We start from the raw sequence: 123,002 nt of genomic DNA, 5'->3' as shown, positions 1-123,002 counted from the left end.
TTTTCCCTTCCTATGTTGTTGGTTCCAATGTGTACAATGACCTCCTGCTGGCCCCTCTCCCCTGTGAGAACATTCTGCACCCTCTCTGAGACATCCTTGATCCTGGCACCAGGGAAACAACACACCATTCTGATTTTCCTCTGCTGGCCACAGAAATATCTGTCTGTACCTCTGACTACAGAATCCCCTAACACAATTGATCTCTTGGAAGCCGACGTACCCCTCGTTGCATTAGAGCCAGTCTCAGTACCAGAAACTTGGCTGTTCATGCTACGTTCCCCTACATGGTTTGTACTCGGTGTTATGAAGTTAATCCTGGCCCCTATATTCTAGTCCTTTATGTGCTTAGGTTAGTAACAGAGTCATTGAGATGCACAGCATGGAAACAGACCCTTCAGTCCAATTCATCCATGCAGATCAGATGTCCTAATTAATCTATTTGCCAGCATTTGGTCCATATCCCTCTAAACCCTTCCTATTCATATACCCATCCAGATGACTGTTAAATGTTGTAATTGTACCAGACTCCACCACTTCCTTTGGCAGCTCATACCATACACGTAGCACTCTCTGTGTGAAAAAGATTGCCCCTTAGGTCCCTTTTATATCTTTTCCCTCTCACCCTAAACCTATGCCCTCTAGTTCTGGACTCCCCTACCCTAGGGAAGACACTTTGTCTATTTATCCTATCCATTGCCTCTCATGATTTTATAAACCTCTGTAAGTTCATCCCTCAGCTCCAGGGAAAACAGCACCAGCCTGTTCAACCTCTCCCTCTAACTCAAATCCTCCAACCCTGGCAACATCCTTGTAAATCTTTTCTGAACCCTTTCAAGTTTCACAACATCTTTAGTCTTGGCATTGTAAGTAAATGCCCCAGAGAATACAAAAATCCTTTACCAGACTAGTCAGGGATGGGCAGTTAGTGCTGCACTAGCCAGCAACATCCAAACGCCATGGACAAGTGGGGCTGAAATACCAATCAGAGGTTGGCAATCTACGTTCACAATCGGGGTTCAAACCAGTTCTTTGCCCTGAGTTCATTAAACAGACAGCAACAGCTTAACGCGCAAAAAATACTGAACAACATTGTCATCTTTTAGTGGTCAGGAGATGGCGAGGACTGCACATGTTGGTGATTCAGTGTCGGTAGAGCATGGTGCTGGAAAAAGCACAGCAGGCCAGGCAGCATCTGAGGAGCGGGAGAGTCAGTGTGAAGTGTCCTGCGCGAAACGTTGATTCTCCTGCTCCTCGGATGCTGCCTGACCTGCTGTGCTTTTCCAGCACTACACTTTATTGACCTTTCAGTGGTCTCCATCTTCATAAAACGCAGTGTTAATATGATTCTCAGTATCTACAAAACGCAATAGTCATGTCATTAGACACTGACTATAATTATGCTCGCATTCAAATGGTTATATTCAGTAAGTACAATGAAATAGCAAGCACTTTTATAAGTGGGGGAATTCATCTTCCTGACCAGATCAACAATTACAAGTTTGATGATCAAATGTTTTCGAGTTCAGTCCAGTCAAACAAGAGTGTGCTGTCTGATGTGTATATTCAGCAACAGGGGAATAAAGAACCTGTATTCATGTAGATGGTTCACGTTGCATTTTGTACGTACAGGGAATCAGATAAACCTTGCATTTTGTATAAAGTCAGAAGTCACACGACACCAGGTTATAGTCCAACAGGTCTATTTGAAATCACAAGCTTTCGGAGCACTGCTCCTTCATCAGATGAACCTGATGGACTATAACCTGGTGTTGCGTGACTTCTGACTTTGTTCACCCCACTCCATCACTGGCTCCTCCACATCGTTGCATTTTGTAAATACTAATTTTCACATTAGCCTTGCTTTTTTTTTAATACTGAGAATTATGTAAATCTTGCATTTGGTGAAAATGAGAATCATGTTGACATTGTGTTTAGTAAATGCTGAGAATCACATGGGGTATGGGGAGAAAGCAGAACAAGGTTATGAGTTGGATGATGAGCCTGTTCCTATTTTTGTCTCTTTCCAGGATTTGGGGGCATTAACAAGCTGATTGCCCGGAATATGGCATGTGTCATGCAATAGTGACGTCAATGTGGGCAGTTGGTTGACAGCAGGGAACCTGCTTATCTGCAACAGACCGTTTAAGGGCTCAAAGGAGGTGTGGTGCATCATTTTGCACATCAGTGACACTTCACCCCACAAAAGGCTTCCCCCCCACCTTTGTCACTTCTTGACTGTTCTCCAAAACCTTTCCCCTCCCAGGAACCCCCCAAGTTACCCCTTTTGGGGATGAGATTCTGCACATGATTCAAAGAAGAACAGCAGAGCCCTCTGAATGAGTGGCCAACTTTTTAATTCACTCACGGCACAAGGGCATCACTGAATAGGCCCAGCATTTATTGCCCATCCCTAGTTGCCCAGAGGGCAGTTAAGAACCAGCCACATTGTTGTGGGTCCGTAAGCCAGACCAGGTAAGGATGGCATCTTCCCTTCCTGAGGGGCATGCGAGAACCATATGAGTGTTTACAATAATGGATTCATGGGCATTATTAGACTCTTAATTCCAGATTTTTATTGGAATCAAATTCTACATCTGACGTAGTGGGATTTGAACCCTTGCCCCCATTACATTCACTAGGCTTCTGGATTAGTAATTTAGTGGCAATACCTTAAGGCTATCACCTCCACCTATTACTCACCTCCATAACAGCTACCCACACATTTCAGTGCAGTTTTGTGGGCACTTTCTCTATGTATATTAGTGGGAAAGTCAATATTTTCGGGTGTAAACCTTCTGCAGGACTGGGCATGGGTGGAAGGGGAGCTGCAGATATAGGGAGTGGGGGTGGAGGAGGGCTTTGAGTAGGGATAGGGGCGGAGTGGAGAGGTAGTGATAGGTGAATACACGTAGAAGATATGACCTGGTTGGTCGATGGGAGGAATGAATTCGGTTTGTAGCTGAAAGGAAGGGTGAGCAGGAGGAATGGAAGGGAGGCAGAGGGGTTGGAAAGGGAGTCAGGGGATGGGAAGGGAGGTTATTTGAAATTGGAGAACTCCGGGCTGTAGTCTGCCCAGGTGGAAGATGAGCTATTGTTCCTCCAATTTGCGGTCTGATTGACTGTGGCAATGGAGGAGGCCAAGGATGGTCATGTCAGAAAGGGAATGGGAAGGGGAATTAAAATGGACAGTAACTGGGAGCTCAGGCTGGCCCCTGCGTGCCCAGCTGAGGTGCTCGGTGAAACATGCCCTGAGTTTACATTTGGTCTCACCAATGTAGGGAAGTCCACGTCTGGAGCACCGGATACAGTAAACTAGGTTGGGGGAGAGGCAGGTTGACCTCTGTCTCACCAGGAACAACTGTTGGGGGCCATGGAAGGATACTGGGTGGGAGAAGTGTAGTCCAGGTAGTTATGGGAGTCCGTAGATCTGTAGTAAATGTTGTCTGGAGACTATCGCTGGAGATGGAAATGGTGAGGTCAAGAAAGGTGTCCGAGATGGATCAAGTGAATTTGAGGGTGGGGTGGAAGTTGTGGCCAAAGTTGATGAACTGCTCCAGTTCAGTCTGGGTGCAGGATGCTGCACTGACGCAGTCTTCGATGTAACGGCGGAAGAATTGGGGTACAGTGCCTGTGTAGGTACTGAAAAGGGACTGTTTGATATAGCCAACAAAGAGGCAGGCGTGGCTGGGGCCCATCTGGGTACCCATGGCCATCCCCTGGACTTGGAGAAAATGGGTGGAGTTAAATGAAAAGTTATTTGAGTGTGAGGACCAGTTTAGTGAGGTGGAAGAGGGTACTGGTGGAAGGGGCTGGATGGGTCTGTTGGAGAGGAAGAAGCTGCGAGCCTGGAGGCCATCCTTATGGGTTATGAATGTGTGTAAGGACTGCACATCCAAAGTGAGGATAAACGCTGGGGGCCAGGGAACTGGAAGTTGCTGAAGAGATGGAGAGTGTGGTTGATGTCACAGATGTAGGTGAGAAGTGCCTGAACTAAATGGGGAAAAGGATGGTGTTGAGTTAAGATGAAATGCATTCAGTGGCACAGGAGCATGTGGGTCGGTCGGGGTAGTTGGGGTGGTGGTTCTCGGGGAGCAGGTAGAACTGGGCACTGCGGGGCGGGGGTCTATGAGGTTGGAGGCAGCAGAACGGAGATATCAGACGCAAAGAGACCCTAGACAGTGTGAGTGATTTTGGCCTGATGGGCCATGTTGGGGTTGTGGTGAAGGGGGAGGTAGAACATGGTGTCGGAGAATGGTGTTCAACCTATACAATATAGAGGTCTGTCCTCCAGACTGACACCACCCCACCTTTGTTAGCAGGTTTGATGGTGAACTGGGGATTGGTGGAGAGAGTGTGGAATGCTGCACATTCTCAGGGGGTGAGGTTGGAGAGGGTGGGAGGGGATGGTGGTGAAATTGAGGCAAGTGATGTCATGTCAGCAGTCAGCAATGAAGAGGTCTAGGGCGGGTATGAGGGCGGCAGGAGGTGTCCAAGTCATCTTCCGCCTGGGCAGCCTACAGCCTGGAGGACTCAACGTTGAGTTCTCCAGTTTCAAATAATCCCATTTCCCATCCTCCAACTCCCTTCCCAGCCCCTCCCCACATCCATTCCCCTGACTGATCCTTCCTTCCAGCTACCAACCGGATTCATTCCTCCCATTGACCAACTAGTCGTGCCCTCTATTTGTGTTCACCTATCACTACCTCACCAGTCTGTCCCTTTCCCCACACAAAACCCTCAGCCACTCCCCCACCCCCACCCCACTGTTTATCTAAGCTTCCCTATCCCCAGCCCCAGTCCTGAAGCAGGGTTAAACCTGAAACATTGACTTCTCCACCTCCTGATGCTGCCTGGCTTGCTGTGTTCTTCCGGCCTCCTGCCTGTCTACTTTGGATTCCAGAATCTGTAGTTTTTTTTGTCTGTGATTGTATATATTGGTTGCAACGCCTCTTGCATGCTAACAGTGTCGACACTTCAGAAATGCTTGATGTCTTGACAATGGGAAGTCTTGAGGCCATGAACGATCCTATGTTAAGGCATGTCTGTTTTCCTGTTCTCCGTCCGGGCTTGGATATCTATATTACTAGCTCATACACTGGATCTCAACAGCAACCATTAACACAGAATAGCTTCTCAAGCAACTGGAGGAACCCAGTTTAGGAATGGCCTTAAATTGCAGATTAAAGATCAAAATCACATTATAATTTGAAAATGTGCTTGTACTCCCAAGCCAGACTTCTATCTTCTCAAACAAACATAGAGAATGCTGGAGAAACTCAGCAGGTCCGGCAGCATCTGTGGAGAGAGAAACAGTTTGAGTTACCATTTTGAATCTCGTGTGACTCTCCTTCAGAACCTGTAGAGGAGTCACACCAGGCTCTCCATGGACACCAGACCTGCTGAGCTTCTCAAGCATTTTCTGCGTTTGTCTCAGATTTCCAGCATTCTTTGTCATTTTCTCTATGAATTTTTATTTAGTTATTTTTGCAATGTTTGTAGCACAGAAGGTACCGTGCTTGGCCCATTTTGATATCATTTGTTTTTTCTAAAGTTCTTGAAGACAAATCCCATCAATCTGACCTCTCACTGCCCCCCCCACCCCACTACTCCTTTTTAATCTCTATTCATACTCACTGCAAGTTATTTCTTTTATACTCTTCAAATATTGATCTCGTCTTAGAACATCTTGTTTTTTGAGTCTGTTTTGGTGGTGAGACAGGAGACAAGGTTATATTGAGAAAGGGTTTTCATTGGCAAAGGTCCTGGGTGAAAGACTGGTTTAACTAACCAATGAGGAGCCAATATTTGGCAAGGTCGGTATTGTTCCATTGAAGATTTGACCAGGCTCCTGATGTGATGATATCATTTGCTCAGGGAGTTTGGCCAGGGACAGCTTCTTGTCCGTCAGTATACAGTGGAAGACTTAGAATTTGAGATGTGTTTTTATTTATTCCTTCTTCCGTAGGATGTGGGTATCCCTAGCAGTGCCAGCTTTTATTGTCCATCCCTAATTTCCCTTGTACTGAGTGACTTGCTGGACCTTTTCAAGGAGGCCTTTAGGAGTGAAGATGATTGTTGTGGGTCTGGAGTCACATGTAGGCCAGAGAAGGGGAGGTTTCTTTCCCTCAAGGCAACACTCCTTCCACACTGCTCAGTGGGCAGCCATTCCCAAGGTTCCATGCACGGTTATTGGTCTTGGCACAACCAACGCAACATTGATTTCTGGTTCCAGGCCTTCAAGGCCTGTGCAGCTGAAAAGAAACTTTGATGGAATGCTCAAGGGAGTTAGTGAGCCAGATTTTGTGACCATTAGTGACAGTTTCATGGTCACCGTCACTGAGACTAGCCTCAATTCCAAATTTTCAACTTAGACCAGGCTCCTGTCGTGGGATTTGAACCCATGTCCCCAGAACCCGGGCCTCAGGATGACCTGTGCAATGATATTAAGACTATGCTACCGTCTCCCCAAAGATGTCATCGACTTGCCCTTCTTTATGCTGAACAAGGGTAATGTGCAACAAGTTTTAGAAGCTGCCGGAACCCTCCAGAACGTGTTGAAGAGGAGTTGGTTAAATCAGAAGGAGCTGATTAAATCTGAAGGAGCTGTGTGATATGCCTTTTAGGGCTATGCTCATGATGCCTCCACTATATCATGTCATGTGATCTGATAGTTCAAAGAACTCAGCCTTCCTCTTCCAGAGCCCTGTTCTCTTGGAGCATGACGTGCTGAGTATTACAGTCCATCAGAATTGTTTAGCTGGAGCCCAGACAGGCCTGTGCCTGGGATTATAGGGCACATAAGTACATAGCAGGAGCTGTAATGAAAAGTTCCATGAATTCCTCAGTATACTTTCTGATCTGTGGCTAAGATTATGGGAGTTGATGTAAGGATCACAGTCCCATTGTTGCTAATTGTCAGCTCTCACAGGTCAGAGTGATGCACAAGAAAGAGGAAAATGGGAGTGTGTGTCACCAAAACCAAGATGGCCACTGTCCACTTGCACGTGCGCAAGTGGTTGCTATGATAACACACCATGACAGACCCTCCTGGGCTGCCACATTAGCTGTCCCATTATACCCAGAGAAGGTGAGGACTGCAGATGTGGAGAGTCAGAGTCGAAAAGTGTGGTGCTGGAAGAGCACAGCAGGTCAGGCAGCATCCGAGGAGGAGGGGAGGCAACATTTTGGGCTTAAACCCTTCATCAGGAATGTCCCATTAGATGCCCGTTCTCAACAGCAGCCACTCACTGTGCGGCCCATCACATGTCTCAAGGAATGGGACAATAAGTAGCGCTTAGATTGTGACACTGTCTCTTGTGTGCCCCTGGCTCAGTTGTCTTCTCATTGGACAGGTGAGGGACACTGCTTGCATGGGTGCTTTAGCAGGACCGAACTGCAAATAAAATGGAACCACACGCCAAGTCAGTTCTGCCAGAATGCAATGTCTGCTATTTTTTGTGAGTGGATGGACAGGATGGCAGCGCCAGGGACCTGGGTCCAATTCCAGCTTCAGGCGACTGTCTGTGTGGAGTTTGCACATTCTCCCCGTGTCTGTGTGGGCTTTCTCCGGGTGCTCCAGTTTCCTCCCAGAATCCAAAGATGTGCACATTGGGTGAATTGGCCATGCTAAATTGCCATAGTGTTCAGGGGTGTGGAGGTTGGATGCATTGGTCAGGAGTAAATGTAGAGTAATTGGTTATGGGTGGGATACTCCTCAAAGGGTCGGTGTGCACTTGATGGGCCAAATGGTCTGTTTCCATACTGTAGGGGTTCTATGATCTGTGGACTGCAAAGCGATGTTGCCAATAAACACGAACACTTGAATGGTAATGTGTGGTGACCCCAGAGCTTTGGGGTGACGGTGCATAGGCGCTCACTCAGCAATGTGCATTGTCCCAGGCCCTGTACATTATTGTCCCAGACCCTGTACATTATTGTGCCCTGTGCTGGAGTTTAGAAGAATGAGAGGGGATCTCATTGAAACATATGGAATTCTTAAGGGGCTTGACAAGGTAACAATTGAGAGGATGTTTCCCCCCAAAGAGTCTAGGACCAGAGGGTATAGTTTCAGAACAAAAACAGTTTAAGACTGCAATGAGGAGGAATTATTTTCCCTCAGAGGGTTGTGAACCTTTGGAGTTCCTTGCCACGGTGGTTTTAGAGTCCGTGTATATATTTAAGGCTGAGATTGCTAGGTTCTTGATCAGTCAGGGAATCAAAGGTGACAGGGAAGACTCAGGACGTGAGAAATGTCAGAGCAGCCATGATCCTGTTGTATAGGCTTGAGGGGCTGAATGGCCTACTCCTGTTCCTATTTCTGATGCTCTTATGGTTTAAGAATCAGCGGCTTTGGTTAAGGGTAAATGGCAGGACTGCTTGATCTGTGCTGTCCAATTGTACAGAACCAATCTTTTTCACAGCCATGTGGGAAATGGGGGAGGATTTTCTGATCTGTGGTAAGGCAGTGATGAAAACTTGCGATCCTTTTGTGCCGTCTGAGGAAGCCAGCACTTACATACGAGATTAAGTTTGCTGAGATGCATCTGAGTAACTTGCAACAGGAGAATATTCTGCTCTGTTTAATTAATTTAAACAGTTCCTGAGTAACATCTGTCCAGGTTTGCTGCCCTGTCATTCTCTGCTGCTTTAGTTCAGTTTAATGAGCAAAAAGGCATTGGCTTTTCAAAGCCCTTTACATGGGATTCAATTAACCTTCACTGGAAATGTGTTGTCTGTAAAATTAAACTCAGCAGCATTCGTTTTTTTTCCCTGCAGCTGTGTCTAAGATTATAGCTTGTGAATTCAGATCACTCATTGCTGTCTTGGCAGAGAGGAACTTTCAGAAGTACACACAGATTTAGGCTAAAATTTCCAATGATCAGGCTACGGACCACATTTGACAGCAAATGTTTTAATTGCTGTATAGTTTCTTCTATTACTTCAAAAGGTACAGTGAAATGTCATAGTCTGCTGCTTGAAAGAGATGTAAGTTCCTCTTAATTGCTCGTAAATTATGCAAACTGCTAACCTTTGAAGAATTTATTTGCAAGGTTTTGTGTGATGTGGCACAGAAAGAGGATAGCAGGCTGAAAAGTTTTCCACATTCTTGTTCACTGAACTATCCCATTGGTAAAGAGCAGTCGGCAGTGACCAGCAACACAGGGGTCAGTGTCCAGGCCCTGCCTGTCTCAATAGGAAATGAGTTTGCAGACAGTCCTTTGCAGGCCCACAGCGCAAAATAGTCTCTCAATCCTGCCACCTCCTTGAAGATAACCAAATGTAGCTGTTGCACCCAGGGAGGCTGCTGGTCAGGGCGGTCGGTGGGGGTGGGGGGGGGGTGTGTTAAGACTGGAAGTTGAGGCACATGTTTAGGGCTGACCAAAGGCTGAGAATCTGTGTTCTACATTTCTCACTCCATAGTGAAAGTATGTGTTTTTACCCCCTTTATTCTTGTGTATGTGTGTATGTCTGAGTGTCTTTCTTTACTATGGGATGTGGGCATCACTGGCTGGGCGTGTGTGTGTGTGTGTGTGTCGTGTTCACATGTGAATAAATGTAAGGTGCCGTGAAGCCTCCAACGATAAAGGGATTAAGCAAATAGAATTTCTTAGCGTTGCTGGTGAAGGTGACATATACAATCCATTCTGAGTTCCCCTTGTACAACTTATCCGCTTAATGGTAAGGTCCCGGGAGTGTTGCCAAACAAAGAGACCTAAGGGTGAAGGTTCATAGTTCTTTGGAGTTGGAGCCACAGTTAGACAGGATGGTGAAGAAGGCATTTGGTATGCTTGCCTTTATTGGTCAGTGTATCGGAGTTGGGAGGTCATATTGTGGCTGGACAGGACATTGCATAGGCCACTTTTGGAATATTGCGTGCAATTCTGGTCTCCCTGCTATAGGAAAGATGTTGTTAAACTTGAAAGGATCCAGAAAAAAAATGACAAGGATGTTGCCAGGACTGGAGCGTCTGAGCTTGAGGGAGAGACTGAATATGCTGGGGCTTTATTTTCCTGGAATGTTGGAGGGTAAAGGGCATGGTTAGGATGAATGGGCCAAGATCTTTTCCAGGTAGGTGAGTCTGAAACTATGGGGCATAGGTTTCGGGTGAGAGGGGAAAAATTTAAAAGGGACCTGAGGGGCAACTTTTTCACACAGAAGGTGGTGTGTGTACGGAATGAACAGTTAGAGGCTGGTACAATTAGCTCACATCATCCAACCCTGGCAACATTCTTATAAATCTTTTCTCCACCTTTTCAAGTTTAATAGCGTTTTTACTGTAGCAGGGAGACTAGAATTGCACGCAGTATTCCAAAAATGGCCTAGACCGATGTCCTGCACAACCACAACATGGCATGTGAAACAGAGGCCTTGCCTGTCCTCTCAGACAGATGGTGAGACATTGAGATGCTGTTATACAGAAGGGTGGCTGTTCCTTGTCAACTATCTGCTCTTTGATCAACTTGTCGTTTGTGTGGGAGCTTACAAATGCACGTAGAAGCTAGAGTAGGCTTCAGGCCTCACAAACGTATGTCAGCATTCAATAAGATCATGGCTGTTCTGGCTGTGAGATCACCTCCACTTCCCTGCCTACACCCGATGAACATTGAGTCCCTAGCTAGTTATGGTGGAATTTGAATTCAATAAAGAATCTGGAATTAAGGGACTATTGATGACCGCGAATCCATTGTTGATTGTCGAAAATAGCCCATCTGGGTTACTAATGCCCTTTAGGGATGGAGCTGCCATCCTTACCTGGTCTGGCCTACACGTGACTCCAGACCCTCAGCAATGTGGTTGGCTCATTACTGCTCTCTGGGCAATTCGGGATTTGCAATAAATGCTAATCTAGCTAGCGGGGCCCTCATCCTGTGAATTAATCAAATTGAAAGTTTCAGGGGAGTAGAGAGGCAGACAATGCAAGCGACGGGGTAATGAAGCTCATTTGAAGAGCTAGTGAAGGACACAGTGAGCTGAATAGCCTTCTTCTGTGCCTTAACAATCCTTTGATTCTGTGATATGAGGGAGTAGGAATGATGGGGTGGGGATTACAATATCAAACTTCGATGAAGAAAGATGTGAGTGATGCATAGTTTGGGCCAAATGGCCTATTTCCATGCTGTGTGTCTTCATGTTGCAATAATGTAATGTAAAACTTGGAAGTGAAATTCACGCTGGAACCAGAGCATTGTCAAAACGAGACCTATATAGACTAGCCCCCTTGGGCGACTCGCTGTGATGACTTATTTCTGCCACTGTTTATGGATTTGGGGTCATTCCGGGCTTGCTAATGCAAACATACACCACAGATATTGCAACATAGTGGTGCTTGTATTTCCCTCGGATCAGCATCTTGCTACACTTGATCAAGGTTGTGTGTCGCCAATTAAAATGTTTCCCCGTCTCCACTGAATGAATGGCTCTTTCATCGAGCCTGGCTCTGCAGTGTGGAAGTCCAAGACTGGGTCATTGTACGTTACTGCAAAGATCTGTTTACCCTCAGTAATACAGAGAGGAGCACTTTGGAGTGAGGAGCTCATGGATTCAAGTCTCCACAGAGACAGCACTAAATCCTGGCTGATCCTTTGCTGCAGTATTAGAGTATGCTATATTGTTGACAGTACAGTATTAGCTATTTTCTGAAATGATAAGTGAAAGCCTGTCTTCTCTCTCAGGTGCATCCTTTGGCATGTTTAAGAAAATGGAGAATTTTTGACTAATATTTATCCCTCGATAAACATTGCTTAAAGCAATCATCTTTTCTGGTCATTATCACGCTGATGTTTGTGGGAGCTTGCCTGTGTACAAACTGACTGGTTGGCATGGACAGGTTGGACCGAAGGGTCCGTTTCCGCGCCGTATGACTCTAAGAATGCCACGTTTCCTCCATTACAGCAGTGACGACATTTCAAAAGCACGTAATTGGCAGTAATGCTCTATGGAGCGTCCTGTGGCTGTGACAGGCACTAACATAAATGCAAACTTTATTTCAGTGCGTTGTAGTGATTCTTGCACCTCTCACTGTGAATCCTGTCGAAGAGTTGTGGCTTTCAGAACCCCTGGCCCCCTGAATCGTGAGCAATTTCTTGTTTTGAGTTTGCCTTGCTGGTCGCCAGAACCTGACCAGTGCTCCGGGACCTGAGGTTCGAGGTCCCATACTTCCAGCTGGTGGATTTACAATCCCATTCAAAATAAAATCTGGAATGCAAAGCTACTCTCGGTAATGGTGACCATTGTCATCGCTGTCAGTTCTGATCTATTCCTACCTGATTTACAGATATCCTTCAGGGAGGAAAAGCTCCCATCCTGACCTGGTCTGGTCTGGTCTGGTCTGCACCAGACACCAGGCCGACACCAATAGGGCTGAGTCTTACCTGCTTTCTAAAATAGCCCCAGGAAACTGCTTAGTTTATTGAGGATGGGCAACAAATACTGGCCTTAGCCAGTGTCGCCTACATCCCCTGAGCGAACAAATGCTTAAAAAAGCGTCCTCCTTAAATAGCTGCATCTTTCCTCGTGGCCATGGTGTGTTTGTTGGATTGGAAACTCTGTAGCGTCCAGTCTTGTCCATGAAGAATGAGGTTCTTTGTTCAGGTACTGAGTTGCCAGTGCTGGCAGAAACCCTGATCCAGAATCAACACCTACAGGACAGGAAAGGAATTATATCGCAAGCAGCTTTGGCGTGGCACCAGTGATGAACCACATGAGAGTTATAACGTCTCACTGCCAGTGGTATATGGACAACACATCCATGCGTGGAAGGACCCAGGTTGTCAGCGATGACTCAATGGCTTCCTTGGAGGTGAAAACCATCTTTGTCCCTTCGCATTGTGGTGCTTCAGTGCTTCGAAATGACAAGTGAATATGGGATAATGGGGAATTAATGGGTTAACAATGATGATATGCATGACATAGCTCTGACATCAACATGGTATTGAGAGTCTGTGAAGAGATGGGTAGAAGAGCTGTAGTCGAGTTGTCGTTAGTATCTTGTATGCTACGATGGACATTTTAGGGCCTACTGAGAGGAAGGGAAGAGTCACTTTGAGATCAGGTAAAAATACTGATGGGGTAGACTCAGGGCAGCTACACTTCTGTTGGTACAGCAGCCTCAAGAATACAGGACGAACACCCAAAGCCTACATCTCATGGTCGGCAAAATCTTTCGGCCTGGTGCGGCAGTCTTCCTGCCCAGCCTGATAGTCTTTTGGGTCTGGTGTGGTGATGTCTTGACGGCCCGTGGTGGTCTTTTGGACCTGGGGTGGTGATCTCTCAGCGGCCCATGGTGATCTTTCAGCCAAGCACGGCCTCAGTGTGGACTTGTGAGATGAGTCCAGAGCGGTCTTATGGCTTTGTGAACCCTCAGGTGGAGCCTTGTGCGGTCTGGAGGCTAGGTGCCAGCGTGGACTGCCATTCTGAAATTTATTTCTCTATTATGTAATTTATTTGTACAATCTGCAACGTTGGACTTTGTATGTCTTTATTTTTCTGCTTTTTTTTCCAAAGAACATGCACTGAAGAATCTGTAGCCTGTCCCTAAGATCGTGCCATAAGTGGTGACTTGTAAACGTTTCACTGTACTCATTTATTAGTTCATAAGATATAGGAGCAGAATTAGGCCATTTGGCCCATCAAGTCTGCTCTGCCATTAGTCATGGCTGATATGCTCCTCACCCCCATTTTCCTGCCTTCTCTCCATATCCCTTCAACCTATTACCAATTATAAATCTCCTCCTGAAATTTACTCACTGTCCTCTGCACTTTAGGATAGTGAATACCACAGATTCACATCCCTTTGGGAGGTGTAGTTTCCCCTCAACTCTGTTTTAAATTTGCTCACCCTCATCCTAAGACTATAATCTCTCATCCCAGAATTCCCCACAAGAGGAAGCATTCGGTCAATGCTTATCTTATCCACATATTTTATCATCAATCTGATCTCTGCTCATTCTTCTAAATTCCAGAGAGTATAGACCTGAACTGTTCAATCTCTCTTCATACAACAAACCCCTTATCTCTAGGATCAGTCTAGTGAACCTCCTCTGAATTGCCTCCAATGCCACTACATCTTTCCTCAAATATGGGGACCAAAACTGCTGCACAGTAGTCCAGGTGCAGTCTCACTAATGCCTTGTACAGTTGCAACAATACTTCCTTACTTTTATATTCTATTCCTTTAGCTATAAAAGCCAACATTCCATTGGCTGTCATTATTATCTACTATACCCTAGTTTTCTGTGACTCATGAAAGAGGACATCCAGATCCCTCTGTACCATAGCACCCTGAAGTCACTTCCCATTTAGATAATAGGTTGCCTTCCCATTTTTCCGACCCAAATGCATGACCTCACACTTATCCACGTTAAACTCCAGCTGCCATATTTTAGCCCATTCTCCTAACCTATCTATATCCATTTGTAAAGCTCTTATTTCCTCATTGCAAGTTACCCGCCTATTTTTGTGTCGTCCGCAAATTTGGCTATAGATCCTTCTATCCTTGTATCCAAATCATTAATGTAGATTGTAAATAGCTGGGGCCCAAGGACCGAACCCTGTGGCACCCCACTAGTTACATCTTGCCATCCAGAAAAAAAAATTATCTATCTATCCATCAGCGAGTCACCTATCCAAGCTAATAAATTATCCCCCATCACATATGATCCAACCTTGTGAATTAATCTTTTATCAAACACCTTCAGAAGTCCAGATATGTTATATCCACGGAATCCCCATTATCCACTTTGCTTGTTACATCTTCGAAGAACTCTTGCACATTAGTCAAACATGATTTGCCCTTCATAAAACCATGCTGACTCTCACAGATAGCGTTTTGACTTTCTAATTGTCCTGATATTGCTTCCTTGATAATTGATTCTAAGACTTTCCCAACAACAGATATTAAGCTAACTGGTCTGTAATTTCCCACATATTTCCTTCCTCCTTTTTTGAATATTAGCCTGATTTGAATATTAGCCATTTTCCAATCCACTAGAACATTTCACGTGTCCGGGGAATTTTGTAACATTATAACCAATGGATCCACTATCTCTGCCGCCACTTCCTTTAATATCCTAGGGTGTAGACCATCTGGCCCAGGGGACTTGTCTGCCCTCAACTCTAATAGTTTGCTGAGTATCTTTTTCCTATCGATGTTGATTATTCAAAGTTATATCCTTTCTATTGCCTCTGACTTGCCTCTTCCAATAGGAATGGTACTATTATCCTTCACCATGAAAACTGAGGCAAAGTATTGATTGAATATCTCTACCATTTAAGTGTTCCCCACTATTAACTCTCCGGTTTCATCTTCCAAGGATCAACATTCACCTTAACGACTCTCTTCCCTTTTATATACCTTCTGTATACCTTCTTAATGAATACTTTGCATCGGTATTCACTGGGGAGAGGGACATGATGGATGTTGAGGCTAGGGATAAATGTTTGATTACTCTAGATCAAGTCAGCATAAGGAGGGAGGAAGTGTTGGGTATTATAAAAAGCATTAAGGTGCACAAGTCCCTAGGTCCTGATGGGATCTATCCCAGGTTACTGAGGGAATTGAGAGAGGAAATAGCTGGGGCATTGGCAGATATCGTTGCAGTATCCTTGAACATGGCTGAGACCCCGGAGGACTGGAAAATTGCTAATGTTGTCCCCTTATTTAAGAAGGGTAGCAGGGATAATCCAGGTAATTATAGATCGGTGAGCCTGCTGTGGGTGGTAGGAAAAGTGCTGGAGAAGATACTGAGGGATAGGATCTATTCCCATTTGGAAGTAATTGGGCTTATCAGTGATAGGCAACATGGTTTTGTGCAGGGAAGGTCATGTCTTACCACCTTAATAGAATTCTTTGAGGAAGTGACAAAGTTGATTGATGAGGGAAGGGCTGTAGATGTCAAATACATGGACTTCAGTGAGGCGTTTGATAAGGTTTTCCATGGTAGGCTGATGGAGAAAGTAAAGTCGCATGGGGTCCAGGGTGTGCTAGCTAGATGGATAGAGAACTGGCTGGGTAACAGCTCACAGAGATTAGTAGTGGAAGGGAGTTTCTCAAAGTGGAGACCTGTGACCAGTGGTGTTCCACAGGGTCTGTGTTGGGACCACTGTTGTTTGTGATATACATAAATGATCTGGAGGAAGGTATAGGTGGTCTGATTAGTAAGTTTGCAGATGACACTAAGATTGGTGGAGTAGCAGATAATGAGGGGGACTATCAGAGAATACAGCAGAATACAAATAGAGTTGGGTAGAGAAATGGCCGATGGAGTTCAATCTGGGCAAATGCGAGGTGATGCATTTTAGGAGATCCAATTCAAAAGTGAACTATACAGTAAATGGAAAAGTCCTGGGGAAAATTGATATACAGAGAGATCTGGGTGTTGAGGTCCATTGTTCCCTGAAGGTGACAATGCAGGTTAATAAAGAAGGCATAGAGCATGCTTTCCTTCATCAGACAGGGTATTGAGTACAAGAGTTGGCAGGCCATGTTACAGTTGTGTAAGGCTTTGGTTTGGCCACATTTGGAAACTGCGTACAGTTTTGGTTGCCACATTACCCAAAGGATGTTGATGCTTTGGAGAGGGTGCAGAGGAGGTTCACCAGGATGTTGCCTGATATGGCAGGTGCTAGCTATGAAGAGAGGTTGAGTAGATTAAGATTATTTTCATTAGGGTGATGGAAGTTGAGGGGAGATGTGATTGAGGTCTACAAAACCACGAGAGGTATCGACAGGGTGGATATCAAGAAGCTTTTTCCCAGAGTGGGGGACTCAATTACTAGGGGACAGGAGTTCAAAGTGAAAGGGAAAAAGTTAAGGGAGATATATGTGGAAAGTTCTTTACGCAGGGGGTGGTGGGTGCCTGGAATGCATTGCCAGTTGAGGTGGTAGAGATGGGCACGGTAGCGTCATTTCAGATGTATCTTGACAGATACATGAATAGGCAGCGAGCAGAGGGATACAGATCCTTAGGAAATAGGCGACAGGTTTAGATAGAGGATCTGGATTGGCACAGGCTTGGAGGGCCGAAAATCCTATTCCTGTGCTGTACCTTTCTTTCTTCTTTGGTCTTACAGAAGCTCTTGCTATCTTTTTTGAGATTTTGTGCAAGCTTTCCTTTGTAATTTACCTTAGCTCTTTTTATTAACTTTTTTATAGTATCCTTTTGTTTATGTTTGAAAGTTTCTCAATCATCAAGGCATATTTTAGTTTGTGATTTTATATTGTCCTTGACCTCCTTGATTAGCCATGCATGTTTTTACTCCCCTTATCACTTTTCTTCCTCACTGGGATATATTTTAGTTGTGGTGATGAATTGAGTAGTTCATTAAACAACTGCCCCGGCTCATCCACTGTCTTATTTTTTAGCCTTCTTACCCAACCGACTCAGGCCAAATCTGTCCTCATGCGGATATAATTTCCTTTGTTTATTTCTAGAACACTATTGTGGGATTCAACTTTCTCACCCCCAAACTGAATTTTGAATTCTATTATACTATGATCACTATACCCTAGAGGATCCTTAAGTCTGATGTAATCAGTTAAGGACATTTGAGGACATGCACCAATAAAATGAATTCAGTTCAATTCCTTCATTCAAAAATCCATGAGTCCAAAAGGATTGAGCCCGCAGTTCATGGTGACAACAATATTGATAAGCTGAGAACATCATTCATTCTGGAAGTGACCTTCTTTGATATCCTCCCTCTTTAAAGGATCAGTTAGCTCACAAAAGGCTAACTCTGCCTTTGCAACCTCAGCTGGGGCGTAATGACCCAGGTTAACCTCACCACTGGTCATCTCTCTCTTTCTCTCTCTCTATAATCAGAGCAGACAATGGACATCTCCATCCTTTAAACACACATCTTTGTCTCAAAATGGGTTTGTCATCACTCCTTTTCCATATCATCGTATTCTGAGCATTTACTCATTGCTGAAAAATGTGGTGCTGGAAAAAGGCAGCAGGCCAGGCAGCATCCGAGGGGCAGGAGAATCGACGTTTCGGGCATAAGCCCTTCTTCATTTACTCATTGCTGACAGATTTGCTCAGGCGCAGGATAGCATTTAGCCACAGATTTCTTGGTAGCTATCATTTGGTATAATAGATCAAAGGTACTCTGTAAGTATCATAATCTGTGACTAAAAAGGTGTAAATTCTTCTTGATTGCTTGTAGTTTGTGCACACTTTGAACCTAAGGAGGATTTATTTCCCACGTTTTGTATAGTGTGGCTTTTTTCTCTAACAATGTAGGTGTAATGTCACACAGGGAGAGCAGCAGGCTGATAATGTTTTTCTTCAGTTAGCAAGCTGTGTGTAGGCGCAGGATAACAGGAAGAAAGAATGTCCAATCTGGGACAAAGAGAAAGCACATTCTGTTTGCTGTTAATCTGCCTTTTCGTATCATAGAGTCTACAGTGTGGAGTCAGGCCATTCGGCCTATCAATTGCACACTGACCCTCCAAACAGCATCCCATCCAGACCCACCTCCCATCTCTGTAACCCAACGTTACCCATTACTAATCCACCTACACCTCTCTGGACACTATGGGTTAATTTAGCATGGCAAATCCACCCAAACCTGCACATCTTTGGACTGTGGAAGGAAACCGGAGCACCCGGAGGAAGCCCACGCAGACACGGGGAGAATGTGCAAACTCCACACAGACAGTCACCTGAGGCGGGAATCGAACCCAGGGCCTTGGTGCTGTGACGCAGCAGATCTACTGTGCTGTCCCATTGTAGTGGCTCTCATTCCTGATTTCGGTTGGCAGGATTGCTGGCTATGAATTTTTGCCCAATAGGGCTTAGCCTCCGTGGTGCTAAGGCAACTGGAACATTTGCCTGAGAGTGACTGAGGTGGCTGGTTATACTCATTAAAGCTTGTGTGTAGTGAATGTGAGCAGCTAGTCCACAAAGAGCAAACAGTTCAATGTGGCAGTTCGTATTTTTCATTTTGATAATTTAAGAGTTCAGTGCAATGTATCCGATAGTCCAGCACTCCCTCAATGATGTACAGGACTGTCAATATGGATTATAAACTCAGTTCTGTGAGGCTTGTATTCTGTCATTGTGATGAGAATATTTGAAACTGAGCCTGACATGCCTGGTTTGAGAATGCAGCTAGTAGGAGAGATAAAGGGGAACCCATGGATGTGCTATACATGAGTTTCCAAAGGATATTCGATGGGGTGCCACACAAAAGGTTATAAGACAAGATGAGGGCTCATGGAGTTGAGAGAAATATGTTAATGGTTAGGAAGAAAGGAATAGGAATCAATGTAAAGTAGGTATTTTCAAACTGGCAGGCAGGAGAGAATCCCTCTAGTGGGGAAGCAGGCCATTCAGTCCATCGAGTCCACACCGACCCTCTGAACAGCAAACCACACACACACCCTACCCTGTCCCATCGCCCTGAATTTCCCATGGTCAATCCACCTAACCCGCGCACCTTTGGACTGTGACAGGAAACCAGAGCACTCAGAAGACACCCATGCAGACATGGGGAGAATGTGTAAGCCCCACACAGACAGTTGCTTAAGGGTGGAATTGAACCCAAGTCCTTGGCAGCAGTGCTAACCACTGAGCCACCCGGCCACAACCCCATAGTAGCCAATGGAGTGGAGAGATAACTTCAATTATTTATAATTGGTATCAGTGACTTAGGCAGAGGGACGGAGAGTTTGCTAAAACACAGCTAAGTAGGAAGGGAGGCTGTGAGGTGAACACATGCAGACTGCAAAGAAACACGGGCAGGTTAAGAGAGTGGACAATTATGTACAATTTTGTGAAATGTGAGGTTCTTCACTTCTGTAATAAGAGTAGTAGCAAAGGAGAGTTTTTTTTAAAAGTGACTATGAAACTCCTAAATGTTGTTTAGGGAGACTCAAAGAAGAGACACAACACATCAGGGTGGCAATGCAGCAAGTAATGAGGGAGGTAGAGAGCATGTTGGCTTTTATTGTAAGAATGCTAGATTACAAGAAAAAGGAAGTCTTAATGTGGTTGCTCTGGGCTTTGGTAAGATCTCGCTGACAGCACTGTGTATAATGTTGAGTTCCACATTCAAGGAAGGAAGCAGTATAGTGAAAGTGTTTCTTGGCAGGAGAAGATTGTCTGATGATCAAAAGACTAGGTAAGTTGGACCGACAGTTTCTGCAGGGTCGAGGATTGAGGTACTTTTCCCCAGTTGGGAACTGAGACCAGAGGGCTACGGATACAGGATAATGGTCAGTCAGTTAGGAATAAGGCAAGGGGACATTATGCTATTTGTAGGATTGTGAATCTTCAAAATTTGGAAGATAGTGAATACTCCAGCAAGCAAATATATTTAAGGCTGAGATCGGTGGATCTTTGGGTCTCAGAGAATCGAGGAATATTAACAATGGGCTGGAGGTGATGCCCAAGATCAACCATGATCATATTGAGTGAAAAGCTGGCTTAAGGGGCTGAATGATCTACTCCTGCTCCTATTTCTTAGGTACTTTTACATCCCGTAGCCTCCTGTGGGGCACGTTTTGTTCTGAAAGTACGCTCATTTTCAAGGCCATTCTGCCAGTGCTGGGTTCTGCTCATATTTCATGCAACTCTAATTAGAATGTGTCCAAATGTAAAATGGATGTACATCAGTGTAAACAAAAGTCAGAGCTGAAAATGTGTTGCTGGAAAAGCGCAGCAGGTCAGGCAGCATCCAAGGAGCAGGAGAATCGACGTTTCGGGCATAAGCCCTTCATCAGGAATGTGGAAGGGGTGGCGGGGTAAGGAGTCTGAGAGATAAATAGGAGGGTGGGGGGTGGAGCTGAGGGGAAGGTAGCTGGGAAGGCGATAGGTCGATGCAGGTTAGGAGTGATGGTGATAGGTCAAAGCGGATAGGTGGGAAGGAAGATGGACAGGTAGAACTGTTCAAGGGGTGGTATCGAGTTAGGTCTGGGATGAGGTGGGTGGGTGGGAGGGAGGGGGGGATGAGGAAACTGGTGAAGTCAACGTTGAGATTCTTGTGGAGGCAGAAGGAAAGCTTTTTCTAGGTGACCATCCTTGGACAGCACCAATTTCATCTTCCCACCTATCTGCTTCAAATAATCGGAATTATTTGGCCATGAGGGGAGACATGGTTTGTTGGCTCCTGGTGGGGAGGTTGGTTTTCAGGACCCAGGGTCAGGAGGCAGTGTTGAGTCTGAATTCGGCGGTGTCCGTGTCTGGGAAGGGTGTAACTGGGGCTCTGTTTACTAAATTGGGGCTTTAAATATGTAGGCAAAAATTCAACATGGCTTTCAATTGTCTAAGCTTTCCAGGATAGTTATTAAATGAATTCCAACAGAACATTCGAAGTTCTCCATTGTTAATGGATACTTTCGGAGAGTTGCCGGCTCAGGGGAGCTGCCCCTTGGGGATGTTCGGTTTCCTGGGCCGATACCTTAGAGTAGTGCTGTGTCCGGGATCCTGCCGTATTCCCATGAGTGGTTTGCAACAATACCGCCAAAACTGACTGTCCAGCCATCAGGAAATCTGGGCCAGGATCTTTCAGAAGCACTCCTCAGAAAAATCTTTGCAATAGTCAACCTGTGAGCATGTGAGTTAAGAGCAGGAGTTAACTCTTCTCCACCTTTATTCAATAGCAAACGGGATTAGTTTAGAATGGCATCGTGGTCAGCACAGACGTGGTGGGCCGAAGGGCCTGTACTGTTCTCTGTTTGAATAGAATCATGGCTGAGTTGATTACTCCATGTTCTGATCCTGCTTAAAATTATTCAAGGATTCTGCTTCCACCATCGGTGAGAAATGTTTCCTCCTCTCTCTGTCTTCTTCTTAGCTGATGTATCCATCATTTATATTTGCAGTGCATTGAAACTGTAGAGCAGTTCTCACTCAGAGGACGTCTGGTGACAATTGGAACTGAGTTTTTGAACAATAAACAATTGCAGGAAACATGGCCGCAAGCCAACGTGGGTTAGTATTTTGGGTATGGAGATATTCAACTACAAGGATTGAGAAACTGTTGAAAGATACTGTGGAGACGTTGGGACAAAATGTAGTTTTGTGTTTTACTTATTTACATTTGAATATTTACAATTACTTATCTCATGTAATTGGTTCTCCCCAGGTCAACTGTGATATTGGGGAGGCAGTGATCATAGAATCATAGAGTCATACCACATGGAAACAGACCTTTCGGTCCAACTAGTCCAGGCCGACCATGTTCCCGAACTAAACCAGTTCCACCTGCCTGCGTTTGACCCATATCCCTCCAAACCTTTCCTATTCATGTACTTATCCAAATGCCTTTTAAATATTGTAACTGTATCTACATCCACCATTTTCTCTGCCAGTTCGTTTTACACACTAACCACGCTCTGTGTAAATAAGTTGCCCTTCATGTCCTTTTTATATCTTTCTTCTCTCACCTTAGAAGTATGCCCCTTGTTTTGAACTCTCCCACTTTAGGAAAAAGACTTTTCCTCTTCACCTAATCTATGATTTTAGAAACCTCTATAAGGTCACTCCTTAACCTCCGACGCTCCAGTGAAAAAGTTCCAGCCTATTTCAGCCTTTCCTTATAATTCAAACTTTCCATAGAGTGGGAATTTATAGTAGAGAGGACCCTCCTCTCATTTATCTCTCCACCCTTCAGACTCTCTGCCTGCATTCCTGATGAAGGGCTTTTGCCCGAAACGTCGATTTTCCTGCTCCTTGGATGCTGCCTGAACTGCTGTGCTTTTCCAACACCACTCTAATCTAGACTCTGGTTTCCAGCATCTGCAGTCATTGTTTTTACCGAATTTATAGTAGTGATCCCTACCTCCAGCTTAATGTTCTGAGGACATGGTTTCACATCCTACCATGGGAGATGGTAACATTTGAATTGTATAAAGGTACCTTTGAGTATAGGAGGTAGGGTGTCATGCTGGGGTTGGTGAGGTCTCTTGTGGAACACCATGTCCAGTTCTGCTCACCGTGCTATAGCAAGGTTATTATTAAGCTGGGTTCAGAAGGAGAAGGTTCAGAAAAGATTTACCAGCATGTTGCCAGGAATGAAGGCTTTGAGATATAAAAATAGACTGGGTCTTTTTTTCACTGGAACCTAGGAAGTTGAGGGATGACTTTATTGAGAGTTCTAAAATCCTGAGAGGCACAGATAAAGTGAATGAGGAGGGTCTTTTCCCTGGGATGGGGAGTTCAAAACCAGGGGCCACACATATTTAAGGTGAGAGGAAGAAACATTGAAAAATACACAAGGCGTAATTTCTTTACACAAAGACTGGTTTGAGTGTGGAATGAACTTCCAGAGGGAGTGGTGGATGTGGGGATAGTTACAACATTTAAAAGATGTTTGGATAAATTCATGAATAGGGAAGGTTTGGAGGGATGTGGGCCAAGCACAGGCAGGTGGGACTTGTTTAGTTTGGGATTGCAGTCGACATGGACTGGTTGGACCGAAGGGTGTGTTTCCGTGACTCTAAAACACACGTAATGGCAAATATGTAACCACAGGCAATTAACATAAAAATCCATCGGGTGCATGAATAACCTTTATGAAGTGAAGTCTGCTGTACTTACCTGGTTTGGCAGACATGTGACTCCAGACCCACAGCAATGTGGTTGACTCTTAACTGTCCTCTGTGCAATTAGGCATGGTCAAAACATTCTTGCTTAACCAACTGTGCCCACTTCCCATGAACAGATAAAATAAAAGTCTCTGGGCAAAATTCATGACAACGGGACATTACTTTTGGTTTTAGTTAAAATTTGTTCATGAGTCGTGGGCATTACTGGCTGGCTCGTCCCTAATTGCTCTCAGAAGGAGCTGGTGAGCTGTCATCTTGAGCTGCTACAGGAGGTAGACCCACAATGACGTTCGGGTGGGAATTTGAGGATTTTGACCCAACAATACTGTAGGAATGGTGGTGTGTTTTCAAGTCAGGATGGTGAGTTGTTTGCAGGGGAACTGTCAGGGTTGGGGGGAGGAGGGGGGTTTGCTGATGGTGTTCCCATTTATCTGCTGCCCTTGTCCTTCCAGATTGTAGTGTGTGTGGGTTTGGAAGGTGCAAACGTGGATGTTTTTGGGGTTTGATGATCTGAATGTATAAATAAACAGACAAAGATCTAGTAGACAGTTCAGTCCATGCCATCTATCTGCGATGCTTAATGCACCGTAGTATGTACAGAAATCATATTATCTTCCGGGAGAATTGTGAAAATGGGTTAAAACAAAACATGTCAGTAATTGGGGGTAATTTCTTGAAATATCAACTCTGACCCACTTTGATGATCAGGGAGACGCTATACCCTTCACTGGTAAGTACTTATCTCTTAGCTACAGTGATCTGTGTCGCACTCTGAGACAGGGCCAGCTTTTGAAGGGCTCACTACATTCCAGTACCGCACTCACTGGGAGCGGGCTCCCCTTCTTTTATCGAATGTTGATCTGCAATTACGTAACGCGAAACCGTGACTGCTCCTCCCCGACTTGTGCAATTGAATCAATTTGTTGACTCAGTGAGAATTCATTTTATGAGCCTTGATCAGACCCCTCCTGTCCAGCTCAGGCAGAGTGGCTCACTGGTTAGCACTGCTGCCTCACGGAGCCAGGGACCTGGGTTTGATTCTACCCTTGGGCAGTGTGGAGTTTGCACATACCGTGCCTGCATTGGTTTCCTCCCACAGTCCAGATGTGCAGTTTAAGTGGATTGTGCGGGCTAGATGGAGTAGCCATGGGAAAAGCAGGAATAGGGTGTCAAGGGTTAACTCTGGATGGGATGCTCTTTGGAGAGTCAGTGTGGACTTGATGGGTTGAATGCCCTGCTTCATAGGGATTCTATGATTCTCTTGGGAACACAGAATATTGAAGGCATTTGGGAGTTCATTTTGTATTCTTTATTTCTTTCAACAGTTTCAATTACTCCCAGGAGACTAAAATTGCATCCCCTTTTCTGGCTAAGGCCAATCCAAGGTGTTGTTAAATAGGGAACAGTGGCTGGCTTGATTTTTGCTGCCAAGTTGGGTAACTCAAGTCACGGCATTTCCCTCCTCACTGGAAACAGCCCCAACAGACCCAGTTTTTGCCCCGATATGAGGGGGTAGAGCTGGCCTGCTCCCCTCGCCCCCCCCCCCCACAGTTCATAGATGGGCCTAAGCAATCTCATTAAAACATCTACCCCAGTTCTCTCAGTCCCTTTGTTAAATTTGCGGTGTCCCAGCTCTCATCCCTCACGACCCATCTTGGCCCACGTTCCCCCACAAGCCACCCTCAATGGCCCCACCAATATCCATGCCAACTCCGATTCTCAGCTCTTGCCCATTGACCCCCTTATAGCCCTCATGGAAATGTGTGATGGCCTCCGCCTACTACACAAGGGTAGGCACGTTGCTCAGGTATGGGTGGTTCTGCACATTTCATTCACGTGAATGCGCTGCAACGCGATGAACAAACTGGGCACATTGTTTCTAAAACGTGAACTTTGTAACGCAATTACATCGCCAACACTTTAAGCGCTCTGACTAAAGCGTGGTTTTTCTATAATGCGGCGTTGCACAAGACTGCAGCCATTGCGTTATAGAAGAACAAACTGTGCAGCGAGTTAACTGCAGAGTGTATCCATACCCTACAAGAGCAACTTGCATCTCTCATTAATACAGCACCATGGGTAAAGCCATAGAGAGAAAAATAATTATGAACAAAGAGTCAAGCAATACAAACTCAGTTAAAACACACTTTTTTTTAAAAAAGGAATTAACTTTTGGAGCATCCACAACAGAACTTGCCTGAGCACCATCAGTGTCTTCATTTACAGAGTGACCAATATTTGATTAGATTAGATTGCCTACAATGTGGAAACAGGCCCTTCGGCCCAACAAGACCCTCCGAAGAATCACCCACCCAGACCAATTTCCCTCTGACTAAATTTGTTTTATGTGAGTTTCTTTAAAGTAATAGTCTGTGAGTAGCTATATCATTTGGGGTGGCATAGTGGCTCAGTGGTTAGCGCCGCTGTCTCACAGCGTCAGGGGCCTGAGTTTCATTCCACCTTCAACTGTCTGTGTGGAGTTTGCACATTCTCCCCGTGTCTGCGTGGGTTTCCTCCGGGTGCTCCGGTTTCCTCCCACAGTCCAAAGATGTGCAGGTTAGATGGATTGGCCATGCTAAATTGCCCGTAGTGTGAAGGTAAGGTGCATTAGCCATGGGAAATGCAGAGCGACAGAGATGAGATAGGTCTGGGTGGAATACTCTTTGCAGGGTCAGCGTGAACTCGATGGGCTGCATGGCCTGCTTCCACACTGTAGGGATTCTAAAATAAAAATCTGAACATAAGCAGCTTTGGTGCAGTTGCGTGCATGTCTTTGGTAGACTAGTTACTCATGAATTAGTCAATGTGCAATCCAGTATTTAATCTTGTTATCACTTTTGGTGACATCTTTTTCCCTCTATCTTCCATTTCATTTTAATTCATTCATGAGATGTGAGCCAGCTTTTATGACCCATCCCTAGTTGCCCTTGTGAAGGTTTTGTGGAGCTCCCTTGAACCCTGCAGTCCAGGCGTTGGATAGAACAAGAAGGAGTTCCAGGATTTTAACCCAGCGACGCCGATGTATTTCCGAGGCGTGTGAGGAACCGGGTAGTTTCGAGGTTTCGTTTTAGTTCTGGACGGTCCCAGGTTGATTGCCAGCTCTATTTTGCACTGGAATCTAGGAATCTCTTTCTGAACCTGATGGTGTTGTACGCTCACATTTATCTTCCCTACAAGCTGATCCAGTCTCTGCAAACGGGGTCTTTGCAAAGGGTGCTGATCTTTTCAGATTCTGGTCCCAAGTGTTGGACAGTTTCCATACTCTGTGCATGGAGTGCCTTGACCATCTGGGCATACAGAGCAGGCCAGCGTAAATCATTTGAGAATATGATTTAGAGGGCAGTGGAGGCCCACTCTCTGGATTCATTTAAGAAGGAGTTGGATAGAGCTCTCAAAGATAGTGGAATCAAGGGTTATGGAGATAAGGCAGGAACAGGATACTGATTAGGAATGATCAGCCATGATTATATTGAATGGCGGTGCAGGCTCGAAGGGCTGAATGGCCTACTCCTGCACCTATTGTCTATGTTGCCGTTTTCTCGTCTGTGAGTAGGTGCCGAGGTTGAACTTTCAATGAACTCTGTTTTTGGAACTTTCTCTTTTCATTAACCCTGCACGAAGGAAAAAAAAACAATGAATTTTTGTTTGTCCCCAGGATCTGCTTGTTCAGATTAACCAGCAACAGATTGATTCATTGAGCTAACAATCAAGCAAAGCCCGCTATCAATCCAGCCCAGACGCACAGCAGGTTCGTGATTCTCTCTGTTCCTACACTCTAGTGATTGATATTGCTCCTATCCAGCTCCCAATGGCCAGCTAAAAGCTGCTGTGACCTCGCAGCTCAGTAGAATCATGGGCATTGAATATTGCCAAGCTGGTCTCCCAAAAATCGTTCATCTCTTTTGTACACGGACAGAACACATGGTGGTGTCGGAGCTGCATTTCAGTGTGGGATCATTCCATGTGTGTTAGAACAGCAGCAGAAACCAGTGAGGGGCCCTAACCCCAACCGTGACCCTAATCCTAACCCTAACCCTAATCCTAAGTCTAACCCTCACCCTAACCCCTGGCCCTAACCCAACCTTACCCCTAACCCTAACACTAACCTGAGCCTAAACCCTAATTCTAATCAATACAGGGGCCCACATTGGCACACAAGCACAGACTGGGACTCACACTGATCACACTGCAAGGCACAGGCTGGTCCAGGAGCATGGGCTGGTGCAGGAATGGATATTAGTAACTGGGGCTGATACTGCTACAGGGAGTATACACGAGTATGGGATATACATCATTATTATCAGTGGTCCCTCGCAGATAGGAATGACTCTCTCCCACTCTCAGGGTGAATCTGTAGATGGCTGTATAGACAATGTGACTACCGCAGGCTCTGTTACACTTGGGACAGAAGGTGGTCATGGGAAGGGGTGGGTAGGGCGTTGGTGTGACAGTGCATTGTTTTCCCGGCTTCCACTTTTTCCTGATGGCAAGTCTCAGGGAGATCGACGCCTTCCTGGATGCTCCTCCCCTACTTTAGACGGTCTTGGGCCAGTGATTCCCAGGTATCTGTGGGAATGCCACACTTCACCAGTGAGACCTTGAGGGTATCCTGAAGCACTTTCACTGTCCATCTGGGGCTTGCCTGCCATTTCAGAGCTGGGAGTGGAGCACCCGGTTGGGGAGCACAGGATTTGTTCAGGTATGGAGGCCAGGCTGGTAATTGGGTCACATGTTGGGCACAGAGGATGTATACTGAAAGGGTAATACAGATGGCTCCTGCCCATAATGTAATTCCAGTAATCATGGCACAGTACCACTCCTGGTGCCAGTTAGCAGAATATTCCTGATCCATCCTGGATTGTCTTGGCATCTCCCTGACACAAAGGTTAATTTTTGGTCCCAGCAACTGAGCAGAAACTTCACAAGAACATTGAAAAACATGTTTTGTGTAGTTTCTCCAGGGTATGTTGACTTTGAATGACGACATTGAGGAGACAGGAGCAAGGCTTAGGGGAGGGAAAAGTCTTTTCCAAATTCACAACTCGTGTTAGCGGAGATTCTGGATTGAGGGAAAGGAGTCTTTGGACGAGAGGTGTGTCTGGGATTGTGGAGCATTTATTGCTGAAATACAGCTGGGCAGCTTTACAAAGTTAGTGAAGGTTGGTAAGCTGTTTTGGCTGATGGCCGTGTTAGGTACAGTGTTGTTGCTGTCCTGTGTGTGTATGACAAATGGCTCAGTACCTTCAATACTCCACCAATATCTTGGCAAAGGAGCGAGGTGGCCAACAGATTATGTAATGGACAACAGGTTAAATAAGTGAGAGCACAGATTCCCATTGCTGCATCTCATTTATTGAAAGCAGTACCCACTGTGTGGCTCAAGGCAGTACCGTATCTTCAAAAGAACAGACTCAACACCCTTATCTAAGATATTCTGACATTAGTGAAGCCCAGAGAAGGTTCACTCGGCTGATCCCTGGCATGGAGGGGCTGTCCTACAGTAAGTTTGCAGGTGGCACCAAAATTGGAGGTGTAGTGGACAGCGAAGAAAGTTACCTCAGATTGCAACAGATCTTGATCAGATGGGCCAATGGGCTAAGGAGTGGCAGATGGAGTTTAATTTAGATAAATGTGAGGTGCTGCATTTTGGGAAAGCAAATCTTAGCAGGACTTATACACTTAATGGTAAGGTCCTGGGGAGTGTTGCTGAACAAAGAGACCATGGAGTGCAGGTTCATAGCTCCTTGAAATTGGAGTCGCAGGTAGATAGGATAGTGAAGAAGGCGTTTGGTATGCTTTCCTTTATTGGTCAGAGCATTGAGTACAGGAGTTGGAGGTCATGTTGAAGCTGCACAGGACATTGGATAGGCCACTTTTGGGATACTGTGTGCAATTCTCGTCTCCCTGCTGTAGGAAGGATGTTGTGAAACTTCAGGGTTCAGAAACGATTTACGAGGATGTTGCCAGGGTTGGAGGGTTAGAGCTATAGGGAGAGGCTGAATAGGCTGGGGCTGTTTTCCCTGGAACATCGGAGGCTGAGGGGTGACTTTAGAGAGGTTTATAAAATCATGAGGGGCATGGAGAGACAAGTCCTTTCCCCAGGGTGGGGGAGTCCAAAACTAGAGGGCAGAGGATTAGGAAGAGCGGGGAAAGATTTAAAAGGGACCTAAGGGGCAATTATTTCACGCAGAGGGTGGTGCGCATATGCAATGAGCTGCCAGAGGAAGTGGTGAAGGTTAGTACAATTATACCATTTAAGTGGTGGATGGGTAGATGAATAGGAAGGGTTTAGGGGGATGTGGACAAAATGCTGGCAAATAGGACTAGATTGGATTGGGATATCTGGTCGGCATGGACGAGTTGGACCGATGGATCTGTTTCCGTGCTGTACATCTCTATGACTCTAAGAGTTTGAGTAGATTGGGTCTGTACTCTTCGGAATATAGAGGAATGAGAGGCCACCTTATTGAAACATAGGAGATTCTTGGGGAACTTGACAATTACAATATTTAAAAGATATTCAGACAGGTATGTGGATAGGAAAGGTTGAGAGGGATATGGGCCAAATGCAGGCAAATGGGACTAGTTCAGTTTAAGGAACCTGGTTAGCATGGATGAGTTGGGTCGAAGGGCCTCTTTCTGTGCTGTACGACTCCACGAGTGTGACAGTGGATGCGGTGGGGGGTGTCTCCCTTGTAGGAGAGTCTAGGACCAGAATCTCAGAATAACGGGTGGCACTTTTAAGCCAGAGGTGAGATGGAATGACTTCCCTCAGAGGGGAGTGAATCTATGGGATTCCTTACTGCAGAGGGCTTACTGTCGCTGACTGAGACAGGATTTTTAACCAGGAATGGAATCAAAGGGTTATGGAGAAAAATGGAGTTGAGGATGATCAGACCAGCCACGCTCTCATTGATTGGTGGAGTGGACTATCTATCTGACTGGTGCTCCATTGTCACATTCCCCCCCACAAACCGTGCTGGGAATCAGTTGACAGACCCCAAGCTATCAATTCAAAAGCCACGGTGCTACAGGTGGGCACACTTGTGGGGATTCCTTGGATCGGTCGGAGATTGTTGTGAAAACGGCCTAAATGGTCAAGTGTGACCTTTGGTGCCAAACCCTTCAGGACAGTTGCTTTCGATAAGGCAATGGACTGAACGAGGCTTGTCTCCTATGAGGACATTACATGGTCACGTTCTTTCATGATGTTCTTTCGTGTTGGGTATTTCTCTCTTCACCAGCCTCCGTCCCATCCTGCCCTGAAGGCTCTGACTCTGACTGGACTCCATCCCAAAACTGCCCCCAAATGATGGGTCTTTAACCCAGGAGCCTGAGCGATTAAATGTTGTTGAGATGTTGAGCTGTCGGGAGCATGGCAGACAACGTGAATCCTGGTCTCTCCCGAATTTCCACACAAACTGTATCCAGGGAGGCAGCTCCGGGCACTGCTCATCAGAGATGGGGGCAAGTGCAGTACATCGTTTCTCTACGAGTGTTTCAGGTCACCCCGGTCAGTGAAGGTAAAGTTGAAAGGTAACGGCCGCCATGAGTGGGTGGCACGGTGGCACAGTGGTTAGCACTGCTGCCTCACAGCGCCAGAGACCCGGGTTCAATTCCCACCTCAGGCGACTGACTGTGTGGAGCTTGTACATTCTCCCTGTGTCTGTGTGGGTGTGCTCTGGTTTCCTCCCACAGTCAATAGGTGAATTGGCCATGCTAAATTGCCCGTAGTGTTTGGCGAAGGGGTGAGGGTAGCGGGTCTGTGTAGACTTATTGGGCCGAAGGGCCTGTTTCCACACTGTAAGTAATCTAATCCCCTTCAGATTCTGTGTCTCATTGGCAAGAAGCTTTGATCATGTCCCTTTTTGTGGATGTAAAAGAGTTTAAGATCCAGTTGTTAAACTAAAGCACATGCCATGGTAATGACTCCTTTTATGGTACAGCCTGCACCAGAGCAGAATGGGAAACGATTCTTACCACTGTCAGAGTGTCTTTAACTCCAAGTGGGCATGACTGAGGGCACAATGTAACTGGAACTTAGGAACAGCTGGAGGCCATTATTTTCAATTGGAAAAAGGGCCATTTTTGCATGAGTTTAATTTTGTGTCAATTCCCCTTTCCTTAACTGAAAAATTCATTCAGAACATTCTAAAATGTGGCACAACTATGAAGTACAAAAGGCTAAAATTATGTCATGAGGGTCACCAACCCTTCCTACCATCTAAGGCAGCAGATACATGGGTCCTACAAGCGCTCCTCCAAGCCACTCACCGTCCTGACTGGGAAATATCTCGCCGTTCCTTCACTGTCACTGGGTCAAAGCCCTGTCGCTCCTTCCCTCTATAATGACTGTCCCTGCAGCACATGGACTTGCAGCTGTCTAGGAATCCAGCTCAACACCAGCTTCTCAAGGGCAGTCTGAGATGGGCAGGAACTGCTTGTCCAGCTGATGACAGGTTGTCTCCTGTGAAGGACTGAATGGAAATGAAAAAGGGCAATTGCAAATCAGGAGCCATTTTACAGACCACACTGGTCTTATCCAACAGCAAACAAGACTGGCAGAGTGTAGACTGTAGTGTAAACGTCCAAAAGTGGTAACCCAGTCTCTGAGTGATGGACGGTAACCCTCATCACTTGAATGCTCTCCCCTAATAAGAGCAAAGCTTTGTGCTTTTGAGGGAATTCTGGGTCCCTGAAGGGAATGGATTGGCTTCTCTTTCCTCTTGACAGTTACCTTTTCATGTGCAAACAAAGGAAAGGTGAAGTGAGGGAAATCTTTTTCACACAGTGAGTAACGCACTGCCTGGAAAAATGGTGGAGGCAGGTTCAATTGAGTCATTCATGAGAGCATTAGATGGTTATTTGGATAGAAGTGGTAGGCAGTGATGTAGGGAAAAGGCAGGAGAGTGGCACCGGGAATAGAACCAGGGAAGGCACAATAGGCCGAATGGCCTCTTGCAGCACTTAACAGTTCTGTGATTCTAGTGCTCTAGAAAGAGCTGTTATTTTGGCAGGGCGAATCAGTATGGCTCGTCTCTTTGAGAGCCAGTACTTCAAATACACATATTACGAAGAAAGAAAGGTACTTTGATGGGTTTATGAAGGCAAGTGAAACCATTAGTTTGTAATTGTGTCTGTAATTGTGTCTGATCGTGTGCTGGATTTTTATGATCCAATATGGAGGACCAAATGGAGTTGGCTTGGCGAGGAGTGGGATGGCCAGAAGGTCTCACCTCTATCCTTGACCTTGGTGACTAACACAGGGGTAGAGGAGGGAGCAGGCACTGAAAGCTCTCCAGCGCTATGTTGGATGAAACACGGCTGTGTTTTGCGCTCGGTGATTATTGAACCCGGGGAAGGCTTTTTAATTTCCACAGAGGCCATTGGATTTGGGCAGCGGTCAGATTTTAGACCAGCTGCAGAGGAGCCTGAAATGTGGACTGAACACCGGAAAGGTTTCAAAGTGAAATGGTGTCACCCATTTACAGTTCAACCTGAAATGTCATAGCATGCGTTGTATCAACGTCCATGAAGATGAACCACGATGGTGCTGTGATTGGACTGTGTAAGTACACCCGAAAGAGCGTGCTTGCCAGATTGTTACACGTGAAACACGTTACAAGTGAAAGGTGAACGTTGTAAATGTGGATCAGCCTTCAGACGAGGTTAAAAAAGTCCGCCCAATACTCTTTCAAGTTCTACTATGGTTAGCATTTTGCTTTTGGCTACTCCTTGAGAAGATGGTGATGAGCTTGCCTTCCTGAGCTGCTGCAGTCCGTGTGCAGTGATTTTGATATCCAGCAGCGGTGAAGGAACGGTGATACATTTTCAAGTCAGAATGGTGTAACGACAAGGTTCAGAGCTTCCATGTGGTGGCATCCCTACTTAGCTGTTGTGTTTGCCCTTCTACCTGGTCGATAGAGGTCATGAGTTTAAAGTTGCTGTTGGTGGAGCCTTAGTGAATTGCTGCGTCATGTCTTGTAGATAATACATAGTGATGGCAATAACCAAGTCGACTGCTCTGTTCTGGATGGTGTTGAGTTTTCTTGCGTGTTGTTGGACCTGCACCAATCAAGGCAAATGGGGAGTGTTCCATCCCACGTCTGATATGTGCCTTGTGGATCGTGGACATGCTTTGGGGAGTCAGGAGTTGAGTTATTCACCTCAGAATTCCTAGCCTTCGACCTTGTCTTGCAGTCACAGTATATGCGTGGCTGGTCCAGTTTTGTTTCTGGTCAGCTATGAGACATCCAGGATCTTGATAGTGAGGAATTCAGTGATGGTAATGCCACTGAATGTGAAGGAGAGATGGTTACATTTCTGTCTTGTTGGAGAACTTGTATAGTGGAAATGTTAAATGATAGAGGACATATCAGAGTATAGAAAGGATAACAAATATTGTTAAAGTTCCATCAATTCCTGTTGCTGTGATGCAGGCAGGAAAATGGAGTTGAGGCTGAGATGAGAGCAGCCATGGTTGTATTAAATGGTGGAACAGGCTCGAGGGGCTGAATGGCCGACTGCTGTTCCTGGTTCTTATGCTCTCTTATATATTCGGTCTTGGTATCTAATCAGATAGCAATTGACATTATTTAATGGGATGTGGGCATCACTGGCAAATCCACGATTTGTTGCCCGTTCCTAACTACCCTTGAACTAAGTGGGATCATTTCAGAGGACAGCTAAGAGTCAACCACATCACTGTGGGTCTGGAATCATGTAAGCCAGACCAGGTAATGAGACTGATTTGCTTCTGTAAAGGACATGAGTGAACCAGGTAGGCTTTTGCAACAATGGGCACGATTACTGAGACAAAATTTTATTCCAGATTTGTCAATGAAATTGAAATATTATTTTTTGCCATGTTGGATTTGAACCTGTGTCCCAGGTTATTAGTCTGACCTTCAGGATTCCTTGTCCAGTGACACTGCTACTGTGCCTTCCCTCCTCATAATAGGCCCTTAGCTACGGTTCAATTGCCTCATCATTTTCAAAGTAGTTGACTCTGTTGACACAATGTTTGAAGACTCTGCTTTGTTTACTGTTGTGGTGTTATGGGCTGTTCAATGGCTTCCAAATGCTAGAAAAAGGCTTGTGACCCTTTGTTCATAAAGTGGGTAATGGCACAAGGAGGTGGGCTGGGGGTTTGAGGATAGATAAGCTGCCAGTCGTGCCAAAAACACAGGACCAAAATTGTCTGGCACACAGTTGGGCTTTTTAACCAGTTTGCACTAGATGTGGCCCACCTTTGTTCCAACTTTAGCCATTTTTAGTGGTAGGCCCACCCCCAGGACAATGGAGGCTTGGACACCCAAGTCAATTAGAGGTAATAAACACTGGCAGAGACTAATTAGGCCAAAGGCCTGTTGCTGTGCCGCAATTTTGATGAACTTGTACAGGTCTGGTACCTGGAGCTCAGAGTCGAGGGTCCACAGGATGCAGGGAGTAGCTGTTATTTAAAGGAATGCGCTGGTTCATTACTGTTTTCCCTGGAGTGTCGGAGGCTAAGGGGTGACCTTATAGAGGTTTATAACATCGAGAAGGGTATGGATAGGGTGAATGGCAGGTATCTTTTGGGGGAGGGGGGGGGGTTTCAAAACTAAGGGGCATATCTTTAAGATGAGAGGAGAAAAATTTTAAAAAAGACGAGGGGCAACTTTATGCAGAGAGAGGTTCGTGTGTGGAATGAGCTTCCAGAGGAAGTGGTGGATGCAGTTACAAATGTTTAAAAAACATTTAGATAAGCGCATGTATACATTTGGAGGGATGTTGGTCAAGTGCAGGCAGGTGGGACTAGTTTAGTTTGGGGATTATGGTTGGCATGGACTGGTTGGAGCGAAGGATCTGTTTCTGTGCTGTATGACTCTGATGTTATGTCTTTGTGTGCCAGAGGAGTTCAAGGACAGAAGGAACTGCTCTGCTCCACTCGTCTCTTTGAAAATCCCTGAGAGGTTCTCAAATGAAGAGGGCTGACTTTGACACTATCCTGGCAGCCTCCTACGCTCAGAAATGTCAGGGCTGCTCAGCAGGAAGTTGATTGATGACTGTATCTGTGATCCAGATGGCCTGGAAATGGCTATAGAACAATGTCATCAGGGCATCAGCCAGCCTTACGCATCCTGCTTGGAAAATCATAGACGCCCGACAGTGTGGGAGCAGGCCATTCGGCCCATCAACTCCACACCTACCCTCCAAAGTGCATCCCAACCAGATCCACCCCATCACGGTGGCTCAGTGGTTAGCACTGCTGCCTCACAACGCCAGAGACCCGGGTTCAGTTCCAGCCTCAGGCAAATGTCTGTGTGGACTTTCCACATTCTCCCCGTGTCTGCGTGGGTTTCTTCCGGGCGCTCCGGTTTCCTCCCACAGTCCATAAAAAATGTGCAGGTTCGGTGAATTGGCCATGCTAAATTGCCCGTAGTGTTAGGTGAAGGGGTAAATGTAGGGGAATGGATCTGGGTGGGTTGCTCTTCGGAGGGTCAGTGTGGACTTGTTGCGCCGAAGGGCCTGTTTCCACATTGTAAGTAATCTGATCTAATCTATGTAACCCTGCATTCCCCTTGGCTAACCCATCTAGCCTGCACATCCCTAGAAACCATGGGCAATTTAGCATGGCCAATTCACCTAACCTGCACATTTTTGGACTGTGGGAGAAAACTGGAGCACCCGGAGGAAACCCACGCAGACACGGGGAGAATGTGCAAACTCCACACAAACCCAAGGCTGGAATCAAACCCAGGACCTTGGCACTGTGAGTCAGTGATGCTAGCCACTGAGCCACTGTGCCACCCAAGAGAGGGCAAAGGACTGGCTATTAACAATTTCATCATCTTGTTCCATCTTGACTGAGGCCATACGCTTAAAGCTCAAAAAGCAACTCTTCCCGAATGGTACAGCTGACATCTGTGAAAGGGTCATGGCAGTTGGGTCACAGCATCGTGGAAGGGTGATACCTCCAATCGGGGTTGATTCGGACCTGGATTGGATGAAGTCCCGTGCAGAGACCCCACTTCCTTCTCACTGGGTGACTGAATGTCTCCGTATTTCAGCACTGCATCCATCGCCTTCACCACTCTCCAGCACCGACACTCAGCAGCAGCAGTGTGTGCCATCTACAAAATGCCCTGGAGAAATTCACCAAGGTTCCTTCATCAGCACCCACTATCACTTCGATGGTCACGGGCATCAGGTACAAATGAACATCTGGGCCTCCTACCTTTGGAAATATGTCATAAAGTCATATCCTCATTCTTTCAATGTCACCATCAATTGGGTTGTGCCCAATCCATTCTTAAATGCTGTCACGTTTTTGTCTCTGCCGTTGTCGCTGAGAAACCATTGCCCTGTTAACGACTCTTCATTGAGGCCGGGCTGAGCTCAAGACACACTTTATGGTACTGGCTACAACCAGGAGTCGTTGTGCATGAATCACAAAGAGTTGGTTTGCAGGTTCAGCAGGTAATTAAGAAGGCAAACGGAATATTGTCCTTCATTACTAGAGAGATGGAGTTTAAAAACAGGGAGGTTATGCTGCAGCAGTACAGGGTGCTGGTGACACTACACCTGGAATACTGTGGACAGTTTTGGTCTCCATACTTGAGAAAGGATGTACTGGCACTGGAGGGGATGCAGAGTTGAGAGGGCTAGTTTATGAGGAGAGATTGAATAGACTCATTAAAATTTAGAAGAATGAAGGGGGATCTTACAGAAACATATAAATGGGGAAGGAAATAGGCAAGATTGGAGGAGGGAGGTTGTTTCTAATGGCGGGTGAAATTAGAACAAGAGGGCCTCAAAATAAAGGGGGGGGGGGGGGCAGATTTAGGACTGAGTTGAGGAGAAACTTTTTCATCCAAAGGGTTGTGAATCTGTGGAATTCCCTGCTCCGTGAAGCAGCTGAGGCTATCTCGTTGAATGTTTTTAAGGCAAAGATAGATAGATTTTTGAACAATTAAGGGTTATGGTGAGTGGGCGGGTAAGTGGAGCTGATTCCATGTAAAGATCAGCCGTGATCTTATTGAATGATGGAACAGGCTCGATGGGCCAGATGGCCCACTCCCTGCGCCTAGTTCTTATGTTCTTATGAGACAGTAGGTGCTGACAGACGGCGGCCATGATGGAGCCTGTCAATGTGTTGCCACGGTGAATGGGTTCCATTTCAGAGAGCCATTGGCCTCTCTGAGTGTGAAAGTGTCTTATGTAAGAAGAAATGGCACAATCTGGTGTAAAATCTCGTAGCTTCGAAATCTTCCAACATCAAGAAGAGAAACATTATAACTTCTGCCTGCTTTGAAGCTGACAACTCTTGCAATAATGTGAACCAGATTGTTTGTGGATGCTGGTTTCTGATTGATTTTGACCTTCACACTCTCATCAGCCCATTAACAGGCTCAGTAGTTCCAAAGGCAAGTCATTGGAACATCTCAAACCAGAGTACAGGCCGCAGAGATTATACAAAATTCTGGTTAGACGCACTGTGACCAGGAAGGATACTTTGGCCTTGGAGGCAGTACTTCTCAGGTTAATATGGCTGATACATGAACTTCCGGGGTTAAGATATGAGGAGAGATTAGACAAATTAGGTCATTATTCTCTTGAATTTAGATGATAAAGGGTGATCTAATCCAAGTTTTCAAGACATTAGCAGGAATAAAATAAGGTAAAGGTAAACTATTTCCACTGGTTTGGGGATTCTAGAAAGAGGTCTGAGAATGGCCAAATTGTTCAGGAGAGATGTTAGGAAGCACTTCTACACACAAAGGGTTATAAATGTTTGGAACGCTCTTTGTCAAACAGCAGTGGATGCTGGATAAGTTGTCCATTTTAAATCTAAGACGGATAAGTTTATGTTAATGAAAGATATTTGGGGATAGGAGACAATGACAGGTATTGGTCACAGATCAGCCACGATCCCATTGAATGGTGGAACAAGCTCGAGGGCCTATGTATATTCCTCTGCAGCTTGTGTTTCTCTCTGCATACCTGCTGAGTTTCTCCAACACTTTCCGATTTTATTTCAGCTCTCCAGCATTCGCAGTGTTTTGCTTTCAGTTTCGGAAGCTGCTAATTGTGAGTGGGCGGAATCAGGGCCTCCCCACCTCACCTCTCTCTCCCTTCCAAAAAAAATCATCTTTTGGATCCCTTACTCACCCCAGCATAAGGGAAAGTGGCCTACCTCTCAGCTGTCTCCTTTCCAGACTGAAAATACTCAGGAATCTTCAACTGTTCATCATAGGTCAGACCCTTGACACCAGCAGGAAGCCCTGTGGTTCTTCTCTGCTCCACTTCCATTTACATGCATGTTTCTCTTCTACCTCACCGAGCTAAACCACACAGTGGTCAAGTACAAGCTGACCAGAGCTGGGAACAGGCCACGCAAGTTGCAATGAAAATGGAATTCTTTCCATTTGCTTGTTACCACAAGGGTCCGTGGGTTAGGTAAGGAGGAATGACAGACAGAAGCTTGTTTTTTTTTTAAATATCAGCATTGGCGTGCTTTTGGCTGTGAGGAGATTAACAAGCAACCAATCTGTGTCTCAGATTGCATCGAGCAGGGCTCAGTCACACAGAAACCTTTTATACAGCCATTCGCAATGAATGCTTGCTCCATTCCTCTGGAGGACTGCTGCCCCAGAGTCAGCAACGCTCAATGCTGACATATAGCCGCAGAAAAACACCCGAGAACGCTCGCAGAGTTCACCTATTTCTCTGATCAACTTGTTCACAGATGTTAGTAGACACCTCGGAAGCAGGTGGGGCTCCTGGTCCAGGGTAGGGACATTGCCACGGTCACAAGATTTGTTTCATTTATCGACGCGCGTATTTTGTAAAAGGATACAGTGAAAGGTGTTGCGTAGCATCGCCACTTTCCGGCGCCAAGTTAAAAACGCAGAAAAATAAACCAGAACAGAATATGAAGACGAAGAAATAAAGAAATAGTGTTCAACTTTACGGCCTTCCTTGGTAAGTGTTCTGCCACGGGCCATTGCAAAGTTAATTTGGGACAAATGACTGACTTCTCAAAATGATCAATCATTGGTTTTAGTCCACAGCCCTTCGATTGTCAATTGCCAGCTGATTAGCTTCCATCCCGTAGGGACCACTTTGCAATCAACAGCAATGTCTTTGCAGCTTCACCAAACACGACCGGGTCACCCTCTCCATCTTACCCATTGATCAAAATGGCAGCAGCAACTGAAAGGATTCAGAGTCATAGAGTTGTACAGCACGGAAACAGACCCTTCGGTCCAACCCGTCCATGCCGACCAGATATCCCAACCCAATCTAATCCCACCTGCCAGCACCCAGCCCATATCCCTCCAAACCCTTCCTATTCATATACCCATCCAGATGCCTCTTAAATGTTGTAATTGTACCAGCCTCCACCACATCCTCTGGCAGCTCAGTCCATACATGTACCACCCTCTGCGTGAAAAAGTTGCCCCTTAGGTCTCTTATATGTTTTTCCCCTCTCACGCTAAACCTATGCCCTCTAGTTCTGGACTCCCCCAATGCAGGGAAGAGACTTTGCCTATCTGCTTCTTCTCAGCCCATTGGCCCATCTGATCAAGATCCTGTTGTAATCTGAGGTAATCTTCTTTGCTGTCCACTACACCTCCAATTTTGGTGTCATCTGCAAATTTACTAACTATACCTCTTATGCTCACATCCAAATAATTTATATAAATGATGGTAAGTAGTGGACCAGCACCAATCCTTGTGGCACTCCACTGGTCACAGGCCTCCAGTCTGAAAAACAAATCTCCTCCGCCATCCTCTGTCTTCTACCTTTGAGCCAGTTCTGTATCCAAATGGAAAGTTCTCCCTGTATTCCATGAGATTTAACCTTGTTAATTAGTCTACCATGGGGAACCTTGTCGAACGCCTTACTGAAGTCCATGTAGATCACGTCTACTGCTTTGCCCTCATCAATCCTCTTTGTTACTTCTTTAAAAAACTCAATCAAGTTTGTGAGACATGATTTCCCACGCACAAAGCCATGTTGACTATCCTTAATCAGTCCTTGCCTTTCCAAATACATGTACATCTTGTCCCTCAGGATTCCCTCCAACAGCTTGCCCATCACCGACATCAGGCTCACCGGTCTATAGTTCCCTGGCTTGTCCTTACCACTTTTCTTAAACAGTGGCACCACGTTTGTCAACCTCCAGTCTTCTGGCACCTCTTCTGGCACCTCACCTGTGACTATCGATGATACAAACACCTCAGTAAGATACCCAGCAATCACTTCTCTAGCTTCAAACAGTGTTCTAGGGTACACCTGATCAGGTCTTGGGGATTTATCCACTTTTATGTGTTTCAAAACATCCAGCACTTCCTCCTCTGTAATATGGTCATTTTTCCAGATGTCACCATTTATTTCCCTACAGTCTATATCTTCCATATCCTTTTCCACAGTAAACACTGACACAAAATACTCGATTAGTGTCTCCCCCATCTCCTGCAGCTCCACACAAAGGCGGCCTTGCTGATCTTTGAGGGCCCTATTCTCTCCCTGGTTACCCTTTTGTCCTTAATGTATTTGTAAAAACCCTTTGGATTCTCCTTAACCCTATTTGCCAAAGCTATCTCATGTCCCCGTTTTGCCCTCCTGATTTCCCTCTTAAGTATACTCCTACTGTCTTTATACTCTTCTAAGGATTCACTCGATCTATCCTGTCTATACCTGACATATGCTTCCTTCTTTTCTTAACCAAACCCTCAATTTCTTTAGTCATCCAGCATTCCCTATACCTACCAGCCTTCCCTTTCACCCTGACAGGAATATACTTTCGCTGAATTCTTGTTATCTCATTTCTAAAGGCTTCACATTTTCCAGCCGCCCCTTTACCCACGAACATCTGCACCCAATCAGCTTTCGAAAGTTCTTGCCTAATACCGTCAAAATTGGCCTTTCTCCAATTTAGAACTTCAAGTTTTAGATCTGGTCTATCCTTTTCCATCACTATTTTAAAACTAATAGAATTACTGTCGCTGTCGCCAAATTGCTCCCTGACACCTCAGTCGCCTGCCCTGCCTTATTTCCCAAGAGTAGGTTAAGTGTAGGTGCATCCACATACTGAGTCAGAAAATCTTCTTGTACACACTTAACAAATTCCTATGCATCTCAACCCTATGGCAGTCCCAGTCTATGGTTTAGAAAGTTAAAATCCCCTACCATAACCACCCTATTATTCTTACAAATAGCTGAGACCTCATTACAAACTTGGCTGAAACATTTGGCTTTTTTTTAGATTAGATTAGATTACTTACAGTGTGGAAACAGGCCCTTCGGTGAATGTACTGATGGCTGGAGACTGGTCAGCATGAAATTGACACCCTCATTCAGAGAATGATTTGGAAAACAGATTTTAGTTTGTGCCCCACAGCGAACACTTCCAGTCGAGGCAGCCTCTGTGTTGACGTTGATGATGAGTTCCGGGCCAGTACCACAATTGCCAACAATGTCAAGCTGAACACAAGCCCAAGCTTGATCCCGCTGTCTTCTTCCACAAGCTCCCGCCACCAACCCTCACTCTTCCCCCAAACGGTAACAAGCCCATTCGTGAAGAGACAAGCTCTTTTGAAAAGGGAGGTAACCAAGCCACTGGCAATGAAATCAATGTAGCAGTGGATTGCTCTCTCCTGCCCTTGAGATGATGTGAAGTCTCCCTCAGAGGAAATATGGAAACAAAGTATTAATGAGAAACTCACTCGGGTCCCCTCTAACCTCGAGTTCAGGAACAGAACTCTCCCACTACAACATCTGGCTGCATTTCCAAACTCTCTGGTGCCTTGCTCATATTAATCTGTTTTAAATTTAAATTTGACAAGTGAAATTTATATCTCCGGACGTTATTCCTCTGATCTTATTTAACGTAACATTATTGGATTTGCCCTCTTTATGAAGTGCGATATGAGGTCGTCTCCAGGCTGGATGTCATTTGGCTGTATCGGAGTGATTCTCTGATGAGTCTTTCTGGATGGGAGACAGGGAAACAGGGCCAGGCTGAGGGCCGGCGTGCTGCACATGTTGACTTGAACTTCTGACAGTGATCTTCCAGGGCCTGATGCTTCTTGCCAGCAGCACAGGAATGGAACTAGCCTCAAAGAGATTGACATAGAGTCACAAAATCATGGAACTAAATCGCTCTAGCGAGTCCATTACGCTGGTTATGCCTGTTGTCACCCTGTCACAGCTATTCAATTACTCCTATCCCACTCCTGTTCCCCCTCTCCTTAAAGCATTGATCCAATTTTCTTTTATCTAATTGCTCTTAGCCGAGTTGGCTGGATAGCTGCTTTGCAGTCCAGAGTGGTGCAATTTCAATTCCTGCACTGGCTGAGTTCACCAGGAAGGACTGTCCTTGTGACCCTCTCTCCTCACCTGAGGCACGGTGACCCTCAGGTTAAGCCACCACCAGTTGTCTCTCTCGATCGAGGCAGCAGCTCTATCATCTGGGAAGACGATGGCAACTTGACTTTGGAGGAGCATATTACTGCAGATGGTGGAATCTGAGCTGGAAACAGCAAATGCTAGTGGGTTCATGGAGAGGGAGCAAGCTTCGAGTCTCGATGTCTCTTCATCAGAGCTGAGGTGAAGTGCAGAGGGGGCAGCATTTATGTGGAGGGGGGGGAATGGGGGTGATTGGAGTATGGTGGAGAAAGGATGTTGGTCGTTCAGATTAAGCAATTGGAGTGTGAGGACAGTACAACAATGTGCAAGATGGCGCCGGTTATGGTCGAGCCCTTGCGAGCTTCACCGTGCAGATCTAAGTTTCCTATTTCCTACAATCGTTCTACACTCTTTAAAATTAATAGCATACTTTTTAAAAATACTAATATCTCTATTTTACCTAACATTTGTCTGTGCTTGTGTTTTGGTTTTTGCTGTTGTTTACCTATTATTTACTTATCTGTGCAACTTAACTCTGTGACCTACCTGTATTGCTCGCAAAACAAAGCCTTTCACTGTGCCTCGGTACACATGACAATAAGTATAATTCAATTCAGTTCAGAATGGAAAGAACAGACAGTCCCATTGGAGTGGGGAGAGGGGAGACAGGAACATGGAGACAGAGAATGTAACAAGTAAAGGAAGGAAAGGGTTTACAATTTGAACTCCATATGAAGTCCAGAAGGCTGTAGAGTGCCCAGTCTGAAGATGAGATGTTGTTCCTCCAGTTTGTGCTGGGATTCACTGGAGCACTGCAACATGCCGACGACAGACACATGGGCATGTGAGCAGGACATGTATTAAAATGACCGGCTACGGGAAGGTCAGGAGTCCCGTGGACCGGAGGTGTTCTGCAAAACAGTCACCCAGTCTGTGTTTGGTTTCTCCAATGTAGAGTAGGCCACATTGGGTGCAGTGAATACAATACACAGGATTGGAGGAGGTACAGGTGAAATGCTGTGTCGCCTGGAAAGACTGTTCGGGCCCTTGGATGGGGAGCAGGGACGAGGTGAAGGGGAAGGTGTTGCACCTTCTGCGGTTACATGGGAAGGTGCCACGGAGAAGGGATGTGGTGTTGGTGGTTGTGGAATGGACTAAGGTGTCTGGAGGGTATGATCCCTGTGAAATGCAGACAGAGGGAGTGAGGGGAAGATGTATTTGGTGGTGGTGTCCTTTTGGAGCTGTCTGAAATGGCAGAGAATGATCCTTTGAATGCAGAGGCTGGTGGGATGAAGCGTGACAACAAGGGGAGCCCGATCACACTGTTGTGAGTGATGGAAAGGGGAATGGGCAGAAGCACGGGCAATTGGTCAGATGTGGTTGAGGGCCCCGTCAACCGCCTTCACTACTGCTCTTCCCACCCAATGTCCTACAAGGACTCCATTCCTTTGCCTAAGTCGTATCTTCAGATGATGCCACTTTCCAAAACATTGCTGCTGGCATGGCTTCCTTGTTTGATAATCATGGTTACTCACCCACCGTAGTTAACAGCGCCCTCAACCGCATTCAATCTCTCACCAGTGCTTTTGTGTGTGCCTGTGTGTGTGTGTGTGTGTGTGTGCATCTACATGCATTTGTGTATGCCTGCATGCGTATGTGCATCTACATGCATGTGTGTGTGTCTGCGTCTCTGTGTGTGCATGTATTTGTGTGTGTGTGTGTGTGTCTCTGTGTGTGTGGGTGTCTCTGTGTATTTGTGTGTGCATGTATTTGTGTGTGTGTGTGTGGGTGTCTCTGTGTGTGTGGGTGTCTCTGTGTGTGTCCGCATGTGTGCATGCATGCATGCACGTGTGAGACTCTGTGCGTGCATGTGTGTGTTTCTCATTTATTGCTGGAGTTTGCCACAAAAGGAATTTTAGCTTGCTCAGTGTGCTGTCAATAGCCATCATTTGGTTGGCTGAAAATATCCCATTGATCATCTGTTTGCAGTCCTGGCCATTTGCAGAGTTATCTGGGGGTCACATGCTCATGGTTTGTGGAACTTTACGGGAGTACTCCACTGTCGTCTTTCTGACGGTGGTGATAACATGAGACCCTGTCTACCTCTCGGGTGGAGAACACAATCCCATGACACTATCTCACAGTAGCACAGGGGAGTTCTCCGTGATATAACCCAGCTCTCAACCACTAACACAGATTATCTGGTCATGTCATGTTAAGTTTGTGGGACCTTGCTGTGTGCAAACTAACTGACGTGCTTCCACATTATAACAGTGATGAGACTTTTAAGACAAAAAAACATTTAATCAGCTTCAAAGTTAGAAAATGGGCCAAACACAAGCAAATTGGCCTGGTTCAGTTTAGGATACCCGGTTGGCATGGATGGGTTGGAACGAAGGGTCTGTTTCTGTGCTGCAATGACTCTATGACTCTATGAAAGGCGTGATTAAAAATGTAACTCTTTCTAATAAGACTTTTAGATGTTATTAAAATGTGGCTTCATGTAACATCAGATTTCTGCCTTAAAGTTGGCTTCAGGCGTTCGGAGATTAATGTCACAAAGAATTTTGTGTTTACTGAATGAGATTTGTGCTGTGGGAGTGGCTTCTTAACAGCTAAGTTTACTTTTAAAAATGTTGGTTATGCCACAGAATGCATGTCTTCTTCAAAACGAGTGTAATGAGAATCTAACTCAATTCATTAAAGCAGCTTTCACAGTGAGCTGATTCCTGGTAACTGCCACATATTTGATTATTTATCACGTATAATTACATATCCACTGACACCTTTTAAGATTTGCTACGTTGGAAGTGAATGGTGTATTGTTACCTTTGTGTCAACTCAGTGCAGTTGGTTGTATGCCAATTTGTTTGTTACCAGTCAGAGTTAATCACTGTCACCAGTGAGTTGACGGGTAAGTGGGATTCTGAGCAGCCACTGTATTGTATACTGGGTTTTGGGGAACAGCTGGTGTCACCTGACTAACAGTCTAGAGAGGTGGGCTAACGCTCTGGACACATGGGTTCAAACCCCATAAGGTGGCTGGTGGAATTTCAATTCAATTAATAAATCTGGAATATAAAGCTGGCTTTAGTACTGGCAATTGTGAACTGTTGTAAAAACCCATCTGTTCATTAGTGCCTTTTAAGGAGAGAAATTTGCAGTCATTACCTGAGTGGCATATTGAGTTTAATTTAGATAAATGTGAGGTGCTGCATTCTGGATAGGCCAATCAGAGCAGGACTTATACACTGAATGGTCAGGTCCTGGGGAGTGTTGCTGAACAAAAAGACCTTAGCATGCAGGTTCATAGCTCCTTGAAAATCTAGTCTCAGGTAGATAGGATAGTGAAGAAGGTGTTTGGTACCCGCCTTTTTTGGTCAGTGCTTTGAGTATAGGAGTTGGGACGTCATAGAAAGATAGAATCCCAACAGTGTGGAAACAGGCCCTTTGGCCCAACAGGTCCACACTGACCTTTCAAAGAGTATCCCACCCAGACCCATTCCCCTACCCTATTATCCAAATTTACCTCTGACCAATGCACATATCCCTGAACACTATGGCCAATTTACCTGACCTGCACATCTTTGGATTGTGGGAGGAAACCGGAGCACCCAGAATAAGCCCACACAGACATAGGGAAAACATACAAATTCCACACAGGCAGTCACCCGAGACTGGAATTGAACCCAGGTCCCTTGTGCTGTGAGGCAACAGTGCTAACCACTGAGCCACCGTGTCACCCATATTGCAGCTGTACAGGACATTGGATAGGCTTCTTTTGGAATACTGCGATCAATTCTGGTCTCTTCCAGGAAGGATGTTGTGAAACTTGAAAAGGTTCAGAAAAGATTTACAAGGATGTTGCCAGGGTTGGAGGGTTTGAACCATAGGGAGAGGCTGAATAGGCTGGGGTTGTTTTCCCTGGAACGTCGGAGCTGAAAGGTGACCTTATAGAGGTTTACAAAATCATGGGATGCATGGATAGGGTGAAGAGTCAAGGTTTTTCTCCCCGGGGTGGGGGAGTCCAAAGCTAGAGGACATAGGTTTAGGGTGAGAGGGGAAAGATTTAAAAGGCACCTAAGGGACAACTTTCTCACACAGAGGGTGGTACGTGTATGGAATGAGCTGCCAGAGGAAGTGGTGGAGGCTGGTACAATTACAACATTTAAGAGGCATCTGGATGGGTTTATGAATAGAAAGGGTTCAAAGGGATTTGGGCCAAATACTGGGAAATGTGTCTAGATTCACTTAGAATATCTGCTCAGCATGGACAAGTTGGACTGAAGGGTCTGTTTCCATGCTGTAAATTTCTATGATTCTATGACTGTCTGGTCTATAAGTAACTCCAGGTGGTTAAGGTGTCTGACTTTCTGTTTTGGTTTGTGACTTTCTGTGGCATTGGATGGTTATTTGGATAGGAATAGTGTGCGATGGTATTGGGGGGAAAGCAGGAGGTTGCCACTAGATAATAATGCTCGTTTGATGCAGGCATGATGGGCCAAATGAAATCCTTCTGGGCTGGAAGATTTCTGTGACTCAGACCCATAGCAAAGTGGCTGACTACCCTCTGAACTGGCCGGGCATGCCACTCAGTAATTAGAGATGGGGCCTCAAATGTTGGTCTTGCCCGCGTGCCCATATCCAATGAAAGAACACAATCTAAAACTAGAGGGCATAGGTTTATGGTGAGAGGGGAGATATACAAAAGGGTCCAGAAGAACTATTTTTTCATACAGAGGATGGTGAGTGTCTGGAATGGGCTACCAGAGATAATGGTGGAGGCGTGTACAAGTTTGTCCTTTAAGTGACATTTAGACATGGACATGGATGGGATAGGTATGGTGGGATATGGACTGAACGCAGGCAAATGAGATTAGATTAATTGTGAAAAATAGATAAGTTGGGCTGAAGGGCCTGTTTCCATGTGGTAAACCTCAATGACTCTGTTACTCTCATAAATACATTGGAAGGCGATTTACTGAGCAGACTCTGTTTAAACAGTAGACTGTCATAAACAGTCTATAGGAGAAAGTGAGGACTGCAGATGCTGGAGATCAGAGCTGAAAATGTGTTGCTGGAAAAGCGCAGCAGGTCAGGCAGCATCCAGGGAACAGGAGAATCGACGTTTCGGGCATAAGCCTGAAGAAGGGCTTATGCCCGAAACGTCGATTCTCCTGTTCCCTGGATGCTGCCTGACTTGCTGCGCTTTTCCAGCAACACATTTTCAGCCATAAACAGTCTATAATCTATTTTAAAACAATCTTTATAAAGTACAGCAAACAGAACTAGGACCAAAATGATTGGAATGCTTCTGGATTAGAAGAATTGAAGAATATTTACATACACATAATGTACACAGAATCAATTCAGCTCAGGTAAGGCAGTGGCAGGTTATATGAGACTTTGGTTCGGCCGCATTTAGAATACTGCGTACAGTTCTGGTCACCACATTGCCAAAAGGATATGGATGCTTTGGAGACGGTGCAGAGGAGGGGTTGAGTAGATTATGATTGTTTTCATTGGAACGAAGGGGGTTGAGGGGGGACCTGATTGAGGTCTACAAAATCATGAGAGGTGTGGACAGGGTGGATAGCAAGAAGCTTTTTCCCCAGAGTGGGGGACTCAATTACTCGGGAGCCACGAGTTCGATGTGAGAGGGGAAAAGTTTAGGGGAGATATGAGTGGAAAGTTCTTTATGGAGGGGGTGCTGGGTGCCTGGAACATGTTGCCAGCGGAGGTGATAGAGGTGGGCATGATAGCATTACTTAAGATGTATCTAGACAGATACATGAATGGGCAGGGAGTAGAGGAATACTGACCCTTAGAAAATAGGCGACAGGTTTAGATAGAGGATCTAGATCAGTGCAGGCTTGGAGGGCCGAAGGGCCTGTTCCTGTGCTGTAAGGTTCTTTGTTCTTTGTTCAGTGAACCCTACAAGCATAACTGACTGGGAACTAACTAATCACCTCTATTCTAGCCTAGATTAGAGGTGTCACATGAACTAAAGATAGGATCAGGTGAAACTACCCATCAGTGTATTTCAAAGGGAAAGCATCCACATCTGTGTTATGTCCCAGATGTAGAAAGTCTGAGTGTTAGTGCACAACACTAGTTGACCTTATCAGAGACACTGCAGTGTGAAAGGAAGAGTGCTGAATGTTAAATGGCCATAAGAAATAGGAACAGGAATAGGCCATTCAGCCCCTTGAGCCTGCTCTGCCATTAAAAAAAAGGATGATCCACCATTCCTCATATCCACTTTCCTGCATTTCTCTGTAACTTGTAACTCTTGGTTTAACCTTCAAGGACCATGCCCCAACAGCTGTCAGTGCTAAGGAGTTACAAAGACTCAGGAGGAGGTGATGGCCTAGTGCTATTATTGATGGACTATTAATCCAAAGACCGAGGTAATGTTCTGGGGACCTGGCTTCAAATCTGCCACTGCAGGTGGTGGGATTTGAATACAATAACACCAATCTGGAATGGAAAATCTAATGATGACCATGAATTTGTTGTCGATTGTCAGGTAAGACCCGATCTGGTTCCTTAGGGAATGCCCTTTAGGGAGGGAATATGCCCCCCCATTGTTACCTGGTCCGGCCTACATGACTCCAGACCCACAAGGATGGAGTCGATTCTTACCGATGGCCAATAAATGCTCAGCCAGCGATGCCCCCTCATCCCGTGAATGAATTAAAAAAAAAGTCTTAGCCCTTTGAGAGAAAATATTGCTCCTCATCCAGATCTTAAACTGTCCAAAAAAAAGATTCTCCCATGAGAGGAAACCTCCTTTTATCCTTACTCTGTCAAGCCCCTTAACAATCCCATATGTTTCAATGAGATCACCTCTCATTCTGCTAAACTCCAGTGAGTAGAGCCCCACCTGTTTAGCCTTTGCCCATAAGACTATCCTTCAATACCAGTGTAAATCCTAGTTAACCGGGTTATGCCACATAGACAGCTGTTGCTCTAATGTTCATTGAAACCTGTTTCTGGGAGACTCCGTTTCCAGTCTGACTTTCTGCGTTTGAATAAACCGGATGTACACATGGGCTATTCTCTACCTCCTCCACATGGTCTTCTCCAACCACATTGGGGCGGCACGGTGGCTCAGTGGTGAGCACTGCTGCCTCACAGCGCCAGGGTCCCAGGTCCGATTCCAGCTTCGGGCGACAGTCTGTGTGGAGTTTGCACATTCTCCCCGTGCCAAAGATGTGCAGGCCAGGTGAATTGGCCATGTTAAATTGCCTGTAGTGTTAGGTGCATTAATCAGGGGGTGGGTTAATCTTCAGAGGGTCGGCGTCGGGAATCTAATCTAATCACATTAAAATCCAGCTGTAGAAGCTTCTAGAAATGCCCCACACTTCAGACCTGAACTGTGGAGCGGGAAACCTGATGGTTGGTGGTCCTTGGTCAGAGGAGTGATGTTAGAGGTATCAGAGGAGCTGAGCAAGTACAGAAGCAGGGAATGCAAGAAGTGATGTAAAGGATAACAGTGGGCAGGGGGGCTCATGACGCAAGGCAAAAGGACAAGAGATAAGGCACAAATGTAGATCAGCAGTAGATAGGAATGGCAGAAGCATCACCCGAGAAAAGGATTGTTGATTGTAGGCCGGGGCAGATGAGAATCTAAGTCAGTGATAGTGGGAGGCTAGCTGCTTCCTCCTCTAAAGAAGGCCTGAACTGGACCCAAGGAACAACTATTACACACAGAGGGTGGTGCATATAAGGAACTTACAGCCGGAGGAAGTTCCATTTCCATTGGCGCCAAAGACCATGTGACTGCTGACAGCATCGACGACTGGGTCACTTCTGCGTCCGCCCACGTGACAGCTCCTATGCATACACCCACTCCCAAAGACGTCTCCAGCCTTGTCCCTGGCCCCAGCCCCAGGCCCCAAGCCCTACTGGGTATTCACCATCCCACCCTGCCGCACACCTCCCCCTCACTGAGGCTGAACGGTCAGTCATCAGCAAAGGGATCACCTTCATTCCCTGATGCACACATGTCCACGAATTCCGCACTCGCCATGATGCCGAGCTCTTTTTCCCGCCACCTCTGCGCCTATTTATCTGAACGGGAATCCAACCCACTCTCTAACGGCTCCTTCTCCCGCCTCCAGCAAACCCCATCCTCCTGGACACCATCCCACCACTCCGGCCTCCGACCCTCCCTCGACCTTTTCGTCTGAAAATGCCATGGCAGCATCAATCGCTTGAGTCTCTCCACTCCTCTCACTTACTCCAAGCTCTCCTCTTTGGAACGTGCAGCCTCCGTCCACTCTGATCAAACTCCAACCTCACTCTTAAACCCATCGATAAAGGGGGGGGTTGTGTTAGTATGGCAAACTCACCTCTCCATCACCAAGGCCAGGAGCCAACTTTTTTGATACCTCCTCCTACCATCCTCTGGACTATGACTCCATCACTGATCACCAATCCCAGACCATTAACTTCATCACTTCAGGAGATCTCCTGTCTCCAGCTTCCAACCTGATAGTTCCCCAATCCAGCACCACCCATTTCTATCTCCTACTCAGAATCCATAAACAGGACGGCCCTAGTTGACCCATTGTCTCTGCCTGCTCCTGCCCCACTGAGCTCATCTCCTCCCACCTCAACTCCGTACTTTCCCTTTGGGTCCAGGAAATTCGAGTGACAACCCACACCCTCCACCTCTTCCAAAACATTCAATTCCCCAGTCCCCAACACCTCCACTTCACCATGGACATACAGGTCCTTTACATCTGGATCTCCCACATGAGCAGCCTAAAATCCCTCCGCTTCTTCCTCTCCCATAGGACTAAGCAGTCCCCCTCCACTGGCACTCTTATCTGCCCAGCAGAACTGGTCCTCACCCTCAACAAATTTTTCTTTTGATCCCTCCCAGTTCCTACAAACCAGAAAGGTTGCCATGGGCACCTTCATGGGCCCAGACTATGCCTTTCTCTTTTTGGATTCGTGGACCTGTCCCTCGACCACAGCTACACCAGCACCATCTCTCACCTTTTCCTCCGCTATATTGATGACTGCATTGGTGCTGCCTTGTTCTCCCGCGAGGAGCCCAATCAGTTCATCAACTTCGTCAACACCTTCCACTCCGCCCTCAAACTGGACCATTTCTGACACCTTCTTGGACCTCTCCAGCTCCATCTCTATCTCCAGAAACAGAATCACCGTGGATATCCATTTCAAACCTACTGACTCCCAAAACTACCTCGACTACATCTCCTCTCACCCCACTCATGCAAAAATGCCATCCCATACTCCCAATTCCTCTGCCTCCACTTACCTGTTCCTGGGATGAGGCGTTCCACTCCTGGACATCCCAGATATCCTCCTGTTTTAGGAACCGCCATTCCCCCTCCTCAGTAATTAACGATTCCCTCAACTGCATCTCCTCCACTTCCCACACTTCTGCTCTCAACCCTTGCCCCCCCAACAGCAAGGATAGAGCCCCCTTCGTCCTCACATACCACCCCACCATCCTCCAAATCCAATGCATCATCCTCTGACATGTCCACCATCTACAATCAGACCCCACCACCAAAAAGATATCTGCTTCCCCACCCCGTCTGCTTTCCGCAGGGACTGTTCATTACCCGACTACCTCGTCAACTCCACACTTTCCACCAACTTCTCCACCACATCCGGTACCATTCCCTGCAATTACAAGAGGTGCATCCCCAGCTCCCACACCTCCCCTCTCAGCTCTGTCCAAGACCCTAAACAACCCTTCCAGATCCGACAGAGATTCACCTGCACTTCATCCAGCTTGATCTGTTGCTCCTGATGCGCTCTCCTCTATATCGGGGAGACCAAACTGACCAATCGGCGGGTCAGTGTGGACTTGTTGGGCCGAAGGGCCTGTTTCCACACTGTGGGGAATCTAATCTAACAGCAAACGCAGACTCGGGGACCGGTTTGTGGAGCATCTACGTTCTGCATGCACGAACCAACCCGACCCTCCCATTCTCATCCATTTTAATTCCCCCTCCCTCTCCCCCGGTGACTTGTCCATCCTTGGCCTCCTCCATTGGAGGAGCAACACCTGATCTTTCCCCTGAGGAGCTTACAGCCCAATGGCCTCAACATCATCTTCACCAGCTTCAAAATCCCTCCACCCGCGGCCTTATCCCATGTCTAGCCTCAACCCCCACCTCTCTGACCTGTCCATCTTCCTACTCACCTATCTGTTCCCTTGTTCCCACTGACCAATCACAATAATCCCCTATCTGCTGCTGTCTGACCTGCTGTGCTTTTCCAGCTTCACATCTGTTAACTCTCATCCTCTTGCCTGTCCAGAGGTGAATGTTAGTTTTACATTCTGTCTCAGAGCAGAACTTAGTATTTTCTCAAACACCGCGTTGATCAGGAGGTACCTGTGCCATGAGATAAATCTTTGATGTTGCCTCAATGAAGTGTTTTGACTTGAGTAACCTGTGTTTATTTGCTAGAAATTTGGACAGCCAGTGATTGCTGTAATATCAGGTAAATGAGACCTCATGCCTCACAGTAAATACCTCGGACAACTTAATTTTAAAGGAACTCTCAAATCCATGGCATCCTTTAGGGTTAAATTGGATAAATATTTCAGGAAGATGTTGGGTTCCAGAGAGAGAGCACAGCAGCGATGATGGCAGGGAGGGGATGGTGGGGATTAGTTTTAGGTTGCCCTAAAAAATGGATAAGGAGAAATAAATGGAACAAATGGACTCCAGTCGTGTAAACATCTTTTGTTATATTGCCACAAACATCAGACATTGGGGAGAATGACCAGGAATGTGCAGGCTCGGTGGTTAGCCATGGAAAATGCAGGGTTACAGGGATAGGATTGGGAGGATGGGTCTGGGTGGGATACTCTCTGGAGGGCTGAATGGCCTGCTTCCATACTGGGATTCTATGATTCTATGGACTTATGTTTACCTAGCACCTTCAAATATCCCGAAGTCACGTGTAATCTATAAAAAGCTCTTAGCAATCATCCACATAGGTCTGGTCAAGACATAGGCCCAAGGTGTGTTCAAAAAGATGGCTGCTGTGACTATTTGTATGATTCTTTTTTGGCTTTTATATTATATTATTCCTTGAAGCTTCCCAGGTATCCACAGAATAATTTCTTCTCGTGTGGAATAACATCACCAGCTCAGTTCCCTGCTTCTTCTCTGGGCAGGTCGCGTTTCCCTCGAAACTGAGATCCAAACTTTGTCACCTAATCCACACATTGATCTGTCAGGTCAATTGTTACAATGCCTCCTTATATCGTGATGTGGAGGAGCTGGCGTTGGACTGGGGTGAACACACTCACCACTGTGTCTTATGAGCCTGTTCCTGTATCGTGATCATCTGTCACCAATCCCAGGTTTATATGTGCCGTTGTTATTTAATGCACCCTCCGGGTTTGAGTATCAGTGCCACGCAAGCTGTCTTAATTTACCTGTTTCGCAAACTCTCTAGGATCTCCTGTAGATAACCTTACAGCCTTCAGGTGTACTCCCTTGGCTTGGTATCAATTGCTCTCCGATTACCATCCTTTGAACAAACACTGCACTGAAGCTACTTTATAAATATAATTTGTTGGCGATACATTGCAAACATTTGGATGAGGAGCAAGAGTAGATCACTTAGCCCCTCAATCCTGCTGTCCATTCAATAAGATGGTAGCTGATCTGATTTTTCCCATTCCTGTCTATCCCTGATAAACTCATAACTCTTTGCTTCTTACTTTACCATAGCATGGGATGTCTAAAGTGTCAGGAGTCTCCGGCCTACAGACGCTCCCATGTGTGACCAGCTCATTCACGCACTCAGTTCCACTGTCTTCTCAGTGCTACACATCTACACACGAGCTCTGGGACACTGGGACCCTATTCCTGTTCACATACCCATCCAGGTGCCCTTTAAATGTTGTAATTATACCAGCCTCCACCACTTCCTCTGGCAGCTCATTCCATGCATGCACCACCCTCTGTGTGAAAAAGGTGCCCCTTAGATTCCCTACAGTGTGGAAACAGGCCCTTCGGCCCAACCAGTCCACACCGACCCTCCAAAGAGCAACCCACCCAGACCCATTTCCCTCTGACTAATGTGCCTAACACTATGGCCAATTCTCCTGACCTGCACATCTTTGGACTGTGGGAGGAAACCGGAGCATCCAGAGGAAACCCACGCAGACATGGGGAGAATGTGCAAACTCCACACAGACAGTCGCTCAAGGCTGGAATTGAATCTGGGACTCTGGTGCTGTGAGGCAGCAGTGCTAACCACTGAGCCACCATGCCATTCCCCCAGAGATTGCAGAACATGGCTTTGAACCTTTAACTGTCAAATGCTCTCCTTGTCTCACTATGCCTCTGGCTTCCTACTGAGCTGGCTGCCACCAACTTAGATCCCTTTTACATCTTTCCTCTCTCACCTTAAACCTCTAGTTTTGGACTCCCCTACTCTGGGGAAAAGACCTCGGCTATCCATGCCCCTCATGATTTCATAAACCTCGATAAGGTCCCCCCCTCAGTTACCCTGAGAGCGGACAGCTTCCTGTCAAGAGTGGCTCCGATTATTCACATATGTTTGTTACAGACCGTGCCAGACCCCCTCAAAATTTCTTAAGAAGCTAGCCTAGACCCTAATTTTTTTTTTGAAGATGGATGTCAGAAATTGCACAGTATCAGGTTATAGTCCATCAGGATTATTTGAAATCACCAGCTTTCGGAGCACTGCTCCTTTGTCAGGTGGTGAGGGAGGGAGCTGTGCTCTGAAAGCTTGTGATTTCAAATAATCCTGATTGTCTATAACCTGATGTCGTGTGACTTCTGAGTTTGTCACCCCCAGTCCAACATCATCATCTCCACATCAAAGGTAGATGTGAGTGGATATTCCAGGTGTGATGCAGCTGTTCAAACCACTCGACTTGAAGCGAAACAAGAATTTATTTAAACACTGCAGTTGAAACATGAACAAAGGAAAGTGGAATTTAGAATAATTTCTGGAAACCTGAACTGAATTCAGTAACGATTACTGATTAACTGTTCCAATACAACACAACCCTTGGCAGAAATATAAATCGAAACGCACATTCTTCCAGGCAGGGGAGAACAACATCCTGACAGATTTCAGAGAAAGTCAGACGAATCCTTTCCTAAAGCTTGCAACTTTTCTGGACTCCCAACATCTCGCGACTGCTACAGTGAAAAAAAAATGTAGAGAAAAAGCCTGAACTGGGAGAACTGGCCATTCCCCTTCTATTTTTAAACTGTTAAACCTCCTAAACTTCGCCGCACCTCTGCCTTTACAACCTCTCTTCAAAAAAAAACCAAGGGGCAAAATAACCTTTTTAAAGTGACAACATCATCACACGTGTTTGCAAGAGGGCCTCTGCCGAACAGAAGTTATTGGACAGGAGTATGTGGGATGGGAGGACGGGCAAAATGGTATTGATGAGCAGGAAGAGAACATGTCTGGAGAAGTGAAACTGCAAAGACAAATACATCAGGAAGACTGAATTTGCTGTTTGATTTGTGACATGTTGGAGGATTCAGGAAGGAGAGACCGAGCACCTATCTAAACAAACGTGAGTGTTGGATTTAGAGTGGAGATGTTTGCTAAAAATGAAAGATGGCCTGTTTCTTGCTGTGTGCTGTGTATTGAATTCTAGTCCTCGTGTGCCAATGCATCCTCATTTGCAGTGAGCAGCTACATGGTGCCTCAAAGGGTGTTATTATCATTTCAGACACTCTCAGCAACTAAGTGCTCTTCTGCCAAGATGCATTGTGTACAGCTTTAGTGCACGTATGGGAAAGTTCTCCTTAAATGAAAGAAGATTTAACCCACGACATGTGCTGTTGGTTACCATGGTGATTGTTGACCACTCTGGCACTCGATGTTATTATCCTCTTTTCTCCTCTGTTTGGAGCCCAGTTGGATACTGAGAGGGGGAGGTGCGATCAGGCAAGTGTAATTTGAGGATCGCAGAATTATTTCAGCAATTCAGCTCATCATATTTTGTCTCCCACAGAAAGCTATTGGGACCAATCCATTCGATACATTGAAGGGGGCATGGCCCTTGTGGCTAAGGGAATGAAGGGGTGTGCAGTGAAAGCTGGAGTAGGACACTGAGATTGCATGATCAGGCATGATCATACTGAATGGTGGTGCAGGCTCGTAGGGTCGAATAGCCTACTCTTCTATGTTTCTGTACCTTCACTGCTCTTTCAACCACTTTGTGCCATTCCCTTGCCTTTTTATGTCGACATGTAAATGGTCAACCAGGAATGGTGCAGTGCTGGACTGAATTCTGGGGCCGAAGGCCGACAAGTGTATGAGGTGGCGGTGGAAGAGCATTTTAGTGATAGCGGTCGCAACACTGTAAATTTTAAGTTTGTTACGGAAAAGGAAAACTACTGGGAGAAGGGCAAGGAGGGGCTGTTCAAAATGGAATGGGCAAGAGTACAGGCCCAACATCTTCCCATGGGGATGAAATAATAAGAGTAACAAGCCCTGAGAACCCTGGATGGCGAGGAGTATTCAGGACTGGATAAAAAGGAAAAGGGAAACTTTCAACAGGCTCCAAAGGAGCAAATCAATGGAGGCTGTGGTGAGGTATGGACATGCAGGTGGGAACTTCACAAAGCAATTAGGAGAGCAAAGAGGTAACATGAGAAAACACTGGCAGACAAGATTTGGGAGGTTCCCAAGATATAAATATATCAAGGGTAGAGGATAATCAGAGAAAGAGTAGGGCCTCATTAGGGACCAAGGGGGGCGATTCTGTGCTGAGAGGCTGAGGACCTTGGTAAGGTGCCAATTGGGTACTTCAGTTGAAGGGTATGGTGCTGGAAGAGCACAGCCGGTCAGGCAGCATCCAAGGAGCAGGAGGGTCAACGTTTCGAGCATACGTTCTTCATCAGGAATGAGGGGGTGGCCCAAGGGGGCTGAGAGATAAATGGGGTTTGTTGGTCAGGGGGTGGTGGTGGGAGGAAGATAGCCGGAAATGCAATAGGTCAATGAAGGTGGGGGTGAAGAGGTCAGAGAAGAGGGTGGAATGGGTAAGTGGGATGGAAGATTGGTCCCATGTGGTTGGATGGTCCCAAGGCGGAAGATCCCAATGTGGATTTCACCACTTTCCCCATTTCCCCTTCCCCAGCTTATCCCAGATCCAACCTTCCACCTCGACACCGCCCTTTTGAACTCTCCTACCTGTCCACCTTCCTTCCCATCTATCTGCTCCACCCACCTCTCTCAACTACTACCTTCATTCCCATCTTCATCTACCTATTGCATTCCCAGCTACCTGGCCCCACCCCCCCCCTCCCATTTTATCTCTCAGCCCCTTTGGGCCACCCCCATTCCTGATGAATGGCTTACGCCTGAAACGTTAACTCTCCTGCTCCTTGGGTGCTGCCCGACCTGCTGTGCTTTCCTAGCGCCACACTCTCCGACGCTGATCTCCAGCATCTGCAGTCCTCAGTCTCTCCAACTTCAGTTGAAGGATCAATAACAAGGATATGTGATTTTAAAGAACAAAACAGGAGATTTAGCATGGATTTGGAGATAACGTTTGTCACCCAGAGGGTGATGGGGGTTTGGAACAAACTGCCTGGGAGAGTAGTTGAGGCAGGAAACCTCACAACCTTTAAAAAAGAACTTGGATGAGCACTCGAAATATCATAAGGCTACGTGCTGAAAGGTGGGACTAGTGTAGATTTAGAATTGTTTTCTTTTTGCTGGTGTAGACTTGATGGACTGAAGGATCTCGTCTATATTTGTGGTGTACTATGATACGGAACATAAGAGCAGGACTAGGTCAATCACGACTTGGAAATACCGGTGTCGGACTGGGGCGTATACAGTTAAAAATCGCACAACACCAGCTTATAGTCCAACAGGTTTATTTGGAAGCACTAGCTTTCAGAGCGCTGCTCCTTCATCAGGGCACTCAACCTGTTAAACTGTCATTTCCATTGAATATACCATGGCTAATTATTCACCGTAATGCCTATTTCCCATGTTAGTCCCTTGTTCCCTTAGTATTTAGAAATCTGTCAATTTCTACTTTAAGTATAGTCAATGAGTGAAGACTCCAAGTCTGTCTGGGGTAGAGAATTTCACAGATTCTCAACCATGGGACCACACTACCTTCAGTTGCCTTCCAAGCTGCTCACCTGTTAAATGCATGCTCATAGTTACAGTCACAATTTCTATATTTCCAGTACAGCCCTTCTTGCTGGTGATCCTAACTTTCCCACTAAACAATCTATTAGTCATATTTTCGAATGGCGTGGGAACTTCAACCAAAGACAGCTACTGAAGTAACTCTGGTATCCTGTCACCAAGTCACCCTTTATTGACATCTGGAGAGTTCTTGACACTGATGTTGCTCCCTCAGAGCCAGCTCTCAGAGTGAACTGGACCTCTGAGACTGCGGTAGTGCTTATTTTTTCCCCAGCACCCATGGTGTGTGTGTGCAGGTGTGAGACACAGTGCGAGACACAAGGTGCACGAATCTTTATTCAATTTCCACCACCAGGAAGATAGGAAAACACCCGAGTGGCCAGTGACAAGCACTGCCCTTCACATCAAAGGGCGATGCTGTGTGATCAAAACAGTGAAGGGGAGGGTAGGGACTAAATCAAAATAGAGTTGGAGGGGGAAATAATGCACTCCACTCCATGCGGTGCCCACCTCTCCCTGGAGACTCGTGGTCTTTTTTTTTTCTCTTTTTTTCTTAAAAGCAGTGCAGTGTGATCAAAACAGTGAAGGAATCTCCTGTTTTTTTTTCCTGTTTATTTTTTCTTTTTCTTTTTTTTTGCATTACCACCTAAGTGCGGTAGTGCTTATTTTATCCCCAGCACCCATGGTGTGTGTGTGTGTGCAGGTGTGAGACACAGTGAAAGACACAAAGTGCACGAATCTTTATTCAATTTCCCCCACCAGGAAGATAGGAAAACACCCGGGTGGCCAGTGACATACACTGCCCTTCACCTCAAAGGGCACTGCTGTGTGATCAAAACAGTGAAGGGGAGGGTAGGGACTAAATCAAAATAGAGTTGGAGGGAGAAATAATGCACTCCACTCCCTGCGGTGCCCACCTCTCCCTGGAGACCCGTGGTCTTTTTTTTTGTGCTTATTTTATCCCCAGCAATCCCCTGTTTATTTTTTTTTCTTCTTTTTTTTATTTTTTTTTCTTTTTTCTTTCTTTTTCTTTTTTTTGGCAAATGGGGGTATAGCAATTTATTTTTTTTCTTTTGTGTGATCAAAACAGTGAAGGGGAGGGTAGGGACTAAATCAAAATAGAATTGGAGGGAGAAATGATGCACTCCACTCCCTACGGCGCCCACCTCTCCCTGAACAACTCCAGGGTGTTGGTGGACACCACGTGCTCCTTCTCCAAGGACACCCGGGGACACTTCTTTTATGTTCTTTTAATCCCCACACTACCACCTAAGTGCGGTAGTGCTTATTTTTCCCCCAGCAATCCCCTGTTTATCTTTTTTTTTAAAGTGCACCAATCTTTATTCAATTTCCACCACCAGGAAGATAGAAAAACACCCGGGTGGCCAGTGACAAACACTGCCCTTCACATCAAAGGGCAGTGCTGTGTGATCAAAACAGTGAAGGGGAGGGTAGGGACTAAATCAAAATAGAATTGGAGGGAGAAATAATGTACTCCACTCCCTGCGGCGCCCACCTCTCCCTGAACAACTCCAGGGTGTTGGTCGACACCGCGTGCTCCTTCTCCAAGGACACCCGGGCTCTTAGACTCGTGGCCTTATCTGACAGTCAGGGCTCCCTGATTGGACCAGCCCCAATCAGGAAACTCATTACAATCATGACAGCTCCCACTCCCCTTCAAACCTAAACCCTGAGCTCTGGGGAGCAATTCCACTCCTGATGCCAATTATTGACTTCAGGCGCTTTGCGATCACATGGGGCAGTTGATGATTTGTAAGTAATTTTCAGATCGTTTATTGAGTTTGTTAAGAAGCAGTCATTTAGATGGGATACATTAATGAATGAGATATACAACTGTGACAACTGGAGATGAGTGACTGATACCAGAAGACAAACAGGCTGTCAGTGTGGAATGTTTCAGTCTCATTAATGTAGTGGAGGCAGATCAATCGTAGAGCCCGTACCATGTGGAAAGAGGCCCCCATTCAGCCCATCAAGTCTGTACTAATCCTTTGAGGAACATCTCACCCAGACCCAGCCCCCACTCTATCCCTATAATCCTCAATTCCCCAAGGCTATCCCACCTAAGCCTATACATCTCTGGACACTGTGGACTAACATGGTGTGTCCATCCAGCCTGTACATACAGTCATTGAGCTGTGCAGCATGGAAACAGATCCTTTCGTCATCCATGCCGCCCAGATATCCTAAATTAATCTAGTCCCATTTGGCCCATATCTCTCTAAACCCTTCCTATTCACGTACCCATTCAGAAGTCTTTTAAATGCTTTAATTGTACTAGCCTCCATCACTTCCTCTGCTAGCTCATTCCATACACGTACCACCTTCTGCTTGAAAAAGTTGCCCCTTATATCCCTTTTAAATCTTTTCCCTCTCGCCCTAAACCTATGCCCACTAGTTTTAGACTCCCCCACCCTGCGGAAAAGACCCTGTCTATTCACATTATCCATGCCCCTCATGATTTTATCAACCTCTATAAGGTCACCCCTCAGCCTCCGCTGCTCCAGGGAAAACAGCACCAGCCTATTCAGCCTCTCCCTATAGCTGAAATCCTCCAACCTTGGCAACATTCTCGTAATTTTTTTCTGAATCCTTTCAAATTTCACAACATCTTTCCTATAGCAGGGAGACCAGAATTTAACACAGTATTCTCTTTGTTCAGCAACACTCCCCAGGAACCTTACCATTAAGTGTATAAGTCCTGTTTTGATTTAATTTTCCAAAATGCAGCACCTCACATTTGTCTAAATTGAACTCCATCTGCCACTTCTCAGCCCATCTGATCAAGATCCTGTTGTAATCTGAGGTAATCTTCTTGGCTGTCCACTACACCTCCAATTTTGGTGTAATTTGCAAACTTACTAACTATACCTCCTATGTTCACATCCAAATCATTCATATAAATGACGAAAAGTAGTGGACCCAGCACCGATCCTGGTGACACTCCACTGGTCACAGGCCTCCAGTCTGAAAAACAACCCTCCACCACCACCTTCTGTCTTCTACCTTTGAGCCAGTTCTGTATCCAAATGGCTACTTCTCCCTGTATTCCATGAGATCTAACCTTGTAAACCAGTCTCCCATGGGGAACCTTGTCGAACGCCTTACTGACGTCCGTATAGGTCATGTCCACCATTCTGCCCTCATCAATCCTCTTTGTTACTTCAAAAAAACCTCAACCAAGTTTGTGAGACATGATTTCCCATGCACAAGGTCATGTTGACTATCCCTATTCAGTCCTTGCCTTTCCAAATATATGTAAATCCTGTCCGTATGGATTCCCTCCAACAACATGCCCACCACTGACATCAGGCTCACTGGTCTATAGTTCCCTGGCTTGTCCTTACCACCTTTCTGAAACAGTAGTACATGTTAGCCAATCTCCAGTCTTCCGGCACCTCACCTGTGACTATCGATGATACAAATATCTCAGTAAGAGGCCCAGCAATCACTTCCCTAGCTTCCCACAGAGTTCTAGGGTACACCTAGTCAGGTTCCCAGGGATTTATCCACCTTTGTGTGTTTTCAGATATCCAGCAACTCCTCCTCTGTAATTTTTGGATTGTGGAAAGAAACCCATGCAAACACGGGGAATATGTGTCAACCCACACAGACAGTTACCAGAGGGCGGAATCGAACTCTGGTCCCTGGCGCTGTCAGGTGGAAGTGTTAACCACTGAGCTACTGTGCTGCCCTGTGGCCGGGTTGTTAGGTTCCTCTTCCCTGGGTCTTCCTTCACTTCTTCTGGTCTATCTTCCATTTGCCTGATAGGGACTGCACCTAAGTATAGATCATAGATTCCCTACAGTGTGGAAACAGGTCCACACCGACCCTCTGGAGAGTAACCCAGCCGGACCCATGCCCCTACCCTATATTTACCCCTGACTAATGCACCTAACCTGCACATCCCCGACCACTACGGGCAATTTAGCTTGGCCAATTCTCCTAACCTGCACACCTTTGGGACAGTGGGAGGAAACCAGAGCACCTGGAGGAAACCCACGCGGACATTTGCCCGAGGTTAGAATTGAACCTGGATCCCTGGTGTTGTGAGACAGCAGTGCTAACCACTGAGCCACCGTGCTGCTCCTGTTAGGGGATGTTGGCCTCAAGATTAGGGGGAGCAGATTTAGGACTGAATTGAGAAGGAACTTCTTCACCCAGAGGGTTGTGAATCTGTGGAATTCCCTGCCCAGTGAATCCAGTTGAGGTTTCCTCAGTAAATGTTTTTAAAGCTTAAGGTAGACTTTTTTTTTGAACACTGAAGGAATTAAGAGTTATGGTGAGAGGGCGGGTAAGGGGAGCTGAGGCCATGAAAAGGTCAGCCATGTCTCGAAGGGCCAGATGTCCCACTCCTGCTCATTATACAGGACGTTGGTGAGGCATCTTCCAGAGTACTGTGTCCAGTTCTGGTCGCTCCGTTATAGGAAGGATATTATTAAGCTAGAGAGGGTCCAGAAAAGATTTGCTGGGAATGGAGGGTATGAATTATAAGGGGAGACTGGATAGGCTTGGACATTTTACACTGGAGCATAGGAGGTTGAGGGGTGACTTATAGAAGTTTATAAAATCATGAGGGGCATAGGTAAGGTAAATAGCAAGGGACTTTTCCCAAGGGTGGGGAATTTCAAGACTAGGGGAAATATTTTTATGGCGAGAGGAGGAAGATTTAAAAAAGATATGAGGGACAATTTTCTTTACACAGGAATGGGTCCCAGAGGAAATGGTGGATGCAGGTACAGTTTGGAGCTGTAAGGGCCAAGTGCAGGCATGTGGAACTGTGAAGTCCCCTGACGACGGAGCAGAGTTCCAAAAGCTTGTGATTTTAAATAAACCTGTTGGACTATAATCTGGTGTCATGTGACTTCCGATTAGATTACATTACTTACAGTGTGGAAACAGGCCCTTTGGCCCAACAAGTCCACACCGACCCTCCAAAGAGCAACCCATCCTTCTACATTTACCCCTAACACAACAGGCAATTCAGCATGGCCAATTCACCTAACCTGCACATTTTTGGAATTGTGGGAGGAAACCAGAGCACCTGTGGAGCATGTGCAAACTCCACACAGACGGTTGCCCGAGGTGGGAATTGAACCCGGGTCTCTGGCACTAAGAGGTAGCAGTGCTAACCACCGTGTCACCGTGCCTGACTTAATTTTAAAGCAAAGTCACTGTTTAGGGATTGATGCATATTCTGGGAGTCATAACTATTTTGAGATGTTCTTCTTAATACAAAGTGTCTGGGTGTAAACAACCAGGTTTCTGCTGAGCCGAATGAAAATCATCTTAGCTTCCTCTTCCCTGACGTGCTGAGATGTAATCTGTGTCTTTTTAGTAGTCTTGCTTCAGGCTTCAAGGAATAAGAACTCCACCTCGTTAATTCTGCAGGCTGCAGTCAAAAGACTACACCAGACTGGTTCAGACTGGTTCTCTTATGTTATGTATTTATCTAAACACAGCTATGAACGTGTTCCCCAGTTCTTAGCTCAAAAAGCACTCCTGCTGGCTTGGTCCCCTGTCACGTGATCTGACAACTGTTAGTCAGAATGTTGTCTCCCTTCATACCCTCCCTTTGCGACAATTGGAGAATGAGCCTAGTGCAGACTCAAGTGGGTGCAGGACAGCCTCGAGTAGGCCCAGGACAGATTTGAGATAGGCAGATAGGCAGACAGAGTTTAATTTAGATAAATGTGAGGTACTGCATTTTGGAAAGGCAAATCAAGGAAGGACTTAGGCACTTAAATGTAGAGTCATGGGGAGTGTTACCAAACAGAGAGACCTTTGGGTGCAGATTCATAGCTCCTTGAAAGTGGAGTCCCAGATTGACAGGATAGTGAAGAAAGGAGTCTTTATTGGTCAGTGCATTGAGTATAGGAGTTGGTATGTTCTGCTGCAGCTGTACTGGACATTGGTGAGGCCACTTTTAGAATACAACATTAAATTCTGCTATAGGAAGAATGTTGTGAAACTTGAAAGGATTCAGAAAAGATTTAAAAGGATGTTGCCAGGATTGGAGGGTTTGAGCTATAGGGAGAGGCTGAATAGGCTGGGGCTGTTTTTCCTGGAGCATTGGAGGCTGAGGGTGACCTTATAGAGGTTTATAAAATCATGAGGGGCATGGATCGGATAAATAGACAAGGCTTTTTCCCCAGGGTGGGGGAGTCCAGAACCAGAGGGCATAGGTTTAGTGGAGGGTAGAAAATTTCAAAGGGACCTAAGGGGCAACATTTTCACACATAGGGTGATGCGTGTAGGAAGTGGTGGAGACTGGTACAATTACAACATTTAAAAAACAACTGATTGGGTTATGAATAGGAAGGGTTTGGAGGGATCTGGGCGAAGTGCTGTTAAATGGGACTAGATTAATTTAGGATCTCTGGTTGGCATGGACGAGTTGGACTGAAAGGTCTGTGTCAGTACTGTGTGACTATGACTCTAGGTTGATTACAACATAGCTCCAGTCAGTGGCTGAGCCTTTTCCGTCTGCGCCCCAAGCTTTGGAACTCCCTCTTTGTCTCTCTCCTTCACTTTCATCCTTCAGGGCAATCACTATGACCCTCCTTTGACCGAGTTTATAATCATCTGACCCAATATCTCTTTATGAGCTATTTTCATATTTTATTTGTTATGTCCGTGTGAAGTGCCTTGAGATGATTTATTATATTAATAATGGGACATAAATTTAAGCAATCATTGGAGAGAGCTTGGCTGCAATCCTGAGCTTGGCGCTAACTGATCAAGGAGTGTATGGCAAGGGAGCTTTGCATCCTGTGTACTCCACTGTACCATGGTGATCACTGTGTGATTATTCGTTCATCTCCCTCATAAGGAAGAGGTAGTCAACAAAGTGGAAAGATGACCTGGAAGGTTAACAGTCTCTGGGAGGTTATGCATCAAAAAATATTTAATAATTTAATATTTGTCCATTAATCTTAAGGAAGAGTAGGTGGATTGGCCATGCTTAACAGCTCATAGTATCCAGGCTAGAGGGATTGGCCATAGGCAATGCAGAGTTACAGGGATAGGGTAGGGGGTTGGGTCTGGGTGGGATGCTCTTCAGAGGGTCGGTATGGACTCAGTGGGAAGGACTGGAGGCATTCTATGATTCTATGGAAACATTATTACAGTTGAGTCTGACATTGTGGATGACCACTTTTGTCAGTATGTCTCACTGTGATCAATTGCAATGACAAGAGAGTAAGCATTTGACAAGGTCCCTCACAGTAAGCTGGATTAAGGTACGATGTATTGGTAAGTTGGATACAAAGTTGGCTTGGTCATAGCAGAGAAAGGATAGTTGTTGTGGTGGGGGGTGTTTTTTTTCTGGATATCTGTGACCAGTGATGCTCTGCAAGGATCAAGGATGGGACCTCTCTTGTTTGCAATGTATATGAATGCTTTTGATGAAAATGTAGACGATCTGATGAATAAATCTTCAGTTTTATACAAAAATTGGTGAGCTGTGGATAGTGAGGAAGGATGTCAAAGGATACAGCAAGACTTGCTCCATGGGAAAACTGGATGGAGGAAGGGCAGTTGAAGCTCTTGGGACGTCAAATGCAAAAGAACAGGAGACAATAAATGGCAGGCCCCTTCTATATACAGAGGGATCTTAGGGTGCAAGTCCATAGCTAGAATAGTTCATTTAGATAATGCAAAGCCCCAAAGCCAAGCAATAGCCTCCTCATTTGTTGCATTTATGCGATTAGATGGCTCTTTAGAATGGACTGTAGAGGAGACACTCCTCAATAAGGTGAATGTTGTTCGTATCTCTCCACGAGTGCTTAAGGGGTTTGGCATGGGGTCTCAGTTGTGAACATTGATGACATGAGGACACTGACTTGTCCTCGCTCTGTTCAGTGAGGACTGGTCTCACTGTTTAAAGGTGGTTTGAACTCTGCCTTTTAGCAGATTGGGTTCATTATGTTCTCATCCCTTGATCAAAAGGACATCTGCTGGTCAATTTTGCTCCAAATGTGGCAGCAATTAAATGAACAAGACCCAGATAAAATCATAATTGTAAATTCTTAATATATTTTGCTGGAACAAGTCGAGAAGGAACATATTACAACGAGGACATCTCCAAACAATGGGCTTTTCAAATCACATTCGCTGCTCCTTTCAGAGACTTTTCAACCTGGACAAAGCAGCACAGAAACTCTTTAATCACCAGTCTTCGTATGTATGACCTGGGCTGTTTTCCAAACACCTCAGCTTGTCAGTGTGGTTTTAAAAGGTCTCCATAAGGAAACCTTTTGACTCTAGACTGTGTCACACAGGGATTGGTAAAATTTAAAGACGAATTCTGAAATGCACTCAATTTGTTTCCGTGAGAGTACAAGCAAGCCTGTCCTCCCTTGCTTCATCAGGTAGCACTTAATGCCAGTATCATATCGCACCCTACATTGGACAGGCTAAGCAAAATTGTTTTCATTTTCCTGCAAATGACATGATGCACAGTATGAAAATGATTTGGGTACAAGGTATGAAATGTTATTATGCTTGCACGAGATCTGTAATCAGTCCATAGGGAATTATATATTTTCTTAAAAGCCTGGGCACTTAAACATTCTATTTGATGAATTAGCTGAGACCTTTGTTTCAGTCGTAAGGTAAGGTGAACTGCATCAGAAACTGTATCCCTTTGCTGTAAGTAGGAGTCTTTAGTGCTGGATTTTGCAGGAGCAGCGTGGGGACTTGGGAGCTGGGAGTGAATGATTGCTGTGTTTAAAAGCAGGCTTTCTGACCTTGCGCAGTGGAATGGGAAAGGAAAGGTAGGTCAGGAATCCTCACTCTGGAAGTGGCCATTACAAAATTTCCCACCATTTTCAGTGAGATGGCTGCTTTGCTATTCCTCCCAAAATCTCAGAGTGATTCGTCGAAGCAGGAAGAGTGTAAAAGCTGATTAAAAATTATGTTGTCTCCTTTAAAATTTACTGCTGGAAAAAGTTACATTCTGTCAAAGCCTTTCATTTTGCATTTACTGGGGCATTTGCATTTTAAATGAGGGAGCATCGTGTTAGGGAATAGGGAGTGTGTTCGGGTTTAGAAGGGGAACTAATTGATATGGAGGAGGAAAGTTAAAGGGTTGAAGGTGAGGGCCTGGCTTTATACAGCTATGAAGAACTACCCTGATGTCTCTGAACCAAACGTTTTAACCTGGGTGTCTCAGCTTTGACCCAATCGTATTACTGCTTTGGTCCTTCAATTAAGGACATGAAAATCCCACTTTCCAGCTGTGACACAGGTTAAACTGTGACGTCTGCAGACTTTCCATCCCTGATTCCCACCTCCATGATGAAAATCCCCAAATCCTAATACAGTGTCTCCAATGATAATCCCCAGGCTAGGAGTTATAGAGTCATAGAGATGTACAGCATGGAAACAGACCCATCAGTCCAATCCGTCCATGCCGACCAGATATCCCAACCCAATCCAGTCCCACCTGCCAACGCCCAGCCCATATCCCTCCAAACCCTTCCTATTCATATACTCATCCAAATGCCTCTTAAATGTTGCAATTGTACCAGCCTCCACCACTCCCTCTGGCAGCTCATTCCATACACGTACCACCCTCTGTGTGAAAAAGTTGCCCCTTAGGTCTCTTTTATATCTTTCCCCTCTCACCCTAAACCTATGCCCTCTACTTCTGGACTCCCCAGGGAAAAGACTTTGCCTATTTACCCTATCCATGCCCTTCATAATTTTGTAAACCTCTACAAGGTCACCCCTCAGCCTCCGACACTCCAGGGAAAACAGCCCCAGCCTGTTCAGCCTCTCCCTACAGCTCATGATGAGAATCTTCCTTTCTTCCAAGGTTCCTTACCCTGGAGAGTCCTGAATGCTCAGATATTGAACATGTCCTGGAAAAGAATGATAGATTTTTGGTTAACAGAGATTTGAGAGATAGTGTGCCAGGTGAAAGTGTGATTATAGATCCATTGGGATGATAGAGCAGGACAGAGTGGCTGAGATCACTCACTCCTGCTTCTATTTTCATGTACGACACAAGCTCCAGTTTGATGACACCTAGATAACGGCTTAATCTCGGATGGCTCTGTTATCACCGTCCATGAAGGTAATTCAGTCATCTCTGGGATTGGGATGGATACAAACTGCAGGAAAGCCAGCTCGAGACAAACTTTGAGAAAGTCAGGACTGCAGATGCTGGAGAGTCAGAGTTGAAAAGGGTGGTACTGGAAAAGCTCAGCAGGCCAGGCAGCATCATCGTTGACTCTCCTGCTCCTCGGATGCTGCCTGATCTGCTCTGCTTTTCTAGTGCCACATTTTTTAACTGTACATAAACTTTACCTTTTATTAAACATTACCTTCCAATTATGTCTGGGACAAGGCTTTGCACTAAGCTTCTAGATAGAACCATTTCCCAATAGTTGTGGTTGCCACATGATCTTGCATCATATAGACGATCTTATTTGCATGTTGACATTAACCCTTTATTGAATCAGATAGTGCGGAGAGTTGCATCTGTGAATGTGTCACTTGCAATGCTCTGTGATCGAGCCAGAGCCGTGGGCGGCACGGTGGCACAGTGGTTAGCACTGCTGCCTCACAGCGCAGGAGACCCGGGTTCAATTCCCACCTCAGGCGACTGACTGTGTGGAGTTTGCACGTTCTCCCCGTGTCTGCGTGGGTTTCCTCCGGGTGCTCCGGTTTCCTCCCACAGTCCAAAGATGTGCAGGTCAGGTGAATTGCCCATAGTGTTAGGTAAGGGGTAAAGGTAGGGGCATGGGTGGGTTGCGCTTCGGCGGGTCGGTGTGGACTTGTTGGGCCGAAGGGCCTGTTTCCACACTGGAATGTAATCTAATGTAATCTAATCTAATCTAATCTAATCTTACCACCTACACAACTGACCACGGCTTGTAGAGAGCAGTGTCTGCCAATTCCACCTGTTTGAGGTTACCCATCCCAACGTGGCCAGGTAACAAGGTGCCCACACTCACATAAAACCTTCGAGCTCCAGTGAAATATCACTGAACTCAGGTCTACAATGTGGGGCCTTTGGGTTAAGGCCTTTCTATATCCAGGAATCAAATAAAATGTCCTGCTCAGACTTGGATAGTTTGTAAGACACAAGGAACTGAAGTAAGCCATTCAGTCCATTGACCCTACTCTGCCATTGAGTGAGATCATGGCTGATCTCAACTCCACTTCCTGCCTTTTTCCCATAACCCTTGATTTCCTTCCTGTTCAAAACGGTCTTTCTCAGCCTTAAATATTCTTAATGACCCAGCCTCCACACCCTTTGGTGGTAAAGAATTCTACAGAGTAATTACCCTCTGACAGAAGAAATTCCTCATCATCTCTGTTCTTAATTGGGGGGTTATTCGGTGATTATTCTTTTTGGTGATAGACTCTCCCACAAGGGGGTAACAACCTGCCACACCTAACTTGTCAAATCTCCTGAGAATCTTATCTGTTTCAATAAAGGTCACCTTTCATTCTTCTAAACTCCGTTGAGTACATGCCCAACCTGCTCGACTTCTACTCACATGACAATCCTACCATAACTGGGATCGACTTGATCAACCTTCTCTGGACTGTCTCTAATGACAGCGTTATTTTTCATTTGATAAGGGGACCAAAAATGTTCCAGCACCGTACCTCACTGAAGGGAGAGTATCCCTTTCAAATCTGAGTTCCTTCAAACTAAAAGTAAAGACAATTTTCATCGCAGACCTCACCAGAGGCAGTTTCCTTGAAGAGACTAGAACCAGGTGTCACTGTCTCAGGGAGAAAGTGAGGTCTGCAGACGCTGGAGATCAAAGCTGAAACTTTATTGCTGGAACAGCTCAGCAGGTCAGACAGCATCTAGGGAAAAGGAGATTCGACGTTTCGGGCACATGCCTGATTCCTGAGGAAGGGCATGTGCCCGAAACGTCGAATCTCCTTTTCCCTAGATGCAGTCACTGTCTCAGGCACAGGGTTAGAGTTTGTAGTTCTGTTTCAGGGGAATGGAAGGAGATGGAGAGCTATTTATTGTTCCTTTGGGGTGGGATCGATTGAAGCTCAAAAACTCTGTAAAGGTGCTGAGGTACAGGCTTCACAGTGGGCCAGTACAAGAATAGTGAACCAAGGGAGAGCAATTTTGCTGTTGGTAGCATCTTCTCCAAGTCTAATCAGCATTGCTTTCGAGTGTAATCCATATTGCTGCAGGTGTGAATGTTATAACCACTGTGCACACTGCTTACTGTGAATCTTGCATGACCAGCAGTTCTGAAGAGTCATAGTGGACTCAGGTTAATTCCTGGATTCTGGATTAGTGGTGCTGGAAGAGCACAGCAGTTCAGGCAGCATCCGAGGAGCTCCTGATGAAGGGCTTTTGCCCGAAACACCGGTTTTCCTGCACCTCGGGTTCATTCCTGATGAAGGGCTTTTGCCCGGAATGTCAGCTTTCCTGCTCCTCGGATGCTGCCTGACCTGCTGTGCTTTTCCAGCACTACTCTAATCTAGACACAAAACATTAACTCTCTTTCTCTATCCACCTGCACCTCGGGTTCATTCCCGATGAAGGGCTTTTGCCCGAAATGTCAATTTTCCTGCTCCTCGGATGCTGTCAGACCTGCTGTGTTTCTCCGGTATTGTCTGTGGCTTGTTAGGGGAACCATCTTACCCCTTCTATTCCTGAAACTATTTCAACACACTGCATTTTCTGCTTGAATATTTGATCAGATTTACCTGGTTCTCAATCTTTCACTTTGACTCTTTGCTCGTTTTTATTTTTCCAAACGTCTGTTTAAATTAATATTCTGTTCACCGCCACCAATGACCTGTTCTTTTCTCCATTGACACTGATTACATTCCTTGAGGAGAAAGTGAGGTCTGCAGATGCTGGAGATCAGAGATGGAAATGTGTTGCTGGAAAAGCGCAGCAGGTCAGGCAGCATCTAGGGAACAGGAGAATCGACGTTTCGGGCATTAGCCCTTCCTGAAGAAGGGCTAATGCCCGAAACGTCGATTCTCCTGTTCCCTAGATGCTGCCTGACCTGCTGCGCTTTTCCAGCAACACATTTCCATCACTGATTACATTCCAGTAAGCGGTCTGTTGTTTCTTGACCCCTTTACCGACCACCCCTTACATTTATTGCAAATTTATTAAAATGTGTGTTTCTTACGCAGCCCTCAGTAATGCTCAATCTGAAATGTCACACTAGCCTTTTGGAGGGACAGATTCGGCCCGAGCAGCTAAATGCATTCCACCTTCATTATTTGTTGGTAACATATCTCTTCTTTTTATCACTCTGCTGGTGGGACTTTATGAGAACAAAATCCTCCTGCCATCATGCTTGCCCATTTTCTTCTAAGTAAGAGACCACTGGATTCGGGAGGGAAGGAAGGGATAGTAGCTAAATAGATGGGCAGACTGTCTCCACGATGGGATGTCGACAAATGCAGAGCTGTCTTCACACAGTCAACAAAGGTTCTGTAAAATGCAGACAAAAATACGTCCATTCGCATACTTTTGTACTGTAACATGTTAGTCATTAATTTAATGATTCACCTCCCAAAGGCAATGTGATCTCTTAGACACAAGCCAACACCACAGCAATTGGTGCTGTAATGTCCCGCTACCTCTGTATTCTCTTCACCATGGAGCATTTACATTTGCTGGAGAGGGGCTTTCAGTTTTGGTGTTTTGGAACCAACTTTGTCTTTTTGACGATAGGCACGGTTTGCAACATTCCTAAAGCAATCCGAAACACAGCTTTGTCTTCCCTACTGGCCGGTAATTGATCAACACTCGTCACTTCTCGAGGCTTGGGGGAAATAATAGTGGGTTCCACCCTTTTGCTGTGTAACCTCTCCATGACTAACATGAGCAGCAGCTGGGACTTGCATCATCCCAAGGCCTTTCGCAGAGTAGGGAGCTTGATGTATGACCACCAGCCCCAGGATGACGATTCGCAGCATGTACCTGGAATAAGGAAGACACTTACTTCCTACAAAGTAAGAATGTAAAAAGGGTTGACCAGAGGTGGGTGCAGATTTGGAAATACCTTAAGGTTAGCAAGGCCAAAAAAAAAATGTAAGATGAGCATTGATGCTCTGATTTGGAGATGCCGGTGTTGGACTGGGGTGTACAAAGTTGAAAATCACACAACACCAGGTTATAGTCCAACAGGTTTAATTGGAAGCACACTAGCTTTTGGAGCGACGCTCCTTCATCAGGTGGTAGTCACCTGATGATAGAGCGTCGCTCTGAAAGCTAGTGTGCTTCCAATTAAACCTGTTGGACTATAACCTGGTGTTGTGTGATTTTTAACATTGATGCTCTGGACAGTCTTGTAATACAATTGTGGTGTCCCTATCTTTGGCAGAAGGTTCCAGTTCTGGCTGTGGGTTATGGTATGCTCTAACAGGCTGATTTTCTTTTAGCATTGAGAGTCACCTGTCAATCAATAGAACTGAAATATTAGAGAACCTGAGTTTCTCAGATTAGAATCCCTACAGTGTGGCCCATCAGTCCAACAAGTCCAAACCAACCCTTCGAAGAGTAACCCACCCAGACCCATTCCCCTACCTTTACCCCTGACTAATACACCGCACCTCCACATCCCTGAACACTTTGGGCAATTTAGGAATGGCCAATTCACCTGATCTGCATGTCTTTGGATTGTGGGAGGAAACTGGAGCATCCAGAGGAAACCCACGCAGATATGGGGAGAATGTGCAAACTCCACACAGTCACCCGAGGTGGGAATCGAACTCGGGTCCCTGGTGCTGTGAGTGCTAACCACCATGCCGAGTTTGAGTCCCACCATGGCACCAATACTGAAGAATATAGGGGAGGAATTAAGTACCATCACCATCTGTAAAGAAGTACTATGAGACAGTGTAATGGGTTAAAGGCAGATAAGTCTCCTGGCTCTGCTGGCTTCATCCTAGGGTCCTAAAAGAGGGAGATACAGAGATAGTGGATGCATTGATTGTAAATTTCCAAAAATCATTGGATTCTGGAGAAATACCAGAGGATAGAAAACTGCTAATGTGACAACCCTACTGAAAAAGGGAAGGAGGGAAAAAGTGGGTAATATAGGCCTATCAGCCTAACATCTATTGTTGGACTGATTGATTGATTGATTGTTAGCACGTGTACTTTGTATGTTACACAGGCACATCATATCATACAAAGTGCATCAGGGTAGCAGAACAGAGAGCAGAATACGGTATTACAGCTGCAGAGAGAGAGAGAGAGAGAGAGCTCAAAGGTAACATTTGCGAGGTCCATTCAAAATCTGATAGTGGGGTACGAAGCTGTTCTTGAACTTGTTCGTACGTGTTTTCAAACTTTTGTATCTTCTGCCTGATGGAAGAGGGTGGGAGAGAGTATCACCGGGGTGGGAGGGGTCTTTGATGATGTTGGTTGCTTTTCTGAGGGCAGTGGGAAGTGTGGGTGGAGTCAACGGATGGAAGGCTGGTTTGTGTGATGGACTGGACTGTAATTTCTTGCGGTCTTGGGAAAAGCAGTGATACCACGGTGTGATGCAACTGGAGAGGGTGCTTTCGATGCTGCATCTATAAAAAACTGGGAAGAGTCCTTATGTACATGCTGAGTTTCCTTAGCCTCCGGTGGAAGGAGAGATGTGGCATTGGAATCAATTGTGAAGGAAATCATGGCAGAAAATTTGGAAACTCATAATCTAATCAAGCAGCATGGCTTCATAAAAGAGAAATTGTTTTAGAGTTTTCTGAAGAAGTCTCAATTAAAGTGGATAGTTGGGAACCAGTAGATGTTTTGTCTTTCGACTTCCAGAAACCATTCGACAAGGTACCCCAATATAGGTTAAGTCATAAGAGACAATGGTGTTGGAAGTAGCATACTGGTATGGATAGAGAATTAGTTCATAGGCAAGAAACAGTAAGTGGGGATAAAGGGTTCCTTTTCAGGTTGGTGACCCATGACTGATGGTGTTCCACAGGGTATCAGGGCAGGGATTGCAACTGTTTACAACATAAGTGAATGACTTGGAGGAAGGAAGGACATGAGAGTACTGTAACCAGATTTGTAGACAATACACAAATAGGTAAAGGGGCCTGTTGTGAGAGGCCTGAGCACAGGGATATTAATGGGCAAGTGGAGTATCACTGGGAAAATGCTGTCCTTACCTGGTCTGGCCTCCATGTGACTCTGGACCCATAGAAATGGGCAACAAATTGTGTTCAGTTTTGGTCACCTTACTATAGGAAGGATTTTATTAAATTGGAAAGAATGCAGAAGAAATTTACAAGGATGTTGCCCGAACTCAATGGTCTGAGTTATAGGGAGAGGCAAGACAAGCTAGGACGTTTTTCTTTAGAGTGTAGGAGACTGAGGGGGGACGTTATAGATGTGTATAAGATCATCAGAGGTATGGATAGGGTGGATGCACTCAGTTTTTTTTCCCAGGGTTGGGGAATCGAGGACCAGAGGGCATCAGTTTAAGGCGAGAGGGGAAAGAATAAAAGGGAACCTGAGGGGCAATGTTTCTACACAGAAGGTGGCACGCATATGGAATGAGCTGCCAGCAGAAGTGGTTGATGCGGGTTCATTAACACCATTCAAAGGGCATTTGGACAAATACATGGATAGGAAAGCTTCAGAAGGATATGGCCCAAGTGCAGGGAAATGGTGTTAGCATAGATGGCCATTTTGGTCAGTATGGGCCAGTTTGGGCCAAAGGGCCTGTCTCCGTGCTGTAAGACTCTGACTCTCCATGACTCTAGGTTGTTCATTTTAGAATAGGGAACAAAAGAGTGATATTATTTATTTGGAGAAAAGGTCCAGCAACACACTGGACTTTGGTGGGGGACTTGTGCACAAACACAGAAAGCTGGCACCCAGGGGCAGCAGGGAATCAGGAAGGGTTAATGGAATGTTGGCCCTTATTTCAAGGGGGTTGGTGTATAAGATCAGGGACGTCTTACTGCAGCTGTACAAGGTGCTGGAGAGACCACATTGGGAGTAATGTGAGCAGTTTTAGTCCCCTTATTTAAGGTAAGGTACCATTTCATCGGAGACAGCTCAGAGTAGGATGATCCCTGGGATGGAATGATTGTCTTATGAGCAAAAGTTAAACAGTTTGGGACTGTAGACTGTGGAGTTTAACAGAATGGGAGGTGGTCTTATTGAAACATATGGGATTGTTAAGGAGGCGGGACAGGGTAAATACTGAGAGGACGTTACCCCTCATGGGAGAGTCTAGGGCCAGAGGGCACCGTCTCAGAATAGAGGGGCACCAATTTAAGACTGAGATGAGGAGGAATTTCTTCTCTCTGAAGATCATGAGTCTTTGGAAGTCTTTGCCACAGAGAGCTGTGGGGGCAAAGTCCTTGTGCATATTTAAGGCTGCGATAGATTGTTGATCAATAGGGGAATCAAGGGGTGGGATTATACACAGGAAAGTGAATGTGTGGAATGTCAAATTAGCCGTGATCCTATTGATTGGTGGAGCAGACTTGAGGGGCTGAATGGCCTACTCCTGTTCCTATTTTTGTGGTCTTATGACAAAGTCTTCTGAAGTTGGATTCAATAAAAATCTAGAATTACGAATCTAATGATGATCATCAAACCATTCTCGATTGTCAGAAAAACCTATCTGGTTCACTAATTAAGTTGTAGTCATAGAGTCGGAGAGCTGTACAGCATGGAAACAGACCCTTCGGTCCAACTTGTCCATGCCGACCAGACGTCCCAATCTGATCTGGGTCCTATTGGCCAGCATATTTCTCTAAACCATTAAAAAAAAGAAACAAACTGTGGATACTATAAATCCGAAACAATGACAGAAGTTGCTGGAAGAGCTCAGTAGGTCTGGCAGCGTCTGTGGAGAGAAATCAGAGTTAGCGTTTTGGGTCCAGTGACCCTTCAGAATTTCCTGAGCCCGAAATGTTAACTCTGACTTCCCTCCACAGATACTGCCAGACTTTTTCCAACAATTTCTATTTTTGTCCCTCTAAGCCCTTCCTGGTGATTAATTCTTTGCACTGACCAATTATTGACTGTAAGGCCGGTTAGCCCATCAAGTCTGCTGGACCATCATGGCTGATCATCCTCAACTCAGGGGTTTCCTCTGGGTGCTCCGGTTTCCTCCCACAATCTAGGTTAGGTGAATTGACCACGCTAAATTGCCCATAGCGTTCAGCGATGTGAAGGTTAGGTGCATTAGTCAGGGGTAAGTATCGGATGATAAGGTAGGGGAATGGGTCTGTGTGGGTAACCTTTTGGAGGTTCGGTTTGGACCTGTTAGGCCGAAGGACCTGTTTACAGACTGTAGGGATTCTATGATTCCACTTTCCTGCCTTATCCCCATAAACCTTGATTCCTTAACTGATTAAAAATATTGACCATAGGACAGCCCACCCATTAAATTATGAAGGGCAGGATTGTGTTCTTGAAATAGGAGGCTCAGTCAGCAACTCTCCAGTGATGACTCCCTCCTGCAACATACCCCTCCTCCCCTGGCACTCACAACCGGCTGGCATGGGGCATGCATGTCTCTGAGCCTGACAACAGAGGCACCTTCTGAAGATGTGTGTAAGGGTGGAGTCCATGTGAGGTGAAAGGTGCCCCTCCCTCTGCGTGGGGCCTGCCTGGAAAATTGCAGTCAGTGCTGGAAAGGAACATTAATCGACCTCTTGTGAATTCAACTGACTATCTGCTGCTGGTTGACAATTAGTCGTTCCTCCTCTGACTTGGCTCTGCTGTTGTGGGGCAGCGAGACTGTATTGGCAAACCAATACGCGAGATGACACGTGTCCACCTCGGCTCCTACAGCCCCTTGGTCTCCAAGGGTCCTGCCCAAAGGCTCAGTGACATTTCTCAAGGGAGCTTCAGTCAGCTTCAGATTCTGTTCCTCGCAACATGGACAGGGAAGGAGAACTTGGACAGACAGTCAGGAAGGGAGGTCCAGAGGCTGAGGAAAAGGTTTCAAAAATTCTCTCATGAGGCATGGGCATTGCTGGTTGGCCAGCATTTAGTGCTCATCCCTAATTGCCCCTTGAGAAGGTAGTGGTGAGCTGCCTTCTTGAGCCGCCACTGTCTACATACTGTGGGTTGGCCCATAATGCCCTGAGGGAGGGAATTCCTGGATTTTGACCCAGTTAAGGAATCCTGCTCCTTGGATGCTGCCTGACCTGCTGTGCTTTTTCAGCACAACTGAAACCTTGACTCTGATCTCCAGCATCTGCAGTCCTCACGTTCGCCTGCCTAATATATTTTCAAGTCAGGACGGTGAGTGACTTGGAGGAGAATGTGCAGGTGGTGGTGTTCCCTTGTATTGTATCTGCTGTCCTTGTCCTCCTCGAGGGTAGACGTTGTGGGTTTGGAAGGTGCTATCTAAGGATTGTTAGTGAATTGCTGCAGTACATCGTGTGGGTAGTGTCCTTTGCTACTGAGCATCAGTGATGGATGGAATGGATGTTTGTGAGTGTGGTGCCAATGAAGTGCTCCACTTTGTCCTGGGTGGTGTGAAGCCTTTTGTGGAGCTGCACCCATCCACCCAAATGGTGTGCATTCCGTTACACTCCTGACTTGTGCCTTGAGGATGGTGGACCAGCTCTGAGGAGTCAGGTGATGAGTTACTCGCCACAGTATTTCTAGCACCTCACCTGCTCTTGTAGCCATTGTATTTATGTGGTGAGTCTAGTTGAGTTTCTGGTCGATGGTAACCCCCCCCCAGGATGTTGATAGCGGAGGATTCAGTGATAGTAACACCATTTCATGTCAAGGGGCAGTGATTACATTGTCTCTTACTGGAGATAGTCATTGCCTGGCTTTGGTACAATTGTTACTTTCCACTTGTCAGCCCAAACCTGGAGATTGTCCATATCTTGTTGAACTGCTTCAGTGTCTGAGGAGTGAATGGTGCTGAACATGGTGCAATCATTGGCGAACATCCCTACTTCTGAACTTATGATGGATAAAGACTTTTGGAAAGCAAAGTGAGGGTCTTTAATTCAATCCGTCCTTTCATAGACCCTTCTCCCAAATTTTGGGTTTCATTCGTCACAATATGTTTGACTATAAAATCAAAAAACCTCTATTTGGGAGCCCTCGTGAGTTTCTTGGTGTTTTATTCTATTAAACTTCGCTATATAAATTGAATAAAAGCAAAATACTGCAGATGTTAAAGATCCGAAATAAAACCCAAACTTTACGGAGAAAAGTAGTAATTTATAGTCATACAGCACGGAAACAGATCCTTCGGTCCAACTAGTCCACACCGACCATAATCCCAAACTAAACTAGTCCCACTTCCCTGCACTTGGCCTATATCCCTCCAAACATTTCGTATTCATGTACCTATCTAAATACCCTTTAAACGTTGTAACTGCGAGCACATCCGTGTGTGTGTGTGTGTGTGTGTGTGTGTGTGTGACCGTTGCCCCCCCCCCCACCACCATTTCTTTTTAAATCTATTTCCTCTCAGCTTAAAAATATATCCTATTGTTTTGAACTCCAGACCCTAGGGAAAAGACCTTTGTTATTCACCTTATCTATGCCCCTCATGATTTTATAAACCTCTACAAAGTTACCCCTCAACCTCCTCTGCTCCAGTGAAAAATGTCACAGTCTATTTTAACATCTCAAACCCTCCATTTCGGCACCGCTTACTGTTTTTACTAATTTGAAGCACTTTGTAGTGGGAACAATTTGAGACGGTCGATTAAAGAGCATTTATAAAACAGTGATGGTCACGGCATTGCAGTGTATAATTAAGTGTATTTGGGAATCTGTCATTTTATCATCAAGTTACTAAACTGGGCTAATGGGATCATTTTGGCCTCCAGATGGATTTCAGTGACCTGCAAGGCTCATTTACCAAAACGTCATAGAATAACCGGTTAATAGTTATCGTAAAGAGGTTGTGTTTTGTATCAATATATAACAGGAACATTAGCATTCAGAGTCTGAACAGAGAAAACGGTCTGTCTGTACAAGAGAGATGTACTGACCACAAAGCCTAGGATGTACGAAAGCGTAACTAGAGGAGTTTTGAAGAATGTTGCTGTGGTCAGATCAAAATCACTCACGGTTAGAGGGAAACCTCCCCATCCAGAAATCGAGACTGTTATCCAAAGACAGATTCAAATTACATCAACGTAGCACCAAGCCATACCAGAGTGCTCCATGTCTGCCTGATGCTCAGACGGATTCTGATTGGGTACTTTCTGGACGTTTCCCTGCAGTCCTTCAGGAGTAGTAGTAACTGGGTGGTAGACTTGGTCTATATAGATTTCAGTAAGGCCTTTGAGAAGGTTCCACATGGTAGGCTGCTCTGGAACATTAGATCGCATGGAATCCAGAGGGAGCTGGCAAACTGGTACACAATTGGTTTGATGGTAGGAAGCAGAAGGATGCTGGTCAGACGGGAGGCCTGTGACTAGTGGAGTACCTCAGGGGTTCGGTGCTGGGCCCATTGCTGTTTGTTATCTGTATCAATGATTTGGATAAGAACGTACATGATTAGTAAGTTTGCAGATGACACTAAAATAGGAGGTATCATGGACAGTGAGGAAGGTTGTCAGGAATTGCAACAGGGTCTTGATCAGCTGGGGAAGTGGGCCGAGAAATGGCAAATGGAGTTTAATATGGATAAGTGTGTGGTCTTGCATTTTGGAAAGTCAAATCAAGGGAGGAGTTTCATGGTGAATGGTAGGGCCTTAAGAAGTGTAGTGAAATAGAGGGACTTTGGAGTTCAGGTGCATGGTTCTCTGAAAATGGAGTCACAGGCAGACAGGACAGTGAAGAAGGCTTTTGACACACTGGTCTTCATCAGTCAGGGCACTGAGGATAGAAGTTGGGAAGTTAAGTTATAATTGTACAGGACGTTGGTAAAGCCACACTTGGAGTATTGTGTTCAGTTTTGGTCACCTTGCTATAGGAAGGATGTTATGAAACTGGAAAGAGTGCAGAAGAAATTTACAAGTATGTAGCCTGGACTCAAGGGTCTGAGTTATAGGGAGAGGTTAGACAAGCTCGGACCTGTTTCTTTAGAGCGTAGGACACTGAAGGGGGACCTAATAGAGGTGTGTAAGATCATGAGAGGTATGGATAGGGTGGATGCAGTCAGTCTTTTTCCCAGGGTTGGGGAATCGAGGACCAGAGGGCATCAGTTTAAGGTGAGAGGGAAAGAATAAAAAGGAATCTGAGAGGCAATCTTTTTACACAGAAGGTGGTACACGTATGGAGTGAGCTGCCAGCAGAACTGATTGAGGCTGGTACATTAACAACATTTAAAAGGCATTTGGACAAATACATGGATAGGAAATGTTTAGAAGGATAGGGGCCAAGTGCAGGGAAATGGGGTTAGCGTGGATGGACATTTTGGTTGGTCTGGGCCAGTTTGGGCCAAAGGGTCTGTCTCTGTGCTGTAGGACTCTTTAACTGTTTAAACTTAGAACCATAGAATCCCTGCAGTATGAAAACAGGCCATTTGGCCTAACAAGTTCATGCTGACCCTCCAAAGAGTATCCCACCGGGACCCATTCCCGAACCCTATCACTGTACATTTCCCCTGACTAATGCACCTAACTTTTAATTAAGGTTTGCTTTCCTTGCTCTCAGTGTTTGACAACAGCATAGAATCCCTACAGTTTGGAATCTGGCCATTTGAAGAGCATCCCACTCAGACTAATCCCCCTTATCCTATCCCTATAACCCTGCACTTCCCATGACTAACCCACTTAGCCTGCATATTCCTGGACACTATAAGCAATCTACCATGGTCAATCCACCTGATCTGCACATCTTTGGATTGTGGGAGGAAACTGGAGCACCTGGAGGAAACCCACACAGACACGGGGAGAATGTGCAAACTCCACACAGACAGTCGCCTGAGGGTGGAATTAAACCTGGGTCCCTGGTGCTGTGAGGCAGCAGTGCTAACCACTGAGCCACTGTACCTTGCAGCCTGGTGATGGGTGAGGAACTCCAGTCAAAAGACTATTATAAATGTCTTCGTAAATTCTACCAGTTGATAACGGTTGATCTTGATCCAGCTTGTTTTGATAAGGACTGTGCTGCTCTAATTTTATAATGAAATAGAGAGGGAGAGGGCTTTCAGACAGGGCAGTGGACAGAGTTGCCAACTCTCTCATTTTGGCCTTATATCTGCAGGAACTGAAGATTTAAAATCTCCTGAGCAACTGCTGTAAATAACAATCACGGTAGGGGGGAGGGAAAAACAGTATTTAGTGTTTTAAAAAATCCTGCATCCCTTCTGAGACCTTGTCAGGAATGAGCTTGCAGGAACGAGGGAAGGAAGCTATCTCTGGAGTAGCCGCTCGATGTTTATCTGGTGATGACGAGGTGTTTCTTATTCCATTGGGAATGATCAGTGGCTTGGTGATGGGCAGGGCGGGGCAGATGTGTGTTGAGTAACCAATCACAGTGTGCAGCTGGATGGAGGGATTAGAGTTTGAAGGTCGTGTCACGGTAACCTTCAGGGTTGGCATCTGGATGTAAGTGCCCGGTCAGTGTCTTGGCATCAGCAAAATGCTAATTCTGCCTCTCTGTGTTCACTCTGCAGTACAGGCGTGCTGTCACTGGGAAGTGGGAGAAGCTGATGTGACAGATGCCTCCGCTGGTCGACTGGCATTGCCCTGGCACTGAGACTGGCATTGCAGAATCGCTGACAGACGACTGAAGACTTCAGTTTGGGCACACAGGGGCTCCCTGTGCAGTGACCGCACCAGGACTGCAGACTCACAGCCAGTAGCGATGAGAGTGAGGAGCAAATATGCAATTATTCTGTTTTTTGTTGCTGCTCTTGTGATCATCGAGAAAGAAAACAATATTATTTCAAGGTAAAGCATTTTCCATCCATTTATAGATTCTCCATCTCGCATAATGGTAAGGTTTGTCAAAAAAGAATTGGAGATACTTTGTCTGAACAGGACTAACCAGATAAATACAGTGTTGACAAGAGCAGGTCAGAGGTAAGAATTCTGCAGTGAGTAACTCACCTCCTGACTCCTCGGTGCCTGTCCACAAACAGAATCGAGGACGTTTATGGTTGTAAGCAGTCCTCAATCACATCAAGGGAGCTAGCTGTCACTCACGGGTTCCTGACACAGTGAGTCAGGGGCAGCCTCGCATGCCAGTCCAGGGGCTTGGACACTGTCAGTCAGCACTTGGAACGGTCAAAGTCAGGATGCTGTCCAGATACAGGGCGAGGTACTACATATCAGGCAACCTACAACCCATCTTGGGTCTTTCTGCTCCACTGTGGGGTTTTTTTCCACCTGGGAAAAGAGAGTGAGGTAGGTTGGGATTATGGGAGATGGAAGTGGGTGGCACAGCTGTTACAGTAGGTGGGGAGCTGTCCTGAGTGGGGAGCGCAGATGGCAATGCTGGGTTAGTGCTGTCAGAGGATGGGATCGAGTAAGGGAAGGTGTCCCTGGCAATGGGGAGAGCGGTAAACCACATGAGACTTGGTGGGAGGTGGGGGTGCGTTAGCAGAGGCAGAGTGAGTGTAAGGTATCAGAGAGAGAGAAGATAGTGAAATTCACATTCTTCCTGGCTGTTTCCAGCTCGACCCAAGTTACAAACTTGGACCAGGTTGGCAAGGTCTTCTTGCCCGTGGCCTCCCACTGCTGCTCCTTGGGGGGAGAAGGACACCGTGCCCCTGCAGCCTATCGTCCACCATGACTTCCAGGTCCCACAAAGCCTGGCAACAACCTTCCCTTCTCTGTCATGTCTGCACCAAATGTCAGGGGCAACCTTGGACCGATGGCACTTGCCCGGGTCCATGGCGGCCTTTTAAAGTGTCGGAGAAATTTGCCCAATAAAGCAGGGAGCACAGAAGCCAGATCGGATGAAATTGACGAGCTGTTTGTTACAAGTGATATGGCTGGGAGAGAAACTGACTAGGCTGACACAGCACTGACAGTCTGTGCAGGGAGATCAAAATTCTCCCCCTTGAGCTGAGGAAGGAGCCAGTTTTTATAATAATCCTGCACAATAAGGCTAATTAGAAATGGGGAAAATACAATGTACTGGGAGAAGGAATAATCTAGTTACAATGATGTTAATTGGAAAACAGTTATCGGATGCATGTCCTAATTCCTTACACAATGCAGCATCCTGACAGTTTCCATGGGCTTGGAGCTTCCGTTCCTCTTTGCAGTTAGGTGCTAACGTTCCCTCTGAAGTGGTGAGGTGCTTCCATTGTCTTGTTCTGGGAGCAATGCTTTTGCTGGTGCCTCTCTGTCTGACCTGCTGTTTGTGTGGCTTTGGGATAGCTGTGTCGCTCTGACATTGTTAGTGGGTGCTGGGAAGTGTATTCCCTTGTCTGCGGGTGCTGTCTAGTTCCGCTTGTCAGCCTGCTTGGTCCCTGCTGAGGCATTCTGGGTGTTTTTGGTACAGTTTGGCCAAGTTTGCTTTCGTGGGGCCTATTATGGGCTGGCAGGGTGGCAGATGTTTTCCCACATAAAGATGGCACCGGTGCCACGGATGCTGGTTCATTCCAAGATATCCTGACAGTGGTGGATTAGTCCAGGTTACGGTGGTAGAATGAGGCCAGAACCAGACGATGGGGTCGCCGTAGTGACAGGCAGATAGTCAATGAGGTGAATTTGGGAAGATACGGTGAAGAGGTAACTGGCTAGGCCTTGCGAGGGAAACCCTTAATGAAACTCAGCGAAATTGACACTATGTAAAAGCTGCAGGATTCAGCCCCATGTCTTAGATAATGACATCTCCCATGACCACTTTATGTAACTGGTGTGCTTCCCACACAGAGACACTGCACTATTTACCACCCCAGCATTGGTTCTGCATTCCCTCCCCTGCTTTGAGCTGCTCTGAACTGACTCCCATTTGTCAGCTTTCAGCCACTGTCCATCTGAGCTGTCCGTTAACCCCCCCCCGAGGTCTAGAACTTTCTCTCCTCACTATCATTCTCAAGGTTTAGATCACCTGCACAATTGTTCATCACGGCTCCCAATGTTTCAGTCTTTATCACTGATAATAAACAAGTACTGACCTATCACATGAACACCTTGTTGACCATTACTATTTGCTTCCGATTACTGAGGTAAGTTTTGGATCCAACTTGCTGCTGTACCTCAGATCACTCAGATTTTAAATTTTTGACCCAATCTGCTTTGTCAACAGCCTCAGGAAAACCCACACATGGACTGCATTAAAAGTGCTGTAAATGTTTGCCCTTCAGTATTGTCTGTCGCACATTTTCGGACATTGAGGTCATGGAATGAGTTCCAATTTCAACTTGTTATTTTAGTCCAATGAGTATTTCTCAACAAAAATGGTGGAAGTGAAATGTTGGAGTGAACCTTTTTGATGGGAAGGTGATGACCGTCATACTGAGTGACCAGGAGGAGAAAGCAGGGTCTGATTGGGTAGTGTTCCTGCCCACTTCCTAACCCATGCTCAACTTATGGTGGGTTGGAGTGGAAAGAGAACAAACCCTCCCTCAATGTCAGCAAAACGAAGGAGCTGGTCATCGGCTTCAGGAAGCAGAATGGAGGACACACCCCGGTCTGTTTCAATGGTGCTGAGGTGGAAGTGGTCGAACGTTTCAAGTTCCCAGGAGTAAATATCAACAACAATCTGTCCTGCTCCACCCCACATCGACGCTGCAGTTAAGAAGGCACACCAATGCTTCTATGTCCTCAGAAGGCTAAGGAATTTGGGCATATTCACAATGATTCTTTATCAAGTTTTATTGATGGACCATAGAAAGCATCCTATCCGGATGCGTCACAGCTTGGTTTGGCAACTGCTCTGCCCAGGATTGCAAGAAATGACAGAGTCGTGAACACAGCCCAGTTCATCATGCAAACCAGCCTCCCATCTATTGACTCCACCTGTACTTCCCACTGCCTCAGGAATGCAACATTTGTGGGCGGCACGGTGGCACAGTGGTTAACACTGCTGCCTCACAGCGCCAGAGACCCGGATTCAATTCCCGACTTAGGCTGTGTGGAGTTTGCACATTCTCCCCGTGTCTGCGTGGGTTTCCTCCGGGTGCTCCGGTTTCCTCCCACAGTCCAAAGATGTGCAGGTCAGGTGAATTAGCCATGCTAAATTGCCCATAGTGTGAGGTAAAGGGGTAAATGTAGGGGAATGGGTGGGTTGCGCTTCGGCGGGTCGGTGTGGACTTGTTGGGCCGAAGGGCCTGTTTCCACACTGTAAGTAATCTAATTTAATCACCCCTCCCACTTTCTTCCACCCTCTTCCATTGGGCAGAAGTTACAAAAATCTGAAAACACACCCCCACAGATTTAAGAACAGCTTCTTACCTGCTGTTATCAGACTTATGAACAGACCTCTCATATATTAAAGTTGATCTTTCTCTGCACCTTCTCTGTAGCTAGAACACTATATTCTGCATTCTGTTCTATTACCCTGATATACTTATGATTTGTCTGGAAACACGCAAAACAATACTTTTCACCGTATTTCAGTACATGTGCCAATAACAAATCAAATCAAATGATCCTATTGATTGGTAGAGGCGCCTTGAGGGGTTGAACAGCCTACTGTTTGTCCCTATTTCTGATGAGTTTAAGTTACAGATCTAGCTGGATCAATTTAAAGGTATAGCAGAATTGAGGGGCTGAATGGCCTCATCCTGTTCCTATCCAAACTGAAGCCTTTTCCCATTCCTACTGTCAGTGTGAGCCCTTGATATAGACCACACAGATGTGCTATAGACAGTAAGGCTGCTTGAACCAGGAGGATGTTGATGAACACATTTTATTTGAACAACTTCAGTAAACCGTGACTGAAACTAATTTACTCAAAAGATGTGGTGAAAGGCACACCCTTAGTGTGAGCCTTTACACTTCCTTGTTCAGATACCACTTGACTCATTGTGGTAAATCAACTAGGAGGAAGTGAGGACTGCAGATGCTGGAGATCAGAGCTGAAAAATGTGTTGCTGGAAAAGCGCAGCAGGTCAGGCAGCATCCACAGAGCAGGAGAATCAACGTTTTGGGCATGAGCCCTTCTTCAGGAATTCCTGAAGAAGGGCTTATGCCCGAAACGTCGATTCTCCTGCTCCTTGGATGCTGCCTGACCTGCTACGCTTTTCCAGTAACACATTTTTCAGCTCTAATTGTGGTAAATGTCAATCATTGTTTGGTTTATGTTCAATGTAACCTCAATCTATCAATTTATTCCAGGATTAACACTAGTCTATCAATAGATTCCATTTGGAATACCATGTGTCCAGAATTTATTTTTCTCCTCATTAACGAGGCCAGTATTCATTGCCTGTCGCTAGGCAGATTTCTCTATCCAGTTTTATTCTTAGACATTATTTTAGTGGAGAATGTTTAGTTACACAAGCCATTTGGCTCTCAGTTTGCATATCTTCAAACAAATACAATGAGATTTGAAATCACAGATAGCTGCATTAGTAATCACAGGATGTAACCACGAGATTGTCTTAACTCTCAAGGATTCATCACCTATTTGCAACAATTGCAAGTTGCAGCAATTGATCAATCTGTGTTCAAAAGTAAAATGGGAAGTGTTTGCAAGTGGCTTGCAAGTGTTAGACCCAAGGGGGAGACATACAATTTGGCCAGAAAAATACAACAGACCTGAGGAGTGGCAGCACTTTAGAATTCAGGAAAGTAAGACAAAAAGGAGCCATTAAGAAAGGGAAAATGGAGTTGGAGCTTGTGAGGAACATAAAAACCGACTGTAAAAGACAAATGTAGATCTTTCACGATGAGGAACGGAGGAATTTATAATCAGGAGCAAAAAAAAAATGGCTGACCAACTAAATACCATACTTTGGTTCTGTGTTTACAAAGGAGGAGATAGATAGCGTACCAAAGGAACCCAGGGTTTAGTGAGAAAGTCAGTATTATTTAGAAAATGGGGTTGGGCAATTGAAGGCAAATAAATCCCTCGGGCCTGATAATCAATATCACAGAGTACTGGTGGACCCAGACAGAGGGGATGCATTGGTGGTCATCATCCAAGGTTCTATAGAGTCTGGAACAGTTCCTACAGAATGGAGGGTACCACATTGCTCTCAGAAAGTATCCCTGATGCCTCTGTGAATTTGTTATTGTAGTTACTGTTTTCCAATGTGATTAACCTAATCAACATGAAGCTTAATTATCCATAATTAATGCTCTGTTCTTTTTACATGCTCCTATTATTTGTTAGTTTGTAGCCTTTCCCATAGACTGGTTACAGTTTGGAGGTCTGTTCACGACTCCTAGCAATGTCTTCTTTCCCTTCCTGTTTCACCTCTGTCCAAATGGAATCTAAACTGCCTAGATTGACTCTCACAACTGTCCTCATTTCATCTCTTATTAGCAGTGCTACCTCACCACCTTTCCATCCCTACTGTCCCCCCGAAATGTTAAATATCCCTGAATGTTAAGTTCCAGTTCTGATCCCCTTGTATCCACAATGGCGATGAGCTCATTTTCATTTACCTCGCTTTATGGCTTCAGTTCATCCACCACATTCCAAACCATTCCTGCATTAAGATATAAAGGTCGTTCCATCATGAAATTTCCCTACATTCGTTCTGGCTTCTTGGTGCAATGTGACATTCGCTCATCCATGCTGCCCTGATCTCCAAAACAGAACTTGTCTCATTTGCTTGTGTTTGGCCCATTTCCCTTTAAACATTTCCTATCCATGTAGTCTTTTAACTGTAATTGCACCCACCTCTAGCACTTCCTCTGGCAGTTCATTGCACACATGAACCACCCTCTGCATGGAAAAAATTGCCCCCTCAGGTCTCTTTTAAATCTTTCCCCTCTCACCTTAAACCTGAGCCGTCTGGTTACACTTTCAGTCTATTCTTTTTAATTCCTGGTAACCATCAGCCCCATCACTAGCCTGCAGTTTTACACTTTACCTTTGACTTTCGAATTTTCCATGCAAATGAATCCATCCCTCACCTCCGTTGTTTTTCCCGAACGCACAGTTAATTGTTGTTATGCCACCATAGTCTTCCCAGACCAAAGGGGCCGCTCTGTCATTGGAGAGACAAACAACTGGTGGTGATTTAACCTGAGGGCCATCATACCTCAGGTGAGGGAAGAGGTTGAGAAGGACAGTCCTTCATGGTAACCTCATGGGTATTGAACCCACGCTGTTGGCATCACACTGCTCTGTGAACCAACGAACCAGTCAACTGAGTTAATTGAGTTCAGAAGATCAAATGCTTTTCCTCTATTCATACAGAGATCTGCTTTATTTTTCAGGGTTTCCGACAAGCTAACGTTGAAATTCCCGCCGGTTGACTTGGTGGGGTTTAACAGCAGCATTTCAGCCCGGGCCCTGACGGAGAATGACTCCCTTCTCGCTGGCACCAGCTCGTTTGTGCTGAACTGCGCATCGCCACGGGCGGCCGTCAAGTGGGAGGACTTGGGTGGGCCTTCGGGCAGGAGGCACCTCATCCTGATGGCGACGACCAGGACCGGCTCGTCCTTTGTGGGCGAGTTCTTCAACCAGAACAGCGACATCTTCTACCTCTTCGAGCCCCTGTGGCACGTGGAGAGGACGGTGACATTTGAGCCGAAGGGCGCCAACGCGGTGGCCTCGTCCATCGTCTACCGCGACGTGGTGCAGCAGCTGCTGCTGTGCGACCTGTACGTGCTGGAGAACTTCCTGCTGCCCATGCCCGAGCGCCACGTCACCGCCTTCCTCTTCCGGCGCGGCTCCAGCCGCTCACTGTGCGAGGGCGCGGTCTGCACGCCGCCCAAGCGTGGGGGCGGCGGCTCCAGTGAGCGCTTCCCGTGCCGCCTGCGCCGCTGCGGCCTCCTCAACCTGACGCTGGCGACGCAGGCCTGCCGCCAGAAGCAGCACGTGGCCATGAAGACGGTGCGCCTGCGGCAGCTGGAGTTCCTGCGGCCGCTGGTGGAGGACCTGCGTATCGACCTGCGGGTCATCCAGCTGGTGCGCGACCCCCGCGCCGTGCTGGCCTCCCGCATGGTGGCCTTCCCCGGCAAGTACGAGGCCTGGAAGAAGTGGGCCGATCAGGGGGTGGTGCCCGATGACGAGGAGCTCGCCAAGCTGCGCGGCAACTGCGAGAGCCTGCGGGCGTCGGCCCAGCTAGGCCTCAGCCAGCCCGCCTGGCTCAAGGACCGCTTCCTGCTGATGCGCTATGAGGACGTCGCCCTGGAGCCCGTGAAGCGAGCCCACGAGATGTACCGCTTCGCCGGCATCTCCATCACCCCGGAGGTCAAGAAGTGGATCCACATCAACACCCAGAGCTCTCCCGGCAGTGACAACCTCTACTCGACGCACAAGAACTCCTCGGAGCAGTTCGAGAAGTGGCGGCTCGCCCTGCCCTTCAAGATCGCCGAGGTGGTCCAGAAGGTGTGCGAGCCCACCATGAAGCTCTTCGGCTACAAGCTGGTCAGGGACGCGGAGACTCTGGCCAACCGCTCCGCCAGCCTGCTGGAAGACAGGAGACACTTTGGGATGGCTTAACCCGGGGAGGCGGGTGAGGGTTGAAGGGGTGGGAGGGTGGCAAGGTTGGCGCAAGTGGGGGTGGAGGGGCAACTGGGGAAAGCCAGGCATCTGGCCGGTGACTGGCTGGAAACCGCAGCATAATTCGTAGACTTTCAGATTCCTGCTCTGACTTCCTGCAACAACACAACACAATAAGGTGCAGGACAAACCCGAGATGTGCAATGGTCTTTTGGAGGCACCCGCAAATTGTGAAACAGACGCCAGAAAAACAGTTGACAATGGGAACACAGATTTATTAATCACATACAAAATGAGAGATTTATTTATTAAGGAGAGAAAAAAAAATATTTTTATGACTTGATTTTATAAAGATTTAGTGTGGTGTTAGAGTAGGGGTGGGACACAGACAAACTTAATCTTATTTGTATTGAATTTTGCCTTTAGATTGAATTATCGAATTATAGGAAAGGGCTTGAATTCACTTCAGTTTTAACTTATAGAATATTTTAATAGAATTTCAAGCAGTCTTTTCATCCGAGTATGCAGTTGGCTTTAGGACATGAAGATTCTATTTTTGAGAATGAATTTTACATTTGGGGTTACATTTGAGGGGGTTGCAGTCTACGTTTGAGGTTTTAGATCTACATTTTTGGGGTCTGCCAATTTTTTTTGTTTTGCAAGCAGGAAAATAGCATTTGATTTCTTTCTAAATGGGTGTAGGTGGGAGTTTCTGTGTGTCTGAGCAGGATAACTCTGGCATATGTTCTATTTGAACATTTATGTCTGCCTAGGTGCTATTGTAATCTATGTAGGAGAGCACACACTGGTCCAAGAATGAATTGGTTACACAGACAAAATGCTTCATTTTGATTTTATGAGGTTCCCGCTCATTCTCAGGGTGTTAAGCATGATCTGAAGATAACCAGAGGCCCCGAGAAGCATCAAGTACAGGCTCAGGCCGGGGACACATGCCAAGAATTGAACCCTACCTTCATGTTACACTCCATGTACTGCTCCAGGAACAACCGATCACCATTAGTCAAGAGACCTCCCAACTCAGTGCCTCTGGTTGAGTGGTTATGGTATTGTGAAGAAAGTCATACTGGACTCAAAACGTTAACTTTCTCCGCAGATGTTGCCAGACCTGCTGAGTTTCGCTGGTATTCTCAGTGCTAGTTATGTTCATCAGTCTGGTACGGGGAGCTGGTTTGAGAAATTCCTATTGCAGTGCTAACACAGAGTGCCGATTTTAACCAAACCTGCCCATCCAAGGATGAGATTTGGAGTGATGGCGATACAGAAGTGTCAAACTCTGCCCGATTTTTAAAAGTGAAAGTTGCATTTCGCTGGATTCCGTCTTAACTCACCAGATTGTTATCTCCCCAGCCTCGTGACGCCCAGTGAGATAGGTTCTGCTACACTTCCCTTTGGAACTTTGACGCCTGCTCTGTCCTTTAGATTATTGGGACATACCAATCCATTCCGACAGAAATCTGTGCCGTGCCTGTATACACTGAATGTGAAATAGAGAAGAGGGCCTTGTTTTTACATCCATGGAACATGGGCATCCCTGGCAGTATGTGGTGCCCATTCCTAATGTCCCTCGAGGTTGGTGGCAAATCACCTTCTTGAATCCAGCTGTGTCCTGTTCCCCATATCTAAGGGCACTTAAGAGTCATTGAATCATAGAATCCCTACAGTGTGGAAACAGGCCCAACAAGTCCACACTGACCCTCCAAAGGGTAACCCATCCAGATCCATTCCCCTCCTCTACATTTCCCCTGTCTAATGCACCTAACCTACACATTCCTGAACACTATGGGTAATTTAGTATGGCCAATTCACCCGACCTGCACATCTTTGGACTTTGGGAGGAAACCAGAGCACCCGGAGGAAACCCACACAGACACGGGGGAACTCCACACAGAGAGTCATCCAAGGCTGGAATCGAACCTAGGTCCCTGGCGCTGTGAGGCAGCAGTGCTAATCACTGAACCACCATGCCACGCTACATTGCTGTGGTTCTGGAGTCACGTGGACCAGGTAAAAATTGAAGCTCCCCTTCCCTGAAGGACATTAGTGAACCAAATGGATTTTCATGATAATCCACAAATTTCATGTCATTTTCTCAATTGAATTTTAATTTCTAGTTATTGTGGTGGGGATCTGAGCCCAGGCCATTAGCTCAGGCCTCTGAGTAACTTGCCCCATAATATAACCACTGTACCATCATACCATGCGATGTCTGACATGCCACGGTGATGCATTAAGTGGGATAGTGTCCGTTGGGTTCAGATTTATTTGCTTGGTCAAACAGGCAGTCATTTAAATTGCAATAGTTCAGTTAAAATACGCAACAATGGTCAGATCATTGGTTTGATCTTTCATAAGGCCCAGTTTTCTGTCTAGAATACAAGAGAGTAATGGCATTGTAGTTGACAAATGATCAGTCCACATTCCTTAAAATTCATTCATGGGATGAAGGCACCACTGACCAGACAAGCATTCAATACCTGTCCTTAATTGCTCAGAGGGCGGTTAAGGGTCAACCACAATGCTGTGGGTCTGGAGTCACGTGTAGGCCAGACCAGGTAAGGATGGCAGCTTCTTTCCCTAGTGAACCAACTGGATGTTTTCCCCAACACTGCTTTCATAGACATTATTAGACTGCTGAAAGCAGATTTTTAAAATTGGATTCAAATTTCACCATTTAACATCCAATGTCACACTACACTCACTGTCTTCACAGTCCCTGCTTAAGTGGGTGAATGAGCAAAAAAACTGTGATCATTCGGAAGCTGCTCTCCAACAAGCCTTAGGAAGCACATTCCAAAACCACAACCAATTGGCTAGGATCTTGGAGTTTAAGAAAGGTCCCAAATTGAGAGCCCTATATTCATTCTTGGACCAATGGAGTTAGCAGCTTATTGATTATGGAACAGTGTGGTTTAATTGCACAGTGCTTCTTTTATTTAAAATTGTGTTTTTTAAAAATTTTGTCCTTCTTAGGAAACAATTTGTAACTGTTTAAGCCTTTACAGGTCTTCATGCCCCACCTCTTCTCACAGCACTTTACTCGGAGTGCCTCAAAGCTGTATGTATTTATCAAAAAAAATGTGCTTATATTTGACCTTACGAGGGTTCCCTCCCGTGAACTCTGACCTGCTGATCTGACGGTTCCTCATGAGATGGCGGGGGTTTCTCGGTGTTGCAGCTGGGGAGAGTTCGATCACAGAGCTGTCTTCTCTGGACCATGTTCTCAGGCTGTGGGTCATCCGCTCAGCCGCGTGAGTGCGACGATGGGACAGAGCTTGCCGAACCTGTCGGGTTGGTTTTCATTTACGGTTAAATGGTTCCTGATAATCAGAGCAACACAAAAGTGCAGTCTTCGTTTTTCATCGTTCCAAGCTCAGACCCATGCTAATTGTGAGAGTACACCTGTTTTACCTCATGTTTGTGTTGGCTGTGACTCCTTGACAAGGTGAATCGAAGAGTCGCTCTGCAGCTGGCTTGCAGAGCTTGAGAGCACACTGTGGATGTAGGAGTCTGAGGTTAGCTTCAAATACGGTGTTTCTTTGAGCTGTACCTGCAGTTGGGAACAACCTTTGTAACATGGCTAATAAGTCATTAAACGACTGCTGTTTCACTCAACTTGCCTGTACTTGCAGTCTTGCTGATGGTTTAAGGTCCTGTCCAATGCTTGCCATCCTTCCTAGCCCAGAGAATTTCCGATCACTTAATAGAATCCCTATAGACTGAAAGTAGGCTATTGGCTAATCCAGTCCACACCGGGTCTCCAAAGAGCTCCCCACCCAGACCCATCCCTCTACCCTATCCCTGTAACCCTGCATTTCCCATGGCTAGCCCACCTAGCCTGCACATCCCTGAGCACTATGAGCAATTTAGCACGGTCAATTCCTTTAACCTGCACATCTTTGGAATGTGGGAGGAAACTGGAGCACCCAGAGGAAACCCGCACAGACAGTGAGAGAACATGCAAGCTCCAATGTGGAAAATTGGCCAGGTATGTCCTGTATACAAAAAGCAGGACGAATCCAACCCGACTAATTACTGCCCAGTCTACTCTCTATCATCAGCAAAATGATGAAAGGGGTCATCAACAGCGCTATCAAGCAGCACCTGCTCAGCAATAACCTGCTCAGCGACGCCCAGTTTGGGTTTCGCCAGGGTCACTCAGCTCCTGACCTCATTACAGCCTTGGTTCAAATGTGGACAAAAGAGCTGAATTCCAGAGGTGAGGTGAGAGTGACAGCCCTTGACACCAAGGCCACATTTGACCGAGTATGCATCAAGGAGCCCTGGCAACACTGGAATCAATGGTATCAGGGGGCAAACACTCTGCTGGTTAGAATCATACCTGGCACAAAGGAAGATTGTTGTAGATGTGGAGGGTCAGACATCTCAGCTCCAGGACATCTCTGCAGGAGTCCCTCAGGGTAGTGTCCTAGGCCCAACAATCTTTAGCTGCTTCATCAATGACCTTCCCTCTGTCATAAGGTCAGAAGTGGGGATGTTCACCGATGATTGCACAGTATTCAGCACCATTCACAACTCCTCAGATACTGAAGCAGTCTGTGCTTAAACTTCTGGACAAGATCCAGGCTTGGGCCAACTAGTGGCAAATTAACATTCGCGCCACACTAATGCCAGACAATGACCATCACCAATAAGAGACACTCTAACCACCACCCCTTGACATTCAATGGTATTACCATCACTGAATCCCCCCACTTGTACTTACCATTGACCAGAAACTCAAGTGGACTCACCACATAAACACAGTGGCTACAAGTGCAGGTCAGAGACTAGGGATACTGCGGCAAATAACTCACCTCCTGACGCCCTGACAGGGCAGCAGCGACTTGGAAACACCACCACTTGCAAGTTGCCCTCCAAGCTAATCTCCACCCTGACTTGGAAATATACTGCCATTCCTTTACAGTCGTTGGGTCAAAATCCTGGAATTCCCTCCCTAAAGGCATTGTGGGTCAACCCATAGCAAGTGGACTGCAGTGATTCAAGTAGACAGCTCACCACCACCTTCTCAAGGGCAAATAGGGATGGGCTATCAACGCTGGCCAGCCAGCAACACCCAAGTCCCACAAATGAATAAAAATATTCAGTAAAATTGGGAACATTAGCCATTGAGAATAGTGGTAAGGTTGTAACCACTGTCAATTATTGTTAAAAATTCATCCAGTCCAAAAATCCAATAAGGAGGGGAATCTGCAGTTGTTATCTGGGCTGGCCTACATGTGACTCCACACCCACAGCAATGTGGTTCACTCTCAGTTGCCTCCTGGGCGACTAATGACAGTCAATAATCACTGCCCTAGTCTGCAATGCCCAAATCATGTGAATGGATGAAATAAAGATCTCCTACCACACAGCAGGAGGACAGTGACGTAGTGATAATGTCAGTGGATCAGTGATCCAAAAACCCTAGGCTCAAATTCTTGGGATCTGGTAATCTGTCATAAAGTCACATCTGGTTCATTTAGTGTTCCTTTCGGGAAAGATCTAACCTGGCCCAAATGTGACTCCTAACCCACAACAATGTAGCTCGCTCTTAATTGCCTGTCGAGATGACCCAGGAGCCAATGTGTTGACGAGCCACGAGGAATGAGTGACAAATGCCAACTTTGCCCTCTTTTTTTTAAGGAAAGGGCTCTGAAACGGGAATCTTAACTGCTGAATTTGTGATTGCTTATTTCTGTTGAAGGAAGCTGTTTGCAGTGGAAATGTTGACAGAAACTTGTCAATTCCGTGGCAAACTGTTTTGAGTACTTGGAGGGGCAGACTGGGGGCGTGCTTTGCTATTGTTACCTGTGAATAAGTTCTGTCTTGTTCACTAATACCCTTTAAAGAAGGAAATTGAGGGCAATTTCCTGTAGTACCGCCCAACAGATCGCGGCTGTATAGGAGGTGACTGACAGAGGAGGGATAACCCCTTCCTGAAGAGCATTCCTGAAGAAGGGCTCCGGCCTGAAACGTCGATTTTTCCTGCTCCTCGGATGCTGCCTGACCTGCTGTGCTTTTCCAGTAACACACTCTCAGCTCTGATCTCCAGCATCTGCAGACCTCACTGTCTCCTGGGTAACCTCTTCAGTCGGTGAAGAGGATCTAAGCTGTCGTTACGTCATCAAAAGGTGTCAGGCTCTGTTCTCGGTGTCACCTACTTCTCCCACTTTGCAATCAACCTGTTAAGAGATGTTATTACGCACCACTGGAACAGGTAGGGCCTCAAACCCGGGCCTCATGGATTAGAGGCAGGGACACTACCACTGTGCCACTCCACACCCTACTTTGCCCAGTTTGCTTCAGAGACGTTAACAGCTTTAAGTACTTTGAATGGGAATCAATTCCATGCAGCTATGAATTAGAGAGACAAGAAGCTTGCTGAAGCTTTGCTCGTGTGTTTAGATCTACCAGCCCAGTTGAATCTACCACCTCCACATCACTTTGCCCTTTATCAGTGGACCATGCTCCCTGTTGGCCATATTTCCAATCCAGATGAATACCAAGTAGTTGGATTCCATTCGTTAATGGATTTTTTTTAAACATCTTGAATCACAAATTCAATCTTTGAATATTCTTCAGTGTACCAATGTCCTTTGAGAAGTGAGTGTACGCGAAGTCTAGTGCCCAATATTCCAGAGGCAGGATTCACATTCACTCCAGTCAACGAAGCTAATTTATCAAGTTGTCTCTGCATTGGTCAGTGTGGTGCCATGAGCAAACATATCAAGAAGAACTTGATTTTTTTTTCTATATTCTATATATAAGGCCAACATTTATTACCCGTCTTTAATTGCCCTTGAGAGCAATTGAGTCAGACATATTGCTGTGAGCACGGAGTTACATATAAACTGGGCCATATAAAGATGGCAGATTTCCTTCTTTAAAGGGTATTAGTGAACAAGATAGGACCTGTGTAACAATCAATGCTAGATTATGGGCTTCATCATTAAAACTAGCTTCATTTCCAGATTTGGTCATTGAACTCACATCCTCAGAGCATGGTGCCAGAATTACTCCACTAGAGTCATTACCACAACACTAATCTTACCCCCACTTACCAATCACCAATCAGCATCCTCTTCGCATACGGTGTAAATTGTTGTTCCCTTTGAGGTTTTGTTCTTCTTGCACTTCATACCGGATGACTGCGAGATGGAAAGCTTTGCCAACGCGTCTGTCCCTTTCTAGCAATACTCAAGGTGGGAGAAGTTTTGGAATTGTAAGTCAAGGTAAATCAATTGATGTATTGATTCAAAATGAACCAAAATGGCTGCATCCCCACATACCACACCAAAAGGCTTGCAGGAGATCAAAAAGGACAAATAAATGGCCACCCCATTGCCACTACACTCATGTTCCAGTTTCTGGGATTGTTAGAGGTGTCAGAAATACTTCCAACATATTCCAGGAGGTTTCATCACGTGATCTTCCAACTGACCATTTGATGCTGAATACACATATGTGCCCCACCCTAGCTTCCTGTTTTGTTGAGTTTTGACCATCATCTTCCTCTTCATTTAACTAATAAATGAATGCGTGCCAAGGAAATAAAAATCGACACGATCACTCTTAATGCTCCTATGATTTAGGTGTGGCCCTGAGTTCGTGCAGTACTCTGAATATTAATCTTCAATACCAGGGGACTCCAGGACATTCCTGGAGGGTTGGAAACCACTAGGTCTTCAGAGCAGATTACAATCTTCACAGTCAGATGAATGCCTTGTGAATATTTGAAGGTCAAGGCATGCTGACATCATTTGGACTCAACATCATTTTAAGCTCAAGTAGGGAGCACTGTTGCTGACTACAGTTCGGGAATTTTGCAAAACTTGGGTCAGGGACCAGGAGATGCCCAGTTAGTAAAACATTTTTGGGTGTTCAATAGGGGTTGGGAATGCTACTCCACCTCCTCTGACTCAGAAATCTGTCGAATGCCATTTTGTTTTCTTAAAGAGTGGACTGTCTCTACTTGTAACGCTCAACTATTGTTCCTCCAATTCTGCTGAAGGATATTTCTCGCCATCATCCCTGAGTGTCTTAGTAACATCCTTTCAGTGGCTCTGTAATGCCCTTCAGCCTGAGGACCATCAAAGATCTTAGCTCTCCTCCATTCCTAACCTCCTGTGCTTCCCCAATATTCATCACTCTCTGCCTTCAGCTGCTTATTGGTGCTAAGTTCTGGAACTCCACCTGCCTCCTAAAACAAAAATCTCGAGGACTGTCCACCCCACTCTCCTTTAAATTCAAGGCATGCTTGTCCCTAAAAGGAGTTTCCGAAATCTGTTCACGGGTAGCTCCAACTACCTTATTACTTGTGACACCTTGGGTGCACGTCACACAGTCAATGACGTCTTTATCTGTTGAGATTTTGTTTCCCTTACTAAGGGTGTCACTGCTGGGCTGTGATTTATTACCCCATCCCTAATTTCTCAGAGGGCAGTTAAGAGTTAACCACATTAGAACATACAGCACAGTACAGGCCCTTCAGCCCTTGATGTTGTGCTAACCTTTCATCCTACTCGAAGATCAATCTAACCTACGTACCCTTCATTGTACTATCATCCATGTGCCAATCCAAGAGTCGCTTAAATGTCCCTAATGTATCTGACTCTACTATCACTGCTGGCAGTGCATTCTACGCACCCACCACTCTCTGTGTAAAGAACCTACCTCTGACATTACACCTAAACCTTCCTCCAATCACATTAAAATTATGCACCCTCATGATAACCATTTCCGCCCTGGGAAAAAGTCTCTGGCTATCCACTCTATCTATGCCTCTCATCATCTTGTACGCCTGTACCAAGTCACCTCTCACTCTTATTCGCTCCAATGAGAAAACTCTTAGCTCCCTCAACCTTTCTCCATAAGACATGCCCTCTATCCAGGCAGCATCCTGGTAAATCTCCCTAGTACCCTCTCTAAAGCTTCCACATCCTTCCTATAATGAGGCGACCAGAACTGAACACAATATTCCAAATGTGGTCTAACCAGGGCTCTATAGAGCTGCAGCATAACCCTGTGGCTCTTAACCCCAATCCCCCGCTAATGAAAGCCAACAGGGTAATCCAAGATGGAGGATGGGAAAAATTTCTGGCTGTAAGAGCTGCTCCTTTTTATGAGGTATTTTAGGTGTTGGATCTGATTTCCTTGAATTCCAGGAGCAACAATTACTGTTTTATATGCTGTTGCATTGTTTTGGAACTTTGGGAAAAAAAAGTCAAAACAACAGCAATTTAAAAGGGGTGACCTTATAGAGGTTTACAAAATTATGAGGGGCATGGATAGGATAAATAGACAAAGTCTTTTTCCTGGGGTCGGGGAGTCCAGAACTAGAGGGCATAGGTTTAGGGTGAGAGGGGAAAGATATAAAAGAGACCTACGGGGCAACTTTTTCACTTAGAGGGTGGTACGTGTATGGAATGAGCTGCCAGAGGATGTGATGGAGGCTGGTACAATTGTAACATTTAAGAGGCATTTGGATGGGTATCTGAATAGGAAGGGTTTGGAGGGATATGGGCTGGGTGCTGGCAGGTGGGACTAGATTGGATTGGGATATCTGTTCAGCATGGACGGTTTGGATCGAAGGGTATGTTTCCATGTGGACATCTCTACGACTCTATGACTCCAATTTTAATGTATGGTTATCCACTTTGGTGGCAAGAACTGGAAGGCGGATTACTACCTAAATGGAATCAATTTAGGTAAAGGGGCAGTACAAAGAGATTTGGGTGTTCTTGTACACCAGTCAATGAAGGTAAGCATGCATGTACAGCAGGTAGTGAAGAAGGCTAATAGCAGAGGGATTGAGTATAGAAGCAAAGAGGTTCTTCTGCAGCTGTACAGGGCCCTGTTGAGACCGCACCTGGAGTACTGTGTGCAGTTCTGGTCTCCAAATTTGAGGAAAGGCATTCTGGCTATTGAGAGAGTGCACAAGGTCAATTTCTGGAATGGTGGGACTACCTTTCGCTGAAAGACTGGAGCGACTGGGCTTGTATACCTTTGAGCTTAGAAGACTGAGAGGGGATCTGATTGAGACATTTAAGATTATTAAAGGATTGGACACTCTGGAGGCAGGAAACATGTTTCCGCTGATGGGTGAGTGCCGAACCAGAGGACACAGCTTAAAAATACGGGGTAGGCCATTTAGGACAGAGATGAGGAGAAACTTCTTCACCCAGAGAGTGGTGGCTGTGTGGAATGCTCTGCCCCAGAGGGCAGTGGAGGCCCAGTCTCTGGATTCATTTAAGAAAGAGTTGGATAGAGCTCTCAAGGATCGTGGAATCAAGGAACAGGATACTGATTAAGGATGATCAGCCATGATCATATTGACCGAATGATCAGCATGTACAGCATGGACCGAAGGGTCTGTTTCCATGCTGTACATCTCTATGACTCTATGACACCATGTGCCTTCTTAACAACCCTATGAACTCGGGTGGCAACTTTGAGGGATCTATGGACATGGACCCCAAGATCCCTCTGTTGCTCCACACTCCACTTGCATTTCACTCTGTATTCTGCATTCAAATTCAACTTCTAAGATGAATGACTTCAGACTTTTCCAGGGTGAACATTGCTGTAGATCTGGAGGTACATGTCGATCAGACTAGATAAGGATGGGGCAGTTTCCTTCCCTAAAGGGCATCAACAAACCAGATGGGTTTTTCCCAACAATCAGCAATGAATTCACAGTCATCATTAGACTCTTCATTCCAAATTTTTAATTGGACTTAAATTGCACCATCTGCCATGGCTAGATTTGAACCTGGGTCCCCAGCATGTAATCTGAGTCTCACGATTAATAGTCGAGGGGTAATGCCACTAGGCCATCACCTACACAAATGTAATAGCGCTGATTAATAATATACTTACATCGATTTTTAAAAAAATGTCAGGAGTAAAAAGCAGAAACAAATTGAAAATTGTAACAGTCCCATAAGTGGTTGAAAAAAAAACCGTAAAAGTTGAAAGAGCTGGAAAAGACTCAGCATGACTGGCTGCATCTGTGGAGAGAAAATCAGCGCACATTTTGAGTCAGGAAATGATAGGAGGTGTCCATTCAGCCCCTCAAGCCTCCTTCCACTCGACTTTCAACCTCAACGCCATTTTCCCACACGAACCCCATTTCCCTTGATATTTTTAATATCTAGAAGTCTATTGTTTTCTGCCTTGAGCCTAAGTAAACCCCTGGGGAGAGAATTCTCAAGATTCATCATCCTCGCATCTCAATTCTAAATCTCTATCCTACCCATTATTCTGAGACTATCCCCTGGTTCGAGACCCTTTCCTGGATCTACTCCATGGTGGCTGGTGAGAAGCTTGAACCTGTCAATGAAATCATTTCTTATGCTTTTGAACTCTAGAGAATCCAAGACCAGTCCCCTCTCTTGGTTGTTATGGTTAGATTCCACACAACACCAGGTTGTAGTCTCGCAGGTTTATTTGAAATCACAGGCTTTTGGAGTGCTGCTCCTTTGTCAGGTGGATCACTTGATCACTTTGAAAGCTTGTGATTTTAAATAAACTTGAAGGACTCTAACCTGGTATCATGTGACTTCTGACTTTATCCATCCAGAGGCCGGGGCAGCATGGTGGCTCAGCAGTTAGCACTGCAGCCTCACAGCACCAGAGTCCCAGGTTCAATTACAGCCTTGGGCAACTGTTTGTGTCTGCGTGGGTTTGCTCCGGTTTCCTCCCACAGTCTAAAGATGTGCAGGTTAGGTGTATTGGCCGTGCTAAATTGCCCATCATGTTAGTTGCATTAGTCAGAGGGAAATGGCTCTGTGTGGGTTTCTCTTTGGAGGGTCGGTGTGGACTTGTTGGGCCAAAGGGCCTGTTTCCACACTGTATGGAATCTAATCCCAGTCCAACACCGGTGCTTCCCATGGAACAGTTCCACTATCACAGGAACCTTTAATGCATTTATTGCACAGTCTGCATGGCACATCCACCTCCTGAGATAAGGAAACTGAAGTTGCACAGAATATTCCAGGTGCCAGCTCACCAAGCATCTATACAATTGTTGAAGACATTTTTATTCCTGCATTCCAAACCTACGACTGACACCTTCAGAACTGAAAGAGAAATTTGATTTGTGTCTTCAGTGCTTAATGGATAACAGGTATTACATTATTTACCTAACTCTCTTTATTACAGGTTTTCTCAATGTTTTAGGTGTGTAGCTTTAGAATAGGATGTTGGGGGCGCTCCTTATTCCCATATGACGATGCCTAGAAGGTTTTACAGTGGAGAAGAAAGCTTTCTCGACCGTTGTTTCTCTGCAAGCTCTCTGTCAGAGCATTGAAAAGAAATGAATTACATTGCTCTGATCACATCTGATCTCACCCTTCGCTGTATCGTGCCAGGCTGTACATTTCCAGAGAGATTTTTAGACGAGGAAGGTCATTGTAAAGGAGAGAAAATGAAAAGGACATTCTTCCAGTGACAGCTTGGGACACCAGAAGGTTTCGGCGCAAGCTGCAAAACCACACAGCAAGCACGGAGTGAAATGGTGGGGGTTAGTCTGAATGAACCTCAGTTCAGTATTTAACAGTTGGAATGATGTCAGATGAAAGGAGGCATTGCCAGGGAGATCAGCAAGCACCAGCGCTGTCGTGTGCCACCAACCATATCCTCGGACAATGAAAGGCAATGCCCCCCCATAGGTTTCAGGGGTGCCAGTGGGAGACCTTAATGGGAGGACACCTGCTGAGAACATTCAACATAAGTGTGGCCCTGCCAGTAACTCAAGAGTGTCACAGCTGCCAACTGGTGGCATGGTGTCCAGTGGTTAGTACTGCTACCTCACAGTGCCAGGGACTCAGCTTCAATTCCCGCCTTGGGCGACTGTCTGTGTGGAGGCATTTGCACATTCTCCCTGTGTCTGCGTGGGTTTCCTCCGGGTGCTCCGGTTTCCTCCCACAATCCAAAGATGTGCAGGTTAGGTGAATTGGCGATGCTTAATTGCCCATAGTATTCAGGGATGTGTAGGTTAGGTGCATTAATCAGGGGTAAGTATAGGGTAGGGGAATGGGTCTGGATGGGTTACTCTTTGGAGGGTTGGTGTGGACTTGCTGGGCTGAAGGGCCTGTTTCCACACTGTAGGGATTCCATTGTAACTCACTCCCAAGCAGCGTGTATCAAATCGAAATGGGGCATGCATCATTAACTTGGTTGGAATTTCGATGTTGTGGTTGGACCAATGAGTCTGAGGGGCAAGTCAAATTCCATCGGAGTGTGGGATTTGAGTGAGTACGAGGTTTTAGTGAAAGGTAACCTCGTGTCAGTTGCATTCACTTCTTTCTCTAACTCACTCACTGCAGCCTGGTGGCTGTAGAGAGAAATAGAGACTACACTGGAGCACTGCTCAGTTGCCCTTTCAGATCTAACGTGGCAGAAGTGGATTCAGCCTTAGAATGATGGCCCCTAAACATATCAACTCTAAAAGAGAGCTGAATGAAAACCAATAGAACTGTGGATGCTGTAAATCAGGAACACAACCAAAAATGGTTGGAAAAGCTCAGCAGATCTGGCAGCACCTGTGGAGAGAAATCAGAGTCAATGCTTCAGAAACGTTATACTCACTCCATTAATTTGTTCTACTAAATTACACAGTTTAGCGTGGAAGGAGTTGAACTCCAGTTCTATTGAATTTTATCTTGTTTCAACAACAAATACATATCAGTCCTCACACCTTCATTGCAGGAGATACCACTTAGCAAGGAGCCAGGGGAAAGAGAAAGCATCATGGACGTCTATCATAAGACTACAACTTATGATTTTACCAGACAGATTTGTTTTTGTTTATAAATGAACCTGTTAAATCTTATAACTGCCCGCAATTTTCTCCATGTTAATATGTTTGAGCCATCAATGTGACTCTCGATAGTAATCCAGTAACATAACCATTAATACCCAACTATTCCACCTCACAGTTCATATTGTCAAAGAGTTTCACTTCACTATCCTAGACACATGGAGGCCAATTGATTTTCCCTAACAACTTGGCTCGACATGAACCAGGACTGGAACCAGGAACCTTTCTGCTTTGTATAGATCAAATCCAAACGCAGCAGCACGTTCAGCAACTGTATGCTTTTGTTAATTGAAATAACACTGCGGGAATTTGTGCTATAACAAATGTCTGTCAAGATTTTGAGGAAACTGCATTGTGAATCTAATTTTCCTTGCAAGCAGTATTATCTAAGCAATTAGGACAGTGCTATCACCTCCCAATGGCAAGAAAATCTGATCATGGAATAGATATGTTTGTCAATTCAGCAAGTTTTTAACACAGTCTGATCAGAAGACAATCAGGCATATTTTATGGATTTTAAGATGATCGCTTTTAAGGCACTTGGGCTGGCATAAATTAATAAAACATTTCATGTTTCTCTCACATGCAGACACATGTGAATATCATTCACACAAATGGAGTGGGGAGGGATAGATTAAGTGAGTTTCAGTACCGTAAACTTAACAGCTTAGATATTTTGTAAATAGTAATGGCTTGGTGATTTCAGGCTGAATACGCAGATCCTGCAGCTTCCAGTGTAGGAGTGATTTTAAAATGCAGACGGTTTCATTTATCCTTTTGGGTATGGTGGTGCTGGGTTGATTTCAAATTCTGTCCGGAGCCTGGAATAATGACACGCGGAAGAAAATTACAAGTTGTGCAGAGAGGAAATTACACAGTCTAGATCTTGTTCCTTCAATGTTTTAGCTGCTGGTGATGTTCTGCAGATAAAACAGGTGTTTAAAACAGGGAAGAAGATTGGATTTGATCTCAATCATGGGGAAGACAGTGCAGTGGACTGTTCATGATGCTTTCCCAGAGGTAGCGCGCTTTGAAGCAAGGTTCATGTTAGCATCAGGCATCAATCATTATGAAACAAATTACATGGTACTTAGTTCCACTAGACTACCCTTAATGTGTACATGGATTCTGTCAAATTTTAATGAGTCTTGATCTACTATAGCACGAGTCATAATTGTAGTCGTAGCAAAGCCTGGACAGTTAAAACAATTAATAGCATCCTTAGGAAGTGTTAATTGGTGCATAAATCCCTGAATGTTGCCACCCAGGTTGAGAGGGTTGTTAAGAAGGCATATGGTGTGTTGCCGTTTATTGGTAGGAGGATTGAGTTTTGGAGCCAAGAGGCCATGCTTCAGCTGTAAGGCCGCAGACCTGGAGTATTCCATGCAGTTCTGGTCACCGCATTATAGGAAGGATGTGGAAGCTTTGCAAAGGGTTCAAAGGAGATTTACTAGGATGTTGCCTGGGGAATGGAAGGAAGGTTTTACGAGGAAAGGCTGAGAGAGCTGAGGCTGCTTTCATTGGACAAGAAGGTTAAGAGGTGACTTAATCGAGACGTAAAAGATAATCAGAGGATTAGATAGTGAGAGCCTTATTCCTTGAATGTTCTGAGGAAAGGTCACTGGACCCACCTTCTGATCAACCTTCTCTCCTCAGATGCTGCCAGACCTGCTTTTCCAAAAATTTCTGCTTTTGTTTCTAAAGAGAGCTAGCCTTTTTACATTAGGCACAGGTGGACAATGTGTAAATCTGGAAATAGGTAACAAGCCTGGGACTGTGATAGGTGCATGAGAAAACTACTCTGCCCAATCTGCAATTCACTATAATGAAGGCTGTTCCCCAGCTTCAACTTTAGATTCCCACTCACCTCCTGGATCTGTTGATTCCTCGAGACACCAAAACTCGACTTCAGCCTTCAAGATATTTAATGACTGAACATCCCTCACCTTCACTATGAGGGAGACCTGTGGCCTGTCCTTCTCCTACAACCTTCATGTTGTTTGATGCAGAGATACTCAGGGTTGGTTTGAAAAGATTCCAGGGAATGAGATTCCAGCACTTTTCCACAGTTTGCTCCTGTAGCATTATTTGTTCTTTTAAAAGTTTTACATTAGGTCACTATATTGAAGTAGTCTTGAGATGTTATAGGAGCAGAGACAGAGTGAGGGATACACCTCACACTGATGAGTAAAGTCCCTTGGCTGATATTAATGTGCCCAGCTTTCTAACCCATCCCACATCAGCTGACATTGTAACTCATTTTGACTCCTCTGCTATTTTCCACCTTTCCGAAAGCAAGTTCAACAATCATTGAGCTCTGATGGCAAGTCATCTGGACTCAAAACGTTAGCTTGCTGTCTCTCCATGAATGGTGCCTGACCCATTGTGATCTCCAGTATTTTCCGTTTTTGACCATCATGATCCTGTCAACCTTCTATCCTCACAAACTACTTCTTCATCTTCAAGCTTTCTTTCCAAAGGTTCTTAAAAGGCTTTATTGCCTCCTATCAGGAAATCAATTTTCCCTGGAATGCTGTGCTTGAATCCTTCTAGTTGGTTTTCTGCTTATCTGACAGAATCAGGGTACACTGGAACAAAGTTAATATTATTTCCAGTCGTAAACACATGTCCTTAACCCTCCATGCTAACTCAACATCCTTTCACAAGGCTGGCCACACCATTGTTACCATCTACAGTTAGTCTGGAAGGAATGCCTGAAACCAAATGGAACAAGGAAACGGGCTGATGGATAAACATTAAGGGTTAATTAGGTGAGACTGGGTTTGGACAAATTCTAAATTTTCAATCGATTAAAAAATATCAAGAAAGATTGTCAGATTTTGACAAATTCAGAAAGAGTTAGGCTTGTTCCTTTAAGAGTAAATAATGGAATTCAATAAATTGTATACAAGACTGGCAAAATTTCAACTGTAATTGTCCCAATTTGTGCTGACGTTTAGATTATGAAACTTTGCCAAAGAATTGTTATGAGACTTCAAGTTTAAATGGGAGTCAATTTGACAGATACCATTCACTGCTGGAACAACTGAAGGAGGTACAGTATGGCTTCTGACCAATCATGGAACTATGGACATGGTTATTGTTGCTTGACAACCCCAAGGGAAATGCCAACCCCTCTACATGGCTTTCAATGATCTGTCCAAGGCTTTTGACTCAGTCAATCAGGAAGTGCTATGGAATGTCCTATTAAAGGCTGACAGTCCAGTGAAACTCATCAACTTCCTCCATCTCCTCTATGACAAGATGTTGGTGATGGTCTTCACTGATGGTAATATGAAAGAATCGTTTGAGGTGAAGACAGAGGTCAGGCAGGGATATGTCATTACCCCCAACCCATTTCTCTACCTTCATTGCCATCATTCTTCATCTTGTCCAGATCAAGCTTCCCAGTGGTGTGAGCCTTGTCCACAAGACAGACAGAAAGCTTTTCCACCGAAACTGATTGAAATCCAAGAAGCAAATGACACTGACCTCGCTTATGGAACTTCGGTGGGGATGACAGTGTCATCCTACTATCTCAGAAGAGAATCTTCAAGCCTCACTTAATGCATTTTTGGAAGCATATAGAAGAATTGGTCTCAGCTTCAACTTCAAGGCAACTCCGACTTGTCCCAGTTGAGTCCATTCCTCTATAAGGTCAATGGAGAAGTCCTTGCTATTTCTTGCTCCTGGGAGCTACCTCTCATTGATGCAGAGATTCAACATTACATCCAATTACATGAGTACCATCTTTGAATGCCTAAACATGAGTATCTTCAATGACTGTGACTCTGATACCAAGATCTTGCATGTAAGGCAGTCATTCTCCCAACCTTTCGATATGGCTCCAAAACTTGGACTATGTGCAGACGCCACCTCAAGACCCTCGAGCAGGACCTTGAATGCTATTTGAGATGGATTCTCCGCATAAGCTGGGAGGATAGACGTGCTAACGTCCTTGAAGCAGCCAATAACACCACCGTGGTCATCTGAAGCCCTCTCTGCTGGGCCAGTCATGTGTTTAGGATACCTGAGTTCTGACTGCCAAAACAAATTTTCCTCACCCAGCTCAAGGAAGGAACTTGAAAGAGAGTAGGACAAAGGAAGTGCTTCAAAGAGTCCCTTAAGAAATGCAACATAGATGTCAATGCAAGGGCAGTCCTCATTCATAAGAAACTGATATGGAGGAAATTCCTGTACAAAGGTACACAATTCTTCGAGAACACCCGTCGAGAAGGAGAGGTTTATAAAATCATGAGGGGCATGGATACAGTATTTTCCCTGGGGTGGAGGAGTCCAGAACTAGCGGGCATAGCTTTAGGGTGAGAGGGGAAAGATATAAAAGAGACCTAAGGGGCAACTTTTTCATGTAGAGGGTGGTGCATGTATGCAATGAGCTGCCAGAGGAAGTGGTGGAGGCTGGGTATATGAATAGGAAGGGTTTGGAGGAATATGGGCCGGGTGCTGGCAGGTGGGACTAGATTGGGTTGGGATATCTGGTCGGCATGGACAAGTTGGACCAAAAGGACTGTTTCTGTGCTGGACATCTCTATGACTATGACTCTCTGACAAGAGTAAGCATGACAGAGGAACTGGAAAAAGGCATGCCAATGATTTCAAAGCTGAGGTCCACTTCCAGCTCCCAGAAACACCTGGGGTGTGTGTGTGTGTGTGGTCAGAGATACAGCTCTTCGATTAGGCTCATCAATCACAGTAAGATCCACAGAACCCATGACCAGTGAGGTGGAATTTCTGAGGTGGACATTCGTATTCGTTAGTGAGAAATTGCTGATGATGACAAAAGGAGCTGTGCAGGAGTAGGCAAAATCGTTCATAACCGTTTGGCAGATCAGCAACAATGGCCGCATGTGTATTCCCTGCAGATGGCCCGAGGTTACAGTCGGCATCCATCTCTCTCAGTGATCAGCCCCCAGCTTGGGAAAGGATCATAATTTGCTCTAACTTTTCAGAGCATTTGAATGAACTCTTCAAAGTTTTGATCATGGATTACAGTTTTGTTAACTTGAAAAGAATTATACAAAACATTGAGGAAACCAGATACTGCCCATAACCACATGTTCTGCAGCTGTAAGGAGTACACTGTCAGAAACAACAGCTTGTTGCATGAAGAGCAGATAAGTTCTATTGGTTCCATGAAAGTTAAATGTTTGCCAGAAGGAGCGAGAGAATGAAGAAATATGACAATTAAAAGTAGAGCAAGGAAGGCGATGAGAAAATATAACAACTGGTAGAACATACAGGAGTTTAGGCTCATGATTGGGAACATGAAACACAAAACTGGAAGATGGGAAAATGCAGTGTAACCTGAGACAGTGACTCTGTTTGCGGACGTTCCCCATAGAAAGTGATCACAACCTGTTGAAAGGCACTTTCTTAATAGGACGAGAAGATCAAACAGTAACAGTCCAGACAGAGATGGACGGCAAGGTAGATGGTTTAATTTAACAAAGGCAAAGAATATAGTACAGGCCAGGGATATCACCTGGACCAGATGCCCATGTTAGCTGGAGGTCTGAGGGGCTGTGAACAAAGTAGAAGACAAGCGAACAGAAACTGTCAAATTAATGGAATTACAAAGCTGGAGAAAATTTGGGGTGTACACAGAGGGGCCAGATAGCCAGCCCTATCATATTGATGGATACAGGTTGAAAAGGTATTTGCTTGATTGGCATTAAAAGGCTAAAGCGAGCCTAATTGTCACAAGGTTTTTGAAGGAATCCTGTGGAATCGAGGTATAAGGGTAGATTCACGGGCTTTGTTAGCAACAAGTAAATCAACTGGTATTAACACTGTGTTTCTGCAGGAAGATCAGCTCAAGAGGGAAGTGATTCCTCACCTTCCAAAAGACATGGCTACCACAGCATGGACAGTCGGCCTGAATGATACCTTTAGAGTTTGATACTTCTCAGTAAGGTCTTTTAGTTCAAATGGGGATGCTTCCCAATTGAAAGCAGAGCCTGTCAAGTGTATTGGAGATCACAGGAGCAACCTGCAGGCATCTTTACGATGCATGCAGAACAGTGGGAACGGTAAATATTGTTATAAAAGCACTTAAAGCAGAATTTAAAACTTGATGTCAAGCTTCAGAGGATTTTAAGTACGTTGGATTGGAAATCAGACAGAATGGATCCAATGTCATTTTGCATCAGCAACCTTATTTAAACCAAAAATCTTAGTCCCATTTGTAGGTAGTCAAATTGGACATCTCAAAAAGATACAGTTGCTTCCAAAACTGAAAAGGGGGAATTGTGAAATCTAATTGGAGAGCTGGGCACATACACAAGCTTTGAAATCTCAAAGTTCAGTTCAAATATGAAAATCCCCAATGGGAAAGCCACATGGAAGATCAAAATGAAGCATTGTCTTTTGAAATTACCACCAATGGGTGATGCCAGGGACATGGATCTCATCACTTGACTTGCTAAATACTCTGTGATGAGTTTTCAAGTGCGGAAGAGTCTATAATTTCTCTGTTTGAAGAGACAGATAAAAGTTGTCCTCTGGTTGGGAAGCTAAAATAATCAAAAGCATAGTGAAAGGTACCTTAGCAGCAGAAACTCTCATGTATCTGTCATCCATACCCAGTCAAACTTGGAAAGCATATGTGAACTGTTTGGTTTCCATGCTGTATGAATGTTATTTTTCCAATGACTTTTCCCGATCCTTTCCTCTCTTTAATGTCCTTTCTTCTGTCATAAACCATGTCTCTTTGACTGAACCTAGTTTCCAATGACCCTCGCTCCTTCAAGCTGTGTCTGGATATGTAACTGAAATCCTGTAACCTCCAAGGACATGGACCAAGAGCTGGAAAATGGTGTAGACACAATGGGCAGAGTGGCCTCCTTTCATCTTGGAAATCTTTCAACATTTCCCTATACCTGAAACGGAGGAATGTGTAAGGATATGTGGAGAGGGTGGGGGAGTTGCAGTATGTGACTTTTCCCATTAACAGTGACAACTCAGACATAGTGGATTGAATGGCCTTCTGTATTGGAATCATAGAATCCCTACAGTGTGGAAGCAGGCTATTTGGCCCATCGAGTCCACACTGACTCTCCAAAAAGCATCCCACCATCAACTCACCCCCCTTACTCTATCCCTGTAACCCTGCATTTCCCATGACTAATCCACCTAGTCTGCACACCTCTGGACACTATGAGCACTTTAGCATGGCCAGTCCACCCTAACCCGCACATCTTTGGAATGATTCTGTGAAAAGCACATGGGTTGCATCTATTATGCTTGGACTGTTGACAATCCGACCAAATGGCAAAAATATCTTGATGTCTCCTCTTGGTGACTCCTTCTTCCCGGTGAGGAATCATACTGGACTGCAAACATTAAGTCTGCTTTCTCTCCACAGATGTGGTCAGACCTGCTGAGTTTCTTCAACAATTTCTGTGTTTGTTTCAGAAGACTCGATCAGGCAACATGGGTTTTCTCCAATGGCCTGATAGGCTTCTACAACAACTATTGAGGAGGGATGTAACTGCATTGGAGGCAGCTCAGAAGATGCTCACTCGAGTACTTCCATAGATGAAAGGCCACAAATGAGATCATAAGACATAGGAGCAGAGAGAGAGGCCATTCAGTCCATCAAATCTGTTCCTCTGTTCAATGAAAGCGTGGCTGATCTGATGATTCTCAACTGTACTTTGCTGCCTTTTCCCCATTACCACTCGATTCCCTGAGTGATTAAAAATCTGCCTGTTTGCTTAATGCCTCAGCTCCGACACCCTTTGTAGAAAAGAATTCTGCAGATTGCAAACCTCTGAGAAGAAATTTAAGAACAATGTACAACAGGCTGGGACTGTTTTCCCTGGAGCGTCGGAAGCTAAGGGGTGACCTTATAGAGGTTTACAAAATCATAACGGGCATGGATAGGGTAAATAGGCAAAGTCTTTCCCTGGGGTCAGAGAGTCCAGAACTAGAGGGCATAGGTTTAGGGTGAGAGGGGAAAGATATTAAAGAGACCTAAGGGGCAACTTTTTCACGCAGAGGGTGGTACGTGTATGGAATGAGCTGCCAGAGGATGTGGTGGAGGCTGGTACAATTGCAACATTTAAGAGGCATTTGGATGGATATATGAATGGGAAGGGTTTAGAGGGATATGGGCCGGGTGCTGGCAGGTGGGACTAGATTGGGTTGGGATATCTGTTCGGCATGGACAGGTTGGACTGAAGGGTCTGTTTCCATGCTGTACATCTCTATGACTCTATGACTCTAATGCAGCACAGCAACAGGCCATTCTGCCCTCCAAGCTTGTGCCAAAACATTTTGCCCTTCCACACTAAAGCTGTCTTTACTTACAGGATCCAAATCCCTCTATTCCCTTCCTATTCATGTATTTGTCCAGGTGTTTCTCGAATGTTGCTATTGTGTCTGCTTCCACCCCATCCTCTGGCAGCACATTCCAGGCACTCACCACCCTTTGTGTCACACATCTCCTTTAAACGTCTCCCCTTTCACCTCAAACCTGTGTCCCCTAGTGATTTACCCCTCCACCCTGGGAATAAACTTCACTGTCCGTTCCTCCTGGTCTCTGTCTTAAAGGTGTGATCCCTTAAAAATAAAGATCAGATATTCTGTTTTGTTACGATGGTGATTGAGTGATAAATATTGACCAGGACATTGGGAGCAACTTCTCTGCACTTCTTCGAAAGTAGTGCTGTCTTAGGTGGACAGATTCAGCCTCTACTCGCGAGAATTAGGAAGAATAAGAGGAGATTGAATTGAGGTCTGTGAGGTGCTAAAGGGGATGGAATAAGCACACTTGGGGCAACTGTTTCCCTTTACGAGGACAGTGCAGTTCATCTTGACACAAGCAACGGCATAAACCTGCCTGAGTCAGAAAGGACTAAGATACTGTAAATTCGGCTTTTAGATTAGAATCAGTCTGACCATTCTGGCACAGACAGTCTCACACAGTGCAGCTCGCACCTTCAATGCATTATCTGAGCCAACATGATGCCAATTGTTAAACCTCACTTGATAATGTAACTTTTAAAAAAAAGGTTTTGTGATTTACATATGAAAAAACTGAAACCAACATGGGCATCCTATCCGATGAGAGACTTAACAAACAATCCAGGTCTTTTTCAATATATAATTTCAGTTACATCACACTGTAAACTTTTGCTATAAATTCTGTGTCTTACAATCTTATACTCCACAACCACCTGAAGGAGCGGCGCTCCGAAAGCTAGTGTGCTTCCAAATAAACCTGTCGGACTATAACCTGGTGTTGTGTGATTTTTAACTTTGAAAATTAACACCTGCTTGAAGTGACCAATGTACCAGATAATGTTGCAATAAGGTTATGAATGAAAAGTTGTGGTCGCTCAATGATGTCTTAAGGATTTCAAGTAAAGTTGAATTAAAAGTCCATCTATCCAAAAAAAATCCCATAAGCATTACAATCAAAGGAATCCTTACATTTTAAGACTAAACAAAAAAAGCACGCAAAACTGTGGACGCTGGAAATCCAAAACAAAAACAGAAATTACTGGGAAAACTCAGCAGGTCTGGCAGCATCTGTAGAGAGAAATCAGAGTTAGCATTTCGGCTCCAGTGATCCTTCCTCAGAACTGATGATAATTGGGAAACAGTTGGTATATATGTTTAGATGGGATGGGGGCATGAGTTGCAATAAACGATAGGTGGAGATGGAGCCCAGAGATAGAGAGAATAACAGTTGGACAGAGAAAGGGATGGTTAAAGGTCACCCTGAGAGATGGATAGTTGCTAATGGGAGCTATTAGTCACTGACAATGGGTTGCTTATGGTAGCAGCCCATGTGATGACAAGGACTGGGGGTGTGGGGATTAGGGGAAGGACATGGGTGAATTGTTGAACTTGATACTGACGCCAGGAGACTGTAGAGTTCCCAAGCGAAAATGAGGTGCTGTTTTTCCAGGTTCAGCTGAGCTTCACTGGAGCTCTGCAGCAAGTCTGAGACAGAGACGTTGGCCAGGGCACATGGTGCAGACTGAAATGGCAGGCGACCGGAAGCTCAGGGCCATTTCTACAGACAATATGTAGGTCTTCAGCAAAGGTGTTCAGATCAAAAGGGTGGCCATTGATACCCACAAGGGCACAGCTCTGCCTTTCTCTTTGTGGGAAATGTGGAACATTTGTTGTTCCAGTCCTTCTCTAGTCTCCAACAAGAACTCTTTCTCCAGTACATCGAGGACACCATCAGCGCTGCTTCACTCTCTCATCTGGGATTGGAAAGGATTATCAATTTTGCATCCATCCTTCCCTCCCCTTAATCTGGTCCATCTCTGACTCCTCCCTCCCCTTTCTCGTCACCTCTGTTCCCATTTCTGGGATAGGCTGGCCACAAAAGTTCAAATTGTTCTCTTTCTGGATCAGAGCTTGTTGAATGGCATTGAGGGAATGTAACACCTGTCAATGAATAGATCCTTACGCTGTTAATTTCCAGCCCTATTTTTTCAGCAGTGAGTTGAAATAACAAGTGTTGCAACCGAATGAAACTAACAGGCGAGATGAGGTGGATCAGTACAAGCTAACAACTGGTAGTGTTGTAATCCTCACCTGGACTTGGGGGTTTGTGCTCCTGAAAAACACAAGTTTAAGCAAAACAACTTTAAATGAAAAATGGTTAACCAAAGGAATTGTGTTGAAGCCAGAGTTCAGACTGCTTAATTTACAATCTCGGAACCAAAATACTGCACTGTACAAGCCCAGCACTGTGCATTCTGAACTCAAATAACATGCAAAATAAATCCCTGAATAGAACGGAAACACTACATAAATTCACCTTAACTACACCTTCCCAGTCTGTCTTCAGCAGAGACGTTCATAGTTTCTGTCTTTCTCTCTCGTTCGGCCTTTTCCTCTCTGTTTGCTGATTGGGTCCCATGTACAAAATGATGGCAGTCCAGGAATGAAGATGGATTTCAAGGAAACAGTGATGCAAAGTAAAAAATGTTAAAAAAAGAAGTAAAGTTAATCAGAGTAATGTACAATCGGGTTTCATTCCTGACGAAGGGCTTTTGCCCGAAACGTCGATTTTCCTGCTCCTCGGATGCTGCCTGACCTGCTGTGCTTTTCCAGCACCACTCTAATCTAGACTCTGATTTCCAGTATCTGCAGTCCTCACTTTTGCCTAATGTACAATGAGGGCCCTCTCTGTTCCCTCCTTGACCCAGGGTTTACACCATATTGGCAGGTACCTTGGACTCCCCATTATTTCAGCAGGAAGACCTAGACCATTGACTTCCTGTTAAGGTTTGCAAAGTTGGACAGTAATAAATCCACCAAAGGTGGAAACTATATACAGGTGACTCGGGCTAAAACTAATGGTGCTCTCTGTCATTATGAGATTGCCAAATGGGCTGGGGGTCAGTTAGCTCAATTGACTGGACAGCCAGTTTGGAGAAAGTGAGGACTGCAGGTGCTGGAGATCAGAGTCAAAACGTGTGTAGCTGGAAAAGCACAGCTAGTCAGGCAGAATCCGAGGAGCAGGAGGGCTGATGTTTCGGGCATAATCCCTTTATCAAGAATGAGGCTTGTGGGCCGAGGGGCTGTGGGATAAATGGGATGGGTGGGGTGGGGCTGAGGGGAAAGGAGCTGAGGACGCCATTGGTAGATGAAGGTGGTGGGGGGATGATGATAGATTGGAGAGGACGGTGGAGTGGATAGATGGGAAGGAAGATGGATAGGTCGGAAAGTTTAAGAAGGCGGTGCCAAGTTGGAGAGTTGGATCTGGGATGAGGTGGGAGGGGGTCGGCAGTTGAGGAAACTGGTGAAAAATTGATGCTGATACCGTATGATTGGAGGGTGCCAAGGCAGAAGGTAAGGCGTTCGCCCTCAAGGCGTCAGGTGGCTTGGATTTGGCGGGTACAGGAGGCTCAGGACACGCACGTCCCTGACGGAGTGGGAGTGGTAGTTGAAATGGTCAGCCACAGAGTTTGCACCACCAACAGCATGGGTTCAATTCCTGCACCAGCTTAGGTTCGCATGAAAGACTGTCCTTCTCAATCCCCCCTCCATTCCCCCCCCTTAACCTGAGGTAACCCTCAGGTTAAACCATCACCAGTTGCTTCGCTCTAGTAAACTGCAGTCCCACAGCCCTCTGGGATTGAAGTGACTATACTGACATGGGGCATTACTAAAGAGAAACGTACCAACTTGATTCCTATGATCAAAAAGTAAGATGACAAAGCAGAAACAGATAGTTACACTCCATTAAATGTTGTACAGTGGGACAGAAGGGACCAGTGGGCAAATGTTGATAACTACACTCATATTAGATGCATACAGAAATACAGGGGTGGCACAATGGCTCAGTAGTTAACACTACTACCTCATAGTACTAGGGTCCCCGGTTCAATTCTACCCTCGGGTGGCTGTCTGTGTGGAGCGTGCATGCTCTCCCTGTATCTGTGTGGGTTTCCTCCCACAGTCCAAAGATGTGCAAGTTAGGTGGGTTGGCCATGGGAATTATAGGGGAGCTGGGATGTGGGAAGGAGGGTCAGTCTAAACTCAGTGGGCCGAGTGACCCACTTCCACAATGTAGGGATTCTGTGATTCTAAAGACAAGTGTCATGTGTCAGATAGTTAATAGAAAATTACTAATATAACTCCTCCTTTTAAGAAGGGCAAAAGACCAGAAATTATAGGTCGATTAGCCTGACCTCAGTCATTGGTAAGATTTTGGAGTCTACTGTGAAGGATGTGTTTTCTGAATACTTGGAAGTGTCAGGTAAAATAGGACAAAGTAAGCATGGTTTCATCAAGGGGAGGTCATGCCTGAAAAATCTGCTAGAGTTCTTTGAAGAGGTAATGAGCAGGTTAGACCAAGGAGAGCCAATGGATGTTATCTATCTAGACTTCAAGAAGGCCTTTGACAAGGTGCTGATGGGAGGCTGCTGAGCAAGGTAAGGGCCCATTGTGTTAGAGGCAAGGTCCTAGCATGGATAGAAGTTTGGCTGTCTGAGAGAAAGTAGAGAGTGGGGACAAAAGGGTCCTTGTCAGGGTGGCAATGGGTGACAAGTGATGTTCCACAGGGGTCAGTGCTGGGACCACATCTTTTCACTCTATACATTAATGACCTGGATGAAGGAACCAAGGGCATTCAATACAGATTATACAAAGATAAGTGGAGGGGCAGATAGTGTTGAGGAAACAGGAAGGCTACAGAAGGACTTGGACAGGCTGGGAGAGTGGGAAAGTAAGTAGCAGATGGGATATAACATGGCAAAGTGTGAGTTATGCACTTGTGTAGGAAGATAGAGGAGTAGACGATTTTCTAAATGGTGAAAGGCTTCAGAAATCTGAAGCACAAGAAGACTTAGAAGTCCTAGTTAAGGATTCTCTTAAGGTTAATATGTAGGTTCAGCTGTTGGTTAGGAAGGCAAATACAATGTTAGCATTCATTTCAAGAGGACTAGAACACAAGAGCACAGAAAGATGTAGACAGATTAAGACAGTTTAGGAGAGTGGGCAAAGAAGTGGCAGATGAAATACTTTGTGGGAAAGTGTGAGGTCATGCACTTTGGTTGGAAGAATAGCGACATGGACTATTTTCTAAATAGGGAGGAAATTCAGAAATCTGAAGTGCAAAGGGACTTGGAAATCTTAGTCCAGGTTTCTCTTAAGACAAACTTGTAGGTTGAATCAGTAGTTAGAAAGGCAAATACAATGTTGTCATTCGTCTTGAGAGGATTAGAAAGCAGGGATGTACTTCTAAAGCTTTTCAGGTTCTGGTCAGGCCACATTTAGAGTATTGTGTGCAATTTTGGGCCCCATACCTGAGAAGTGATGTATTGATCCCGGAGAGTGTCCAGAGGAGTGGTCATGAGAATGGTCCCAGGAATGAAACGCTTAACATATGAGGAGCATTTGCGGGCTCTGGGACTATACTCAATGGAGATTAGAAAGATGAAGGGGGATATGAGTGAAACTTTCAGAATACTCAATGGCCTTGACAGAATGGACATTGGGAAGAAATTTCCATTGGCAAGAGAGACAAGAACTCAAGGACACGGCCTTAGAATAAAGAGACGACCTTTTAGAGCAGAGATAAGGAGAAACTTCTTCAGTCAGAGAGTGGAGATTCATAAAACATAGAACATAGAACAATACAGTGCAGAACAGGCCCTTCAGCCCTCGATGTTGAACCAACCTGTGAACTATTCTCAGCTCGCCCCCCTACACTATCCCATCATCATCCATGTGCTTATGCAAGGATTGTTTAAATTTCCCTAATGTGGCTGAGTTAACTACATCGGCAGGTAGGGCATTCCACGCCCTTACAACTCTCTGAGTAAAGAACCTGCCTCTGACGTCTGTCTTAAATCTATCACCCCTCAATTTGTAGTTATGCCCCCTCGTACACGCTGACATCATCAGCCTAGGAAAAAGACTTTCACTGTCTACCCTATCTAATCCTCTGATTTTCTTGTATGTCTCTATCAAATCCCCTCTCGCCTTCTTCTTTCCAATGAGAACAGACCCAAGTCTCTCAGCCTTTCCTCGTAAGGCCTTCCCTCCAGACCATCCTGGTAAATCTCCTCTGCACCTTTTCCAATGCTTCCACATCCATCCCAAAATATGGGGACCAGAATTGTACACAATATTCCAAGTGTGGCCGCACCAGCGTTTTGTGTAGTTGCAGCATGATATTGCGGCTCCGGAACTCAATCCCTCTGCCAATGAAACCTAACACACCATGTGCCTTCTTAACAGCACTATCCATCTGGGTGGCAACTTTCAGGAATCTACGTACATGGACTCCAAGATCCCTCTGCACATCCACACTATCAAGAATCTTTCCATTGACCCAGTACTCTGCCTTCCTGTTATTCTTCCCAAAGTACATCACCTCACATTTAGCTGCATTGAACTCTATTTGCCACCTCTCAGCCCAATTCTGCAGTTTATCCAAGTCCCCCTGCAACCTGTAACATTCTTCCAAACTGTCCACTGCTCCACCGACTTTAGTGTCATCTGCAAATTTACTAATCCATCCATCTATGTCTGCGTCTAAGTCATTTACAAAAATGGCAAACAGCAGTGGTCCCAAAACGGATCCTTGTGGCAAAACCACTAGTAACCGGACTCCAGGCTGAATATTTTTCATCAACCATCACTCGCTGCCTGCTTTCAGAAAGCCAGTTTCTAATCCAAACCGCATAAATCATCCTCAATTCCATGCCTCTGCATTTTCTCCAACAGCCTACCATGTGGAATCTTATCAAAGGCTTTACTGAAGACCATGTATATCACGTCAACTGCCCTACCCTCACCTCCATGCTTGGTCACCTTCTCAAAAAAGGCAATGAGGTTTGTGAGACACGACCTGCCCTTGACGAAACCATGTTGACTATCTGAAATCAAATTGTTGCTTGTTCTGTGAAATTCATTGCCGCAGAAGGCTGCGGAGGCCAGGTCATTGAGTATATTTAAAACAGAAATAGAGAAGTTCTTGATTGCTAAGGGGATCAAAGGTTATTGGGACAAAGCAGGAGAATGGGGTTGAAAAACCTATCAGAGCTTAAAAATGTGTTGCTGGAAAAGCGCAGCAGGTCAGGCAGCATCAAAGGAGAAGGAGAATCGACGTTTCGGGCATAAGCCCTTCTCCTTGACCTGCTGCGCTTTTCCAGCAACACATGTTTAAGCTCTGATCCCCAGCATCTGCAGCCCTAACTTCCTCCCTGAAAACCCTATCAGCCATGATTGTATGGCGGAGCAGACTCGATGGGCCAAATGGCCTAATTTCTGCTCCGATGTCTTATGGTCTTATGGATCAGCAACCATGTGTTCCTACCATTAGCAAGTTGCATTCATTTACACTGGACTGTTTTTCTGTTTCTTAATGGGATGTGGGTATCACTGACTGGGCCAGTATTTATTGCCTGTCCCTAATTGCCCTGGAGAAGGTGAGGCTGAGCTGCTATCTTGAACTGTGGTCCTGTGCAGAGGCATCCACAGTACTGCACTCCATCACAATAGTAAAACCACGTTCTGAATGCGGCCAATGTTAAAGTTAAGAGGGTTGTCGAGGGCAGGGTGTTTTGGAATCTGAAGAACTGTCACTAGTGAGGTCACATTTTAGCTTTTAATCTGTATTTGGAACTTAATTGGACAGCTTGCATGGAAGAATAACAATGGGTAGCAGAGAAAGGAGCGATACAGATGATCCATTTAGAGAAGAAGAAACATCTGTATTCATAGAGCTCTTTCTTCTGATCCCCAAAACTTCCCAAAGTGCCTTAGAGCTACTGTTTGAAATGTAGGTGCTGTTGTAAAGCAGGGAGCCTGTGCACACAGCGCAGTTCTACAATCAACAATCTAACAATGATCAGATAACATGTTTTTGTAATGAGGGATAAATATTGATCCAAAAAAAAAGAGAGACCCCCCCCCCCCCCCCTCCCCGCTCCCCATTGCTTCCAAATAGGTGCCAGAGGATCTCCTACACTCTGGGGAGGCCTTATTGGCTCTCAGCTTGACATTTCATTCCAAATGGTAACAACACTGCCTGTTCAGTTCTGAGTGACCGAGCTAATGGAGGCAGCATGAGATGAGCCATACAGATCTACAATGTGTCAGCTTCAGTGTTGGATAGAGCCCAAACAGTCAGGCTGTGGAGGCTTGACAATTAGCCTCAGTTGTCTCCGTGCCCATCGGAAACTGACTGATGTTTGTGCAATTGATTATCTGGTCTCAGCCAGAAGGGCACAGGTTACGGTAACAGTTCAATAGGTGCATTCAATTCAGGGCAAAAGAGTCACTGACAGCTCCAACTGAGTCTCAGTCATAAACTCCCTACGGTCTGAGAACAAGCCAACTGGCGCATTGAGTCCACAGCAAACCCCAACCCCATCTTGCAACCTTGCACTCCCCATGGCCAATCCACCTAACCTGCACATCTTTGGACTGTGGGAGGAAACCAGACACTCAGAAACCCACTCAGACATGGGGCAGGATGTACAAACTCCACACAAAGTTGGGATCGGACTCAGATCCCTGGCACTAGATTAGATTCCCTACAGTGTGGAAACAGGCCCTTCGGCCCAACAAGTCCACACCGATTCATTCCCCCCTGACTAATGCACCTAATTGCACACAATGGTTAATTTAGCATGGCCAATTCACTTGACCTGCACATCTTTGGACTGTGGGAGGAAACCGGAGCACCCGGAGGAAACCCACGTGGACACAGGGGGAATGTACAAACTCCACACAGACAGTCACCCGAGGCTGGAATCGAACTTGGCGCTGTGAGGCAGCACTGAGTCACCATGCCACCCATATTCTTACCCTTGGGATTTCCTGGGTTTGAAAATATACAATGGTAGTGCCTCACAACAGACTGGGTATGGACATTAAGAGAAAAACAAATGCACATCCCTTACTTACCTGGTCATGCTGTCCATTAAAGATAGTCAGTGTAACATGCCAACCCCAAATTCCTCTTTCCAGAATCGCTTCCTCAAGCACACGCACTCTTTTTACTCTTTGTGTTACACAACTTTTAATTTCACTTCATGGAAACAACAAACACGGGTTCCACAGTTCTCGGGACTCAACAGTTTCCTGTTTACAAGGAGAGTCTTTGTTGCTGATTTTTGCACAACGATTGATCATAAAACTGATAATGACCCTTGATCATAAAAATAAACACATCCCTTTGATACTGAAGAAAATGGATCAGCTTTGGTTGAAGTTCTTTGATGATGAATGGGTAGTTTGATTCTTAAGGCAGTCAGTGACCTCACTGCTATGAGTGCTATTAAACTTTCTTGATGCGAAACGTTTGAAGTTGGTAATTGACTGGAAGATTTACAGACTTAATACTTTGTTGGTCAAGTAGTTGATTTTTTTTTTCAACTGTCCTATCACACGTGGAGAGAGCCAGTCACAAATCTTATAAATCAAATAGATTCCTCCACCATGAGTGAGGAAAGCCTGACCTTGACCAACTGGAGCTCGCACTGGCAGACTAGCGCCTTTATTCTATGAGCATTATTTTAATGAATGAACCATTTCTGACATTCACCTCCTCCGGTTTGGAGGTGCTCTGGTGGCTCAGTTGTTAGCACTGCTGTCTCACAGAGTCAGGGACACAGGTTCAATTCCAGCCTTGGGCAGCTGTCGTTGTGGAGTTTGCACATTCTCCCTGTACTCCGGTTTCCTCCCACAGTCCAAAGAAGTGCAGGATGGGTGGGTTAGCCGTGGGAAATGCAGGGTTACAGGGATATGGTGGGTCTGGGTAAGATGCTCTTCAGATGGTGGTGTGGACTTGATGGGTTGAATGGCATGTTTCCACACTGTAGGGATTCGATGATTTCAGGGGACAGAAGTCTTAGTCGATGACTGATACCAACAGAGTAAGGGCCAGGAATCATTTACCACAGGGAGAGCACTAAGGGCTTCCCTGATCTCAAACCAAGCCATGAAGGGTGTTTTGTGTAGCACAGTGGGTCGTGTCCCTATCTCTGGATCACAAGACCCTGGTTGAAGATCTTTGAGGAGAAAGTGAGGTCTGCAGATGCTGGAGATCAGAGCTGAAAATGTGTTG

The 123,002-nt window shown here is 45.6% G+C and overlaps 1 protein-coding gene across 1 annotated transcript; it reads left to right on the top strand.

Moving 5' to 3' along the window:
- Positions 1–27,213: 27,213 nt before the first annotated feature.
- LOC122541698 (carbohydrate sulfotransferase 3-like) lies at positions 27,214–90,585 on the top strand. The gene is made up of 3 exons (XM_043678587.1): positions 27,214–27,302; positions 82,679–82,955; positions 89,355–90,585. The coding sequence occupies exons 2-3, from the start codon at positions 82,870–82,872 to the stop codon at positions 90,583–90,585; spliced, it is 1,317 nt and encodes a 438-aa protein (XP_043534522.1). The 5' UTR covers positions 27,214–27,302; positions 82,679–82,869.
- Positions 90,586–123,002: the final 32,417 nt, after the last annotated feature.

This window comes from Chiloscyllium plagiosum, chromosome 38, assembly GCF_004010195.1.
Source record: "Chiloscyllium plagiosum isolate BGI_BamShark_2017 chromosome 38, ASM401019v2, whole genome shotgun sequence".
Lineage (NCBI taxonomy): Eukaryota > Metazoa > Chordata > Chondrichthyes > Orectolobiformes > Hemiscylliidae > Chiloscyllium > Chiloscyllium plagiosum.
The sequence above is the reverse complement of the archived record's forward strand: the minus strand, read 5'-3'. Positions and strand labels throughout refer to the sequence as shown.

Bases quoted from the DNA above. Each gene is read 5' to 3' on its own strand.
- LOC122541698 (XM_043678587.1), top strand. From the start codon at position 82,870: ATGAGAGTGAGGAGCAAATATGCAATTATTCTGTTTTTTGTTGCTGCT. The intron at 82,956-89,354 runs GTAAAGCATTTT...TTTATTTTTCAG, and splicing joins GAAAACAATATTATTTCAAG to GGTTTCCGACAAGCTAACGT.